The 121,896-nt window shown below is 41.3% G+C and overlaps 8 protein-coding genes and 2 non-coding genes across 20 annotated transcripts; 7 read left to right on the top strand and 3 right to left on the bottom strand.

Moving 5' to 3' along the window:
• Positions 1 to 6,133: 6,133 nt before the first annotated feature.
• wnt9b (wingless-type MMTV integration site family, member 9B) lies at positions 6,134 to 12,544 on the top strand. Its single transcript, XM_086175892.1, has 4 exons — positions 6,134 to 6,253; positions 6,668 to 6,921; positions 8,880 to 9,145; positions 10,540 to 12,544. The coding sequence occupies exons 1-4, from the start codon at positions 6,168 to 6,170 to the stop codon at positions 10,999 to 11,001; spliced, it is 1,068 nt and encodes a 355-aa protein (XP_086032018.1). The 5' UTR covers positions 6,134 to 6,167; the 3' UTR covers positions 11,002 to 12,544.
• Positions 12,545 to 19,802: 7,258 nt separating this feature from the next.
• Positions 19,803 to 24,952, top strand: gosr2 (golgi SNAP receptor complex member 2). The gene is made up of 6 exons (XM_086176483.1): positions 19,803 to 19,966; positions 20,221 to 20,285; positions 21,722 to 21,830; positions 22,316 to 22,448; positions 23,395 to 23,535; positions 24,066 to 24,952. Exons 1-6 carry the CDS (start codon positions 19,938 to 19,940, stop codon positions 24,225 to 24,227), a joined length of 639 nt encoding a protein of 212 aa, XP_086032609.1. The 5' UTR covers positions 19,803 to 19,937; the 3' UTR covers positions 24,228 to 24,952.
• Positions 24,953 to 25,191: 239 nt separating this feature from the next.
• Positions 25,192 to 57,428, bottom strand: gpatch8 (G patch domain containing 8). 7 transcript variants are annotated; one of them, XM_086176478.1, is made up of 11 exons: positions 57,289 to 57,343; positions 50,476 to 50,553; positions 49,534 to 49,569; positions 44,902 to 44,920; positions 41,946 to 42,018; positions 35,320 to 35,361; positions 33,014 to 33,081; positions 32,327 to 32,413; positions 32,089 to 32,232; positions 31,846 to 31,976; positions 25,192 to 30,259 (listed from the first exon to the last, which is right to left on the bottom strand). In XM_086176478.1, exons 7-11 carry the CDS (start codon positions 33,038 to 33,040, stop codon positions 26,422 to 26,424), a joined length of 4,227 nt encoding a protein of 1,408 aa, XP_086032604.1. In that variant the 5' UTR covers positions 33,041 to 33,081; positions 35,320 to 35,361; positions 41,946 to 42,018; positions 44,902 to 44,920; positions 49,534 to 49,569; positions 50,476 to 50,553; positions 57,289 to 57,343; the 3' UTR covers positions 25,192 to 26,421. The 7 variants fall into 7 exon arrangements, with proteins under 7 accessions (XP_086032604.1, XP_086032602.1, XP_086032603.1 ...); XM_086176476.1 differs by lacking the exons at positions 35,320 to 35,361; positions 44,902 to 44,920; positions 49,534 to 49,569 and having other exon boundaries at positions 57,289 to 57,428; XM_086176477.1 differs by lacking the exons at positions 44,902 to 44,920; positions 49,534 to 49,569; positions 57,289 to 57,343 and having other exon boundaries at positions 50,476 to 50,507.
• A 5,120-nt stretch (positions 57,429 to 62,548) lies between these two features.
• Positions 62,549 to 75,501, top strand: map3k14a (mitogen-activated protein kinase kinase kinase 14a). 4 transcript variants are annotated; one of them, XM_086175757.1, is made up of 16 exons: positions 62,549 to 62,785; positions 68,088 to 68,357; positions 68,456 to 68,531; positions 68,629 to 68,848; positions 68,963 to 69,343; positions 69,449 to 69,583; positions 69,669 to 69,798; positions 70,116 to 70,244; positions 71,778 to 71,882; positions 71,975 to 72,132; positions 72,219 to 72,369; positions 72,658 to 72,969; positions 73,053 to 73,162; positions 73,449 to 73,587; positions 73,686 to 73,786; positions 73,923 to 75,501. In XM_086175757.1, the coding sequence occupies exons 2-16, from the start codon at positions 68,102 to 68,104 to the stop codon at positions 74,082 to 74,084; spliced, it is 2,565 nt and encodes an 854-aa protein (XP_086031883.1). In that variant the 5' UTR covers positions 62,549 to 62,785; positions 68,088 to 68,101; the 3' UTR covers positions 74,085 to 75,501. The 4 variants fall into 4 exon arrangements, with proteins under 4 accessions (XP_086031883.1, XP_086031885.1, XP_086031884.1 ...); XM_086175759.1 differs by lacking the exon at positions 62,549 to 62,785 and adding an exon at positions 65,665 to 65,760; XM_086175758.1 differs by lacking the exon at positions 62,549 to 62,785 and adding an exon at positions 65,834 to 65,963.
• Positions 75,502 to 76,202: 701 nt separating this feature from the next.
• On the bottom strand, positions 76,203 to 79,065 carry LOC147217363 (apoptosis regulator BAX-like). 2 transcript variants are annotated; one of them, XM_086175595.1, is made up of 6 exons: positions 79,015 to 79,065; positions 78,335 to 78,383; positions 78,085 to 78,243; positions 77,859 to 77,994; positions 77,651 to 77,755; positions 76,203 to 77,554 (listed from the first exon to the last, which is right to left on the bottom strand). In XM_086175595.1, exons 1-6 carry the CDS (start codon positions 79,043 to 79,045, stop codon positions 77,456 to 77,458), a joined length of 579 nt encoding a protein of 192 aa, XP_086031721.1. In that variant the 5' UTR covers positions 79,046 to 79,065; the 3' UTR covers positions 76,203 to 77,455. The 2 variants fall into 2 exon arrangements, with proteins under 2 accessions (XP_086031721.1, XP_086031722.1); XM_086175596.1 differs by lacking the exon at positions 79,015 to 79,065 and adding an exon at positions 78,780 to 78,800.
• A 2,937-nt stretch (positions 79,066 to 82,002) lies between these two features.
• On the top strand, positions 82,003 to 84,539 carry rps11 (ribosomal protein S11). Its single transcript, XM_086176510.1, has 5 exons — positions 82,003 to 82,077; positions 82,829 to 82,969; positions 83,184 to 83,259; positions 83,515 to 83,644; positions 84,361 to 84,539. Exons 1-5 carry the CDS (start codon positions 82,063 to 82,065, stop codon positions 84,482 to 84,484), a joined length of 486 nt encoding a protein of 161 aa, XP_086032636.1. The 5' UTR covers positions 82,003 to 82,062; the 3' UTR covers positions 84,485 to 84,539.
• On the top strand, positions 83,031 to 83,116 carry LOC147217362 (small nucleolar RNA SNORD35). The gene has a single exon (XR_015109015.1). It is a non-coding gene; the product is annotated as a small nucleolar RNA SNORD35 (small nucleolar RNA).
• LOC147217361 (small nucleolar RNA SNORD35) lies at positions 83,848 to 83,929 on the top strand. Its single transcript, XR_015109005.1, has one exon. It is a non-coding gene; the product is annotated as a small nucleolar RNA SNORD35 (small nucleolar RNA).
• Positions 84,540 to 87,697: 3,158 nt separating the features above from the next.
• On the bottom strand, positions 87,698 to 110,118 carry LOC147217359 (uncharacterized). Its single transcript, XM_086176509.1, has 4 exons — positions 107,965 to 110,118; positions 107,090 to 107,226; positions 88,903 to 88,990; positions 87,698 to 88,278 (listed from the first exon to the last, which is right to left on the bottom strand). The coding sequence occupies exons 1-4, from the start codon at positions 108,020 to 108,022 to the stop codon at positions 88,118 to 88,120; spliced, it is 444 nt and encodes a 147-aa protein (XP_086032635.1). The 5' UTR covers positions 108,023 to 110,118; the 3' UTR covers positions 87,698 to 88,117.
• lfng (LFNG O-fucosylpeptide 3-beta-N-acetylglucosaminyltransferase) lies at positions 109,616 to 116,146 on the top strand. Its single transcript, XM_086176508.1, has 8 exons — positions 109,616 to 110,143; positions 113,719 to 113,767; positions 113,966 to 114,068; positions 114,145 to 114,298; positions 114,390 to 114,475; positions 114,986 to 115,151; positions 115,248 to 115,333; positions 115,594 to 116,146. The coding sequence occupies exons 1-8, from the start codon at positions 109,736 to 109,738 to the stop codon at positions 115,658 to 115,660; spliced, it is 1,119 nt and encodes a 372-aa protein (XP_086032634.1). The 5' UTR covers positions 109,616 to 109,735; the 3' UTR covers positions 115,661 to 116,146.
• Positions 116,147 to 121,896: the final 5,750 nt, after the last annotated feature.

Below are 121,896 nucleotides of genomic sequence, written 5' to 3'. Positions count from 1 at the left end.
ATCATAATACTATATGTATGTCTACATGGTTGTTTTCAGGGATGATAGATCATGAACCCCCTGAGTACTGTTGTATGCATTGCCCGCCAAACCCATGTAAGCTTACTCTAGTACGCTTCCAATCAAATGAACAAATCTTGTTTCCATGGCGATATGAAGGCCCGTAGATGAATTGTATTTCGAAAAAACAAAAAGGTATGGTTACTGATGAACTCTGTTTACCCCCGGTGCGAGTGGGCGTACAGTATGGACAGCGTTGAAAAAATTAGCACAGCCACAGGCACACTGCTGAGCACCTTCTGTGACGCCTGCCTGCCAAGAAATGCAAGTGACCATAAATGTCATACACAATGCAAGCAAGAGATGTTATAATACTGTCTGATGGGAACATTTCCCTGGATTACACCTCGCGATTGCTTCAACGTCTCACCAAGTAAAGGCGACGCCAACACGGATGCCGCGTTTGTCCTTTACTCCCAGCATACTTAACAATTCTCTTTCAATGGTCTTTGACTGGGCTTCAAAGGTTGTTATTACAGCTGGTTGATGGCAAACAATGGTGCAGTCCCTCCAATCCCCTGGGTTGTGGGCCAATGAGGAGTGGTGATGGAGTTGTGAGGGAAAAAAAACGTGTGCAGGACCGTTATGGTGGATTTAAGAAAGGGATAACGTGCTATGAAATTGCGTTTTTTTGTCGAAGCCACACATTAAGATGAGATTATGCGAAACTGGAGAAATCACCCGCCAAAGGTCAAGTGCGCACAGAGTGTGACTCCTCGTATCGCTGCCTAATTATTTCAGGTCATTTCTGCTTGATTTAACGCTTGTTGAGCCCGTGAGTGCCTGTCGGCAGAAAAGATGGGGTGTACCGAAGGGCAGATGGCAAATGTGCTGAAACAGAGTTGTCAAAGTTGTGCGAGACAGCAAACACCTCAGATCAAAGCAGGAGCTCGGAAAATAAACTCAACAGATTCTATCATCAAAAAGTAATTCAAAGATGATGAGAAACTAGCTGCTGCTGTTGCTGCTGCAGAGGACGTGATGTGTCAGACTTTTCCTTTCTCCATTTGTGTAAAAAAACATTTCTGAAGCCCACCAAGTTTCTAGCCTTTTTCCTTCCGTCACATTGTTACTGTCTGCAGCCCCCCCATCACCACGGCGATATTAATCCCTGCATCTCTATGGAAACGGCACGATCCGGGTTTGAAAATAAATAGGGAGATCTCAAACTTGTCCTCTGTGTAGCAAAACACAGCTAATTGGGGAAAATGATTGCTGACATATACATAAAAAGCAGCTAAATGAATCCAAAAGTTTCTAGTGTTCAAACATCTTTAAAACGTCTAAAGTTACGTGTTAAAATTCATTTTGTTCTTAATTTCCGATCGTGAATGTACTATTCAGTTTATCCACTTATACAAAACTTGCCCGTTGAATACCTGACCAACATTTTTCCAAGTGGTACCAGAAAATAGAGAGATGAATATCCATCAACTATGTATTCACACTATATACACATTTTCAATCTCGTAAACAAGCCGCGTTCACCCGCCACAGACTTTTCCCACATTTCGCATCTGTTCAACTCAGCTCATTCAGTCAAGGATTCCCATTTGTTTTGGTCAGAGGAAAATTTTGTGTTTCCAGGATCTTATTAGCGCAAATGTTTTGAAATAGAAAAAAAATAAAAAGGAAGAATTAAAAATGTAACACGTTGAACAAGGAGCTTTCCAAGAGAAATGTGCAAACAATACATTGCACTCAATACCGACAGTGGGTTAAGGGGTACCGATGATATAGAGCAAACTAAAAGTAGAAGATTTTCATCCATATAAGCTCGCCTGAATCAGAGCCTGCATACCCTGCTCTCCTCATGCCTCCTCAGTCACTCTCTATAAATACATAAGGTGCTGTTTCCAAGGTAACAACTCTTTGGAGAATTGGCCACCTGAAATCCAGATGGAGTGAGAAAGGGGGGATGAGTGGTCTTCAGGCTCTCTGATTGTCAGGATAACGCTGTCTTCTTCTCTGTCTACATCTGTTTGGCTGTGGTGAAACTCTCAGGAACATCAGTCTTTGTTAACCCAATATGCCATCCTATAATTTATACCTACTGTCTGATGGAGGAGCATCTTTAAACGTGACTCAAAACATGACATGATATCGGAGCTGCCGCTGTGTGAATCATCTGCCTATATATTTGGGGATCCATAAAGTACACTTTGAATAACAGGAAATTAAAGAGTTGCTCTGCTGTTGAAGTTTGATTAAAAAAATCAATTAAGATCAAACTTTTGAGACAAACCATCTTAATTTAGGAAGGAAATTCGATTAAAAACAGCATCAGGGAAGAGGCAGGAAAAACACTTAAGACATGAAGTCAAAAGAAATGAGAGATGCCAAGCAACAGTTAAAACAGACAACCAACAGTGGAAAAACACGCTGAAGAAAAACTACACACACACACACACACACACACACACACACACACACACACACACACACACACACACACACACACACACACACACACACACACACACACACACACACACACACACACACACACACGCTTCTCAACTCATCTAAAATGCATGACTTTAAAACTGAGGCTATACGTGAGTGTAGATTCACGGCTGTTGGCTGCCCTCTAGCGGTCATGCTGTGAACTGCAAGTGCGGAAGCGCGATTAACTGATATGATGTCAGAAAGTCATAGCAAAACTGAAAGGAACTAAACAAATTTGGCATTAGTTTTTCTGTACTGCTGAGCTGCCATCACCAAAACAACCTATAAATTATTTAAAGAGTAGATCATAGGAAGTAAAATTGTTTTCATTTATAGCCATTCATTAACTTGGTGGAAATGTTTGGAGGATGTAGAGACACGTATGAAAAACTGAAACTAAACGGGTGCAGAAATGACACAGCATAATTTTCCCACCCGGTCAAAACACTGAAAAGTATACGAGATAAAATATCACGATGCAGCATATTGCAATAAATGTGTATTTAGCTTTTCACATCAGCATCTCATAACTGCAGTCTGTACAATATGATTATTCATGTATTCATTGTCTATACTATTCATCCTGTACATGGGATCAAGGGGAGGTGACAGTGGGTCAGAGACATGGTTTAACCTGACAGTGACAACAGGGCCACATATATACATAACCATTCACAGCTACGGACAATTCAGAGCCTCCAGTTTACCTTCTGCATGTTTTGGTACTGTAGGATCAGGCCCGGAGAACCCGGAGAAAACCCATGCATGCACTGGGAGAACATGCAAACCCCACAGACGGAATCAAACCAGGAACCCCGTTGCTGTGACGCGGGAGCGCTGACCACTGCGCCATCCAAACCACCCCTGGCGCTCCATTACTGGAAAGAAAATGATTGGAAACATACCATTAGCCTGCTTCTTTTCCAAGCCACGCACTTTGTATATTTACCAAAAAGGTGACGTGTCATCTTGTGGCAACATCAAAGAAAGTAAATAACAGATTTAGCTTATTAAAGCAGATCACATCCGCTCATGATGAAGCGCTGGGGACAAACGACAGTTAAGGAAGGAGGAAATTTGAACATCCCAGTATGTCATTGGATGGTCTTTACAGTATTTCTACAGACCAGCTGCGGATGAGATTCTTGCTGGATATTTCAGACGCACGCACCTCGTCTGTCATGGAATCTAAATAAGGTCGAAGCTTCTCAAACATCTTCGTTGAACCGACATCAAGCGACGCCTGAAAAATAAAATCCCAGAGGCCAGACCTGGGATGATTGGCAGGTTACACATTTAGGATGATGTGACAGACGGGACTGCGAATTTTACCAAGCAAGAAAACCAGATCCAAAGGGCAGCTATGCTTCTTGACAGCTGCCAGGCCTTCAGCTGAATCAAAACTCTGAAGTGAAGCATGATTTTTCTTGACAGAAAATGCCTGATCCACACGTAGACAGTAAATAATCATTGCAGATGCGATAGAAAAACAACATGCACAATGAGCACGGCGGTATGAATGAATTATTTACAGTCTAAAATAATATCCTACTCGATGCTCAATATACTCATTTGTAACAAATTACTTTTCTCTGCTCTAAGAAATAATCATTTCTATTGCATTTGTATTTGCATTTCTATTGCATTTCTATTGGGATCTATTGCATTTCATTATCTATTGCCTTAGTATTCATGGTGATTTTTTTTAAATCTTTATTCTTTTGATTTTAGTGCAGTTCTGTTGTTGATTTGATCGAGACCTCTTGTTTCCAGGTATTATTCAAAAAAGCAAAAAATATATTTTAAAGGAAGTACATAAGAAGTATATTCTGTTCATTTTCAAGACAGCACCAGGATAAATACACCAGGGGAAAAATAAACTCCACGTAAAAACTAAGAAGATAATGTGAAATAACTTATAAAACCTTTCCCTACTAAAATATTTACAGGGAGTGATCTTGAAGACGTCACTGATTCTTCAAGCCACAGATTATGGGGCAGGAAACTCCAGAGCTAGCGAGCCCCGACTGGAAAAGCCTGGTCACCCTTGGTCTCGGACTTTGGAACAGCGAGCAGCGTTCTGGCTGAGGCTCTGAGGCCGCAGCTTGGGCTCTGAGAGGAGACGCAGTTTGATCACAGCTGCCGTCGAGTTACGCCTCGCAGGGTTTAAACGGTGATCAGTAAAACCCCCGGGAGCCAGAGTGGAGACACACAAACAAGGTGGACATGATCCCAAAAGCCTGGGCTGTGCAAACTGATGGGGTACTTGATTTGTTTTCCACTGGCGGATTTCCATTGGATTGCAAAGATGAAAAAAATATAGGACGGCCCTTTCAAAGTCAGAGAAAAATGATTTTATCTGCGAGATGGTAAACGATGACGTGCATGTCATGTTATTGTATTTGGAGAGGAAGTCGGTGTCAAATATTAAACCGAGACTTCTTCCTGCAGGTCTGACAGTTAAAGATGACTCAGTAAAACGCTGCTGGGCTCAGGTTGTGGAAAGCAATGCCTCCCTACTTGCTTCCCACTGTCAAACAGATGCTGTAGTAACTACATGGTTTGGCCAATAAAACCAATAAAACATTAAAAGCAATCATTATCGCTGAAAGAAAACCAAACTTGGAAATCATTTAAATGTGTGTATTATTTTAGGTCATTTTTATCTTGACACAGGCATGGTGGTTTTAGTCTTTAGTTTTTGAACCTGCAGGTCAACATGATAGGGCCATTGATGTTCTCGAGTGAATTTCCAAATCGACTCCACTAGATGGGGCTACCTTCATGCACGCCTTTTTTTTCCAAACAGATAAATAGATTTTTGTATGAAGAGTGTGGAATGATTTCAGAGCCCCTCTAATAACACACTGCACAGGCTGCTTCCTTTAATTTAAGACATCGTGGATCATTTATCCATCGGGCTCTCTCAAATCCCAACTGCCATGCTTTTATTTTAGTTTGTAGTTGTGGGTTTATGCCGAGCCAAAGGCGGTGATTATAATGTAATAACTTATACAACTAAAAAGGGAAATCTAATTTATTTCTCCCTTCCGCAGGCAGGTGTGCGGCCTGTTACCCTGGGATACAACTTAGAATATGACAACAAGGTTTAACCCTGGGGGGGTGTTCTCGAAAGCATTAAACGTGCTGAATAATATTTTTAAGTCAATGGAGCACAATTTATCAAGTGCTCAGTTCCACAATTTCCAAGGGTGTTCAACCCGAGCTGTTTATGCCGGTGCACAAGGTTTCTAGAACAGGGCGCATTTGAGATTTATATATAACAGCACTTAAACCCAAAACATTTTTTGCAGCTGTGTCCACCTGTTTGGCGTTGCAGTGGAGGACACACACACACACGCCGTTACAATATCGAGATCATCCAGTGTGGGTGATGCATCACCCGTTTTATACCCCCCCTACACACACACACACATCCACACACCCACCCACTGGAGGGCCCTGCCTCCCGGCGGACCGCTGAGCCTGGCGCACCGGATAGAGCGTGCATGCGTGTGTGTTTGTGTGTGTGTGTGCGTATATGTGCGTGTGTGTGTGTGTATGTGTGCGGGGCCCCTTAAAGAGGTGCGCCGACCAGCCGGTACTGACTTTCTCCGTTGAGGAATCAGCGAGATGAAGAGCAGCGCCAACCCGGCACCATGCGCTCCAGGCTCCCACGGACCGCCTGCCTGCTGCGACTGGCCGCGCTCTGCATCATTCTCTCGCACACCGCGGCGTATTTTGGGTCAGATGATATATATACATATATATATTTTTTTTTTTAATTTCACTATGCATGTTGTTATTTTAACCCCCGCGAACGACTGCGCCTCCGACGTGCGCCTCTGTAACTTTTTACGCGCGTGTAATCATGCGCGTATTACTGCGGGGGAAGCTCCCAATATTTGTCACTTTTAAGAATGTAAACTCCCCCCCAAAAATGGGGCACAAATAAATATCAACTTTCAATTTCGTGGGTATTGAGTTTATCATTTCCTTCACAATAATGCATGTAAACACTGGAGTGTTTTCTCTTTTACTGTTATATATGATTTCAGTGTGATTTTTTAAAAAAAATCCCGTTTTAGAATTAACTTAACAACTGGCTCAGGTTTTCTAATATTTTGTTGTTGTCGTTTTGCCTGCTTTTTTTTTAAAGTCTGACAGGCCGGGAGCCACTGGTGTTTTTGCCCGGTCCCTTCTCCAACGAACCCCCTACTGGCAAAGCCCACCTGAAGCAGTGCGAGCAGATGAGCCTGACCCGGCGGCAGAAGAGGCTCTGCCGCCGGGAACCAGGTTTGGCCGAGACGCTGCGGGAGTCGGTGCGCCTGAGCCTGCTGGAGTGTCGCTATCAGTTCAGGAATGAGCGCTGGAACTGCAGCCTGGACGGCCGGGGGAGCCTCCTGAAGAGAGGTGAGGGCTTCACACGTGGTTGAAGAGTATAGAAGATAAAAAGGCATTCGAGTTCAGAGCTGGCTGAAGCGCGCGCGCACACACACACACACACACACACACACACACACACACACACACACACACACACACACACACACACAAACTTACACACACGCCTACGAGTGTAATATATTGCCGCGCAATCTGTTGGAAAACTGTGCGCGTGTAAAATAGCAAATGCAGTTGAGGATAATATATAATATAATATTGTTTCTAAAAGTGCGAGCTTGAAAATTGTGACCCAAGGCCGTAGGTTAGTTCCCAAATTTGATATTTGTCCATATAAACGTTGATTTCTATTGTTTCTGTCTGCTCTCTGAGTCTTTTGAGTCCAACAACAATGTCATTTAATTCAGTGTACATATAGACACAAAAGTGCGAGCTTAAAAATTGTGACCCAAGGCCGTAAGATAGTGACCAAATTTAATATTTGTCCATGTAAACGTTAATTTCTATTGTTACTGTCGGCTCTCTGAGTCTTTTGAGTCCAACAGCAATGTCATTTAATTCAATGTACATATAGACAAAAAAGTGCGAGCTTAAAAATTGTGACCAAAGACTGGAGGTCAGTTATCAAATTTGAGATTTGTCCATATAAAAGTTGATTTCTATTATTACTGTCTGCTCTCTGAGTCTTTTGAGTCCAACAGCAATGTCATTTAATTTAATGTAGATATAGATAATGTACTTTTAAAAACATATTTTAGATCCTTACCTTTTTGCTACCTAGACCGCAAAATAAGACTTTTAGTGTGTGGCGAAGGACATTTCCAGACTCTACATACGACAATAAACACTTTGAGTTGTTTTATCATATCTAATAAGACATTCGGCCTGGACTAGACATTGTTGTGTGTGAATAACTATGAGAGGGAAAATTCCCCCCTCCCCAGTTTCCTTATTGCACTGATTGTCGCTGATGTAAAATGATCTCCGGCTTCGGTGAAAGATGCAAATTAATCAACAATGTCCCTCTTACCTCAGTGGCCAATAATAGGGCTGTAACTATACAGGGCTGCAGCTGTTAAGCCAAGTTCGATTATGGCCTCTTCTTTCTATGTCGCCTGTTTAAATGCTTCTCACGCCAAAGGTTCACTTGCCTAGAGAAACCGCAGAATCGAAAATATTACTTTTTTGGTTATTTCATAAATTCTGCAGAGTTTCGTTCAAGTTTATGACTTTTTTGTTGCTGGTGTGTGTGTGTGAGTGTTTTTTTTAAGCATGCGCTACTACCACTCATTGTCAGCCACTCTGGGAGCAGGAATCGATACCTTTACTAAATCACCATATTGCATAGTCCACAGCTCTAGAGCAGGTCCTCTGTGCACAGCGAATACGTTATGACTTATACATATGGATATCAGCGTGTGGGAGAACATGAACAGGTCAGCATGGAAGTAATGAGGGAGTAGAAAGCCAAGAAATGTGGTGTGGTGGAGAGAGAGCTTCAGCCCTGTGGTTATTTTTATCTTGAGGAAAGCGCCCATTCCCAGAGGAAAAGGGTGGCACGATTACCCACTTTCATCTGGGAAAATCCTTCCTAGTCAAAATAATAATTAATTGGATCAAAATATATACTCGGGTGTCAGCCCGGGGTGAAGCAAATGACAGTGTGTAACCTAAGAGATTAAGAGAGGAACTATGACACAACAGGACTCGCAGGATAATTCTGAGGTCAGAATGATCCACGGCAACGCGGTAAGATCTTTGTAAATATTTTTCACTTGTGGTTTTATTCAGACTCTGCATGAGATTTTGGTCGACACAGATCGTGAATTAATCTCATAAGATATCCGAATGATTCACTTTTAAATCCCACAAGTGGTCTCGTGTCTTAATCCACGTCAGATTAGAGTTTCTTAATTCGATGCACATTGAATTATTCTGCCTCTTTTTTTTATGTTTTTATCCTCTAGCGTTCAAAGAAACCGCCTTCCTCCTGGCGGTGTCCTCCGCGGCACTGACCCATGCACTCGCCAAAGCGTGCAGCTCAGGTCGAATGGAAAGGTGCACGTGCGACGACTCCCCGGGCATCCAGCACCGAGAAGCGTGGCAGTGGGGCGTCTGCGGGGACAATCTGAAATACAGCACCAAGTTCCTCAAAAAGTTCCTCGGACAAAAAAGGGTCAGCAAGGACCTGAGGGCTCAGGTCGACGCCCACAACATCAACGTCGGAATTCGGGTGAGTCGCGCGACCGAGGCACTGGATAAAAAACATGGCCTGCATCTGAGCCGTGCTCGGGTTCAATCCGTTCAACCACCGTACGACATGCCGGTGAAGCGTCTGCCACACTCCAGCACCATCAGCAGCTACAGAATTATAGTGCTCACCTGAGATTTTTTTTTTCCACTGTGCCGGTTAGACAAACACCCCCTTATTTGCTGCACTTGTTGGCCTTGGTGGAGAATACAGAGGCAGTGGGTGAGGCGGCGTAGCGAGGAGACAAGACGGCTGTGGGATGGTTGGAGCCAGGTGTTCCCAGGCATGATAAAGCTTGCTGTGCGGGCCAACAGAAAATTAAAGGCCTCCTATCGGAGAGACCGATTATAATCATGGCCTCTTTTTAATATACGAGCGAGCATTTTTTTCCACTTACTAAATAACTATGCCCTTCATAAATCCCCCTAATGTTCATAACCACCACTGTGTACCTCTCAAAGAGCACACCCGGGGGTCCTCAGCCTGTAGCTCACACCTCAGGAAAGGCCAGAGCCAGAGGAGACAGGAGAAGAAACACAACAGGAAGACCTAGAGGCAGCTATCTTATCTTTGCTGACTTAAATATTTTCCTCATTTTACACCAATGTGGCCTGAGAAGAGACCAGGAGCTGTGTAACAAAAACATTTAGTTCCTGGCACCCCCTACCCCCCTCACCCCCATCTCTAACTAATAGTTCTCTGAAGCCCCTAAGGGTTTCATACCTGCAAAGGGAGGAACCAAGCAGAACTTTTCAACCCAAAAGCGCCATCAGGCCCGCCTCCCTCTCTCAGACAGTGCTATCTGACCTGTCTCCGGCCCCAGCCAAGACAGAAGCTCTTGGCCTGAGTGATCACACACTCATCGCTGACCGACGACCTCTGTGATCTATTAACCTAAATCAGAGGCGCCATCACTGCAACATTGTCGGAACTTATTGCGCTAAAAATTCTTATCAATGTTTTCCATGAGCAGCCATGCACAAAGAACAGGGTGGAGAGATTCCACTATCTGCACTGTTTGTCACCTCAGGCTTTAAGAGCGAGAGACGTGAGAGAGGCAGACAGAGCTAGTTCCAACACATTGAGGGGGGGGGGAAAGGAGCTGCCAGAGCTGTCCTAGTGAGCAATGTAAGGTGAATGAAATACGACATGCTCAACAGCTCCCCTCAATCCATTATGTTAAAGTTTTGACTGAGGTGAGCTATAGGCGTAAAACTGCAGACCACCACTTCTAGCCCCCTACCCACCCTGCAGGAAACTGACTGACTCTGTACAGATAGACCTCCCAGATAAGAGGCCAGGTAATGAATCAAAGTGAGAGGACTGACATCTTCCCCCTTTTTTTTCTCTCCTATGCTCTTTCTCTCCTATCTTAGGCGGTGAAAAGTGGGCTTAAAACCACCTGCAAATGTCACGGTGTCTCGGGTTCTTGCGCCGTACGGACTTGCTGGAAACAGCTGTCTCCGTTCCACGACACCGGCCGCCTGCTGAAGTACCGGTATGACACGGCGGTGCGAGTGCTGAGCGTCACCAACACGGCCACGGGGGAGACCGAGCTGGCGGGGCCCCGTCGCCACAGCCAGAGTCTCCGCACTACTGACCTGGTCTACCTGGAGGACTCGCCCAGTTTCTGTAGACCGTCCCGATACTCTCCGGGAACAGGAGGCCGCTCATGTGCAAAAGACACCAGCTGTCAGAGCCTGTGCTGTGGACGCGGCTACAACACAGCAATGCGTCTCACCAGCCTCTCCTGCCACTGCCAGGTGCGCTGGTGCTGCCATGTGGAGTGTCAGACATGCGTCAGAGAGGAGGAGGTCTACACCTGCAAAAACTCATAAGCTGAGAGGGGAAAAAATAAAAAGAAATTCAAGCGGCGCACAGGAAAAACAATGTTTGTGAAGACTTCTGAAAAAGAATGATCCAAAAAAGTTGGAGAAAAGCGGCATAAGATGGAGGGATAGAAACACTTCATTTTTACTCACATAACAGCACGGCTGAACTTTAATGTCCAACTGACTCTGAGGCGTCACACCTCGGCATGTCTGTACACTTGCATGATGTTTGGGGAGGAATATGGAATTGTAACATTATACTATCCCAGGTTATTCACTAATCACCACAGATTGACTATGCAGCAGCTTAGATGGGATGTTTTCACACTACTCTGCTTTTATTTTATTTTATTTTCTTCCACTGGATGCACTGAAACCCCAGTCTCCTGCAAAGGAGGGACATGAACTCTTGAAACAGAAACTGGACTGGATGTCAGCAGCAGTACGCAGACTCTGCAGGCGACCTCTTACAGTGACGTTGTTGTATAGAAATTGGCTCTTGACTTATTTATTGTCTCATCCATTGTGTCTGTCGCACTGCTGCTTTGTACTTTAACCTGTTAGTAATTAAGTGTTGCCACTAAGGTTGAAAAAGCATTAGAATGAATCTACCTGTCTGTCTTCCCGTCTGCTGTATTGTTATTTGAGTTTAGAAAAAAAAAAAAAAAGCACTTACATTGCTCTCACTATTAAATAATGTTATAAGTAATCATAGAGATTAGAATGAAAAAAAATGTTTATGTTTAAATGTCCTAATCATCACTGGAAGCTTTGAGGGGTGGTTCAATGCCCATTAATATACATTGTAACTATGGGCATTTACGTGATTATTTTGTAAAGAAACAAACTGGATTTCAGTTGCTGTTATGGAAATGTCTATGGAAATCTCTACATGTTGCCTAATGTGTGCTTGAACGAACAAAAGGGAAATACCAGGGGTAACAGCGAGGGAGACACTGAACGTGCCCTTTGAAAAGAGTCATGAAAAAAAATAAAATAAACTTAATTTAACATACTAGTCCCTCATCCTCTTAAGTCCTATTTATAAAAACACACATGATGCAGTACTTTCAAGTTTTTTAATTGTCCAGGCTGAAACATTTGCTCTTCAAAGTGAGTGGGCCACATCTTCTCCCCTTTGAAGCGGCTTAATCGCGGCCCCTATTTACCCAAAATTGCAAATCGCAGAAAATCGCTGTTTACCCCTAATCTTTATTCAAGACAATGCTATTTGTACATGGGAGTAGGTCAAAAGAGCCTGCTGGAACCAAAAATTTTATTTCAAATTTTTGCTCAGAGAGAGTATGAACTGTGTATATGAAATGAACATAACTCATGTCAGGGCTCCAGGCGTATGACAAAATGGAATCATCATTTTCTACCTCACCTCCTCTTTTGGCAAATATCGGTAAGATTTATGACTAGTGCAGAGTTAATCTCTATGTAGACAAATGTCTTTGCCTTTGCTTTTTAAAAAGACGTTATATTCAGATTTGTGTAAAGATCATTCGAATTGGGTAATATATCGCCACATTCCAAAAGTAATTTTGTTTTTATCTTGTCGCATTGCTTTCTTATTTAAAAGCCAAATAAATAGAAATGCATTTGTAAGAAGCCATGTGTCCTGTTCAGTTGCCAACGGCGGTCAATCTCGACCTCGCTTTCACACAGACACGCACATACGCACTCACGCACACTCCACACGCGATGGGAAAGTGTGCCATACACCTGTCTGAAACTCCTCACCCTGCTTCATATCAAACAACCACTTCCTGCTGATTCTGCCCTGCCCTCCTTTTCATCTGAAAGGATTGTGGTCTCGCTGCATCACCCTCAACCGCCCAGTAAAATGCAAGCGGGGTGGGCGGGAGACACGCTTACAGGTGTTGTGCCTCTGGCCAACACACCAAACACGATGACAATCATAATGACGATGATGACAAAGATGATAACTCGGAAGAATACCGTCAACAAATGTAAACACGGCGTTTGACCCTTGTCAAAAAAGTTACGTTCAGCTGCACCAGCGCAATGATGAGAGCAGTTTGCATGCTATTATCCGTGAATCATAACTTTCCACTTATTTGCAAGGCATCAGGGAACCTACAGCGTACAGAGGGCTTTTGTATGAGGTATTTATAGTCTTCGCTCTGTTGCTTTTGATGTTGCTCTCTAATTACTGATGATTATACATTATTATTCCTTATTAAAACATCAACTTGAGACCCAAACTATTGCAGTGAATTATAAGACAATTTCAAAATGATATGTTTTTAATCACCTTAAAATCTCTATTAAGGGTGCACAATATATGCATTGTTCAAGCAAATTATCTCACAGCGTAATTAAATACTGTATGTCTAGAGGGCTAGACATTTTATGTAACTTTTTTGGCGGGGGGGCTGCTGTCACTCACTATTCTCGGCGACTAAGGGTAATGGACAAGTACGGAGAATGGGTTTTCCTCATGTTAAAGAACAAATCGCAGAGAAAAACAGCAACTTGAAATACGTCCTCGCTCTGCAACATCTGGAAACGTAATATCGCAACGCTGATTGTGGATGACTTTGCAATGTGACATAAAAAGTCCTTAAAATGCATCATTTTCTCAAGGACAGACGAGCCAACGTGCAGATTATGCAAATCACATTTTTATCTCTCTAATTACATCAAATTAGTGGTGTGAACCTTTGCAAGTGCTCCGTGCTGCAAAATTAATGCCACCCTCTGTTTAAAAATCCATAAATGCATTAGCGCTGTCTTTCATAACTAAGGTTAAGCAAGTTCATGTGGCGAGACTACTGACTCACCATATTATAATATAGCAGATCAATATTTAACTTTTTTTCAACATGCATCCTGTATGAGAGCCGTGGAATGAGACAGGGAGCGGGGCGGACTACGGTGGGGATATTGTGGGACATAAAGGAAAAAGATGAGGATGGAGGGATGAGAAGGGATAGTTTGTGTCCCCAGGAGGCCTATCCCCTGCTGCTGCTGTTGTTGTTTTATAATGAACTCCTAAAGCCTTCATTTCCCTCACTGCCCTGAGAGGAGGGGGTGCAGAAACGGGGGCTGCTGAGTCCTCAGCCAGATTCGCACGCACAAGCCCCCAGGGTGGCGGCTCCGAGCAGGGTGGGGGGTTGAACCGAGCAGGGGTGCAATATTCGAGATTCTGTGTCCGTGTGTGTTTGAAACAGTTCTGACGGGAGACAGGTGAAGGCACAGAAAGGTTTTTGCATATGTGAGTGTGTGTGTGTGTTTTTTGTGGGTGTGTGGGCATGAGTTCTTGCATGCACGCATAAATGTCTTGTGCGCACCTGTGGTCACTTCAGCAGAAGTGATATGTGAGCGTGTTTGTAGTCAGGTTCCCCTGTGCGGGTGTGGGATACAGTCGGCCAGCTACATGCTGGAGCTCCTGGAGCTTCTGTCTGTCACTCTGAGACACTGAATGACAAAGATAATGTAGGGTGACGCTGGTGGTAACACTATCTCCTGTGTCTGCCCTGGCCTGGTTCAGGTAGAGGTTACTATGCCGGCCAGGATCGCAGTGGCGCTCTGTCGTCTGATAGATGAAGATGAATTAGCATAGAGGGCCGGGGGTGTTTTTTCGAGATATGTATTTCAGTTGTGTCTCTTCTGGAAAAGATATGAACCAAAGCAACATAAATAACTTTCGGGTTTATACATCACCCATTTATGTAAGAACAGTAGATGTTAACTCAAGCATGGAAGATTTGGTTGATACTTTGCTCAAGGACACAAAGCGCAGTCCCGTCCTGTAATCGGAACCTCTCAGCCCCGGGTCAAACATCTAAACCCTACCAGACTTCCGCCTCTAAGGAGAAGATATTTTGATAGCATCAGCGCCGGCCCTAATCCGCACTACCTGACATTTGCACAGTGCAGACATCCCCAAACCATGAAGACGATGAGGACAGAGGAGAATTCCGCGCGTAAAAAAGGAGCAGAGACGAAAGACACGGAGCTGTGAATACAGCATTGGGTAAGAATTTGGAATTTGAAATGAGTAATGCGATTGCTCAACCCACAACAGGAACATGCATCGCCTGGGGCTACGACAAAGCTTAGTGCATACCTCTATGGGGGGGCCTAACTGAGGTAGGGGTGAACTGGGACGGTGGCTGACATAAGTGATGGTCAATTGAGCGGACAGCCATGTTAAAATAATGGCTGTGCACCTGAGAAAGGAGCAGCATGAAATAGACGTTTCGACAATACAATGGTAAATTAATACCTTTAAAGAGTGTAAAAAAAAAATGTACAACATCTGAACTTTTTCCTTATGCCCACTTTTACAAAGTTTTACATCTGGCTAATTAGAATTTGACAATGATACAGCAAAAGAAAATTCACTGAAAACAATTGTTACATAGAGAAATAAATCATATAATTCTAGCAATGTGTCAAAAGTTTTTGCACTGATTTTCTCAAATGTTTTTTTTGTAACGGGGGGGGGGGGGGGGTCACTTGTACTGTTTGAAAGGCATTCTGCAAAGCAAATAGCTCCTCAAAGGCCCCATAATCCTTTAATATAATCAAACCCTAATAAAACTATCACTGCAGGCCATTAGCCCATTTTGAGTCATGGCTAATAATGGATGAATAATTGAAACCATCATATGTGCCCACAAAAATATTTTCAAAAGTATTAGAAATATGCATGATTTTATTTTTGCATAAAAGTAATTTTATTCTAAGTAATTTTTTAGAGAATCAAGGTTATAAGTTACATTCCCGCCATTATGCATGGGTCTGCATCAAAATTAAATTTGTTATTCAATTAGCTAAAAATGTATCTTGTCTGAACTTTACTGAAATCAGCTGATTAAATTCGGTGTATCCCAGAGGATGGAAAAATCTCATAACCTCATTGGAGGCATCGAAAGTTTCTCTGGGAGCCACCAACTGGAAATGACAAGTAATGACCTGCACCAGCTTGCTTTATAGGTTAGAATTAACATACAAATGGAAAAGTGTACAAAAATAAAAACAGCAAGCAAGTTTAGTTTGGCAAAGGCTCTGGGTTGGTTAGAATCTGGCCAACGGTTAACGGTAAGACCAACCATGATATATGGCAGATTGGACGGCGAAGTGGGGTGATTGTGAATTACTTTTGCACAGCAGTAATGGCCTGCAAAGGTTTATCACAGTCCCTTGACCGATCCCGACCACACTAGAACCCTGACAATGCATTCACATACCAGGGAACTGCAGGAAGACAGTGTTCCCATGAGTGCTGCCCCTCGACAGAAACACCTGCAAAGGCAACAACAGAGTTTGGATTGCTGCCGCTATGATAGGACACGATAACACCTCATGCACCTTCATAACTGACTCCCCTGGGTCAATGTATGGTACTCCTCTGCCTTTCTCTCAGCTGCATGTGTATGTGTATGTGCATGCGTGCGCGCACACAAACACACACACACACAGTGACCTCCACTACTTCTTGAACAAAACTTTCCCAGATCAACATTGTCCAACAGGGAAAACATGCAGATAAAAAAGCGGAGCTTAGTGTTCCCTCAGCAAGCAGCAAAATAAGTCTGGAATGTTGTCTGTTATTATTTGCAAATTCACCGCTGTGCAATTATGTTGTCTGTTATTTTTAATGAATCTCAAAGTCATTAAATTAAGCCCTGTACTGTAGAATTAGAATCTATTATCTGCTGAGCTCTGCGAGCCACACACCATGAGAGTGCGGTGGAGACTGTGGGTAGGAAACTGTCAGTCTCTGTGAGAGGCCAGGCGGGGGAAGCCCGGTGCCGCAGCCATCAACCAACCACATAGGTGGACAGCATCTCTCATCCTCAGAGGTCTTGGTGTCACAGGTGGTGTAGCCACAGGGCTGCGTGTCTGTGTGAGTAGCTGACAGCTGCGTAATCGTCTGTGCTCCTTGAGGTCAGAGAGAAATCAAGCGAGAAGGGAGGAGGAAGAATTAGGAAGGGGAAAAATGAAGTCGATCGTCTTCTTTTGTGTCTCAGAGAAATGAAGCTGGGGGGACGCCTTTTCCTGCACAAGCCAAGGGTGATACTGGAGCGTACGACTCCCTAGCGTCATTCCTGACAGGCCCTCATTTGCTTTCATTCAGCGTCTCATCATAGCTTCAAAGTTGAGTGGATCACCTCCCTCGGGGGGAATGAGAAGATCAGCGTACCTCCAAAAAATGACTGGTATCCAAAAATTGTTGACCCAAGGCACTTTCAGCTCCTCATAATTGGTCTCTTCAGTCTGTCTGTCTTGGGCAATAATTGTTGAGTTATGATGTATTATATTGCCAGGAAAACATCATTAACTGCGTTATATAAAAGTGATTCAATAACATATCATTTTCCCCTGATGAACAAAACAGGGCATGGGAAGGTAATCAGTGAGTACACAGAGCACCGTCTACCTCTGACAAACAATAACTCTTCTGCTGTGCAGTCTTGCCTGGACCGGAAGATCGATCCCAGTCCAAGTTGGTCCCAAAGAACCAAAGTTTGACTAGCAAAGGATCATTAAATGATTCAGAGAAAAGCCCCAATATATGCTATATATTTGGATCATTGTATATAAAATGTTTATTTTAAATTTGTCTAAGACAACTTTTTTTGGTCTACCTACAGTTGCATCCATGAATCGACGAAAGTTAAAATGTTCCCTGAAAATATGAGCTTCCTAGAATCCAATGTTGGAACTTTGCGTATGCAAATAATTACATACAATGTTAGGTCTTCTACAAACATCGACGGTGGTTTGTTAATTTGGAGAAAATTTGTGTTCTGCTGTGAAACTTGTGAAATAAATTAATGGTGTGTCTATTTATTCAGGAATTGCGAATGCAAAGGAAATAGAGTGTAGTAGTTGTATTTTATTCTGCTTTACCTGGCAATTTTTGGGATAGATTATAATATTTTTGTATATCCTCAAATCTCTACGAAGATACTCTTAGATTGTATCTGAATTTGAGTGAAACAGAGAACTTGAACATTTCTTGCTGGGTCTGGATACAATCTACATTGAACTTCCAAAGAAATATTTGGGATGTGCATGCCAATAAATGGGAAGGGTAAGTATCTAGTAAAGGAAATTAAAATTGCCTCTTAAAAAGTTTGATTTATAGCTAATAAGAACATACACGGGAACGAAGGGAAATGAAGACGAACGGTGAAATTGATCAAAACTGCCGGCTGGAGCTAAGGAGAAGCATTGTCATACGGCCGTCAAACTAACCGCATGTGATCTCCCAGTCACTCAGAGCGACGTGATGCTCGGCACCTGGAGTCTGGACTTTGGTTTGTGCCCGTGGTGCTCAGGTGTGGAGGGAAACCAGTAAGCTCATCTCATCCTTTCCCTGAGGCTGAAAGATAAAGGGTAGACAGTGAGAACCCCACGACCTTGAGACAGAGCAGTAACTGTGCCTCGTGTTCTGCTCAGAGATGGTTTGACAGGGGCCTTAACTTCTCCCTTTCTCTATTTCTCCTCTATCCCGACCAACACATTAAAGCTGTGCACATCCAACCGCTGCCCTGGGGAGGTGTTATGACAACTGAAAATGGTGAACAGCAAGAGCAAGAAGTGGCATGAACAGTTCTCAATGTTTCTGACATGTGGGGGGGTGGGTGAAAAAGGCCTCTGTTGAGAAGTATCTAGCCTGAAGATACAGCCATCAACTCAAGTGCCGTCACCACACAGCCTTAGAAAACTGTCTGAGCTGACTGTTGATTGTTGAATGAGGAAAACAAATACGTCTATTATTGGAAAACAGGAGCTTTTAACAGCTCATTGCACCAATTCATTGGAGAATGCCTGATTTTTGTTCGCTTGCGCCTGGGACTCATTGATTCTCCACGTCCAAATTAGAGAACAAGAGATGGAGAATTGGGATGGCTTCGTTGAAGTGTGGTTTTGTTAAGGTGCCAGGTAGCGCCTGAGGATGATTTCTTTTTGACTAAATCATCGAGTAACTATTGTGAAATTTTCACAGATTGTTCTGGGAAACCCAATCATGGCACTTTCACACACTGCTCAGTGACAGAGGCGTTCTGAGAGGGGCACCTTTGCACAAAACCTCTCTCCCACACCCTTTCCACAGGTGACCTCACCTCAGTCTGAAAAGTCTGATATTAACCAGGTGATTCTGACTGCAGGCATGGACAGCAGGAATATTCTGACATCAGTCTTTGGGAAAAAGAGAATAGCCAAATAAGTCTGACTTGAGCTGACAAAAGCTTGCCCCAGGACAGGTTTCTCCAAGTCCTTCCTGTCACACGTCTACACATTAACAGATTATACTATTGCCTTTCAAGGTCCATTTCTATAGTCAGAGGAATCTCAGTTATCACGATTGTCAGATATTACGTTTTAAAGGAATATCAGATATATGGAAAATGCAGCCTGAAGCCTGGGAATACATTTGAGAAGTTCACTTTCAAATGGATTGTAATTTAAGAATCAGAGGTCAATTATTGGTGTTTTAGTCCTTGTAAATTAAAACTTATAATGTCTCTGAAAAGGTTGTTTATCCAGTCATAAAAAATAATACACACTTGGGTCAATAGTTTGCTTTTTCAATGTCAAATTATACAATTATATATGAATCAGACCATTTTAATATATTTTTTGAGAAAGTTATCAGATCTGTATGGCTCTGTGAAGCTAAACAAGCCCATTAACAAACCTGTGGAAATGTAGCCCGTATCCCCCATCCACGTGTTGCGGAGTGAGACCTCTTCCTTTTTTTCTCTCTTCGAATTGATGACGTTCCGCAACATCCGCTTTCCCACTTCCGTACACAAATGCTCCGCTGATGACGTGTACTCTCCGCCACAGCCGGTTAGCTTGCCAGCTAGCTTAGCTAAATGTTAGATTGGTTAAACGAGTTAGCAACTGTTATTTCATCAATTAAAGGGACTTTTTGAACCATATCGTGACAAATGGAGACGCTTTACCACCAGACAAACAAGTGAGTGTGTCTGCCGTCTGTGAAGGACTTGTCGAGCGTATCATCGCACCATCACACACTACTTAGCCAACTTACTGTGTGTCCAGCCTGTTAAAGCATAGCTGATGACATTAAACAAATCATTATGTTTTCATTTCGAAGAAAGGTCGTGTTTAGATGCTTTTCAACGATCGCCCAATAACTGACCTCTTGAATTATATTCAAGCATCGTATACATTTCTCCCCTGTTGACTGCTATTTTCTTGCCTGATTAGGCACATTCAGGAGGTTCAGTCTCTGATGGGCAACCTGGAGCGGACTGACCGCCAGTCAGTACACTGTGAGTAGTGAGTTGCTCGTCCTCTTACTTGTCTGTCACATGTGTCACGAATAACTTGTGCAAAGTGCGCAACCAACCTGTCGTCCGTTAATTGTTTCTTAATTTGAGTGCTGACTCTGTGTTGTGGCTTCCTGATCATCTCTAGTGAATGGATGGGAGTGGGTCTTTCGTCTCCCTGCTTGATTGTTTTCACTTGTTGGTGCCAGCCCGGCCGGTTCTGGGCCACGCCGGTGCCAGAACAGGAAGCTGTGGGGTGGGAGCATTGAGGGAAGTTGGAAGGGCTTTTTTAGATAATGCTGGGAGCCAGGCTGCAGACGAACCCCCACCCCCACCCTAAGTAATGACATCAACTTGCTATTTAACTGAATGGAGGATGGAGCATGCTAACACAGTGAGGTGGGGGGGGAGCTTCAAGTTATATTACTCTGTGATCAAGTTACAAAAATAAACAAACATATATAGAGACAATTATGGATAATAAGAGGAAGGGCTGTCACTCTAGTTTCTGTTTTGAATACCGATGTGTGCCTAAAATACTGGGATGACATCAGTTAATGCCTAAGCAAAATGCACCTGTATTATTGTGTGTTTCAATGCATTTTATCACTGCAACATGAGCATGTAAGCAGTATTGATGGACACCGTGTCATAACATAATGCACTACTGCATCTTTGAATGATATATCCTAACTCAGAAATATGAAAATGCAAAAGGGATCACATTTCTTTAATTCTTAGCCTCACAATCCAAGGGGGTGCTGTAAGGGGTGTGAGTTTTGCTTAACTGACCATGATACAGGTTCACTGGTCCTTTACAAAAGATATAGAAAAACTTAAACGCCTCCTCATAAAAATGTGTTGTTTAGATTAGATTAATGCACCGTAAAGGTAGAAAAAAACAGATTTGTTACTAAATGAAAATCGCAATCAAAGAGTTAAAATGGACAGAAACAAGTTTGCCATCACAGTGGAAAAAACATGTGGCCAGGACTGTAGAACATCAAGTGGTCAAAGTAATGAATCATATTTTCAACCAAAATGTCCACAAATTGTATCCATATATTTAATGATGGGATCTCTTTTTGATGGTTTAACTCTGCTACATCAGAGGATCTCTGCCCTCTTGCTTTCTAGCAGTGTATCAGTGCATAAAATAACATTCACTGTTTGCATTTACTGATGCCACACTGACTTTATAGAAAGGGTAGGTCTGACATTTAGTGCAAAATCTTTGCACAAAACTGTTACACAAAATGGCTGAAGAACATTATCTCACTTGCACTTTGTTTAAAAATGAAAAGATTTCTGTGCTTTCCTGCCACATGGAATAAAGGTCACTATAACAGTAAAAGAAGCAAAACGATTTGTCACTTCCAGCAAACCGAATAACCATGTTTTCTTTTTTTGTTTTGTTTTTCTACCTGTCAACCACTAAGTGTTAGAGAACGAACTGCAAGCTAGAATCGACCAGATCTTCAATCATTTAGAACGTCTTGAGATCCTGGCCAGCAAGGAACCACCAAACCGCCGCCAGAACGCCAAATTGTGAGTTTGGAGTGAGTCAATTGATGGTGACCCTAAAGTCCCAGAGCTGGCAGGATGAGCCACATCTCATAAAGGCATGGCGAGGGTGTAGGAGATGAGACAGGCATCCCTGTCCTGCCCTGTGGCGATGTGGCTCTATGAAAACATTTCCTCAGAAGCCTCGTCATCACCAGCATTCCTGCTGCATTGGGCAAAGATTCATTTCTGAGCTGGATAAACAGGCCTTAGGGGACACAATATACCCCATCCCACAGTACTCCTCTGATCTTAGTAGATCTCTAGTGGGGCCTGAACGAAGCAAAAGAGAGGGCGAGACAGCACTCTAAATCATGACTTCTTCATTCGAAATGCATGAGATTTGAGGGAAAAGAAATGTACTCATCAGCTTCAACGAGCATGTAAAGCAAAAATACAAGGTAAGGAGCTGAGTTTTTGTCCACTCTATCACAACACTGAATAAACAGTGATGTTCTCTTCCCCCTCAGGCGAGTGGACCAGCTCAAGTATGATGTTCAACACCTTCGGACAGCCCTACAAAACTTCCAACATCGTCGCTATGCTAGAGAGGCCCAGGAGAGAGAGAGGGAGGAACTCATAAGCCGTACCTTCACAACTAATGTAAGAACCTTTTAAACCTGTTGTTGGTGAGGGGATCCACAAATTGAGGAGCATCTGCAACTAAGAAGTGCGTAACAAACTATGTCACAATTACAAAGGCCATACTTTTAAAAGACTCAATAACAAGCGCACCGAGAGGAGCTTCCGTAAGCCTGGGTGAAAGAAGCAAAGGAAAAGTGGGGATCTTCAAGAGTCTCTGGCGGACTGCCAGCGTGTGGGAGTTTCCCCACTGAATGAGAGAGTCATCTCCTCACCACTATGTGTGGCGTGGAGGAAATCTCTGACAACTGTTAGCATGTAAACAACAAATAGCTCGCCTTCCTGGAGTTGCTGGGTGGGGTCCTGAATAGAGCACCGCAGGTGGTAGTCTCCTGGAACTTTCACGCTCATCACCGACAGCCCACGAGATGAGCTTCAGGCATGTCCGTCTGCCAGGAGACCCCGTGATCAACCCAAAACATGCTAGAGGGATTAAATAAGGGATGTCGTCTGGCCTTGGAATAGCCTAGGGTACTCAAGAAAGTGCAGCGCTTTGATTGGTCTAATACTCAGTCTGCTGCCACAGCAACCAGCTCTGGATAAGATGGATGTATGCAGATAATGCTTGTATAAACTCCTTGAACTGCCAACATTTTTGATCAAGTCAGGGCTCCATTCATAAAAGTTTCAAAATTTCAAATGTTTTTTTAAACTAACTTTTGGCTCTCAATGCACCATCACAGCTAGTAAAATTCAAACATTTACCTGAAATGTCTGAAAGGTCAACCAATCAGCTGTGACCAACATGTCGGTGACCCCTTGATCTAATTAATTGCTTGACCTGCTGGAGTCCAGAGAAATTTTGCCCATATCTGGGTTAATACATAAGGTGATGTCCTCTCCAGTTATAGAATTACAAAATTAAATTGACATAAACTGATTCAACATTTTTTTTCCCTCTCAACAGGATGCAGATACTTCCATCCCAATAGACGAGACCCTGCAGTTAAACTCCAGCCTGCATGATGCTCACAGAGGAATTGATGACCTCCTCGGCAGCGGGAGTAGCATCCTCAATGGTCTGAGAGACCAAAGATCCACATTGAAGGTTTGTCTACGTGTGTCCTTTCAACACAAGCAGACAAGAAAACATGGATAATCTAGAAAGCACTGGCCTTGATACATTTGTCCAGTTCTGAAAGGAAGGAATTAGCGTTGACAGGCATGTTATAGACAAATGTCTAAAAATTCCTTTTTTATTCCCCAACCTGATTCCTGGTGCAGACATTGATCACAATGGGCTTATTGTCAGTGCTCAAAAGCTTGGCTGGATGGTGAGTCCTTGTTTCCAGTGAGGAGATGGTCTTCCTAGTCTCGCTTCAGGCCTCTTATCAGGGTGTGTCTGTTGATCAGCACTCAATAGCCTGGTTGTCTCGCCATGAGAAACTTCTGACGGAAGGGTGCGTCACTTGAGGGTGTTGGCGCTCAATGTCTCCCGAAATCAGATATTAGTGTTGATAATTATTTGATCACGTCTGGGTTTTCAAAACATTTAGTGCATTTGTCACTGTTGTAGTTTCATCCAATACATGCGACTGTGGCAGTTTACGTGAGCTGCTGTGTTTTGTCTCTGCACAGGGAACCCACAAGAAGATGCTGGATGTGGCCAATATGCTCGGCCTTTCTAACACTGTGATGAGACTCATAGAGCGGCGAGCCACACAGGACAAGTTCATCATGATCGGAGGCATGCTGCTGACTTGCGTCTTCATGTTCCTGGTCATCAGATATCTGGGCTGACCATCGTCCATCTGCATCATCCCCCATGATATGAAAAACTGGCAGAACTGAAATTTTAACATCGAAAGTTTTTCCCTCTTTTTTCAAACAGAAATTATGTCATTTTGTTGTCCACAATTTTTTTTCTGAAGCTCCGACTGGCAAAGCTGAAAAAGACAAACAGATTAAAAAAAACAAACAGTATTTTCCACTTGGAAGCTTGTGCAATGAACTTTCCAATATATGCTGCTACTCATAGATTTGCATCTTCAAGTTGTCAATACCAGTGACAACTGTAAATCATTATTGTGACTTCATATTCACCCAGCATGGTTAAGAGAAATACATTTTTATTTGAAATTTTACGTTACTGTTCATATTCCCCAACCGCATATGTTGCCAGTGTCATTCTGCCTTGCCCAACACAGTCCACAAGACAGTGTGGAATGGATTGAACTTCATGATACACGCATCTTGACATTGCAACTTGAAAATATTTCCCTCAGACTGTTGTTTGTGTTATGAGGTAGATGTGTCAAAGGTTATGAACCAGAGGTGAATGATTTCAGAAAAGCTATGTAATTGTTAACTTGTCTTGCTTTATTGTCAAGTCTAGTCTCACTATGTGAGTGTTTTAATTCTTAAATCATGTCCGTCTTCTCGGTATATTTTCATCTAATGACAGGTTCTGATTCCAACTTTTTGTCAGCCAATCCTTTTGGTAAATAAAGCAATTTCCATTGTAATAAGGACAACTTGTAGTTTTTATGCTTTTGTAGGAGTTGTTCATTCCTACTCAGAAGAATTTCCAGGACCTTTTCAAGGCAACTAGGATGCCATCTAGTGGTTTACTTAAATGCAAGAACCGTCGCAGCGGTTACGTACCTGATGTTTTCATTCCTCTTGTTGCTCAGGTTTTGAATCATGTGTTAACCTGTGAATTTTGTTAACGCCCCCCACCCCTGGCAAATGATGGAAACACAAATGAACTTAAGATTTTATTGGCTGAAACAGTATGTTTTTAAAAAATACAGGGTTGCTACTGTTGACAAATTCATATGCTTTGACAAGCCCGGACCATCCCAGCCAGGGTTTGTTGAACAACCTAGATGAAATACGTAATTTTCCTTTTTGTATTCACCATGTCACACTTTTTATTTCCCCAATAGCAATCTCAAACCTCGAGTGTTAATAGGTTAATCTACAGCAGTTTTATTTACAAAATTACACAAAAGCAAAAACTCTTCTTTTGAAGAGCATTTTTGGAAAATAATTTAAAAACAAAAATACAATTATTGCAGTATACTACAATCTTATTGTTACACGATGCAAAAAGCATCATCTTGATGTACAGATTTCAGTGCAATTCATTCAGTTGTACCCTTAAGAAAGGGAACATGAGTTTTGCCTCAGAGCATTAGGGACATGAAAACCCCTAAATCACATTTCCCCCAAATAGAAAAGCGGTTTGTATGTGACAAGGTCATACCTATTTGGACACCATAGTTGTGTTTCATATGGTCATCAATGATGGGATTCTTCACATTACACACTGATATATATGTACAAGTTACTGCATTACAAATTATTTTGAGACTATAGAATCCAATAGAGAGAAAGTAGTCATAAGAATATAAACAGTATCAGGGATTATGAAATAGTCTCTGACTGTTACATTACAGAGATGTAGCTGTATATTTCAACAATTATTCCTCTGTTAACACAATTTCCTTATTACTTCTGCTGTTATCTTTATCTTTGGCTGGCAAAATCAGCAAAGACTATCCAGAGTTTTTTTTCTGTCCAAAAAAAACCCAAAACAAAACAAAAAATCCAGTGGCTTCTCCGAGTTTTCATTCAGAAACACAAATGGATGCAGTTAACATACCGAGTAAGAACAAAACCCAGTGTCTTGATTAAGTTTCTTTCAATCTCGCCTTAAAAATACAGGGCAAAACAAAACACGGAAAAATGCTCACATAAACGGGGAAAACGAAGAAAAAGCGTCACTTTAGGAATCCACCACAGGCAACATCACATTGTGGCTGCAGCTTACTGGATTGTGCAGACAAGTAAAACGCAGGTGGTGGACAGGTTTCCTGTCCTATCGCCTGCATGCTGCTGCAAAGTCTTCATCTAAAAACACTGTAACAAGTTGGTTTAAGTCTCTTCTCTCATGGGTGTCATGAATAAACTCCTTCACTTGAATCAGAACTCAAGAGCCATGGTTAGGGGGATGCTGGAGGTCCTGCCCTGAGAAGATTGGATGTAGGAGTGGATGAAGCTGAAGAGCTGCCGCTGCCGCAGCCTGTGAAGGTCGGGGTGTGAAAAGTGTAGGATAGAGGGCTGTATGTGGGACATGGTGGAGGGCCAGGGGAGTGTGGTGAAGTGCAGAGGCTGGGATAATGTGTATAGGCTGGCCAGAGAGGAACGCAGTGGGGTGGGCAGGGATTAGCCCAGCATGTCCAAGAGAGTGTCCCAGAGAATGTCCAAGTGAGTGGCCTAGAGGGGACAGGGAGATTGGGGTGAGGTGGTGTTGGGGAATGTGGTGTACCTGGGCCAGCTGTGCATGAGCAGGGTGAGGGTGGTGTGGATGTGCTGGGTGAATGCCCATTGCTGCAGCCGTGGCAGCATGGTGCTGAAGGATTGCATGTTGCACTGTGGTGATCGAGGTGCCAGAGGCTACGGACACAGTGGGCTGTTGGATGTGGATCTGCTGCAGAGCAGGTGGAGGGGGGGCCGGGGCTAAGTTGGCAGCTGCTGCCGCGGCAGCGGCAGCGGCAGCAGCTGAGGGAAATGTCTTCACTTGTTTGGCCAAAAGCTGCTGTTGGATGTGTTGCTGTGCAGCCTGTTGCAGCTTGCTGTATTTCTCCATCTCCTCCGGTGTGAACGTAATGGGCTGACTCTCCAGTGGGGCTAATCCATCCTCCTCTGCCTCCATGCCATCCTCCTCTAGGCTAGGTGGTGGGTAACCAGGATAGGCATGCATGGGAGGCTGCTGCTGCTGCTGCATTTCTGGTATCAGCGTCTCCATCATGGGGTTCTGAGTGGGATCCTGTCCTGATTCTCCTTGGTACTGGGGCATAATCATAGAAGCCTCCTGTTCAAATATTGGCAGGGGTTCTGGGTGGACTGGGGTTTCTGTGGTTGGCTGTTGTGTCTCTTCTTGCACTACAGTGCTTGCTGAGGCCTCTTCCACTTTCTGGACCTGTGGAACAGGTGGTGGCGGAGGAGGTGGGAACTCCCTTATGGGCTCCACCAAGATCACCTCCCCATCTGCCTCAGAGCCTTTCCCTGCACCTGATTTCTCACTGTCGTCAGGTCTGGTCAGGGGAATTACCGGTGGTTTCTTCCCCGCCTGGAGCTTACCAAAAAGCGGCAGCATGGTTTTGTTGCCTAATGTGGGGGGTAGCTTGGGACCAAAATATCCCTGAGGTGGGTCCTTAATCTTAATCCCAGATTTTGTTCCAGTGGCGGGATCATCAGAGCTTTTTTTAGACTGAACCTTTTCCAGGAGTTGCCGCGCCGTAAGTGTGTTTTTTTGCTCCCCTGCATCTCGGGACCCCGCTTGCCTCAGAGCTTGAGAGCCCGATGAGTTACGATTAAGGCCTCGTGATGTCGCACGTGGAGACTGGGAGCGATAGATGTGAGAGCGGTTGAAGTCTCTGCGGTGTGAGTCGCTGTCTCCTCGACTCCTGGCACCTCGTCGGTGAGGGGAACCTTTGGTGGAGCTTGAGGAGCGGCTGGCGGAGCTGTGGCTCCGGCTGTAGCTGCGCCTCCAGGACCTCGCACTGGTACTGCGACTCCAACTACTGGAGCTTCTTGAGCTGCTCTTGTGGTGCCGGCGATGCCTCTTTCTGCGGCTGTAGCTGCGTGACCGTGATCTGGAGTCTTCTGAGGAGGACGAGGAGTACTGATGTCTCCTTGAACGTCTACGTCCTCGGCTCCCCCGCCTTTCATACTCCGAGTCTGATGAGTGTTTGGAGTGCCTTCGTCTGCGACCCTCGTTACTGTAGTCACTGTAGCTGTCGGAGTAGCTGCGGCTGCGGTGGCTGTAGGCGCTACTGCCTGCAGACGAGCGCTCAGAGCTGCTAGAATAAGAGTGACTGTGTGAGGTTTTACGATGGTGCCGCCTCCGACTGCTACCCCGTCTTTCCCCCCGCCTCGACGAGCGGCTGCAGGATCGCCCGGATTCCTCACTATGGTGACGACGTTGTTCCCGAGGACTTGACCTGTGGTGACGTGAGCGGTGAGTCGCAGAGCCGCCTTCCTCTTCACTCTCACTGCTGGGAGGTCGGCCGGGGCCGGGACTCTTCTGGGCCGATGTGGAGCACGAGGCACTTTGGGTTGCACTGGAGTCAGTCTTCTGTCGCTTGTTGCCACTGTGCTCCTCGGAGGAGTTGAGCTTGTCCGTGCCTTTTCCTGTGCCTCCTTCCTCCATTCCCGACTTAGAAGAACGATCCCTAATAGCTCGTTTCCTCTTTCCAACTTCTACTCCTGTTGATGACGTAGTTCCACCCACTGCAGTGGAGGACTGACTACAGGAGGCAGCAGCTTCATTTTCTGATTTTAATTTTGCTTTGTCCTTTTCCTCACAGGTTGCTTCTTCTAAATCTGGAGCCTTGTTTTTGCTCTTCTTCCGTTTGTGTTTTTTCTTTTTTTTGGGCTTCTCCTGTGTTTGTTCTGCGTCACCCTCTGCATCTTCAGCAACTTCCTTTTCTTTCCCTTTGCGTTTTGAATGCTTTGCTGACTTCTTATGCTTCTTCTTTTTCTTTTTTTTCTTGGCGCTACTGCTACTTGTGGCAGGTTTTTGATCATCAACCTCTGACTGGCCAGACTCCACCTTCTTCACTGCCTTATCCTTTTCAGTGCTCGGTCCAGGTTTTGTAGTTTGTTCAACTTTAGTTGTGGAGGCATGTAACTCTTTTTCTTTGTCCTCAGACTCTTCACAGGGTTTAGGGGACTTCAGTGCTTTTCCACCTCGCACTTTATTACGAGACAGTTTGAAGTCAAAGTAGAGGGGGTTACAACTGTAAGACAGGGAAGGTTGAGCTTTGGTAAATTCGAGGAGTTCGGACGGCCACTGCAGTGTAGTGCTCTCATCTTTGCTCAGAACGGGGAAAAAGGGTCCCACAGGGATTTTAGGGCCCAAGTTAGCATCTACAGGCTCCTGTGTGTCATCTCCTTTTTGTGTAGGCGAAGGGGGCGCAGATGTAACTGTCACTACTGGACATGATGGGACATCCTCTGTCTTGACTTGAGGTGATGAAGGCGTTTGTCCTTGGTCAGTAGGTGAAGTAACAGTACTATCTTCTTCAGTCTTACACTGTGTAACGTTAGAATCTGTCTGTTCAGGACTATTTTCAATTTTTTTTTCCTCTACCACCTCGTCCTCATCCTCGTCTTCTTTGCTCTGACACTGATCACTTGCCTTCATGAACAGTAAAAACTGGAAGTGAGGTTTTACGCGACAGTGAGCTGGAGGCATGTAGTGATAGTACTGAGGCTCCTGCCCAGCATATCCTTCCTCCTTCTTCATCATCATTTTCAGCTTATTGAGAGTAGAGACAAGGGAGCCTCCATCGTCCGGTTGCTGCACCTCTTCTGGAGCTGCCGTACTCGTACTGCTGCCCTCCCCTCCTTCACTTCCACGTGATCCTCCTTTGGGACTGTCCGTGCTGCAGGCAGAGACATCGTCTTGTCCCTTTTCTCCCTCTTGACTCTCCTCTTCCTCCATAGCCTCCTCTCCGTGATCAGCAAACACTGCGGCAGCTGTCTCCAACTTCACTGGGGCTTTCTTGGCAAAAGAAAAGGACACACTGACTTTGGATGCAGCACTAGGGGTTGGAGAGGAGGAGTTTCTCTTCCCAAAAGAGAAGCTAACAGTGGGAGCAGGCTTTGGGGATGCTTGCCCAGTATTATCTCCTGGAGACCCTTCTTGGGCACTGTCTGTCAATGCTGTGGTTTCAGGTGCCATGATATCGCCATCCTCTCCCTTCTCTTCATCTACAGCCACTGTTGTGGTTTTGAACATGGGCCCGATGCCTGGTTTCCTGAAACAGAAACATAAATAGCTGATAATATCAGACATGACTACAGTAACTACTTAAAAAAATACTGCCCAATCCAATGTTCCTCCGTACATACATTTGTACTGGAATTCTACAAGCATATGAAAAAATGTCAATGCTATTCAAAGTTGAAAAACTGTTTAATAATTGCAAATAACAAAATTTCATCTTTCTAACAATTAATAAGCGAAAAACATGAGGGGTAATTGAAATTGGGTTACATTATATACTTCCCTGTTGTCTTTTGTCTTAACAGAAAATAATGGCTATATCTAAAAACTTAATAATACAGTTTTTAAACAGAATGACATTTTCAAATAAATAATTTGCTATGGGGTGAGAAAGTTATAAAATAATTCCATATATTAACTCATCACTCTATTGATAACATGTCACTGTCCTTTCATCCTGTTGATTTGTTAATTTCACACAGAATCTGAAGTATTTCCGCTACACCAATTAAGCTTATCAGCCCGACTGCAAGATTCTTATCAGCAAAGGCTGTTGAAAAAGCCAACTAGGTCAGTGAATATAAAAAGCGAATTTTGATTCAACAGTGTTTCCTATTTGGGAATTAGGGTCCAAAAGTATATTTCCCAATTTTCTCCCATTTTGACAACTAATTTTGTTGAGCAAATGTGGTTAATGTTTTGTAAAACACTTACAGTCAGTTTAAGATCCGCCTGTTAATTGAATTATAACAGCAGCCAAACCGTAGCTGGAGAAACCTATAACTTCTGAGTATAGTTAAAGATAAACCTTCATAAGACCAATGACAAATTACATTTTCATATTTACTCCGAAGAGGTATTTCAGAAATTTTTTTACCTTAGAGCAAGAGAAGTTCTTGAAAAGTTGTCCATTTGATTTTTAAGTAGGCTACAAATTACAGTTCAAAAGGATGTGCAGAGGCAGAATGAAAAAGGTGTGCATATAAACACTCTGCATTTGGAGGTTGCAATTTGTTTTCATTTCATATTGTTAAGAAATTGCATTCTTCCCTATACAATTTTACATGACACTGTCACAAATTCCAAATGACCACAATTTTTTTTCATGATCTAGACATTTCAACAGTGCTCATAATGCAGTGAAGAAATTCACTTGGATGACTGAGAACCTCCACAGAAATGTGAAATAGCTTTTACTGTCAATCTGATCTTGAAAAAAAACAGACATTTATGCTCACTGGATCCATATATTATCACTTATTTTTCTTCCTTTTCCTTTGTTTTTCAAGTTAGAATTATCATCTGAGTACATTGCCCTGCTTTAAATATCGAAGTAATCGCTTGTGTAACAGCCATAATAAATCACGGGTCTGAATACTGCAGGTTTATAAGGTCCTGTATGTGGTAATGTGTCCTCCAAATATGCATTTTTACCTACTGCTAATGATACTTTACCAATAAAATTGTAAGATTTGTATGTACAGTTTGGTATGTGGTCAATGTTTGGCAAAATACTAGGTTCAGTGTCAAAGCAAATTGAATTTTTTCCTTTTTTTACATCCATGTAATGTTTAAATTCTACCAGCAGGTGGCAATTTAGGGACAGAAAAATTTTACCGGTCCTGCTGTTTCCTCTGCTCAGCCAGCTCGTGCAGTCGGCGCAGCATCTTTTCCTGCTTTTTGCCATCTTTTCGAGAACGTGAGGACACATTCCTTGCAAACTCTCTCTGCTTCAGCTCCTTAAGCCTCTGCAATACATCAAAGTAAGAAAAAGGGGAGACAGAGAACATCAGGATGTATCGAAGAACTGAGAATAACTTTCTTTCTCGTTAAGTTGCAGAAAAGTATTTTAGATCATACCTGCTTGTGAGCGTGGTCATAAGAGTTAATATGGTTGTCAAACTCTTGATGTTTGGTGTACTGTTTGTCACAGAGCTCACAGTAGAAGTTGGCTCTCAAGTCTTCGAGGGCCTTTGCAATGGCCTTCTCCTTTTCCATCTGGTCCTATTTTTCATGGCAAATAAAAAAATAGGGGTTATTAGTGAGTGTATCTTTTTTCCACATGTAAAAAACAAACAAAAACAGTTACATCTATTACCTTGTACTTTTGTCGGAGTTCTTCTGTATCCTCCTTCTCCACTTCAAGCACTCTTCTTTTCTCTGTGGCATCCTCGGCATAGTCCATCTGGACAAATGACAAACACAGCTGTTAAAAACGCTAACAGAGGAGAGAATGAGCAACAATCCAATTTCCTTGCATGTACCAGCACTGAATCCAGTTGCTTTTCTGATGCAGTATAGATGTACTAAATGAGTTAATTTGTGTCATTGGTATTACCCTTTCATGATTGTCATACAAAAGGTATGTTCATGTAAAAAAGTGAAATTGACGTGAAAAGAAGACTAATTCATCCACAACTAGATATGGGATTAAGTTTGAAGGATTATTAGCATCCTTGGGAGTATGTTGCTATATAATAATGTATTCCCTGATTTAATTCTGCCCATCTCTATCCCAATAAGTCTGGTTTCTGAAAGGGTGGCAATACTGCCGGAGGCAATACTGACATCCAGAGGATTGGAAAGGATTCATTGGTTCAATCTCAGTGATTTATTGGGAACATCTGCTGAGTCAAGTGCGACATCTGCTGACAAAAATTGGCATCACACTTCAGTAGCTTTTTTTAATAATTTTTCACTGTCTCGACTTGACTGGACATAATTGGTGTGTTGACAGATGCTTTAGAATAGCATGCTCACATTATATAATACGGAAGCATCTTACCTCCATCTCCATTCGTCCCATTCCCATGACATCATATTTAAGGATGATGGGCACAGGGTCGGTGCGTCCTGAGGGAAAAGAGACAGAGAGACGACAAGGTGAGTTTCTGTAACTGAAATGAGGGGCCAGCTCGGAGACAGCCTGCTTTTAGAGCATAGGGTGCTGGGGTTAGAGAAATTTGCCTTTAAGTGCAAAGAGACCAGAAAGCTACAGTGAACCAAACACCAGCTATTCTCACAGCTTACTGCAGCCATTGACTAATACATTAACCAGTCATGCAAAATTTTGATCTGGCTGCTGATTTTGAAATTTAAATGAATCAAATAAATATACCTATTCTAGTTTTGGTGCACCAGGCGTAGCCAGTGGCATCAGGGTTTATCGCAAAATGCTAGTTCTCCATGTCAGGCATATTTTGTTGTCGACATACAGGCAGTTCAACTGCCCCTCCTCCCCCTGTTCACTGCAGTAGTCCTGTTAAAATAGAATGCCAAGTTTCTCAGGGACTCTGTGTGTGTGTGTGTGTGGGGGGGGGGGGTCGTCAATGTCTTGCTCTCTCTCTCTCTCTCTCTCTGTAAGAGGCTGCAAGAGGCCTGGACAGCTGCTGCCACCGCTCACCAGGCATTACTGCAACGTTAACCATGATACAAAGCCTCACAATGTTGTCTAAGGCCCATTATGTCATCTCTTCCTGACCTGCTTACAGACTGACCCATACAGACTAATTTCACTGTCCTAAGGTCAGATCTGTCCCTTTGTCACAGGCCCTGTTCCTCATCATGACTACTGATGAAAGCTTTTTTTGTTTGTTTTTCATTTTTAGCAATGTTATGTAAGCTGTGAAAAGAGCTAGACCAGAAGGAAATTAACTGTAGAAAAATAAACAAACCAAAGACAACCGAAAACAAAAGAGAATGAAACATTAAAAAAAGATATAAAATATATAAAACTCAAAACTACTTTGAAGATTGACACATAACTGCTTAATCCACTCATAATCAGCCAAACAAAGCAGAGAGAAAGACAAGAGTAAAATTAAAAAAGGACACAAGCACTTAACTACAGCAGAGTGACGTCACAGGCCAGGTACGCCATGGTGACAGTGCAAGGGATGGGGATACTTACCTGGTGTAACATGAGTAAGGGAGGAGTGGAAGGGGAGGACAGAGATAGACAGGGGGAACTTGAAACAAAAGGCATTAAAAGAATTTGGACTAGTCTGCTGCTCCTGTTGCCAGCCAGATACAATAATTGATCTTACTGATAGTGATTATCAATTCAGTTTGGTTTCAGTTTTTTCCTCACACAAAAGTTTCTGTTTTTTCAATGAATCATGTTTACACGTATACCATTGGGCGTATGGTCGTGGAAATCAAATATTTTTCCATTGTGGTGCTGAAATGAGGTAGGATCAATGGTTTTAATTGATCACCAATTTGCCCCATCTTAATGACTGACGATATTCTAATGCTACTGTGGACTGAAAAGAATCCAGCAAGTGCATATGATCCATCTATTATTACCATAGTACAAAAGCATTTTGAGTTTCTAAAAATATGGCTGCATTTATTGAATACTTCAAGGTTTATTCTTACCTTCCACTAGGAAGTTAAGAATTTTGTTTTCTGTACTTCCCTTTAATTTAGTCATCACAGCCCAATGACATCTGATATTAAAATCACAGATGCATGTGCATTATAACATGATCGCCTGCCTGGACTCTCAGTCCCACTGCAGTGTGTCAACTGAATTGGTCTTAAAGTGAATCCCTAAGTCTGACTGTATTATGGAGGAGAGAAGAGAAGTGTGAGAACCCGATCATAAGACTATCTACTGATAAATATGAGTGTTTGTGCCCTCGGCCTAACAGCTGGAGAAAAGTGAAACCAAAAAGGGTTGGTCTGTTAGCCAGCGCACTGCAGTGGTTTGTTTGAGTGGAGTCACAAGCAAGGCCCAGGATTGAAGATTAATGAACAATTACATCCCAACCCTATCACCAATCTTTAAACACAGTGGCAATACTTCCACATTACCCATTCCAGTAGAAAAGAAAGGGACCAGACAAAAACAATGTGCATCTAAATCACACGGTGTGAATCACAAGGTTTAAAAAACTGAAAACAAACAAAATGACAATGTTCTAAGAGTAATACATATGCATGATAATATACAAGCAGCAGAATGAAGACTAATACAGAGAGAATTGAAAGCCTATGTAGCATCGGTGCTGTGATGACAGGAAAACGAAAAATGGGAGAAATTAAAACAAAATAAACAATTCAATTGGGGGATAAAATAACATTTACCACTAAGTTTACCATCAGCACAACATGGGCAGGATCAAATCGCTGTAAAAAAGAAACACCAATTGGTTAAGCAGGAAGATTGAGGCACATAGACAGGGGAGGATGGGGTTGGGAGTGTGGTTGTGGGGTTGAGGGAGGTTCATTACCTGAGGGGCATCAGTGAGTCGACCACCCCACCCCCACCCTCATCCCTTTACTCGGGGCTAGGTGCTTACAGGGACTTGCTCTCACCACCCTCTCCAAACCACCTGTCCCAGTACCCATGCTCTTAGCCTGGTGTCAACTTGTTCGCTCAACCAGAATAAGCCCCAAATGGACTACCACCCCTATAAAAGAATGCCAAAAGTCCTACATCTCTCCATCAGTAATAACCCAGCAATCTGTCACTTTCACTATAACCAAGCAGGAAAAAAATAATTTACATCCCATTGGCTAAGAACTTTCGAAGGAGCTGTACTGGGTGAGGAAATTATTTTAAAAGGTTGACTATAATGGTTTATCGATACTTAACAAGTACAATTTAAAAAGGATAATTGAGAAGAAGATTCTAAGGTAATAAATCCAAAGGGATATCTCCTCTAATATCTGGAGTCAAAGATTTTTTTGTATCTTTTTGGATTTTTTTTTTAAAAACTGTAGTCAAATATCTAATTTGAGATGATAGTTGCCTCAAGGGACGACCACCATTTTCCCCCTTTGAATTTTTTTGCCTCGCTGACACTTGTCAGCCCAATTAGCAAATCTCCCTGAGATTCGTTCATTTCATTACAAGCTTAGTGCCAACGGGCTAGTTTTGGGATGTACTTAACCCCCAGAACGATGAACACATGACACACATAAATATACCTGAGAAAATAGGCAGCAAGACTTTAAGCAGTGCTTACAGTGTGATCTGCATGAATATTTAACAGAGAGTTTACAAAAATACGCATAAAATGCCAACTCTGTGCACCCACCTGCGTACTACATTTCAGTATATTGTGTGAAATCAGTGTCTAGCAGCTACACTGCTTAAAGCCAAGGGTGAGTGTGACAGTTTGAGGCAGGCAACAGTGCACCTCTGGGACAAACATGCTGTGCAGGAGGGGCAAAGAAAGAGGGGGAGGATGGGAGCGTGTAACCATGGGGGTAGAGACATTCAGGGTGTAAAAGGGTGGTGAGGTTTTCCCTGTAAGTTGACTCTATGGCCCGGTCAGTAATAGACGTACACACAGGCACGCGCGCACACACACACACACGCACGCACGCAAACACGCACACACGCACACACACACGCACACACCTCAGTCCCACGTACAGACCACACACAAGTTTCACAGGTTTGGAGGTTGAAACAGGCAAACAAGCAGAGGGGAGGAAACATTTCTACTCTGCAAGCCATTCAAAGTCTGAGCCGTGGTTACAGCCAATCAGATACCCGACAGCAGCCACGGAAACTCAAAGAGAAAAAACAATCTATTGATGATGATTCTAGGGGGTGTGATGGAATCACAGCTTCTTGAATCTACCTTGATTTCAAAAGGATTTTGTTCTTTTTTTTTTTTTACTCAAATCGAAGCACTTAACTCTCGAGCAGATTGAAATAAAGGTTTAGTGATTATGAAGCAAAGAGGAGGAAGCTGACAGAGGCCATTAGCCTACGGTACACTGTAAAAGGGGTGTTACACTGAGGTCAACTGCCGAGTGGGAGAAAGAAAACACACCCACACACACATACTGACATACAGAAGGGATCCAACAAACCTTACCTAAAAAGGGGCAAAAGGGACAAAAGAAGAATAAGAACACAGTCAATACAGTGAAAACTTAAAAGGGGACACAATGCTTTCACTTGAAAATTCAAAAACCTTCTCATCTGGCAAGGAGGACAGGAAAGCAGAATAGATTGATTATCCAGCAGACTTTTATGCTATGCAATGATGCTATTTGTATTGGAAGTCTACTCCTAAGCACATTAATATATCTGGACACGGAATCACTGCGTCATATAGTGACTGGTCCATTAGATTCTACATAACTACTGGATACACTTTACTGCAGTCTCATCTGCCCACAAAGCAAGATACTTACATAACCACATCTCAGTGATGCCAAAGGCAAAACATGAGCAGAGTCAGCCCCAGCAACTTGTTCTCTCCTCCACACAAAGAACACAGCCCTTATCACATTTAATAGATAGCTGTTCAGCTGTTCAAGGCTAGATGGAAAATCACAATGACACACACCAAATGCTCAGCTCAGAAATGACTGCTGTGTTGTTTTCCGTCATCCACTTGCCAGACAGCAAAGAATGAAGCCACTTCCTTATCTTATCTCCTCTGGTCTCTGGCCAAAGTCAGATTGAAAAATTGAATATATCGCACACCAAAACCAACTCAGAATTAAGGCATTGAGGTTATTAAGACACATCTGTCCCTATTTGCATTTTGATAAGGGGTTTCGTGAAGGCTGAGTAAGAAAGTTTCAAATTCAATGAATAAATCAGGTTTCACCAGCAGTATGTGATTACAATAGTTGATAAGGCTTGTATTCAAAAGACAGTCAAATGTAGCTAACAATAAATACATCTATAGTTAAGCAGTGAAGCAGAAATTTATGACTGTAGTATGGAACAGCACTGCTTTACTGTGTCTCTAGCTCATACGGTTCTGTGTCATGGTGCACTGAAAAAGTATATGCACTGCTAAAACTGCACTTGATTTGGGACATATGCTGTTGTACTTGGTTCCTATTTGTACATGCATTCACTGGCTGTGAATTTTTCCCCCCAGTATTAAGCTAAAACATATTGTGCATTTTGAGTTGGTGTCAAAAGCAGCATGCAAAAATGCACACACGCGGCTTGAAAAAATGTCGCCAAGAGAGTCAAGCAGAGCCACATCTTAACTATCTGCAACACGTCAAGAGACTCACTCCAAAGAGCAAAAGGCAATATTTTGAAATGTTAGCATGATACTGCAGACACTCTGGAAAAAATGTGATCAATCAACATATGCAACCTATGAGTTCAACAGCAGAAAAATCCTTTGGCTGCTGTTGTAATGTGTAATAACCAGGAATCAAACTACTAATACTGATAGCCCTCTCTTCAAACAATTTGTTTTCATTTTTAATTGACAGCTCAAAAGCTATACTAAAATTCTTGAAAGTTCTATTCATGCGTAAAAGATACTGGTGCTGACTTCCGTCACCAATTTCCATCCTGCAACTATGAAATGCCAGAAAACATAAGATTCAACAACACAAAATATTTCTTTGATATTTAGAACTTGCAATGACAAACTTTCCGACAGGCATGTGTCTCCTGCCAAAGAAAAAAGGATTGCAACTTCCTCTGTGCTTTTGGGTAAACCACAACTTCCTAAAGGAATTTTCTTTACGAAGAAATTGTACTGTCCGGCATGACCTAATATTCCACAGCTGTTGATTTAATTTGTTTGCAATGCAAATACAGTACTGTCTTGTTTTATCTTTGATGTAACACAAGTCATCTTTTTGAAAATATAAAGTATTAATGATCCAAATTGCATGGTTCTTAAAGTTATTTAACACTACCTTTCTTGCAAAATGATAGTGTTTTTCTTCAAAAAAGGAAATGAAAAAAATCAATTACAAACACACATTCTGGAAAAATAAAATTAAGTTAAAAATATAAGATCTTTTGTTTAAAAACGGTATTAACCAAAGCAACAGCACTGAGCAGCCAATAACCAAGGCTAGCTCAATAAACTGCATACCCACAAGAGCAATCATCGTTATACCTGGGCAGCACATAGTGATACCAAATTCCTGTAAGGTATATCAAACCATCTAATACAATCATAGCCATGTGTGAGTAATGTATTCAATAAAGGTGCTTTTTATGGGTACCCAGCAACTAACTGTGCTCATCGAGGGGCGGGAGTAACATCAACGGCGTTTAAGTATCGACTTTATAAAACTACAATTATAAATAATCATAAAAAACTACTAACTCCAACATTGCAAAACACTGCCGCGCACTAGTTGTGAAGATAAGACAAGGTAATGCTTTATCGATTCTAATAGGGGAAACTCGAGAAAAAAAAAGGTCAACTTTTAGATCCACACGTTACTAACTTGGTCTCTCCACCAAACAAATTGTGATATACCACGAAATCTGAATCTTATAAAATACCCTGACAGGAGTTTTAGGTCACAGTGTTCTGCGCTTCCTTCTACCGATGAAAAGACATGTAAAGAGAGAGGATGATCATGTCTTGTTAGCGCAAGGCAGGGTCAAGCTATGACAAGAAGAAGAGTATATCAATTAGTTAGCAAAGGGTGAAATATAGTGTTGGGCCTAAGTGTGGGGGAAAGTGTCTTGACTGCACCATAGCCTCAGCCTGAGAGCAAAGCGACATCTCTAAAACCAAACCCCCTTCATCCAGCTTTCTACAGCTAATCCCATATGCATATATAGAATTTCTCAGTTGAACCATGTATCAAATGTAAAACAAACCGATCTCAAAAGTAAAACAAAGTGAACCATGGCTTTTAGCAGACTTTTCATTCTACTTCTTGAAAGACTCCCAAATTCAGAGGCAGCAATGCTAAAATTAAGACTGCTCACTATGAGAATGCACCATGGCTGCATTCAAAACTGTCATACAGAATACACTAAAACATTTCAACTGAAAATATATGTTTCGAATTAAATTGAGGCGTTAGAACAAAAGTGGTTACGAAAGGTTGTGTGTGTCTGTGTTTTTCAGGAACTATGAGCAATAATAAAAAAATTGCAGGACATTTAGTTTTCACCATTTCATTTTTAGCCTTTGCAGTTATTTCAAATGGCAAGCTGCAAACCTGAGTGAGTTTGAGTACCATATTTTCCACACTATAAGGCGCAACTATAAGCCTTTAATCTTCTCAAAAACTGACAGTGCGCCTTATAATCCGGTGCGCCTTATATATGGGTCAATATTGAGCCACAAGAGGTCTCGCAACTACAGAAAGCAGCCGCTGACTCCATCTTCTCCCGTAGAAAAAGTAGCGTGCGGTACATGCTGGGACATATGGCTGCGCAACGCGTGCGTTTTCATTTCTGTGTGTGTGTGTGTGTGTGTTTGTGTGAGTGTAAAGACTCCAAAACGGCTCCTTTCAAGAGACACACTTACGTTTAAACTTGAGTTTAAACTCAAGGCTAGAACATGAACATGGGAAGAACATGGGAATAGAGCAGCAGCGAGAGAATTCAACATGAACAAATCATTGGTGCGGAAGTGGAGGAAGCAACAAGATGACCTGCGCCAAGTAAAGAAGACCAAACAGAGTCTCCGAGGAAACAAAGCGAGATGGCTACAGTTAGAGGACAAACACACAGACTTAATATCAATGAATTTAGAGGCAGTCCTTCTTGGTGCTTTCCTTTTATGAAATGTGTTGAACTGTGACAAATTGAGTTGGAAATACATTGTTTTCAACGAAGTCAGCGCAAATACCCGTAAGAGCTACCAGTATGTACGGTACCATAATGTGAATGCACTAACTTGTTTCGGGAGTGAACAGAGTTGTCAGAATGTTGGTTTGTATTCTATTAATAAAGTTTGACTGACTTATCTGACTGTTTTGTTGACATTCCCTTTAGCGCAGCTCCATTTAGTGGATGCATGACACAACCCCAGCCACTACTGTAGCTTCTATTCTATGCGCCTTATAATGCGGTGCGCCTTATATAAGAAAAAAAAAATTCAAATAGGTCATTCATTGAAGGTGCGGCTTATAATCCGGTGCGCCTCATAGTGCGGAAAACACAGTGCTATATTTTGACAACAAATATCTGTTACATACAAAATATCAATCAAAGCAAAAATAGACAATTAAACCATCTCATGGATCCTGTAAACATATGAAAAGAATCAGGCTATTTCAAAAACAAACTATATTGCCTACTTTGAGCCACCCTGAATATAAAGGAGGATTGGATTTTTCCCTCTGGGCCACAATTTTATTGCCAGGGACCTGGGTTGTAACTGCAAATCCAACATTGCCCAGGCAAGATTCATGAATTTTCCTTGTATTTTACAAATTACTCAAGTGTTTGATGTTGTTCTGTTTCCTGGTGTGAGAAGTGAATTACTGACCCAGAAGGGAAACAAATTATCCAGCATTTAAAAACTAAATAATATTACATTCAGCTTTGGGAACCATGAATCGTAAATTTGGATTGTCCGAGCATGCATACTTCTAGCCAGCGAAACTTCATAACTGCCGTCGAAAGTGAAAGACAACTTTGGTCGAAAGGCACATGAGCAATACAAACAATCATAACCATCCTTTTTGGGGGAGAAGAGCATTTTAACTTCCACCTAACAGATAGCTCCCCTGCCGTAAGACTAAATCGACCATTATCCACCATCACTGTCCACTCCCTCCAGCTAACAAAATCAATACAGCAGCGGGAACAACTAAAATGAGGTTTAAATCCATTTTACCAAGAAAGTTATTAAGAGAGAAATCAGAGGAAGAATAAAGAGAAAAATGAGACAATTTCTCAGTGCATGTAAAACAGCCTGGAAATGCCAGTTGAAAGAAAATGATCGGAGGTAGTGGCCAGTGCCACCAAGATACACTGAATGCAGGTGTGTAGAAGTGTGTGTCCTTACCCTGCATGGTTTTGCCAAGGCCTTGTCCCAACTTCCAGCCATGTTTCTGAAGCAGCCGGTGTCCGATGTTATCCTAATGGAGAGAACAGAGGAGAAAAAGACCAGAAATATTCCAATAATAAGAGGAGCTTTTCCCGTGGACACGGGTTACAAAACAAACTAACTAAAACAAAACACTCAGATCACGCTATCATCATCAACACAACCACCACCACCATCACCATCATCATTATCGTCATCCACATCACCTACAGAGTAACATCAGTGTCTTCCAGCACAAGGAGTGGTAAGGGCGGTTTGGGAGGAGGTGGGATACTGAAAGGAGAGGGAGGTTTCTTACTGAAATGAATACATGGGCCTATGTGAGGTCTGCCAAACTGAAGTATAACCCTCCTTAAGTAGGAGAGGAATTCAATATTTTTTTCTCGATAGGGCATGTTTTAGGATGATAAAGAAAAAATATCGTCACTTCTAGTGAGAAGTTAAGATGGGAGGTGGGAAGGAGAGGGTAATATATGTATCACACACATACATATATGAACCACTACAGAGCAAAATCTTAGTACACAAAGAAAAGTGACACAGAACAAGTATGGAAATCTTGCATTAACAAATGAAGACCAGAAACTCCAAGCTTGCTGTGATTCTGTAACCATGACAAGGGGAGCACCATGAAACATAATGTAGCTGTCACAAAAATATAGCAAGAGGAAGAGACAGAAGTGGATCTAGTGGGCCTTGGATTACCATTACAAGGCCCAGGGTGGACAGAGTATGCATGTGTGAGGGAATATGTATGTTTGCAGGTGAAGAGAGGAAGACATTGTGTGTATGTAGCCCCATTTGATTCACTAGAAATAGCTACTGTGCATTTTCATTTACACTAACTGCATCTTCGGTATCAAAAGCCTTATCCAGCCACGTTCAGACTAACTAGAATAATGTCATGCATGTCAGTAGTATTAATACAGAATATGTATTTCAGAGTCAGGAGAGTATTTGCTTAAGTTCAAGGTAATAATCAAATAGCATAAATGTGTATAGTTGATTAATAATGTTCAAATCAAACAAAAGCCACCCAGTTAAAAGTATTATGACCAGCTTTCATCTTAATACTGATGATCGCTGTGACAAGGAAGCAGTCTGCGCTCCAACGTGAACATGATCAGGCAAATGATAACGAGTCAAATTGACATGAGAGCAGTGCATGAACATGCACAACAGGAATTTCTACACACGGTGGGGCAAATGTGTATGTCATCTGAGACTGTCGCATCACTAGTAGGGGCCAGCAAGAAAACAAATACACTAGGTGAAAATGCAAGACTGTCCCACCACTACACACTACAGAACATCTTCAAGCACAAATAAACATGAAACAATGAGAATTCTTAATAAGCAGTGTTGTTCTGTTGTGATTATAACTATTCCAAGCTTGTCTAACATTCATCAGAGTGCTGCATTCTACCAAAATAAAAAAAAACGACAACATACAAACCAAAGGATATTTATAATCACAAAGAGATTGACATCAAATTTCACAAACAGAAGGTGAGGGGTTGAAACAAAACAAAAATAAAAACTGCATGCAGCTTTTTGTTAAGCATTTTAACAAAAAGAATGGTCTGTGTTAGTAGCACATTGCCTATGGTGTACATACAGGTGTTAAACGAGCTGGGAGTGTGTGTAGGTAACATAACTCCAACTGTGTTAGTCTCAGGTGAATCAGGCAGAGAGAAGAGGGTGATGGCTCAACAGGGCTCAATTGGTGCTTTTGTGGAATAAGAGGAGGTCGAGACAGGGGGGCAGAAAAGAGCAGGCGGAGCCATGGTGTAGGTGAGTATCTAGGGGTGTGGAATTGAGCTGGACTTCGATGGGTTAGTGCACGTGAAGGGGAGTGGTATTCACTCACACAGCGCACACACCATCTCCACCGACAAGATGTACCTTGGGATACATTTGGCTTAAAACTTCTTTCTTCCACTGTTGATAATTTGAGTGCAAACTGTTACCTTCTTTTTCCTTACTTTTCCAGGAAGAAAATAAGCCTTCCACTTTTAAGAGAAAGTTAAACCCTTCTTGACCTTTATGATTATAGTTATCTCTCCATAATCTGCACAAGTTCTGTATACCATCATATGGTATTTTTTACTACATTACATGGGTGTGTGAGCTGGGCTTTAGGTTTTCACAGAAAGATTTTCAGCACTGAGACATGAGATAAGAATCTTTTTGTTTACATTTTGGTCCAGGAACAATAGGCCACTTGAATGTATTAACTGGTCTAAGGCAGCATTGACTGTCTATTACATTGAATAACTTAGAGGCTGTATAGGGTATGGTTTCCTCCGGTTTGCTGGACACATGTCCCCTGACTTTGAAGCACTGCAGCATTTGCTGCAGTGAACGCCTCCCCTCTCACAGACAATTGGCCTGCTTCTGTCCTTTACTGCAGTACGATGGTGCGACAGCATTCTGTACACCACCGTTCATGTTGATTTGGCAAATAAATGATACCCCTGGTCTCGATAAAGATCTGAAAAGTAAAGAACAATGGATATTGCTCACCAGTTTCTATTCGCAAAATAAGATAATTTTACATTATCAAAGCCAGAGGGCTTTGAAGGATTCAGGATTGAAATTAAGCCTGCTGCCAGCTAAAAGCACCTAATTCTGCCTACCAGAAAATAAACATTACACCAAATGATTCCTATTTAATTTTTTTTAATTATTAAAAATTAAAATCTGGAGGGCAGATTGGTTAAGGCATCAGTTGCATGTGATACAAATTAAGATTAGCTAATATGGGCTCAGTAAAAATAGGGCGGAGATGAGGTGCAGACTGCATGTTGAACAACATATGAGTGCACCAAAAGAATAGACAGACAGACGGATGAGAGCAAAGACGGCGAGTCCAACAGCAGTGCAAGTGGAGTGAAGGCATTTCCATACGAACCTGGCTTTAAAATACTGGGCTGTCAAAAAAACAGTCACACGTGACACAACGTAAGAAACCGGCCAAACGCTTTCAACTGCAATACTGCTAGCTTCTCTATTTCTTAAAAATGCAAATCTCTCTCTCTGTTTTTAAACAAACAATACTGTATACAAACAGAAAAGGGTAGGCATGTCAATAATCCACCAACGGACTGTTAATACAGTACGAAAAATAGGAAAATGTTATCCAAACAAAAGATCTACAAAGGGGGTGGTTTTAAAAGTTTGCATTGTGCTGTCATCAGCACAGTGCATGGTAAAGGATGGGAAGGGGAAGTGATATGCAGGGGCACCCCCTCCAAGAGACCTCAGAGTTATTTCTATATAATCTTGTAATGGTACTCAAAATAGGTGTCAATTTGACATATGGCTATGGTCCAGTTGCCTCTTAGACAATTAGCTCTAAACAGTAAGCCTGACAAATGTATAAGCCTATGTTTTGAAAGACATTTGTTATCCAGGCAGATGCTGGAATCGATAAACTTCTATGATATATATTGCTTACGTAAAATATATATTATTTATTATCTAGCAATCGTCTTTGAACCAAACATTCCTGGTTCGATTCCCGGCTCCTCCTAGTGTGTTGAAGTGTCAAGTAAGACACAGAACCCCTAACTGCTCCCCTGGCGCCGGTGGACGGCAGGCTTCTGCTCATGGTTCATCCATGTTGGGTTAATTGCAGAGACCGAATTTCCCCATAAGGATTAATAAAGGATTATTTATTTATTTGTTTATTTATTTATGTATTTATACCTTGCCAAGGAAGCGTGAAGCCGATATTCTGAAAAATGGACAAAGTATTTGTTTTTGTACCAGAGAGGAGTAGTAAGACCGGACTATAATATGCTGAATTTGAAAAAAATGCATCTACCTCTAGATTTGTGGAAAGACACTGAATAACACAAAAAAATGAATACAAGTTAACCAAAAGAGGCTGTTTTAAAATTTGTAATCTCTAAGGAAGATACAAAACATGGATTGTTGCCTTAGATTATCTGTCTTTCTGATCCATTGGAATGTCTTTTTGGTAAAAGGGCTGGGCTGTTACATGGGCTGTTAAAGCTATGCTGCTTTTTATCAACTCCTGCTGCTCCCTTCGGTTTTGATCAATTCCTTGGCAGAGGAGATCCACCAGCAGGCGTAACTCATCCTACCAATATGAACCTGATCTGCCCTCTCCTCACAAGACCAGTACAGTCCACCTATGTAATGCCTGAGGCCTTATAAATTATGCAATGCAGGAGAGGTAGAGCTTGGTTATATATATTTAATCAATGACTAAGATGTTACAATTAAGAAAACGAAAACTGATGTTGGATCACATCAACCATAATTCACAGAAAGTGCAACCAATAACAAGGGGTCTCCTTTAATAGATAATGTCATGTTAGCCACAAGCTTATTCCAGCATCTCAAACACAGGATGCAGCCAAATGGTATGGTGCCAGTATGAGAAACCTCTGATTAAAAACAAAATATTATCTTCTGATAAAGTATCAGACTGTCCTTGGCTTTCCCAACTGTGTAAACTGAAGTAGAAAAGGTACTAAGTTTGATAGAAGCCTTAATATTGTCAAGCCCATACAGAACAGTGAAAGGAAGCTATAATGTACACAACAATTCATAATAAAGACAAATACCAAAGAGTGACTTCATTTTTTTTTAAATTCAATGATTGTGTCTAACGATAATAATTTGAAGTTGAGTACTACGAATTTAATTTGAGTAATGTTTCATTTTGAAATTTAAAATAACAGTTAATCATTCGCTGAAAGAAACAGATCTGAGGGAAAAGGTATTTTTTATTTTCAAGAAGTATTGTTCAGCTCTAAGTGCATGTTTTTGAGTGGTTTATTTAGATCACATTTGTTGTATTGATCAAAAACACACCAATTAAAAGATTCTGAATATAATAACTGCTGTAACTGAGTGCTATTTATACAAAATGTGCGAATGCAGTGCCATTTCTTACATTGTAAGGATACAGTATAATTTCCTTTCAATCACCATTGTAATTGAAATTACTGTCTGTTGTTTCTGCCCTTTTGAGATGACTACAACCCATGTATTTAATGAACTACAATCTACCTGCAACCCATCTGCTGTGAATAAAAAAAAAATCATTTATTTTACTCAATTCATTAACTAACTACAGCCCCCAGTATGACTGCAATACTGACAGTCGCAGCCTATGTGGGTGTGACCAAACTTGAAAAAAAGGATCAACAGAAATAAAAGTACAATATCAGCTCCCCTGATCTAATGAACAGAAGGATGTGCTGATGCATGAAATCTAAAAAGAGAGGTTTTCAATATCATCAAATATCTGTTGGAGGTAAAGACAAAATAGAGGCCAATAAATATATAGTGCAGTATTTCACATATATACTCACCTGATAATTAAGATGTCTCTATTCTTGAACTGTGCCATTTAATAAAATGTATTAGCAAATAAGGACTAAGGTTTGTGGGACTTAATAACTCTTTTGAACAATGACCCTTAGCCTCATGCCACTAAGAGTCTGGATTAAGGGAAAGGCAAGCAGTAAACTGTGTTGACCACCTCAAATTCATCTGAAACTGGTTGTACTCCAACTGGAAAGTCATTCAATGGACAGGAGCAAAAAGTTGATGTGTTCAGTATTTAGTATTGCCCTATTCACTAAACTCAATTTTGAGCAAGATTTTGCTGGATCAACTCAAAGTCCTGATGGAAATCAGATGTTAACAGGAAGCTATATTCGGACAGTTTGTCAGGTATTTTGATCAAAGATTTTAAGTGGCCTTTATAACATTTTTCTTATAGGACACATGTATATATGTGTGCACTCTGTAGCTCTGAGGCTGCCCACTGCATATCGCTCTGGGATGATATCAGATAAGGGGAGGTGTGGCAGGGAGGGGCAGGAGACGAGGGAGGAATGAGTCTGGGAGAAAAGTGATAGTAGTGATTAGGACAGTGTAGACAGGAAACTGTACTGAATGCTACCAAGTTAACACATGCAATGCAAAAACAATGTTAAGAGTGTCAGAGCATAGACCAAGAGGGAAGGACAGAGAGAGAAAAAAAAGATCCCGTTAATGTACCACATACCTCTAGCTGCCTATAGATAACATACAACAAGTGGCAGAGGAGAGGCTCTAGGAAGCTAAGCAGAACCATACACCGACCGCTCAAAAAGAAAACACTTGTTTACAATGCCCAAAACAAGGTTATCATCTAAGGCAGGTACAGACATGTTTGTGCAACAATGTGGCAACTGTATGCCAGATTATGGTTAACATTACCACTTTTTTAGAGGGTACAAATTTTAAAGGTAAGCAGGTATAGTTTCTCACTTATTTGAAAATAAATATTCTAGTTGATGTTGCTAGAATATAAACTTTTTTCTCTTTTTCAGTATCTTTGAATGACGAAATTATTCACTAAGAAGTGTCACTGAACCCACTGAGATTATCATTTTACAGAGCTGTATTTGTGTAGAATTGGATCAGTAGTGACTAAGTGACACTTGACGGCTGCTCTGATATGGACCATTTCTCGTGAATGTGTGAAGAATCGTTCGATGGTGCTGCACAGCTCTCAGTGCCCCTCCACAAATAATAGCGCAGGAGCAAAGAACCACTCAAGCCAGGTGAGCAGGCCACCTCTCTCCATTTCTTTTCCTACTCCACCTCCCACACATAACAGACAGTTGTGTCACTGAGAATCAAATCTAAACATTTCAGATTCTTAGTCCATCGAGATGAGGTAGTGTAAACAGAGTTCAGGCTACAGATATTATTAAGCAGTGTGAGACAAACAATAATTTTGTATCCGAAAGAACATCAATACATCACTCTGCTCAAGAATGATTGCATATCCTGCCTCTGCTCTGCTTCAATAACATGATTATATGGTCTTTGTAAATGTAGTGATTATTTTTCAACTATAAGGTGAACTCAACCACAAAGATCAATTTAACTAATGTTCTAAGTTTAAAGTTATATTGTTTCTTTACAGGACTATTAATCCAAATATCTTCAATCATTGCCTCAATACCTTTAATACTATTGTGCGGCAAAGCTTTTGACAAAGGATAAAATCATTACTAAAGCTCAATGACAAAATATCAATGAGATATTTCAGAGGGGTTACATATAATTATTAGATCTGACATGATAAAAATGTCAGCTGAATTTGTGGGCTCATCCAATCCAACTGGCTTCAAGTACATCCACAATATTGAGAAGAGGTGGCCTGATGTTGTGGAGGTCAGAGGAGTTTGGGCCTGCTCACCGTTACGCTTCAGACACAGAGGGATTGGTGAGAGTGGGAAGGACAGAAGAGGGAGCAGCCTGCGCTATTATCTGTGTGCCTCTTCAGCGAAAAATGCAGTCCCAGTTGCACAAGCACCATGCCAGCACAGAATGACAGAGGGTACTGTACACCGAATCACTGTGAAGTAGGGAGGGAGCAAGAAAGAAATAGAGATAGAGAATAGATTAAGAGTTTGATAGAAGTGAAACAGAGAGAGAAAGACAGTCAGAGAAGCGTTACAAGGACCCTAAAAATAGGAGTAAGAAAGCAGAGCGTGCAAATACAAACCGGGTCATTGCTGCTTAGCTAATAGGGGCCAATTCGCTGCAGGAGAGAAATGTCGAACACCCCAAGTTGTGTACAATAAGATAACTGTCCTATAGACACAAACATAATTTCTAAGCTGCATACAGGTGCGTGCGCACACACACCACACACGTGCTCACACTGTCACTCAGTCACACACACACACACGCTCACACATACATACACACACACACACACACACACATAAAAAGCAACCATTCACATCATCTAATGTGTACTCTCTTCTTTGCTAAATGAAGTGGAATAAGCACTGATAGTTTATGAAATTGATCTATTTGAGCCATTGCAAAACAAAAAGTTTGCTTATGTATGTATGCTTATGAACACATCTCACTGGATACAGTTTCATTTAAATAATAACTGGTTCTGCAGGTCAACAGTGGAACAGTAAATAGTTACAGGTCTCATGTAAGACCTCTCTTGGAACATGCTGTATTGAAGGGTCATAATCAAATCAATATTAAGTTTAATGAACTTGGTATTTTGTTATAAAATTGTAGTAATCAATTTGTATCATGAATGGCAGTGCTTGATCCACTTCATACTTTTAATGTCATCTCACAGTGCAACGGTGACTAATAATGACTAATGGGAGACTGATACAGAATCAAATGTTTATCTGTAAGCCTTATGTAACACAGGAATATCTAGCATAAACATTTTAACGGTCACACAGGAAATGGAGTAGGCAAAAGGACACAGGGACTGGGGGAGGGGTTTGAAGGGTATTAATGGACATGAGACAGGTGTTTCTACAGGTTAGGTGGCAAATGTGATCAAGAAAACACTGAATGCATCTATATAGACAGAATGGATATAGTAAAGGTGTTTTTATTCCTCCCTGGACCAATCATACACTCTCACAGCTGGTCCAATGATGTGGGATGATAGATGGAGCCTTACCGATTCGATGGGCTTGTCCAAGGACGCCTGCTCTAGTTCCAGCTGGCCCTCTTCATACTGGTCAAAGTGATTCCCACCCTGAGTGACACACATAGCAAGTTTGTTTAAAAAATACTTGAGGGAAAGTACTTCTTAGGAAGACTGTGAAATCAAACTCAAATACTAGCAGTGTATTACCACATTACCGCATGTTCAAACCACATTATATATCCATTCCTAATGTTTCAAACAAAGTCAGTGCTGTTCCCTGGTCCTGTCATAAATAATAAATGGTAATCATACACACTGCATAAAGAGAACCTCACAAAACGGTTATCAGAGATAGAAGATGCAAAGTTGGAAGTTATGATTTTACCTTTCTCCTGCCACACCAATACTTGGGTTTGAGAATCAAAAATAAATATTCTAAAAAATATTAACTTGTTTTTGAGATCACACAGATATGTGAATATCACTGTGTAAATTGTATTATGCAAAGTTAAGAAAAGAGAAAAAAATACAGCATATTTTACAGACTATGCTCAAGAGCTTTGATTACATTTCAGAAACAACCTGAATTGTATAATAATCTTAGTCTCCATGCACACATCCGATGAGCTCACCAAATATGCAATGTATTGAAAGACAGCTGAGGCATTTGTGCTTGCTGTGTTCATACAACAGCATTTCTGCTGCGTCACCACTGTTGTGCCGTCACTGCTAGCATTCCACTTCCAGTTTGCCTTGGGTTTGTTTTAAATACACTTAGTATTTCCAAAATTGTGATATCTACATGTTCTCAAAATTTATGGCACAATTTAATTTTCCACATGAACCTCCAAACATTTCAAGAAATTATTGAAGGGACAAAGAAATTCTGGAAGGCCTTTTCTTTATAAAAGATACCAGAAGTGTTGTTTAATTCCCCATTGAAATTATTCTGCATTTTGTAAGTATGCAGACAATATTACTATCACCAGATATCTTGTCATTGTCTGGCTGCACTGCAAATCAGACACAACTCACAGGGAAAAAAATAGGTGAGACTCTGACTCCACAGCAGATGCCATTCCATCGAGGCCTGAGACACACGTCTGCTGTGGACTGAGTGGCTGGTCTAACCAGTTAACATGGGCGCCAAAATGAAAACTGAGAGGTGATCCAAGATGTGTGAACAGGGTGTGAGTATTTTTAACCCAAGAATCTGCTGATTGCCAACTTCAGAGTGTGAATTTCAAGCTTTTATAGATTATACAAGAAAATAAATTGAGTATCATGGGGTTGTAGCCAGTTGGTAAGAAATAGAGGGATCTGAACAAATTCATTGTTGAAAAATGTTGCTCAAAATATTAAGCACTCTGAAAGATATCTAGAAATGGGGGGTAAATGTAACAAATACCATGTCTCTACTTCTCACCTGACCCACATGTTTTTTGTGTCCCAACCTGCATGATGTATGGACCGGTTTCAATTATGTAGACTGTTCTTGGATTAAATCTACAAGTCTGTCAATTAATTCCCTTTACACCATTACTCACAAGATTGTCATCTGCTATTGCATTGGAAATCTCCCAAATATACAATTATACTGTTATGGCTTAGGCTTACCTTCAAAGCATGAAAAAAAAAAATACATAGACAGGATGCACCAACAATGGTGGCCTGGTATTTCTTTCTTCAAAGAATTGAAAGTGTTACCCAGTTCATAACTGCCTACTGTTTTAGACAATATGTCAAGCATATTAGCTTAATAATCATTGGGACACACTGTAGAATACAGGGGGCTGGGGGTAATTGTGGTATTCAGTTCTCTTTGTGATTCATGTGTTTGAGTGTGTGTATTTGTGAATGTACTTAAAACAAAAAATTGAAATGCTGTAATTGAAGCAAAATCTCATAGTGATCAGACACATTCTAATATTTGAGTAGCAATAAATGTAAAGAGCACATGGGTCAGACATGGTTAGGCATTTTGGAAAAGCTAAGTCCTGATATGACAAAAAAGCGGACCATATACATTTATTATAATAACGCACTTCTGGGGAGCGCTCATAAATCGGCTGCTCACCTTGTACTGCATTAGTTAGTTTTTATAACATAAGTGTTTCTGTCCTTTTTGTGGATTCCCGCCACAATATGGCTAAATTCAGACTTGCGCTTCATTTCATGGGGTGCTCAAGAGCTTGCAAACTGTCATCCATCTCTCTTGCAATTATATGTGTGTGTGTGTGTGTGTGTATATAAATTGTAATGTATTACACTTCTTTGTTTATTTGCTTTTGTGTTTCCTTCAATTTTGCTTTCAGAGCTGGTTAACATGTTGAGAAGGAGTTATGTAATTTGTTAAAATATAAAATCTTTTCTTTACTAGTAAAGCTTTTAAAGCATCCATAATACTGATGTGGCCCCTGTTAAATGCAGTTTGCTGCCGCTGCTCTAACATAAAGTTAAAAATGGATTTTTGTTTTGATTCATTTAGTATTACCCTTACTGCCCTTATCATGCAGTGAACTTGGTCCATTTGTCAAGTTGGGTAATAAGATAAACACCCATTTAAAGAAAAACAATTAAAACCCTTTGAAAAACTACAATACGCATTGACTTGCTGACTTACGTAATACAATCAACCGTACCTGAATACAGTATATGTTCTGACAGAATGGAGGAGACTATCTTGGGAATCTGGCTTTCCACAAATAAGCAACTACTCAGTATAGTCCACAATAATGCAGTGATTTGTTGTCACATTGGCAGCCATTAATTCAGATTGGATGAGTGTGAGTCAAGCCAGGGGATTATGAGAAAGGTTGATGCTGTGAAAAAGCAACAGATTTATTTATGAACAAATTGATGGCTCCCTGAACTCCACCCAATCTCTTCATACCGACTTTCTGCAAATAACTTAATGTGCCATCGGCACAGCCCACACCCACTACAACTGACTTCTTATTTTCACTGTCACTTGAGTCATGGACCTGAGGAAACACACACACACACACACACACTCTATAGAAATGGTCTTTACTTTTCCACAGCTGAGGTAGATATTATTCCAAACCCCCCGTAATAAAAAAAAAAGGGAACCTACAACCAGCAGGCTTTAAGAGAGCTCATAAATCGCTCGCTCAGTTGCCCAGTGAGGATCTAACTACAAGGTAAATCAAAGAAGCAGACAGGGCTGTTAGACCGGTTATGCTGTAGATATTAGAGAGACCATCTGTGGGTGTTTCCTGCACCATGGTGCTTGGCAGCAGGCTTCAGTCCATGGAGTCTGGGAGAATCTTTTTGAATACTGAGCATATGAATGCCTTCACAGCAGATCTCACAAACAGAGCTCCACTGTGCTGAGCATTAGCTGCTCTCAACAGACTCATTCAGGCCACACAGCAATTCACCTCACACTGACAAAACAGCAGAACACAGAGGTCCCAGTGGATACCAACATGGAACAAAAACAAGCAATTTCACTAAGTGTTGCTATACCCTAACGCTTTAACTGGTCATGGGCTTTAATAAACAATGATATGGCTATGACACCACTAGTGCAACAAATAGTTTACATGTATTCATTATTTAGTACATACCTTGGTGTTGAAGAAACAGTTTGGCGTGTTTTTATTTGCAGTGGGGGTGAGAGAAACAATTGTCTTTCTCACAAAATTAAATAAGGACAGTAATCTAAAAACAAAGAAACAATTATTCATCGTGACCCATCTGAGAAACTGAATTATTTGTACTAATTTATGATCAATCACAGGTGATATAATTTGCTGTTTGAAAAATGGGAATTTCATATTAAGGCATGATTTCTTACTACTTGTGTGTGAAAACATGCATACAATACAGTCATATAGCTCAACTTCAAAAACAACTTGTTTGGTATTGCTTTGGCCCAGTGTGATTTTTTGGAGGATGGGTACTTAGATGCCGAGGTGTGCTGTGTTGCATCCATGATATTTCTCCAGTGATGTTCTCGTCTATGTGATGTATCCTCAAATGAACAAACTAGTTTAATGAAGCCTTAACAGAATTTAAGATTAAAAAACATATATTGCATCCACAATCATTATGCATTATCACAGTCCAAACCAACACATGTCAAGAACCAAACCCAACTATTTTTTTTGGATAGGTAGATTATTGAACTCTGACAAAATTGTCACAAAGGTCTGTGTATTTCAGACAGCAGTGGTAAGAGCATTCTACGAAATGGCAAGGGTCAATGTAGAGCTGCAGGTCCTTACTAAACAGTGTAACATACATTTCGGAGCAGTGATTATGCACTGGGCACGACCATGAATGCACAAACAAAACCATCAAATATGCCCACATTAGCTTCTATAACCATCAGTCTCTTAGTGCTCTCATCAGAAAAGTAAATTTCCTGACACCGCCAGCAGCAGGAATCTTAATACTGTCCAGCCCAGTAAATGAGAGAAAAATATGTTGTTGCATATCACCTCAAAATTGCGCATAATATAGCAAATCCCTGGGGGACAGGATGTCAGAATATTTAATTCAGAGATCCTATAATCATACACATTTAAATGTTATCCTACATTCACAGGTTTTTCGAAGATCATGACCATTTTAACCGATTCACATGTTCCTAAATTATTTTGATTGTATGTGGTTTTCTTACATTTGTGGTGTAAATAGTCTTTATAAACTTTAAGCATTAAATACTGATAATCTTTGTCTTTATAGGGAAAAAAAGACAAAACCTTGGGTTTTAACTAACAGAAATAATCAGTTTTCTCTATTTTCATCATTCTGTGGAACACAGAACTAATCTGTTCTTCAGTAATATACTGAAAGCAACATAAAAAATTTTCTTCAAAAATTGCTTTATATTATTGTAAAATAAAATAAAATTCAGATTGAATATTATCGTGACGATATTATCTGATAATTTCACACAGAAATGTTTGAGACTAAGGGTCTATAATGTAGTTTTGTGCACTGAAGAGTATTTTCTCCGTAATTTCAGTTTAGCTGCAATTGGCAGTTTAGCTAAATCGTTTTTTGGAACTTGTATTTGATGATAAAAGAGGGTCTTCAAACCCCTGGTTTATCTCCATTGCCAGGTGCTATGTGGGCTGAAGGCATAATGAACATTTTTGAGCATGAAAACACAAAAGAGTTAAGATTCTTTGCTCACAATTGCTCAGCACATTGGCAGTGACTTAAACAGTGATTAATTAATGAAATACAAATGCAATAAGCCAAGAGAAGCATACTGAACAAAACAAAATGGGGGGGGGGGGGTTAAAAAAAAAAAATCAATATTAATACATGACGCCCAATGAGCAAATGCACATGCAGAGGCCACAAGGATGGTAATAGTTTGGTTTGCTCTTCATGTAATAGGTGGAAAAAAATACTGCAGAACAAGAAATGTGTGGAAAAAACAGGTCAAATAGGCTTTGACAAATGTTGCTATGATTTCCAAGTCTTGAACTGTTGACATTTGATAATTTTGTTTAATAAACTCAGCTATCCTACATGTGGCTTATAACACCTCTCCTCACTCCTGCGGGTGATAATAATATCCATTCTGTTGCGGCGTGTTTGAGAAAGAAATCCAAATGAAATATATAGATACTTAAAATGTATTTGGGAGGATGCAAATATGGACAACAGCAAAATATCAGTGGATAGGAAGAGAGGAAAACCTGTTCTGTGGCTTTTTAATGAGAATGAAAACAATGACAGGTGTTTTAAAATTGCAAAGACCTTAAAGAAACCAATTACAGAGATGAAAGTCACTATAGATATTGTAAGTGAATAATCCAGCTTTATTCTGTTTGGGTTTGACTGGGTGTGGTCAAAAAGCCCAGATAAACAGGGGAATGATATTCAGATTATGTTTAGATTTCCACAGAAGTCACAGCTCAAGCATTAATACAGGCATTATGACCCAGATACGAGCACATCATATCACATCAACCGAGTAATTCAAATATGAAAATTGAGTTGTATTACTACTATAACTCAGAAAGATGCACACTGGATAAAACCCCATCTCAGGAAAGTCAGCCTACTTTGTTTCCAGTCAGGAATTCATGTCACAATCTAAAAGCAAACATGAAGTAATAACTCCTGAAAATGGACGACGATTGTATGTTTAAAATTCAGATTTTGGGCACACTTTTAACAAGGCGGTCTAACTAAAAAAAAAAAAAAAAAAAGATCAACAAAAAACAGCAGGTATTGTTATCTGATATCTGACTGTTAACTGTTATGATCCAAACCTTTGTGTCATTTTAGCGAGGCAGCTATAAATCTATAAAGGCTCGCAACAAGCTGTTAGCTATAAAAGGGGTAAATAAAAGCTAAAAGGGGATAGTTGGGTTTTTTTTGTGGTTGAGTGAAATGACAGTAATTGCTTGCTAATCCCACAACCCAATGTGCGTGTAAATTAGCCGTCCGCTAGCTAGCCTCTGACGTTAGCATTTGTCGATAAATAACCAGTCTTCCCAAGGTCACTAACCAGCTGGTTGATGCTGGATATCGGGTGTGCAGTTTCTTGATTCAGTAGCTTGATGTATTGGACCCATGCTTACGTTATCGCGGATAAACTATGAAAGATGTCAACAAACGATACAGCACGCCAAGCACAGCTGGGAAGTAAAATTCAAAAGAGCCGCAATGCACTACCCTTGTTCGCTAACGTTAGCCTAGCTAGCTTGCGGTGCTGACAGCTCCACCGAAACGCGCGGTTACGTTTGCACCGTCGACCCGCTCCCCGTTATACGATAAACAGCTTTCGTGTACAAAAAAAATGAACCCCGTCAAATGGGAGCATAGCGTCTGCATCTTAACAAGCGTTACCTGGAAATCACGCTCTTCGTTGAACCGAGAGAATCTGTCGGCCATTTTCTGAATGCAGCAGCTTCTCTCTCCCTGCTCGGCCGTCTGTGCCCGACGGACGGAGGCGCGCCGGACTGACGGCGTGTGCGCTCCGCTTCGATTGGCCGCTCGCTGACACCGAGATGTTGGCAGGTCCTCCGAATCCGTGCCGCTGCGCAACGGAAAACTTAACTTATGTCGCTTATTTCCCTATGATTCCCATCCATCCCACGTTTTAACGCGCACAAAATTAGCCCACACGTTACGTCTTTTCTGTATTTACTTTAGGTTTGTTTATTTAGGTGGGTCCATGTGTTGGAAGCGACATGTTAACAAACAGCTGCTCACTCAGTGTTTTCGTGCGGTTGTTCAAGCAAACGACCATAAAAACAACTTTTATTGGGATTATTAATATCAACATATAAGAAGTGATAAACATGGCACGGACTTTGTTTTGACTCACGCGATAAAATATCTATTAGCTGGTTTTAAACACTTAAAAGCAACGATGAATCATTATTTTGATTATTTTCTCTTGGAAAGTAACAGTTAATGTATTTTTTTTACAAAAGAGATGGATGATCTGTTTTCTTTTTATTTTTTCACGGGGATTACTGTTTTCCGGTCACATGACCATCGCCGTACTCACTAAGTATGTCGACACAGATAAATATACCGAATTTACATTTTGTGTATTGAGCCGACCAAGTGGAAAACGATTATGGACATCACCGTCTGCCACTATTCTGTGGGCCGATATTTTGGAATTGTATTGTTAAAATGTAATTTATTACCCATTTGTGGTAGAAAACAATGACTGACTTCACAAAAATTTGAATGCTATAATTACAAATTAAATAATTAAGAAAAATGTAGATTTATTTGTTGCATGTATTTCTGCCTCCTTTAGACACTGTTATAATCAACAGTATTGAGAGAAACACACGCTTCAGTACAGCAGTAGTCTTTATCTACTGACTTTACATTTTAAAGAATAGACAATGAATGAATGACTGGATATTTCATTATGTCCTACTCTTATTTCCTCTTGTTCGCACAACACTGTGAGGGAGGGTGCATTATAATTGTTAATCATTATTAATTAATTCATTATCTATACTGCATATCCTGCAGTCAGGTCACGAGGGAGCTTGTGCTTATTCCAACTGTCATTTGGCGAGGGACAGGGTTCAACCTGGACCAGTCGGTAGTCGATCACAGGAATGCATATAGAGACGTACAACCATTCACTTCCACATTCATATATTTTGGCAATTTAGGGCCTCCAATGAACCTACTGCATATGTTTGGATTTTTGGAGGAAACCAGAGAACCCAGAGGAAGCCCATAAAGACACAGGAGAACATGGAGACTCCACACAGAAAATTCCCCCTCTCAGAGACAAACCAGGGGCCTTCTTGAGGCAGAAGCGGTAACGTCTGGACCAGGATCCAGGCAGTATGTTCTCAGCGGCTTGTCTTTGAGGAGCGTGGGTTGGACGCTGTTGAAGGCACTGGAGAAGTCGAAAATGACTCTCACAGTGCTTCCTGCACCCTCAAAGTGGGATAGGGCCCTAGAAGTGAAGAAGATGATTGCATCCACCTGCACGCAAACTGCAGAGGCCCCAGGGAAGCAGAGAGCCGGTCTTTCAGGTGCTGGAGTACAAGCCTCTCGAACGACTACATGACATGTAACACTAGTCCCACCGCCCTGTAGTCATTGAGTACTTGGGCGTCCCTTCTTGGGTACTGGGACAATGCGGGGGGTCTTGCAGAGGTCAGGTACCTTTTCAAACAACAGAGGCACCTTTTCAACCTCTCTCTGGTTGAAAATGTGCTGGAAGACCCCAGCAAGCTGCCCAGCACACGCCTTGAGGACCCTGGGGCTGATGTTGTCCGGCCCACTGGCTTGGCTCTGCTTCAACCTGAAGAACTCGCTGTGCACCTGGCTCGAGGTGAGAGTGAGGCCATGGTTGGGGAGAGGGTGGGGGGGGGAGTGTCTGCATCACTGTTCAGGGGGGCGGGGGGGGGGGGGGGTGATGTCGGGGGATACTGACCGAGGGGACTGCTGGTGGGTGTGTGTGGGGGGGGGGGGTAAGTTAATGCTCGCAGGGATAAAGTCGGGGGTGTCTGTGGAAGCTTCCGGTGGGCAGCGGGAGGGGAGGCATGTGGTGACCATGTCTGTGCTTGGGGGGATGGGATGATGTGGTGGAGGGGGGATTGTCCGTGGTTGTGTTTGTGTCCAGGTTTTAGGAGATGGGGAGGCTCCTTTGGAGCTGATGCTGTTTGCCAGGAGGAGGAAGTCTAGAGGTCTAGAGGAAGACCTAAGAGAAGATTTATGGATGTAGTGAGAGAGAATATGAAGGTAGTTGGTGTGAGAGGAGGATACAGAGAATAGGGTTAGATGGAGAAGGTAGATTTGCTGTGGCGACCCCTGAAGGAAAAAGCCGAAAAGAGAAGAAGAAGAAGAATTATTACAAAATTTGACTGTTATAATGGACAAAAACAAAGCAACACCCAGGTTCACATTGAGGAGAAGTCACATTCATGATGTCCATATGTTGGACATTTTGCTCATACTGCTAAAGACAGTATACAAATGCAATTTCCCCTTTCTGGGGAAAAAACGACTTATCTGATTTTAATAAGGTTAGGCATGTAAATACTTGACAGGGAAACTAAAAGAAATGTGGTGCAACAAACTAAAGAGATGTAATAACAGATCATTTTTGTGCAGGTGAGGAGAAGAGGATGGTGCAATGGTGCGCTTGGATGAGTGGAAACACATTGTGTGGGATGGTGTGGGTGGCTCCGTTACATGTGTGCACATGAATACACATCACATGGAATGTGATTTGTAATACAAGAAGAAGAATATGACATCACATAGGGTAAATGGGACTTACTAGTTTCTGGTCAAACATCCAAACATTTCAAGATAAGAAATATTAAAGTCATCCCTGAGAGGGAATTTGTTTTGTAATATTAATTTGCAATCCCAAAGATAGTCCTTTAAACAGCCAATGTGTAAGTGATCTGACTCAATATGTAGTCCAGAGAGCTCAGTGGATTTCAGCTGTTAAATACATTCCCAGAGTTTAAATTAATAAACACCTATGGATTGACCCTTTTTTCTCAGGAGCTACCCTTGCTCACTGGGTTTCCTTATACACCATGCTCTAAAAGGCATCCAGAAACTTGAGTGAGATAGAAAAATAAAGTTATCATGAGTTGTTTCCAGTATCAATTGGTATATCAACTGATGTCTGGATTCGTTGTTTGGTTCAATGGCTCAGAAACCATTACAGCAAAATCACAATTAATCCCTCAGCAACGGGAATGCAAACTTGTTGAGTTTACAGTGACAAAGGATTTGATACTAATATAAAATTAATTTAAAAAAAAAACAAGATAAGAGGAAGAAGATGGGTGGATGAAGGTAAGTCATTGTTTTGGCAGCGCAGTGGTTAGCCGTTCGGCCTCACAGCACAAAGAACCCTGGTTCGATTCCGATCAGGAGTTTGCATGTCGTTGGTTTTCTCTGGTTTCCTTCCACAGTCCAAAAACATGCAGGTTAATTGGAAAAAAATTGGGACAATTGCCCTGAATGATTGAGTGAGTGGATGGTTGTTTGTCTATATATGTGGCTCTGCGATTGACTGGCGACCAGTCCAGGATGTACTCCGCCTCTCGCCCGATGACAGCTGGCATAGGCTCCAGCGACCCTGAGGGCTGGAGAAGATGTAAGATAAGTTTTTTTTTAAGAAATGGGTCAAAATGACTAATCAGGTCATTGGAAAAATGGGAAAATAGACACCGCTTAATTCAGCAGTCGGTCACATCTGAATTTCAAAGAGGACTTGAAGTTAGTTGATGTAAGAGAAGGAGATACAAAGAATAGTTTGATAGAGGAAGATGATATGCTGTGGTGACCCTTGAAGTGAGCAGCCTAAAGGAAAATAAGGACAATGAAATAATTGTTGTAGCCTTGAGAAAACAGCACCTGTTTTCACACAAGGACCAACTGAAAATGAATGTTTTACAGAAATTCCAAGCCAAAGGCTTTTCAATCTGCATTTAAATCCATTTGCCACGATTATATTCATCAACGTGAACCACGACCTGATGGAAGAATCATTCAATCAGTGGTTTATGGCGCCATCGTGTGGTAAATCTGTCACTGCAAATAACGTCATCAAGTTTTCTGTTTTTTTTTTCTCTCACACATCAATACATTTTATTTCCTATATATGAAAAATTGTTAAGAACAGGCGACGGTGAGTCTAAAGTAATAATAAAACTGAGGATTAAAGGCCTCAATGTGCGCTAAAGAGGTGAGAAGAACAAGGATTTGAACATTTAGTACTTAAAGATAACTTGTCTGTTCAAGAAAGGAGAGACTTGGGCGCACACGCGATACAGCTGAATATATTTAACTTCAGATTAAATGTGATTTTCTCATTTACGTTATTTTATTTTTTTAATTCAGAGGGGGACACAAAATAATACCTGAGGGTAAACATAAACACCCAGGATGAGGAAAAAGTTAGTGCCTGAGCCGAACAGATCATTTTGCCAAATCATGACATTAATACTAAATGATGGGACAACGAAAGGCCATTCTGGACATTTCTATTTTGTTTCAATTGAAATGGCTCGGAATATGAAAGGTGACTTGCAGAGGGACAAACGCACGCCCCTCAAACTTCAACAACCCAAATATCTAATAACAATAAGTCGCTCATTAGACAAAAAATAAAAAAAAACTCTGGGGAAAAGGCCATGATGCTTCGATCATTTATCTTCGGTCTATTTTCCTTGGATACTTTGAGGGTCCTCCAATTATTAGGTAACTATTACCTTTATGGGTCGCAGCCAGTGAGCAGAAAAAAAATGATGCCTCTTTCCCCTGAGGAAAAACACATGTTACAAGTCAAGACATCTTTAAAATATAATATCGCTCGAAAACAGCCTCCTCTGTTTGAACAGGTTAATATGTGCTTTAAAACAACTCCCACTTGGGAGGAAGAAGGGGGCGCCATAAAAACAGACGTGTACACATTTTAACTTTATGGATAAAGACGCTTTTAATGCACACTTTGAGATAAGTATGTTGACACCTAAAACAAGTTCGCTCTAAAGCGCCCTGGATCCACTGGATCCCAGCAGGAAGCGAAGCGCAATTCCACGCATCTCCCACGGAGCCTCGTCCCGGCCTGGCTCGGTCTCAAACCCCGCGATCCGCGTTTAAAGAAATCCAAATTCAGAAATGAAGCTTATCGATTATATCGATTGTCGATCAGATCATCGAGAGCCTTCAGATAACCTCACGTTAACTCTCCAGGAACTGGAACTGTCGCGCCGTCTGCTGTCCGCTGTTTCCGCTCCTGTGCGCGTCCCCGCGTCGGGCGTGCGTGTATCGGCAGGCGGGCCGAGCTTGGTATGATTCCCGCCGACGCCTACTGACGCAAGTTAGCCTGGTAAGTGCAGTCTTACTACTAATATTTCCTTTAAAAACATTTCCTTTAAAGAAAAACAGAGGATAGAAACTTTGACGATCCACGCGCGTGTGCTTGCGTGCGTGTATGTGTGTGTTTTGTTCGTGAGACGCCACGCAGCTCCGTGGATCGGCTCACGGGTTCTCGTGAAATGGCGTGGCTGACTGCGCTTGGCTGCGCGGAAGGGAACGCACCCCGATGCGTTCACGCATCTTTCGGTTGTTTCCAAATGGAAAATAAAAACGTCCACATGCCGATTTTACATTGTCTTATGAACGTTTTACACAGCGGGCCGAAGAAAGCGGCCCTAACCCGGGTCAGATCCGGCCCACGGCGTGGAAACTGCCGTTCCTAGACTCGGAACTGGCAAGTCGGGTTTCTTGCGCCTCCAGAATCCTTTATGTGGAGCTGGGCTTCAGATTTGCGTCCTCGATGCCTGACGTGAACACATTTCCAGTTTGTTTTTTTTCCAGCCTTCTGTGGATGTTCTGCGGTTTTCTCTGGATTAAATGTTATTATTCAATAGAAGAACCAGAAATAGACACACCAGACTTTGAGTCATTGGAGTTTGAACACGTTCAGGGCCAATGAATACACGTGATCCATCCATAGTGGCCCCTCGCTACACTAGCCAGTAACCTTGCTGGGAAAAGAAAAACAGCTATGGTCATTTGAAAATCCCCAAATGGTGATTGTATTGTTTCCTATTACGCCATTATTACGTTTTTTTCCATCCTTTGAATGCTTTGCACTGAATATTTTTGAGACGGTGCCACCGCTCTTATTGAAAGCGAGTCACGTAGGTTCCCCGGTTCCACATTCTTGCATCTCCCCTTCGCGACGACTTGGTCGTGCACCAAGGCTGGCGCCGAGTCAAACTCCTGGGCTGCATTTACAGCTAAGTGGTTTCGGCCCCGGTGGGTCTCCTTTCAATAAGAAACCGTCCGCGTCCTATCCTGTCATTCCAAACTGTCTGTGGTCTTCGCCGGGACTTGAGTTCGAACGCGCAGAGAAAGTAGGCACCTTTCTAACAGCCGTTTGACACTCTCCAGGAGTCCCGCTGGCACGCAGCTCGATGAGCCAAACATGTAGGCTTGGACGTTCGCTGTGGCCCAGATGTTTTTGACCTGAATTACTCCCCGCCCTGTTGTGACCACGTAAAAACCCCTTTGGCCACACTTTATGTAAGTTCTCACGCACCTTGGCTCCTTTGCGAGCCGGCAAACAGAACAGTGACCTTCAGGATTCGCCTGACCGCGCTGCAAGAGCGTTGTGAAAATATCTGAACGAGTCCTCTGCGGTGGAAGTGAGTAAAAGCAGGAGCTGAGGTCTTAGAACATGACATATGTCAGGACTTGATGTTCTGTGGTGGTTGCGGGCTGTTTCCTGCATTGACAGAGAAACTAAAGAAACAAACAACTTCAAAATACTGCCTGGAATTTTGGGTCATCCCTTATCTGAGACAAGTGGAGCTTATTGTTTGCCTCTGATAAGGTAAAGATAAGACACCCGAATCGATGAAGCTGAGTGAATGTTATCATAACACAACTGTTGGCGTGAGTGCCGGAGGTTGTCGTGAGAATCGTCTCCTCGTCCTTTCGTCCTTTCACACCATCCCCAAAACCCGAGGTGTCAGAATTTCATTCGTCTGTGTGGCCGAACGGCTTCTTCCAGATCGCGTCTCTTCGGGGAGCTATGCCAGCGAGCTTCCTTCTTTTCAGGTTCACATACTTGAAAGATTTTGTTGTTTTTTTGTTTTATAGCCCTCTGATTCTGGAAAAAAAGATGCGACCTTTGAGAATCTTACGCTGACTTATATTGACACTGTTTGATGGTAAATGATGATGAATGATGGTAAATCACTGCTGTTTTATTTCAGAGAGACCTCAACTGATTAGTCAGTTGACCCACAAATAATCGGAGACTACTTAACTATGATCGGTTACTCTTCCTCTAGTGATGCACGGTAACAACTGGGAAATTATTTTTCTGTTTGCTTCTTTGAGTTTCTTGTTCCTCACTCGGCATTTTCTGTTTACTGTTGGCCACTAAAGGTGATACGCACGCGTCTTGTTGGATCCTTGAATCGCGATGGGATGCGGCCACGCTGCGCTGTCGCGGTCCAAATGTATGAATGGCACATCAACTTTGTGGTAATAAGCGCTGTTGATCGGCCATGTCATCAGCAGTCAAATATCTCAATGATCAATAAATCAGTCTGGCATAAATGGACCTGAAACCCCACCGTTGGACAAAGTGAATTTTCCCAGAATCAGAGAAAAAGTTCTCGGCATCCATGGAAGTCACAGAAATATAACCCGGGAGCTTGTCTTGTTGTTGCTATAACAACAAAGAGTTTGCCGTCAAGGACAACCGGCATGTATTTTTTCACCATATTGTGGGTTTCGGTGCTAGGTTTTATTTGACTAAGTGTCTCATGCTGCTCAATGATGAAACAAATAAGCAAAATAATGAATGACATAGCATGGAGATGCAACTGTTGCTGTCAAGTCGTGTAGGAGCCCGTCTGAGTTCTGTTTTGATCTGACTGGCGAACGTCTGATTCATCATTTGCCTGTTTTTGATTACGGACTTGATATTGCCACTTTTTCTTTCTTTTTTTTTGACAACATCTGACATCAATATTCGCCGTCAAAAGCGTAACGAACATGTTCTCCTCTAATCGAGCCGGAGCGGAGAACGAGCGAGGCCCGGTCCTGTCTGAGGGACGGGAGGGGAGGGCAGGGGAGGGTATGGGGAAGTGGAGATCCATTTCCCATAAGTCAGCCGGCTCCTCCTCCTCCTCCTCCTCCCCTTCCTCCCCCCTCCGTTGCGACTGGCTGGGAGCCAAAATCGAGCTGAGAAGGAGAAGTAGAGCCCGAACACGAACCCCGGGGCCTCCCAGAGCACCTCGCTTTTGGCATTTGAGAGACAGCAGACCAGACGGGCATCCGATGGTACGTCCACATGGCCCTCAGCCTCGGCTCGGGGGCTCATGTTCATGGCCATGTTTTTTTTTTTTTCTCTCCCCCCGCCCCCTTTCTATCTCCTCTCTACGTAAATTCGCCCGGGGTGTGGTGTTGCGGCTTAAGAAGGAAGTGACAGTTGAATTGCTTTGTTCCACGCAAGTGTTGCTGTCAGTGATGTCAGGACACACAAGGTAAAGCCGTTATCACAGCTTGCAACCTTTACCTGGGCTTTTATCGAGACCTTGTTTGCCATGCTGGATTTGATGTCAGCTTCTCAAATACTGCAATTATTAGAACCGCACTGGTAAATAACCCTTTTTCCTTTATGCGAAGTCAGATTTAACCCTGCTTTTCACTCGTGTTAAGGATACTGGTATCTTCTGTGGTAATAGCTAGTGCCAGGGTCATGTGCAAACAGAACTGGCTGCAGCGTTTTTTCTCACAAACCAGTGGGATGAAATGCGGAGCCGTTTTAACAGTTGCAACTGTCAAAACAAGGAGGGGGGAGGGGGTTGGATTTCCTGTATAATCCACTTCAAAACCCACAGAGTTTCAGTGTTGTTTTTTTCTTTCTTTTCCAACACCGTGTTGCTGATCGTCTTTGACACGATCGGATACAGTATATTATCACATGCATTATTATCACGTCCTTATGAGTAGCACCTAAGCGGGTGCACCTCCCTGCCAAGAAGATCCTCCTCAGTCCATCGGAGTTAAAAGAATTATTTGCCTCAGAGAAGTAAACACGAGTGAGGTGTCTTTCCGTGTCAATGAAAGCCGGAGTTTCGATCCAGTTTTTTCATTTTCTGTCTCTGTCAGCACATTGTACTCGCTTTAGACGGCAGCAGAAAGACTTGATATTACTTCTTTAGTAAAACTGTTCAGGAGAGAACTATTAAACTATTAAAACCCGATCTGTTTCAAATATTTAAGTTCAGGGAGTAGAATCAAATTATTTTGGAAGGGATTTACTCCAGGCAACGATGAGAAGCTGTAAGAGGGAATTTATTCAAGTGTCGCATTTCAAGTTTATTTTTTCATTTAATTTTTTTCACAGACGTTCAACTGAGACAATATTTTACTGCAAATTAATGTTTTGAGAAAGTCTTTAAGTTTGTTTTTCTTTTTCCTTAATTTAATAGGAACTTTGGTGCTCCATTGATTTAGTCTTAGCCCCTCACAACTGTGTCCAACTATTTCAAAGTTATACTTCAGCAATGACACCATATTAGCAATAACTTATAAATACATCTTTAAATAAGACATGTCCAGTGCTTGTGATGTACTTAAAATTGCTTCTAGTTGCTGTTTTTGGTATTGGAATTTTCTCTTATTTATCTTTTTGAAGAAAATGGTGGTTTTTCAGTGACAATCTTGGAGCTCCCCGGCTGTAAAACATTTCCAGAAAGGATTCCCAGCCCTGCATTGATTTAGGAACACGGTGACGGGGCAAACAAGCAAAAGAGGAGGTGGGATTGAGTGGTTGTGAGTCATTCCTGACGAGGATGCAATTCGGTTAAAAAGAAAAAAAAAATATATTGGCCGTTTGATTAGATCTTGGTTAAGATGGCCTGAGTATCATTTGCTAAAACATTATCTAATAATTCCTATTAATTTACAAATGAACATCGGTTTGCAAGCCACTCTTGGAGTGATTTAGTGTTGGAGTTATTTTAGAACTTTGATGCGAGCGGTTTCAATGGCACGGCTTCATTTGTTTCCACGGAGCTGGCACTTAAATCTACCATGAGCCGGCAGAGACTGAGTAATGGAATCAGAAAACCTGACTGGACAGAGGAAAATCATGTTGTGATCATTGTATCGGTGCAGATGTTGCATCACGATGTTGGATGGGAGATGTGAGCGCATCCCTCGGGATATCAAACGCAGACCTGATCCGTAATCACCGTCATTTTACCAATTCACAGTAATTCGGCATTTTGAGTACATTTCTACTTCCTCTTCGACTTTCTGCCTTTTTCTCGATCGGCCCCCCTTAATCGTGGTTAAAATCCTTCCTACTTTATGAAATACTTTAACCTCACCCAGTTGAAACTTTAAGAATAAATGCATAGCATCTCTCGATTCTTACGATTTCCACCAAGAGGGTGTTTTTTGACGAGAATGTTCTTTTAGTAGCCTTGCCTTTGACTTCTGGCAAGTGTGTTTTTTAAACTTGGAATACATTAGTTATTTTAATAACAGATTTTATCCAAGCTTATAATGATCGTTGTTCTTGGCCTGTCGGTGTTCTTACCTCAACACTCGTAAACACCCAACTCACCGATGTTTGCTTTTTTTTTTTTCTTCTTGAGATCCAACAGGTGAAATGGCGGTGAGGCAGAGGATTTTCAATTCGACTGCCCCGTTCTCCGGGTCATCCCAAGCTGAGCTGAAGGGGACGTACCCAGAATGCTCGGCCACAGAGCAGGAGACGGAGGAAGAAGAAGAGCAGGGGAAGGACGCAAAACTAGACAACATAGCGTGTTTCAGCCCTCTGATAAATAAGCTCCTGACACATGGGACTGCGGAGCAAGTTGGAGAGTTCCCACTGAAGACCTCAACAGTTGTCGCTCAGGCCGAATGTAATTATCCCCAATCTTTGAAAACAAAAAAACAAAAAAACACTTTGAATCTATTTTTCAAGAGGGCAACATTAATGTTCAAATTGTGCTTTCTTAAGGTGAAACTCAAGATTCCCAACAGTTCAGTCCATCCTGCCTTGAACGCTCCTATGTTTCCAAGTGTTTCACCATCAGGTTTGACAAATCACGCTCCATATTTGTTTACTAAAATTCTACCCTGAAATCCAGAGCCGAATATAGAATTGATATCGAATCTTTGAATTTGTTTCAGCCCGTCTTCGGAGCACAACAATGTGGCGTGTCCGACCATGGCCTCTGTCCAGGAGCCCGGCAATGTTTCCACGCCGCTCGCTCCTCGAAAGAAGGCCCGGAAAAAGCGCAAGGGGAAGAAAAAGCTGGACAGGAAGAAGAAGCAGCAGCAGAAGCCAAGACATAGAGTGCCCTCTGGGGTCCCTGAGCAGGAGAGTGGAAGTTCTTTGGTCCAAATCCAGGTGAGCTCCAGTATTTTCTGCCTGCAGAAAGCAGTCGTTGGTGAGGAAAATCCACCATGAAGAAAATACCTCATCTGAGAATATAAACCGATCCATTCTGTACCTCCTGTGCAGGAAGAGTCTCTCAGAGGGAGAAGCGACCTTAGTTCCTCTTGCTGCAGCAGCCTTGGGAGCTCGGAAGAGCAAGACAGAGTGCCTTTCTTCTACAACCAAAAGATCTACAGTACAGGATCCAGCTGTTCACCCTTGAGCTGGGGGGACCAGGTCCCCTGCACCCTCTCCAGCCTCCACTCCTACGAGCAGGACAGTGACTCCCTCAGCAGCGTGGGAGACTGTTCCCTGGCTCTAGCAGGCCTCAGGGGCAGCGTCAGTCAGGGGGATCCGTGCTATGCTGGGCCCTTTTTCAAAGACGTGGAGCAGGACGAGAGGGAGGAGGAAGATGAGCTTTCATCAAACGGTTCTGACAGCAACGAGGGAATAATCTTTTACAATGAAGTTGGTCCTACTTCTTCCCATCTGTGTCTTAAGTCTGTAACCTCGAGGTTTATTTTAGTCAACTAAGCACGATGCTTTTATATTATTTATTTTTCCCCTCATCAGAAAATCCAGCCAGTGGACTCTGAATATCGGGAGGGGAGGGAGTACGTCCTCTCAGAATTTATCAAAGAAGGCTCCTATGGCGAAGTTCATAGCGCTCAAGATGTCAACACAGGTTTCAGATTTGCTGTAAAAAAGGTAAACAAACACCCATGGTTTCTTTTTTTGGAAAAAAAAACTAAGCCTCAGTGATGGCTCACTTGTTTTCTTTCTATCCTCACAGATTGCCCTGAAGAGGTTCAGTAGTGAGGAGGTGGGTGCGTGGAGTGCCCTCAGATCTCCTCTTGTCTTGGAGCTCTTCGGAGTGGTCAGAGAGGGACCTTATGTTTTCCTTTTAATGGATTACAAATCTGGTAAACGAGCCTTTTGCACGCCACACTCTATCTGTGTTCACTTTTGCAGTGGTTTAAAGTGAATTCTGAAGCATTAGTAGTAGGCTTACTATTAACATAACTAGAGTTTCCATTGGAGGTATTGGTGCTATAAATACATTATAAATGAATTTCCAGAGATTATGGCTGAGACATGCCAACATGCAACCATTTCCCTTCATTTGTAGACAGTTTGTTTTGACAGGCGTTGGCAGGGAGGGAATAGTACACTCAGATGCTCCTGTATATGTGGGACAAATCGGGACGAGGCCTAACGTTGACCCCACCTGTCGCTCCAGGCTCCCTGGGTCAGCTGATCTCGCAGCGTGGCCGAGTCCCAGAGGACTTAAGTCTCCACTACATGTTGCAAGTCGCAACTTCGTTGGAGTACTTGGTGAAAAGAAAAGTAGTACATCTGGATATTAAAGGTAAGTTTAAAAAAAAACGACCTCTAAGGTTGCGCTGTTTTAGGAGTAGGTAATTGTACCTTTTTTAAGTAATGTTGCAGTTGTGACACACATTTTGATCATCACAATGCTAATCTTCTTCGACAAATGTAGTTAGATGATGTCTTCATGAGGGACTAAAATGTCATGTGTATACTGACATCCTCATATCATCAGCAAGAATATGTCAAAGTGTCATTTTAATGCACACTTAAGTTCAGGTCTTACAGAAAAAACATGAAAGATGCGCCCTTGGTGAATTTTCTTTTAATTTTCCCATGACAGTGAATTCTTCAGCCACGCGATTGAAATATATCGAATGAAGTTCAACTGCCATTTGCCCGCAATTCCAGCCTTAGAGCATTTGCGTCCATGACTTTTCATCAATCAAAAGAAACAGCCAATTCAAACGCCATTTCCAAGTCACTCACCGACTCCATCCGCTTGGTCTTTGTTGCCAAGCTATAGGTCTCACACAAATCTTACTGGGTCAAGTTGTTTGATGCTGTGGTTTGTGTCCGTCTGATCCCAGCCTTTGTCAATTCACAGGTCTACCTTATTGACAGTTATCTATGTATGAGAGACAAGAGAACATACATTTCTTTGTTCAATTCAATGAACCAACCTTTTAACATGTTTGCATATGATATGACAAAAAATGAATTATCATAATATGAATAGAAGGCCTCTTAGAATATTAATTTCATAAAACTGATTTGGTCAACTGGACTCTCCTCTGTTGTTGTACCTGGTGGAAAATCAACTGGCCGAGAGAATAAGAAATCTTATTAGTTCTCATAGGAGGTCTTTGACCAGCTGCTGTGGAACACAAATGTCATATTTATGATACAGTCTGATACAGTCTAGATTTGATCTTCAGCACCTGTGTTGTGAAACCAGACTACCACAAAGAAGACAGCAGGCTGGGAATTTCCCACAGTGTGACTCACTGCTGGGCCGCGACAGCGCATGTGCACGGACTCGGGAGAGCAAGACAGAAAAGGAGAAGGAGAATGAAAGAGGGGGTGGGGATGGGACGAGAAGCAGGAAGTCAGCTATTGAAAGACTAGAGGGAGAAAATGTACATGAAGAGATGTGAAAGAAAAGCTAAATAGAATGATGAAAGTGATCAGGAAACTCAAGAATGAGAACCTCTCAGAATGAAGTTGGAGGAAGAGAAAGAAACTTATCAAAACTGGAGGATTCAAAAGTGTGACTGGGTGTCAGGCGCCACCTGGTGTTAGTACAGTCTCATGAAAACCATACGTTGGAGCCCGAGACTGTATCCTCATCTGGTCTCTTCCTACATCCTGTATTCCTTCCGAATGTATGATTTTCAACGGCAGCTGCCTGAGTGGCCTCATTTTGGCCCTGTGTTTTCTGTTTGATGCCTGTGCAGCTGCTCTGTTCCATGATGTCGTCTTATCCTTGTTGCATAAGCCATGGGAACGAGCCAGATTCCATTGAGAACAACTAACGGTGTCAAGATAACTTGACTCGCTTGTGTCCCCTCAGCTGACAACGTGTTGCTGTCGGAGGACGGTAGAGACACCTTTCTGTGTGACTTCGGACATGCAGAGAGACTTGACAACCAGGGCCAGAGCCTCAGTGGGTCCAAAGGTAAAAAATAAAAAAAAAAGAAGCCCAACCTTTCACCTAAGAGGTGGAATGAATCTGCCCCCTAGCTCAACTCCTTGTGTAATTCCATGCAGATCTAAAAGGAACAGAGACACACATGGCCCCCGAAATAGTAAAAGGGGAACCCCGTGGAGCCAAAGCAGATGTGTGGAGCAGCTGCTGTATGTTACTGCACATGCTTAATGGGTGTCAACCGTGGACGCGATACTATACCTGCAGACTTTTCCTTAAGGTATCGTCAGAGACGGCAACAAAACGTTACATACCTTTCATTCGTCCGCTCACGGCTTGACTATATATATGTCACGTCGGTTACAGATTGCTAATGAGCCTCCACCTGTAAGAGAGATCCCACCTGATTGCAGCCCCCAAACGGCAGAAGTGCTTCAGGCGGGGCTCCAAAAGGATCCAATCAAAAGAGCCTCCGCTTCTGACTTGAAAGAAAAAATTTCCAGAGCTCTTAAAGAAGGTAGCGAGTGTTGCACTTCATTTGAAACCGGCCTTGAGCCCCTTTCTCATGTAAAACATACAATTTTCTGTGTCACACATGAGAAACGTTTGAGTTTTTTTTTTTTTTTTTTGCATCCCCTGGTTTAAGTCACCTAAATACCTTAAACACAGACACAAAACCCATCTGTGAAAAGCCTAGATAAATTCATGTTTACTGTGTACGTGTGCAAGGGGCTCAAGTGTTGACATTGGTTTAAAGTCATGTAAGTTGGCGACAGATTTCTAACTATCATATTTGATATTGCAGTGAAAGGGCTGAAGAGCCCAGTGAGGGGATCATACACAAAGCCCCTGCATATTCCCAACAAACCTCCTTACTTCCCGCAATTCGCTAACAGCAGAGCTGGCTGTGAAAAAGAGGAACACGAAGAGCCTGTTGAAAAGGTCATCACAGCAGGGATTGTAAAGGAACTGACTGGTGATGACGATGACCATGAGGAGGAGGAGGATTGTGCCGAGTTAAAGAAAGGGTTGTCTTTCTGTCAACGTACTCTTATCTCGGAGCCAAAACCGAAGATCACCACCGTGCCAGAACTTGAGCTACGTAAACTGGAGAGAGGTGTGATTCCGATCAGCGTTCTTCACGGCCAGGCTTTTTAAATATATGAGGTTTTGACTTCTCAGATTTTTTCTTCTTTTCAGATTTTTACCTGAGCAGCCTATCCCAGCTGCACTCTGCTGAGATGCAGGAGCAACTCTTGTCTTGTCTCAGCAGTGATCCTTATTCAAACCGAGACCCGTGGGACAAAAAGGTACTACCAGTACAATTCATGTTTGATAAGAACAAACTTGCATTTTCAATCTATGTTGTATTCTTGGTCATAATTAAAGGTATTTGAAAAGGCTGGATGCAAAGTAGTTTAGCAAAACTTTAATTATAATAATGATAATTGATTTTATTTAAGGTGCTTTACTCAACACTCAAAGGCACCATACAGACATATTCATATAAACAAAAACAGATTTAAAAGTAACAATAGAAAAAAAACAACAACTTATCATTTACTTATTTACGTACTCATTTACTGTCTCATCCAGGACTCCGGCCGCTGGTCTCTGAGTCCAGGTGATGACTTCAGTTCCGGTGTGTGCTCATGCAACAGTCTGACAGATGGACAGGATATCAATATGGATTTTTGGGGTCACAACCAAACATCACAAACCTGCTGTTTTGAAGGTGAAATAATAAAAGATGGATGTCTCTCCTCAGAATATTTTTCAATGCCATACCTATGTGAATATAGCAAAATCCTTTATTTTTTTCTCTTTGCCCAGGGGTGTATGTCTGCATCAGAGACTTCAACAGGCGAAGTATCCAAATCAGAGAAATGCGCCGAGTTAAAGTGGGGCACATTGCGACTGGAATCAGTGATCAGGTGAGACCAAGCAGCTTCAAGGCAACTTTTCCTTGGGGTCGGACATGGCCTTGCCTTTCTCAAGAGCAAGATAAGGACGTTTTGGGTAACACTTAATAATGCTTATTCAATGCTGACCTATGCCTCTACTTTTTAGATATCTGAGCGGGTTTTCACTTTGGAAACCCAGCAAGGACAGCAAATTGCTCACGATGACGAGGTGCAAGATTCCGGCCTGAAACTGTGCTGCGTACCTGCCCCTGATTTCAGCCCAACCTGGAGGTGGAGGATCAGAGATGGAGTGCTGGAAACAAGATAGACCCAGTAAATTCTTATCACAGATAACAGTGTCCTCTGCTGACATCTTTTATTTGCTTACTTGTTGATGAAGCATGTAAACATTTTCCTGGAACTGTATTGAGTACTTGTTAGCGTAATATGTCATTAAGAGGGATTAGTGTATAGTCTCTTCGCTCCGTCAAAGTCATCACATATTTGACAACAGCAATGTTTTCATCAGGGAAGCTCTGAAAAATGATGAGACTTAGCATTGGTCAGATGTGACCGGACCTAGATGTCTGTCTCAGGCCGACAGATTCTATGCTTGCGTTTACAATAATAGGCACAGTGGTGGAGAAATAGATATCACATCATATGTGCACACAATAATATGACTTTAACATTGAAACATTTTTCCCTGTGAAAGAAGAAAAAGAAATTTGATGTAATAGAGTCAAGTTTATTTTCATTTATAATTTTTTTCTCCTGACCTGAAGTTTTTTTAATACATTTCACCATTCTGGGATGATTAAAGGATTATTCTATTCTATTCAGTCCCTCCAGGAAATGTTAGTTTGTAATGGCCAAACAGACCATTGAATAACACCCATTAAAAATTCAGAATGACAAACTTAAAAAAGGCACTTACAAGCACCTTGCTGAAGAGACACCAAAGCTACTGACCGCGCAGGCAGCCAGCAATATCTGCTGTTACCTTCACAGGCCTCAAGTAAGATGCAAATACTGCTCATAATGATAAACTGCAGTTGATATTTAACTCATCTTAATTTTACACCTTTGAACTTAATCAATTTTGTCTGTTAGGTTTGTAAAGTCACCATTATCCCTGATGCATGAGTTCCAATTCATCCAAATGAGGTTTCTATCAATAAAATGACAAAAATAGCATGCTGCTACCACCCACGTCTACTCAAATCAAGTTTCTTACCATCAATAAATCCCTGTGGCTTATGTTGGCAAACAGTCAATTGTCTGAAGGTTGACAGTTTGTGTTACACCACCAGTTTAGGACTGGAATATTCACCACTTCTTATGCATGGCTGTCTAAACTCAGCACAGCTGCTGGGCTGGAATGACAAACCATTCCACCCCACATTCAGTCCCCTGTCTTTCGTACTATGTGAAGGGGACACACATAGACAGCAGGATCTTGCACTGCATTGGGTAACATACTGTCATACTGCATATACAATTGAAAAAAATTGTCTCATTTTTTCTTGTCATCATGTGTTGTCTGCATTTTATGCCTATTTTTAGAATTAATGCAACCATTTCCGTGTGAGTTTTTAATCACAAGTAAATCAAATTATCTTAAATCCTATGTCCCTGATGAATTTGTTTCATTGTACATCCACTCATTTAGTTTCAATGTACTGGAGAGGGTATTGGCGCATAGTTAACACATTTAAATAAATACATCTTCAACATTTTATGACCACGGGTCTCGGTTGTGTCTGACAGAAAAATACAGGTGCTATGTGTCTGGTGAAGCATGTAGGATTTTCAAGTGTACCAATTTGCCTCATCTCTCCTGCTTGAGCTTTGCATCATCTTCATACACAGAAGTCAAAGCCCAACTATTTAACTTGGATAACTAACCTTTTAAGGTTGTCTCAATTTACAGCTATGCCCCACAGACAGGACAGTATTCTAAAGAGGGTTTTTTAAAATTCCTCCTTAACTTCTACTGAATAAGTAAATGGTTTATGATTTTGAGTCAAGTCACAATTCTTATTAGAAACTAAAGAATGAGGATTACCTCTGAGGATCTCAACTACCATTATAGCCAATTTCACATTTGGGATTAAGAGATTTCATGTTTTTGCATGTCTATTTTCTTAAGCTTGACTTTGCTGGAACAAATTCAAATGAAGTACTTGGTTTCCTTCTCTTCACCAGTTCAAATTTCCATTTTCTGTTTTAACATTGTGACCAGCGAAACATCTTTGGCTCTCAGCCATATACCAGGTTAACAGCTGACCGTCAACTTTCTCAGTACATATTCTCAGTATGAGAAGAGATAATGTAGGAAATAGCACAATCTGACTGATGCGAAAATAAAAATGTGCATATTCTCTTAGGAGGTATTGACAATGTGATGTGGTCGTACTGGTTTAACAAAAACAGCACATACAAATTAAACGTGTACAATTTATTTTTTCAAATTACAACATACAAAGTCACTGCAAAAACATTGTCGGGGAGACTTGAAACAATTTCCGGGTTTACAAACATGATAGAAAAAGTGGAAAATGAGAATACCAGTGACTTCTCCATAGAAAAAAAAGGCACTGACAAAATGAAAACGTATAAAAAGATTTGGATCAATAGAATTGCAGTTTATCTAACGGACATAAATATACAGTACTTTGAATATATGTAAATTGAGGTAAGCATCTGTGAACCATCCAGTGGTTTGCATCTGTAGCACAACTCTTTTCAAAGACCACAGGAAATGTCAGGGCATGACACGTGTCTCTTACCATAACACAAACCACATTATTTGGCAAGGTTTGTCAAAGAGGGAATCACATGAATAATATCACAATGTTTTTTGAGTTTTTGAAAGTTATACAAGAAAGAAATTTAGAAAAGTCATGCCTTTGAAACCATGTGAAGATTTTTCCAAATATTGCTTTGGATACAAAGTTCCTGCAGTGGCACCTCTGATCATTGTCCACTGAAATAAGATTAAACTACATGTTCACAGGGAAAGAGGGACAAAAAGAATGTGGTGGTGTTTGAGCAGAAATTCAATCGAGGTTAAAATAATTTGTGTTGCATGAACATACTGGCTGACCTAATTATTGCTTACACAAATATTTCAATTTGATGTAATGGGATGTACCCCCCCCTTAGTTCATTGCCAGCAGCTAAATACAGATTTTCACCAGTTAACACAAATATGTATGGAAATGCATATAGACACTGATGAAACTGATAACAAGTGGGGGGAGTTCAGTGGACCAAATAAAACTACTCTGAAAATAAAGAAAAGGATCCACCAAGCGTCAGTAAAAAAATTGAGACCGTAATAGAGGGCAGAAAAAAGGTGCAGTGTTTTTTTAATCTGTACCAAGTAAAAAATAAATTACTTAAAACACATTTCCTGTTCAAGCTTCATAACCTTTCCAGATCCCTATATTTTGCATTTAATCATGCGATCTAAAGCACTTTCACTGACATAGGAAACATGGAAAGAGTGCATTCTGTCTGACCCCAGCTCTCAAAAAGTGAATTGGAAGCAGAGGGTAATGGCCACTTAGGTATTCTCTGTTCCAACTCTGGCTGTGCCATAGCTTCTTCCAGATGTTGTTCGTTCTTTCCCCATTTTCTTAATGCAGTTAATTCCATTTTTTAAGTGACTCTCCAAAAGATAGAAGATACCCTTCAGATCTTGCAAACGACCAGAAAAGTGGTGAGAACACCTGCCAAGAAAACGCCCACCATTTGCCATGTTGGAGTTCCAAAGTGGGACCTAATACCCTCCTTAAAGTTGAAAAAGAAACTAAAATGAGAATGTGTTTTACAAAAAACATGTAGATCAATGAATAATAAAGTTTAAACTGCAGTTGAGCATCTTACCCAGCCCCCTTGCTCCCTGATCCAGTTGATCACATTGTCCCTGAGGTAATCCATGGTCCAACTGATGATTGTTCTGATGATGCTGGGAACATGGGTCACAAGAGCCTAATATGGTTACAGAGAGAGAAATGTTAAAACTTAAAATCTTTTTACCTAATACAGACTTTTTCTGTTTTAAAGTATAACACAGACAAGCGAATTTGCTTACTTTGACAACAAGTCGACAGGCAAAGTAGAACAGAGCAACCACCCTGCCCCAGTTGAATATTCCATCTGAAAAGATCTCACGGACCACTTTCATAAACGTTTCTTGCGTAGGACAGAGTAAGGAGTCATCTATCATCCTGAGGAGGGTAACAACATTTATCTGAACCAACTTCATTTGTATTGATAAAAAACACTTTGATGATAATCCATCACTGACAACAATTTACCTTTGGAGCTCGACATTGCTATCCAGCTCATCTCCTATCTGCTGCAGGTAATGGGCAAGCCTTTTAACGTTGGGATCACATATCTCTCTTCCATCCAGCTGCTCCCTAGTCACTACAGTGTTGTTGTTTCCATGCCTACGGACACGCTCGTGGATGAAACTACAAAGTTGACAAATAAAGTTCATAGTCAAAGAGTTCTGGCTCCCGTTAGTTTCGATATTTAAGAGTCATCGGTACAGAGTGTACTTACTCCTTCAACAGGTCACTTCCTACTTCCATTATCTGATCTCTGGAAATACCTGAGAGTCAAAAGTCACAGAAACACTGTATTGTTGATTGATCCCTTTTAAAATGTCACTGAGAAACATAAATAGCTTTGCAGACTCTCCGTGTCGTACCATTGTTATTCTAAAAATCGTTATGACCCACGGAGACATAACCGATGCGATCTAGGTATGGCATCCACTCCACTAGCTATAAAATGCTAGCAAACGCCAAAATTAGTTAGCCAAAGTTGGAACATTTTCTAACTTTTGGTAACTTTTTTGTTCAAGTCACAAAACATGACGTTGACCCTCTGAAGTAAATGGGTGTCTGGGTGAATGCGCGTGTAAGTGTGAATGTATGTACTCTGACTTGTCGGATAACTGTTTTTTTCCCTCGACAATTTTGCTTACTCACAGGTCTCTCGCTACCTTAAAGCGCGGTTTAATCTGAGGCTAACATGTAGCTATCCTTTAGCTACCATGCTAATCCCAGCTAATCCCACACGATGCTGCGGCTGCGAGCGAGCGAGCGAACGAACAAACGAGCTACAACCTCAAAACAAAAATGAAAAGTTACAAAGCCGATTTATCCACTTCAGTCACGCCGTTTGTGACAATGTCACGGCGAATTTAGATTCACAACGCTGTTGTTGTAAGCTAGTACCTCCATCGCCTCCTCCCGGGGCTGTTGCCATCTTGTCTGTCTCCTCTGTTCTTCCGTATAATCAGATGACGCATTTGTTATCTGCCTGTCGCAAGGCCGTGCAACTGAGGTTGCCAGATTGGAAAAAAAAATCCCGCCTCAATTTGGCGTAAAATCATGAACGCCGAGATGACGTCACTACTGTGAACCGTGATTTCATTTTATCAAATAGAGTCGATTTATCAGAAATGACTGTGTCGGGGCATTTTTTTATTGTTATTAAAAAAAATTCAAATTGGCAGCTTAGAAAGCTGGCCTGAAACGATAAAAGTTTGTGGAAACACGTTTATCATGATTGACAAGATATAACGATATATCGTTATAACGATAACGAGGAAAATATACTTTAAAAGTCACTTAGAGATATTGGTATGATGAAAGGCCTAAATAAACAGGAGAAAGGCTTCTAAAAGAATGAGAGAGATACGTTCATATTCAAAGATAAATCAGCTCGCAGTATATGGGAATGCTTAATTGTATGCAGGAGGATTCTCAAGTTCTTATATGGGTTCCCTGAGCAAGTATTATTTGGAGACCCATCATTATATGAATATATAAAATACATAATCAAAGCATGGAAGGAATTCCTTGGAAGGGCCAAACACTGTGAATGTAAGAACTTAGGTTCTTTACAAAAAAATATTTTATACAAGACGTTATCTCAAAAAGAAATGAATTGTCCCAATTTATTGATTTGTTTGTGTTGAACTCTCTAAACTAAATATTTGTCATGTGTTTGATTTCCAATGATAACAAATGTAAAATGTGTATTTTTTAAATCGAAAAACAACATAAAATGATCTGACATTATCGGAAGGGACAGAAAGAATTGAATGATCTTTTGGTACATAAATGAAATGCTATATTACATCCATAGAGTCACATCCATAAAGCAATAAAGGACTTACATTGTGGGTCCCAGGACAGTGATGTCCTGAAGTTAAACTGACTGGGATAGTTGGTTGAGACAGTAATTCTAAAATGTTATAGACCGACTTCATTAACATTGTTCTTTTCTGCTTCTGCAATTTCTTCTTCTTTCCATACCAACTAGGTAACATGATTGCAGGTTACAGATGGCCATGTACATCTGTTGTCCCATTTGCAGGACAAAATGAATCCACAAATTGTCACATTGTGGGGTAACATGCACAGGGCACGCTATATAGTGTGTCCTTATGCTGTGATTCATTCTACTGTGATGGATATAAAAAGGTGACTTTCCTGTGATGTAGAATGTCACAGGGATCCCATTATTATCATGCACCACACTCCATAATCCTATCTTTCTCATAGTAAGTGACATCATTGACTTCATACAAAGTTATGCACACAAGTCTGTTTAAGGAACTTCATACACTTGCATCCCCTCACCTATTATATAGTTAGAATACAGGCATTTAAAAAAGCTTTCCCAAAAAAATGGGCCTTATTACTAAGGTAGAGTCTTACAAATCAAAAAAACTTACAAGTCGTAACCTTATTATTCATTGCACAAAAGAACCTTGGTTCAGCTATACAACACTACTGTTGCCATCAGCTGACAAAGGGTATGCATGTCATGGTGGTTATTACAAACACGTGTTACTTTATCAGGTCACAGGGTGCTGTTCCCCTTTTTCAGCCATGCAGAGATGCCACATGCAGCAAAGGCAAACACTGCATGCTCATCTTTCTTCAACTTCCTCATGTTATCCTCTGACCGAAAAACAAAAGTGCACTGACAGTCCCTCTTCATGCTCAGCAAGTCTTAATCACCAAATTCAGTGCAGGCAACAATGGCACACACTTACCTCTGTATTCAGGGATGTGTTTTACTGGCGGGTTTCAGGCAAGCTGCTTCCTCCACTATTTATTTCTCCTTCTGTTTCTACTCTCTTCCATGGCATCACACTTAGAGCAGCATGTTCTAAAGTTTTTCGTTTGATAGAAGTACTGACTGCTCGTACACTGGCGCCAACTTGGACAATGACATCAGTTTTGAAACTTGTCATACTTTTCATCTTAGCGTGTGATGTTTTCATTGATGTCTTTAACTTACTGCTTGACATTGTGATTTTTTTTCTCAGCAGTAAAACTAATTTCATACAAAGGTATATATATATTAGTGAACCTATCTCAATTGCTAGGCCACTGCTCAGCTGCCACACTGGTTGTTGAAGTAGCTGATATAGATGTGGGCTGCTAAAGTAGATGACCATATCACTCAACCTGTGGATTGCTAAAACAAATACTGGATTGCTTTGAAATAATTAGGTCAAAGTTGAAATAAAAATGATTTCTGATCAGTGCCGTGTGTGCATGTATTTTTTTTTAACAAAAAATGTGAAAAGTTCAGTTTCAGTTTCCTGATATGGGTTATTTTTTAAATCATCCATACCAGGAACATCCACCTCAGTAGCATTTACAGAATCCAATGTCTTTCATAATCATAAAATACAAGTTAGGTAGAAATAATCAAAAAGCTTTGTTATCATGCTTCAATACTTACTGTTCTGCAATGTTTATATATCTAGTTTCATTGTTGATATAATGTTCTTTACAATGCTCAGCATATAAATTACATCAGACTACACATACTGCTAATCAATAGCATCGAGCCCAATAGCTCAACACAGGAATTCAAATATAGCTTGAATCAACACTACATTAACGGATATGCATATAGGAAATTAAGTGTGACTAATTTCGTTTAATTGGCTTTTTAGGGTAGATACTATTTCTCTGGAGGGTCGTTGGCCGACATGTACCCAGAGGTGAATGTAGTTGTAAAACAATGTTGAACATTTGATGTATTTCCGTTGTTATCACTATATAAAATGTAATTTTTTTCCGATGGTGAAGTGTCACAATGACAAAAAGCCCATTTAAGGTCGAATTCTGACTGGTCTTTTTAAATTCCGTGGTCGGGGGAAGACAGGCCCTTCCACTTACGTCATTTCCGGTTGCCCATCTTCTTCCGTCCGTCGCGCTCGTGTTCCGGCCTCTTTTTACACTCGGCTGGCAAAGATGGCGGACGCGCAAGTAAGTAAGACGAAACAGCATTTTAAAGTTTCATCGAAATATTAACCTTACTGAAACATATTATACACAATTTGCTGGATAAACACAGTAACAAGATTGATTGACGCTTCCCGGGGTTATTTTAGACGACGTTCGAATATTTAGAGCGGAAATAAACTCATGTGCCGTGGATCCTCGTGTAGCATTAAAAAAAACCATCAGACTGCTAACTGCTAGCATTTATCGCAACGTGTGAACGTTTTAATTTGATACCGACTTACGCTGCCTTATACAGTATACAGAAACTATGTATCGATTTGGCTTATCGGAAATCATATGATCAGATTTGCAATGGGGTAATCTTACTAATCATAGCGATTTCTGGCGATAGGATCCTACCTATTAGCTTGTAGCAGGGAGCAGTGGGTTGGATGCCCTGATTGGTGCCACTCCCGCGAAGGCCCCACGGGTTTTGTCTAGTTTCAAGCGATCGCGTAAACCTATTAATGATTTGTCATAGTTTGATGAAGCTATCAGTTGAATGTGTTATTGTAGATGACCATATTTCACACAGCTTCGTAAACCGAGACTGAGAATTCGTCTTGATGTCAATGCGGCCTGTGTTTCTGTTATGAGACTTCTGAAGAAAATCCACTTAGAAATAGAATTAAGAGAAACTGCATATTTTGGTGCAGGAGTCTCAATTTCGGGCTTCTAAGTCATTAAGACCTACTTTGCTGCAGAGGTTAAACTTCCCCTTTCTTGATAACAGACCGAGAGGGCTTATCAGAAGCAGCCCACCATCTTCCAGAATAAGAAGCGTGTTCTGGTCGCTGATGGTGGCAAGGAAGCTAAGGAGAAAATCCCGCGTTACCACAAAAGTGTTGGGCTGGGCTTCAAAACCCCAAGAGAGGTAACTTCAGTTTTCTCAAGCAATTGATTCAGCATATGTCTGTGTGGGGGAATACTGCTTCTGCATATGATGTTTATTCTCACGATGGTCTTCCAAACCTGTGTGGTTGTGACGATAATGCCTTCTAGGCTTGACTGATGCAAAAAAATCTAAATTTATTTAAAATGTATTTCTGTCAAGGCTCGATAGTGATTTTTTTTTTTTTTTTCTGTAGGCAATTGATGGCACTTACATTGACAAGAAATGCCCCTTCACTGGAAATGTTTCCATCCGTGGCCGTATCCTCTCTGGTGAGTACCATAAGCTGGCAGTGAATGCTGTACAGGATAAAGAGAAACTCATCATTCCATTCACTAAGGTTAAAGGATATAACCAAAAATAAATTGTCTTTTAGAGATTTGTGGTTTTCTGTCCTTGTCGGCCCAGGGTTGTAATTGTTGCTGTCTTGGTATTCCAAGTCTTAGTGCTTATAAATAAAACAGGAAAAGTTCTTCATTTTATATGTGTGACTTTCTGCGCTGAATGTCTGAATTTGTGTTCTAAAGGTGTGGTGACCAAAATGAAGATGCAGAGGACCATCGTTATCAGACGTGACTACCTGCATTACATTCGCAAGTACAACCGCTTTGAGAAGAGGCACAAGAACCTTTCGGTCCATCTGTCACCCTGCTTCAGGTACGGTACTTCTCACCGTAATTACATTTCCTACAACAGTGATAAATGTCAACATTCCAATAATGGGTTCCAATGTTGAATTTGTGGAGAAAAATTCTTTTTTCTTTGAAAATAATATTAGTATTAACAATTCAATATAGTGTTGAGGTTTAATTGAATTGCGCCTTAAACTGCTTATCTGCTTTACCTCCAAATGCTTTTGCTGCAAATGATGTTTTTCTCACGATGGTCTTCCAAGCTCCGAGCTTTGACGACACCGCCTTATGGCAACACTGATGCAGCTTGATTATACTTGATTATAGTTGTGGTTTATCTCAAGAATCATAAGTGAGCAGTGACATGGAGGATACAAAGAATATACATTTATGTCTGTGTAAAATTTGGATCTTGTGAGGATATTCTGCTCTGTAAGAGTTAAATTTAAGTTAGCATTAAGTTAATGTTTTGGGGGTGATGTGGCTCATTAGGTAGCGCAATCAATACTAATGTTACAACTGTTGTGCTGAATAGTCAATAGTAGAACCAACACCTCCTCATTGGAATCAAGCTGAATATCAATAGTAGTGTGTCAGCTAATGGCTCTCCAACAGTTAGACACATTACAGTATACATGTCAATATTTGTGCTCTCAATTACGTTGTAAACATTAACACCACTTATAACTAAAGCTTGTACTTTGGTTTACCGTGATACTATATGCTCTGGTGTCTTTTCAGGGATGTCACAGTTGGAGACATTGTGACTGTCGGGGAGTGCCGACCGCTCAGCAAGACCGTCAGGTTCAATGTCCTCAAAGTGACAAAGGCTGCTGGAGCCAAGAAACAGTTTCAGAAGTTTTAGGATGTTGATTCTGAACAAGAACGTTGTCCATCAATAAAAGACTCCTTGTTAAGAGGTTTCTGCGTTTGTCATTCGATGAACATTGCATGTGGTTAATGATGGCTCAGCTGTTGATGGAAATTTCAATGAAGTGCCACATAAAAGGAGAAAATTAAGGCTAAAAATATATGGTCAAAAGTCCCAGGTGGGATAAATTGTCAATTTCGGAAAACCTTGAATAACGTGTTCTAGACAGGTATATTTTTTTAGACCAAGAAAACAGTTTTCGTAAAACAGTACCATGAGGTTCGAACTTCAATTGCGATTAACAGCGCTCCCAGTGGTTATTCAATTAGCACGTAACTGATACCACAGTTCCGGGTAGTCTTCCGCTTAAACTGAAATAATTGAGAAAACTTACCTCGAAACGTAACCGGTTAATCTCAATACATAGTTTTTTTTGTAATTTAAAATAGTGTGTTTCAGTGAAACGCCGTTTGATTGTAAAACGTCCACGCTACACGGGCCTGCAATATACTTACCTTCCCGCTCAATTCCATGTAAAAAACAATTGAGTGCACTCCAAACCACACATTATCAGCGACCCTAACATTCGTGACTTGCTGTGTAAGACTTGGGCTTATGTTGATACAGTTCGGTATTTCTTACGCTTCATACGTGGGTTTTTGTGTCTATTTTCGATTAGAAAGTGATGAAAGACATACAGGTCGCTTGAGACACCCGTTCTAACTCGGGCTGACGTCATTGGGTTAATTGCGTCGCAACGTTAACCGGCGCTATTCCGCTGACCTCCAGCAGGGGGCAGCAGATGATCGTAACACGGACGCTTTACCTCCATGACGAAACAGAAAGCTTTATTACTGGTTACTGAGCATGAAAACCTACGACTTTTCTACAAGGAAACTTGCAAAAATGTTACGTCATTTTTAATGACTCTTGAGCATTAATTAAATGTTATATTTGACTTAGTTAAACCAGTTCATCCAATCTTCAGTCAACAGCGTGTACGGCAAACCGTAAATATAAACAGTTGTTACCTGCCATGCTTTTCTTGTACACTTTGAGTAACTTAACCTTAATACATGAACAGAAATACACATTGGCCAGCTCAGTTTATGAGGAAGTGCTCATTGCAGGTATTTAAAGTGTAATTGCAACTTTTTAGGGCATGGAAACTATTACAGGACCTGAAACTGCTTAACAAAATTTTACATTGGAAAACGAAACACTTAGCTTGATTTTAACTTCCCTTCATTCAATAGTTACATTTACGAATTTATGTTTTATTATGAGTCTGTCCTGTGAAGAGATTTCTCATTTACCTTATATTGTGCCAGCACCACGCTGTAGTCATCACATGACCTCCTTTCTTTGTAAGGTTATGGGCGTGATGACGCTCAATGGTGTCTGACATGGGGATAAAGACATGCAAATAAATACACTTGACAGGCTTATATTGCAGTGTATTCACAGCCTGTCTGCATCAGCTGAGTCATTTGCATATGTCCTTATTTCTGCTTGAGGAGATGACAGCCTTTTTTGAATGTGAATGAATGAACCCCCCAAACACACACACACACACACACACACTCACACGCACACACACATACACTCATTCAACCAAGCCTCCAGTCTGCTGAGTGCCATTGCAGAGGCGTCAACATTAACATAATGATGCCGTGGATGTTTTTTTTTGAACGCTCTCTTGAATTCAGACCATATGTTGATGACATGACGAGGAGAAAGTGGTTTATGTGATATCAGCCGTGTGAGTTTTTCCTTCATTTCATGTGACGTAAGCAGCTGTCACCTGAGGGGATCTGTTTGGCAAAAAAAAAAAAACAGTTTTCCATTCAGTAACTGCGATTTATTTGTGTGATTAAAACCAAAATACCCGCTCTGCAATGCTGCAATATTGAAACAAACATCAGAGTCTCAGCTTCAAACCACAAATTGTCCCCTCTTGTGCTGGGGTTTTCCTAGCACTTGCTCTCCATAGACATAGAGTACTGGAGGGTGGGAAGGCATTAGGATGTTCTCTAAATAACAGGGCCTCTCATGAGCAGACACCCCAGGGAGCAAGGCAGCCCAGCAGGCCACCCAGCCCACATGAATACATCCTCCCACAGAGTGTTTGCTCGAGGGCAGAGGTCTGATCCCTAAAACATCCAGCGTCCATAATAAATGCAGGCAGATTGTGTAGAACTCTGACAAATGTGTGTTGTTTGAGAAGTCTGTTAGTTTAGCTTCAATTTATCGAAAAAATACTTTTGTATGAAGATAAAAGCCTTCCGACAATGGAGTGGAAAAAAATGTTTATTGGCCTGATGAAATTGCTAAATATTTTCATGATCTACCCATTTGTTATGTATAATTTGCCAAGACTTGTGTACAAAAGTGAAATAACATGTTGGTTTTCATTGTTTCCAGTAAACATAGAGACTGATGTAGTCAGACAATTAAAAGAAATGTTTGGCATTTGTCAATGTAAACTTTAACCACACAATAAACGATACAGTTGAATTGCAATGCTGTATTTCAACAATGTCATTTTCTCCTAGGTCTCATTTTTTCCTCTAAAAACACTGATCCTTTAACTATATGCTGCCATTTCTGCTATCCAAAAGTAGTCAGTTCATTTTTTTTTCAGATATTGATACTCCAAGATTAATAAGTGAGTCCCTTTCAAAATAAAAATGTGGGATGCAGACACTCAAGTGGTTTGACAAAGAGGCCAGCTTCCCTGTCACACAACTCTGCTGAACATTTGCAGCACCAAAAGGTGAAGGTGAAAGGGGAGATGAAGTGCTCTTTTCAATCCATCACCACATCCAGGCAGGATTGAACACAGACGATGTCAAGCTCTGAGACATCACGTTATCTAAATCAGTCAATGTGTACATTTTAAAAAAGTATTTGCATGTAAGTCTGTGTGAGTGAAAAGAAACCAACGCGCTAACTTGCAAAAACTTGAGAACTAAATATATTTGACTAACCATAACATTTTTTCAATCTGTGGCACAAGCAAGAGCCTAATCTTTTTCCATGACCTATGTTTTCATATTCAATAATAATAATAATTTGTCCTTTATTAATCCCTGTGGGGAAATTTGTTCCCTGCAATTAACCCATCACAGATGAACCATGGACAGTAGGCTGACTTTTACCTCTTGTTTGATACCTGATTAATGAATTCTATATTAATGTGTTGTTTTCAGTTTGTCTTATGTTGATGATAATAGCCTTGCACTATGTGGGATCTATGTCATGCACAATGAGAATAAAGATTGATTTTTTTGGATTTATAATTCTCAAATAATATGTGCATTCATTTCCCTAGAAAAAAATAATTTTATGATCTTGCAGCAGATGAATATACTGTTTGTTTTTTTTACATCTGCTAGTTAGAATTTGTTTCTTGGGTTGTTGATTCTTCAATCAGGTGTACTTACTTCGGCCAGAACTGAGCTAATCTCCAACTCTTGGATTGTGGAAGTATTTCTCCCATGGCACATTTGGGCAGTTTGCCAACATGTTTATCTCGTGTTGTGGAGTGTATGTACTTGCAATTGCACTTATTTGGGCAACTAATGGCAGGGATGCGAGCTCAAAAGGTGGACCAAATGAGGGTATTCACCACTGCCAAAACAGAGGCTGTCTGGTGGCCCAGCAGGGGTCAGGTTCTGGGAGGGGGTTGGGGCTGTCTTGCTGGATTTCACTGGTTTTGGGTTGTTTGGGTCCTCTTAAAAACACCCAAATTGTCCTCCAAATGCACCGTCTGCTATGGACCAGACCTACAGGGATGGGTAGTTGGATTTCTGATTATGTGGAGGAACTGAAGCGTTGAAAACAAGTCTGATCAAAGGATGTATTGCATACTCAAGAAGGCCTAAAACAGTGACAGGGATGAAATAGTTCAGATATATATTCATTTGACTTTTTCTAAATTGCAAACAGTAAAATCAAAACTTAATTCACAATTAAATAATAAATCGATCAATATGATTCAGTTAACAAGCCAAAGTTTTGAAACTTCTTTTCTCAAGATTTGTTTTATATTCATGCAGAGAATTCATGGCACAACCAAAATGAATTGTTTATATGAAAAATTAAATCCATTATTTAAACACTGATGTGGATGATTATCATGGTATCCATTTTATGATAGCTACAGCTAATATTACAATCCCAGTGCTATTTTCAGAGTTTCTGATAATCTGCTATTCATGGCTACACAGAGAAAAAGTAAATTAAATTTATCTCACAGAGATAAATATAAATCTGCATATTTTAATCTTACATAGCTGTTTTGAGAAATGAGTCTTTTTTTTTTTTTCTTAGAGTATTGTCTGTCACTGTTCTACAGTAGTATGATATGAAACAATTAAACCATCGGTGTCCAGGCAGGATCTACGCACCCGGGTGCACAACAGGAACACTGTGGGCTCCATGGTGGGTCATTGCTGGGTCACCCTCCACATCTGGACATGTCATTAGCTTCCAGCTCTGCACAAAGACACAAAGACATTCAATGTTCTAGGTCTAACAAGGCACTGATGTCCGACAATGTCCTCTTGAAAAATTTCAAATGGTCATCTTCAGCCACATTTTAATACATCTTCTACAGCTTGCATCTTGTTTTTGCATTTTTGCAAATATCAAATTTGGAACTGGACCGCCTTGAACTGGTGGTGGTGCCAATGGTGTAAGTGATACATAGGTATGCTATATGAGCGGGTCCAGATCTATTACATGAAGGTTAGAGGTTTTGGTCACAGATAATGGTGTCGAATATTTACAGCATCAGTCTGAGCTTCTTAACTGATTTTAAATTAGTTAACAGATGTTTCTCTTCAGTCACACGCTTACTTTGTCTCATCAAAGGTGAGGAGTTGATCATCATTTATGCTGGTCATTCTTTGTTACTGACGGGGCTTATTGTTTGATATGCAAGACACTTTTTCCTTCCCTTATTTTGAGTAAACAGGATATTTGTTAAAAATGTCTGTGGAGAAATTATTCAAAAAACCTGACCGTGATCTACAGCTGATTTTAGGGTTCAAAGCGTTTATTCACGTGCACAGTATGGAAACATGCTCCCTACAATGAAGTTCTTGCCAGAAAGTATATTGATAATGCTATTGTAAAATTATTAGATTTATACGTTGGAACTTCATATCTCCTATGTTATGGAAAGACAAGGAACAAATATTGAAAGGTGGTAGAAGATAAAACCACAAATTCCACATTCTCTCAAAAGAGAGAACGACACTAGAGAGGTACACTAGTGTGATCACTAAAGTCCTGAAAATAAATGTTTTGAGAACTTCTAGTTGTAAGTTATTTTGCCTTTAAATTTGCCAAATCCACATTTCACCACCATTTAATTTTTTTTTCTTTCTACTATTTATGCATATTATGCATGGATTAGCTCAGGCAGAGGCTGTCTTGTGGGGACCAACATGATTAACCTTTGTAAGTTCTGTTGTGTGGGGAGGTAGAATTTTGATCCTCCTGCTTGGTTCCTGCAGAGCTCAACATTGGTGAGCATCGCTTACACATTGTTGATTGATCACTGCTCACCAGGCCTGTCTGGAGACCCCTGAGCCGCGCACTTGCCGCCTTGATCTGCACAACAGCCCCTAATTCAATATTCTCATGTTCAGCTGCGTTAATGCATGCCTGTCACCAAGACAGCATGTCTGGCGTGCATGATCGTGACGGCCATCTCCAATTTTACAGCACGTTGTCAGATCAAAGTGGAAGTGGTGCTTGCAGGTCACGGATGGGGCGTTGCACACAGCAGCGCTCTGATGCCATGTGTGAAACATCGAGCACGGCTGTCATCCCTGGGGCGAACCCTTGCTGACTGATGACCTCAAACCCCAAATCCTCAGGTCAAGGAAACTGGCAGGATCCTCACAGTATATTTAACAAGACTGCTGTTGTCAGGTCTTCATGGTTGATGACAAGTGACTTGGATCTGTTGCTGAAATATATTTTTATACATCGTTTACACGTTCTAGAATATACTGTAAGTCAGTAACAGGTGCACAGATGCAGAGCAACTTTATTGCCATGGAAATACCACAGCTGGAAAAAATTGTATAAAAAATAATTTCAATAACTTTTTCCAGTTAAATAAATAAACAAAATAAAAATCTGCAGTGTTATAATAGGCCGTTTTATACCTAATCACTTGCTGTCATTTGAGTATGCTCAACTGAATACAAATAGCTATTGCTGAATATAATACCTAGTTTATGAACAACTCGGAAATACAAATTCAAAAAAAATCCGTTACAGTCCTCTTCTAAAATTTCTTGTTGAAAAGCAGCAAAAGAAGGAGTTCAAACACACTGGAAGTTGCGTTCCTTTGTATACAAGCTTTTTCTTCATTCTTTGAACTTGTGTTTGAGACTGTAACAAAAGAACTGTAAAGTGTAACACTTCTGTCGATAAAAGGTAACAGGAGAAACTGGAAGCAACGCCCCACAGCAACAGTTTGTGTTGTTATTGAGCGGTTCCTCTCTAGAAAAAAGGAATTCATCCCGGCAGATGGTGGGGCTGAAGCCCCCGAGGCCCGGGGCAACGCTACACCCTGGGACCCAGATACCTAATCATGCCCGGTTGAGCCTCTCACCTGCTGCTCCGCTGCTGACAATGTTATCTCATCTCCCTGACCCATTGTGGCTCCCATCGGTGATAATGACTATTGAGAGACCCACACAGTGCCGGAGCAGGAGTCAGCTCTCCCTGGAGAGAGACCAAGGATCCTGGGAAACCTTGTAGTAATCGATCTCCCACATCTCGCCTCTGACGGCGGATCTCGTTTCCAATCACAACCTGCAGACAGCTACTGTGCTGGTTGCGGTTACAATCAGCCACAAATGATTTTAAGGTTCTTGGCAGCTAATGAGTTCTCCCCCCCAACCCCCTCTTATGTTTGGTAGCATAGGTGAGAAAATAAATCTGTAAATAATCGATGATCAAAAAAAAATTACATTGTTATCAAATGGGAAATGATTTCCCGACTGTTACACGCTGCACTCTGCAAATGTTGTTACTGTAGCTTATCCACACCCAAAACTCCATTCTTCCTCTGCTTTGACCAACTAGTTCTCAACCTACTATACCACCAGTGGGGAGATTTTTGTTTTTGTTGTTTTCGCTTCTAACTGGCTCTCCATTGTTTTAATTTTCCCTGTTAAACACCATCCAGTTCTGGTTGTGATCTTGGTTGCCAAGTCAGATGAATATTGTCACCATTGTCCGGTTTTCTTTAAAATCTGCTGAATAATGAATTAACTTTCACTGCATCACCAACATTACTTTACTGTTCAGTAGGTGCAGGGAAACTGATCTGATTTGTCAGAAAATAATATTTCTTTTTGAGATAATCGTTGCATGCCACCGTAACAATCTTTCTAGTTCTTAAGCTTTTCGTTTTCCAAACATCAGGAAAACTTCTTCCCTACTTCAAGACTCTGGCTCTGATTCAGGTCAAATAATCCCATTACAATAACTATTGATTTTCTTTTTTAATGTTTCCCTGTTTCAGAGTGCCGATGTGTGCACGTGTCACACCAGTTGCGTCCACTCAAATGTGCCATTCCAAATGAAGCACTTTGGTTTTTATCTGCATGCCATTAGTACTACATTATTACAAGGGCCACGGCTAAAATGAGCCGCTTAAAATAAAATGTTTAATTTCTGGGAATCCTGGTATGACCCACCTGCTTCTCGTGATCCCAGATGGGTCACGGATCCTGATCCAACCATTTTTGAAAGCCTGATATGAATCAACTCACAGCTCTGCTGCCTTGGCCGCAGCACCACAATAAATCGCCATGGCACTGTTATGAATGATGTCAAAGTGATGGCTACTGTTAGCAGTTGTGCTTTTTTCCCCAAGCCATTTCATGTGTTCACCCCAAAAACAGGCTAATATATTTAACAGAAGTTTGTGTCTGTGTAATCTAACTTGCTCAAGCTGCAATGTCCTATTTTTTGCTTCACTCTTGCATTGCTCACACCTCCAAACTTGCAGTTTTTGTGTTCAGCAAATATAAAAAGAGTTTCGCAATGACCCGTTTCATTTCCACATCAGTGCAAAAACAGGAATCGTCTTACTTTGCTAATTGCTGCCCCGAAAGAGGAACAAAAAGAGATTTGGTGTCTGATGGGCTCTAAACTGTGTTCCCTTTGTTTTCTCACAATCAATATGTAACCAAGAGGAAGACAATTGAGTTCTCTGTGTCTCAAACAATACGGGGCCCAACAGTACGCCCTGGTTCTCACCTGAGATCGCTCACAGGTCCCGCCTCTGAAAAAGTGACAGTCAATTTAGTGATCGGGGATATTTCATTTTAACTTAAAATCATGAATCATTTGAAATCTTAAAGATATCACTATCCTCTCAACTAGATTAATGTAACATGCTGCAATTGCATGCTATTGCAAATCTCTAAATGTATTTGTATAATCTTGTATTAAAAACTAAAGGTTCAACAAAACACAGAAAAAGTTCATGTGAATTCTGTTAGTTCCTCACTGAAAATATGAACTGATGTAATGAAAATTCCATACATAGATACTTGAAAAACATGGCATCCAGCCAGTTGTTCAGGATGCACAGAGATTTGAGGTCGAAGCTGTCCCTCGGGATAGTCAAGAGGAAGTTTCCATTTTCCCTTCCCCTCTAGATGGTGTCTTTGTGTCTAAATTTGAAATTTACAACACAACCTCTCATGTCCTTAATGGGTGTTGTCACCGCAGCTGACATGCCTTTACTCCATTCAAAAGGGGCTGGGGTGGGCTGGGGGCACGAAATGCCACAACTGATAACCCTGCACCGTTTTGCGTCTGGTTTCCAGAGCATTTCTGTTTCACTGCAGTGTGTAAAAAATCACCAAGATAGCAGCAAATCACTAACATTCCCTAAAAGAAAAAACAAACACTACAACAAATCTTCCCGTGTCAAGATGGATTACATTTGAAGGACCACCATGATTCAAAGAAAGGGAAATCTGACGGTTTGTGATCTGGAGACAAAAACATACTAAATGAGTTTGAAAATAAATTTGTTTAAACCAAACACTTGTATTAAAATTCAGTACACACTGCCTCATAAATCAGACCGCTTGTTGTAGGATGATTGATTCAAGTCCAATTGTAAAAAGTAGATTATTATGCTTATGTGTGTTGGGATTGATAGTTATTTCCTCAGCACAGACAAATAAAGTCCAAGCGACACAACAGGTCATACAATATAATACAATACTAACATTAACACCGCACATTATTCTGCATCTAACTTCTCCACACTAAAACAGAAATGAAGTTGCTTTAACTTCCGTAAAATGTAAGTTGAACTTCACAGGTCAATATGTCACGTTTAAAGTAGGAACATACGCTGCAGCCCCATACCTGGACCTTTATGCATGTTTAAGTATATTTTACAAGTTGAATTCTTGAGAAACGAGCACATTTCTCCATATGGGAAGTGATTTTGGAAAATAGACTCAATATATATAATTTGATTGAAACAAAGATGTACTACACGATACCACTCTAGGAAGCGGGACAAGATGCAACACTACCGGTTGCTCTGCTGCAGGAAATATAGCAGTCATGATAATCACGCAGAAACAATAAGGAAATGGTTCCTTATTTTAGACAAGTGTTGATGCTGCTCTGAGAATAATTAATATCACCTTCAGCTTTCATGGGTTGGAAAAGATTAGAAATAAGCTATATTGTGGCATTAAATATAATTTTACAAGAAATGCATTTTAGCTTTGGAAGTATGATAAGTAAGGTAGCCCATTGGCTAATTCAGCTAGATATTTTTAGTGCACACTTTAGTGCAAGACTGTGTCACATTATGCAATAGTTTTAGATGTTTTAGACCTGTGAGCTCAGGCTTCACAGTTGTATTCAGTCCGGAAAATACACCAAAACTAGAGGAGATATATGAGAGTGCTGAATCCTATGCATTGATCAATTCAATTTTGTTTGCATTTCACTCATCACATGGAAAAACTGTGTCATTAAATGAGACACACATGGAAAAAAAAAATCAAAGCTGCACAGCATCCTAGCGAGGTGGCCCCAGCATAAACAGAGATCTGTTGAGCGGCAGAGTAAACTTCCTCTGCTTGCACTAGTGCACACACTTCCTGAGGGGATTGAGCAATGCATGAGATGAGATTGCACCCGGCTCTCTATGAAGGCTGGAAGTGTTTCGCTTCACTGTGAGCCACTTTGTCATCATATTTAAAGTTCTATTTTTGTTGCGGAGTCTCAGCCAGATGTCAAGCTTTAAGTAAGTAAGCTATGCTACCTTGGGAAATTTTATGCTCCAAATTCTCAATCTTATCCAAATGACCAAGAATCGAAATGTATATTTTTGTTAAAGAGGAGCATTTTAATCTGCTTGAACTGCTCAAATTACAGCAGCCAATTAAACACGGCTTTATTTCTTCACAAATTTCACAAGAATGTTTTCTCAGAAACCTATTAGTCACCTAGTTTTTAAGGAGAAGCTGGATTAGATAGCTGTGTCCACTAATTTGGTGTGTTCTACAGCTTATTTTTGATTTCCTGCTCCATGACTGTAGATGAATATCTTTGGTGGCAGGAGCCCAACTGCAACAATGCCTGACTGTGAGGGTCCCGTGTCCCAGCACCCTGAGAAACACTGCGGCCAGTGAGAAGGCATAGCTCTTAAGTCTTATCATAATTGAAGACATTATTGGGGAGCATTGGACATGTGAGAGTTTTAACAACAGCTAGTCCCACCCAGGAAGACTGGAGAGGAAGCTGAGCAGCTGAAGGTCAGAGTTGGATGGCTCGCTTTATACTCTGTATTTATCCTATTATTCCAACCTCCGCCAACACAGAGACAAGATCCTCATGTGGGATAATGTCTGGGGAATCACCCCCCCACCCCAAAAAGCCTGTTTTTAGTTCTACAACCCAAAAGATGTGACAACTATAAGAACATTCATACACAAAGAAAAGCCAGTTTAAGCATTCTATTGAGATCAAAATCACCACAAAACACCAGAAATGTAATGTACAGCATATCATGCAGACTTCCCCATGAGTTCATACGCATGTCAGCATGAATTGCCAAATGTAACATGAAGATCATCCAATATGATACCAATGAATTCTCAGGGATTTGAGGCATTTTGAGATCAGGGATTTACTAATGTGGGCCATCTTTGTATATTTCTGAAGTAAGCATATTTGTTTAACAGTACTACATCTGCCGCCCTTAAGAGTGGACACCGCCCAGATACGTTGTTTCCCAAAATTACCGTGATGACATTACAGGAAAAAATACCCAGGGGAGTATTTATACCAGGCAGAGCACGTTCACATTGACTTGAATGAGGTCATGGTTAGACAGGTCAGGCAAGCGCCAGTCAACCAGGCAAGGCAGCAGCAGCAGCGGTGACCTGGGAAATCAGGTTCTTTTCCGTCAATACTGCAGAGACAATGAGATGTCGTGAGGACAGTGACCCCCTTCCTCGCAATCAGGGGGAGATTTGCACAGAGGAAGGGACTCCCCTCCCACCTTTGCACAGGCAGTGATGCTGTTTCCATGTTTGTGTGGGCTCAGAGAGGTATAAAAGTACCTGTGTCCTTTTTGGAAGGTTCCATGTTACTTTTGGCACAGCTTTATGTTGGAAAAGATGAACGTGAAAAACCAAACCAAAACAAAAGATTGATTTTATTCCAGGATTTTCTCATGAGCAGTCTCTGAAATTGAAAGTAATTTGCTCAGAAGTGATTTAGATGTGTTTTAGTGTCATAAATGTATATCTTAGATAGTAAAATACCATAAACTCTCCAAGATCAACAACACTCCAAGGACAAGATCATGAACTATAAGTTGCTTACAGGAGATTTCATTTGAGTTGCTTGATAATGTATGTATTGCTGGTCTTTGGTGTGCTAGTGGTCTCTGGCACGGTCTAATTCCCCCCAAAATTACAAAAGCAAGCAAAAAGCTTATGGCTACATTCTGAAATATTGAAAAATTGTATGTATACCGGCCACCTGATATTAAACTAAAAACAAATGGTGAGGTTTAACCTACTGGACTGAATTATAAAGGATTTCATTTATTTATAATTTCAATAAAGTACCTCCCTATGGCTGTATCCCCTGCTGTATCATCTATATGAATACAGGATCAATTTACCAGAAGACTTTGCCTCACATTGTTGTAATATAGATATGATATGATGGAAGAGAATTAAAATACCATAAAATGATATACACTAATTAAAACAATTTTAGAAAAAAAAAAAAAAAACATCAAAAAATAAGCAAGAAAAATTCCAGATGAAATAAAACATCACAATCATGTAATTTCAAATGTCAGATTTGTTTTATTTCAGTGTGTACTTGAGCAAACGTACATATAATAAGGCTTACTTTATATTTTTCCTCCTTTTTAGTGAACTCAGATCTGGAGTATAACGATATTATTATTTATCAAACTTATTTCTCCGCTAATGGCTGCATCCCTACTCACGGTCAATATATGGCAAGAGAGAAATAGCAGAAGGACGGGCAGGAATGTTGATTAATGCACAAGTTAATTCTTCTCATGATGCACTATGAATCCGGATGCAACGGTCCCTCACTTTTAAGAATTTGAGCTCCAAAGAGCCCGGAGCCCTGCCTTCATCTTTTCAAACATCACGGACGGGCTTAGGTTGATGATGAAAATCTAAACATGGTTTGACCTGCGGCCTTGTTTTCATGGTAGCTGAAATTCTAAACATGTCCAAAGCCATGACCAACTTTCTGTCATTCTGCGCTATCGTCTTGACCGTCAGCTGTGACCCTGGTAATGTTATACAAATGTCATGCATCACAAGAGTGACGGCTTGCCATAAGAAGTAAGCATTTGGCCTTGAAGCGTTATTAAAGGGTTCTTTGTGAATGGTTAAAGACCCCTCAAAAAATGAACAATGGTGTTTTACAGACAAGGTTGCAAAGAAAACCCAGTGAGACAGCAAGGCAGTGTTCCTGCGCACAAATAGTTCCATCCGTTTGGAACACTGCGAAATCTCCGATATTTATTATTGGATCTGGTTTTTCCTTCGAGCAACTCTGAAGAAGAAGGGGCTTCTTTGTGTTGCAATTTAAGATCAGATAAAACATTTCTATCATTATTAACCTCTATAATCCCAAAACATTTACAGAGAGTAATATTAAAATCTGTGCTCAATACATTGTTATTAATTTATTTTGCAGAGCTGATCGTCTTCTCTGTAAGCCATACTTGACAATATATTTAAGGTTTTTGGATAAATTATACTTTGAGCTGCTTCCCGAGCACTTTACCGCATTAAGGATCTTATTATCTCATGCATCAGTCATTCAGTATCAAGGCCTTTCTTTATCATACTGCATATCACACCATATTCATATCACCATTGTTAAGTATTGTATTGCAATACATCATATGGTATCGCATCAGTGTTAAATTTGTGAATGTGAAAAGCTGAACAAAGCACGTTTTCTCATTTAAACCAGAGCATAAAGTCCCATTTTAAGTCCCAAAGAACAGACGGCTTAGTGATGCAGCTCGCTGCCATGGAAACCAGAATTGTCTGTTGTGCTGGCTGTGTCAGAGGTCTGCCCTTTGGCCCTGACTCTTTCCCTCGGCGGTGGCACACTTTTCCCGGGGGGATTTCACATGCATCTGCCCCGTCCCTGTCCAAAAGCCAGATAGACTCTGTGTTGGCTCTTCAAAATAAAGGACGTGCACACACACCTGCTGTGAGGATTTAGCTCACCATCCCAGCACTGAGGTTGTACCATGACATGGCAAACTTCAGAATACAGCCCCCCCCCCCCCCCCCCCCAAAAAAAAAAAGAAATGAAGCAAAGCTGTAAAAATTCACAATCTTTTACTTTTAGATTTATTATGTTGATTTGATAACTTAAATCTTACTTTGCCGGGCGCCATTGATCCAAACAAAGCTTTTTTTGTTTGAACAAATGATTTTCACAGGGAAAATCAAAAGGGATCTTGGTTTAATTCAATCACATCTTCTCCTGCAAAATCAGGTCTCTATTTTTATGGGTTGTAGTGTCTTACCGCCCCGTCACGTGATCGTGGAGTCTAGAGGGAGTCTACAGGAGAGGGAGTTCCCTGTGGTGTCTCTTCTCCTGCTGCCTCACCAGGCCCTAAAGGAATCACCCAGGCTCTCATCAATCTGCCTCCACATTCCACAATAGCTGACAAAGGGATTCCACTCTCTCTGTGGCAGATGGCCTTGCCTCAGGCTGCACAGGCTTCAGGGATGTTTGCTCCGCCCCCCTCAGAGAATACTGGGGTGCAAAAGTTTAATTTCACCACCCCATATGTGGTGAAAGACAGTAAGGGTGGGATAATACAATCCATTTTTTCCGGATAGAGGATACAAGGCTCACTGCTCTACACATGCATTATATGAACATATATAAGAAAATATGAGGAAGGAATGAGAAAAATTAAACTCAAAAATTTCATGTATTCCCCTCATATATATATACATTTACATATATATATATTATATGAGGAAAATGCAACAATGCAGCCCCCTCTCCTTTGATGCAAATCAAAGGGTCAGCAGTAGGTCGGTCAATAAAAACTCAAAAACCCACAGTGACCATTTCTGACCTGTGGAGGTCTGACAATGCAGTGCATTGTTAAACCTGTAAAAGATAGCTTATGCAAGTTGCTCATTGACTAAAACCCATTTGATGCTAAATATAATAAGTAACTAAAATAAGACATTTGCCTTTAGACGGATGTTTTCCCTGTATTTTCCCCTCAGATGTTATGTGGCATCCATCACCTTTGTTACCAGTCACACAAAGCAAACTTTCTTTTTTCTTACATCTGTAAAAAGTCAAACTGATATACATATATGAACAATAGTAACAGGGAAAATAAAATGATATTTGTGTCAGAGTCCTGTATGAATTAATTGTAATGTACCATTAGCGTTTCCAAAAAATAGAGATAACTGATATGGCTGCAACCACACAACATCAAGCTAATATGATAATGTTTAAAGATATGAAAAATAACTGAAAATAAAACCATCAAAGGTCCAGTTTTCTCACGGGTACAGTTACACCATGAATTGCGGCTATATGGTGCACTTAGGTTAAAGGCGTTTTAACAATTACATGACCCCTGTGAAAGCCTTTTCTTTGCAGCTCTATTCCTTTCCGGAAAGTGGAGGGAAGGGCAGGCTTCTTTATGAGTTGGAATTCCTTGAACGCGCTGCCGCTTTGGCGACTGACTCCATTTGGCAATTAACATAAAGCTGCTTCTCCATTAAGACTCATGCATCTACGGCTCTGTGCGCTTTCTTGGAGGGAGCTGGCTCCATTTAACACATCTGTTGTCTCCAGTGTCTGAGCAACCCACAGACAGGTCCGTTCACAGTGATCCTTTTATTCTGCTCTGAAAGGGTCTATAGGGGCCCCTGATAGATGGTCTTCTTTCCAACAAGAAGGGTAAGCTGGATAATGGAAGAATGAGAAGCCACCATCGCGCATAGCCTGGGCTCAAAGCCCCTAAACATCCATTTGAACAGGCTGGTGCTGACCCTAATCAACCTGAACAGACCTTGTCTGACCAAGTTTGATTTCCCGCCTCGGAAGTCGGGGCTTATAATTTAAACATCTCCGAAAACGAAGGAAATGTCTATTTCAATTTACCTTAAATGTTTAATTTTATGTGGGCAATGTCAACAGTCCAGCAAAACACAAGTCAGTTAAGCAACAGAATGTCTGATTCAATCATAACCACGATTGTCTTTTTTTAAAATGTATTTATCTATTCTTTTTAATTGAGACCTTTGTAATGTACCTATTAGGATGAGGAAGATCTGAGTTCTATCTAGAGGAGAGGAAGATAAGGAGGGTCACAGGATGTTTACAACACTTGAGCATCAGTGATCAGGGCTAGACAAAATGGGAAAACAATAGACAAAACAATGTCCTATTTAAAGATGGGTCACTGCTATTTATAAACCAGTCAAGGGGCCACAAATGGGGAGGAAAACTTGAGGGCTTAATTGAAAGCATCTCCTTATAGATACAGTATTCCCAACTGTACAAATCCCTTAAATATATCATGCTTAAATGCCAGATATTAAACTCAAGGATTAATTTTAATGATTGATATTATTACCACATATCAGGTCTGTATTATTTGCCCAGCTGTACCTCACTAATGACTAGTCTAATGCTATTATAAGGGTAAATCCGAGGGATCAAATGGTCTCATCCATTTATCATACTAAGCTCTTACTTTGACATCTGGAAGATACCCATCAAAACCTGTTCCAGGATGTGTATATGTGGTTTTGAATTTGCACCAGTGGGGCCCCGTTCTTTGGAAAATCATGTCCTTTTTTTAAGAGGGGGAGGATGTTGAGATCTCGACCTGGTATGCCTTGTTCTGAATTCATCATGTGTGATATTCTCCCCTTCATTGTCTAATCGGTCTGTGAGATCCCTTTTTTAGAAAAAAAAAAATCCAAACAGACACTTGTGGCCACACACAATGGGCAGCATTGTTTCTCAGTGAAAGGAAAGCATGTGCTTTGCTAATGTCGCACTTGCAGCAGCCAGCCTCCAGGACAACTTCTACATTCAGCTTTTGATTAAGGAGCACAGTTATGCATGGATGACTTCCTCCAAGGTGCCCGGAGGTTGTGGGAAAAGGCCAGTAAGTAAGTGTGGCGTCAGTTGGGGGCCGGTTGAACCCCCCGTGAAAGGCCTTTGCAGACCATAGTGATGCTGAACCCAGCTGAGTTGGGGATTTACTGTAGGTCACATGACCAAGACTGCTTGGACCTGATGGGATGGATGTAACTGTAACAATCTCTTGCTCTCCCTCTCTCTCTCTCACACACACACACACTCACACACACATATGCACTTGCATGTAGGTTCAGTGTGCATGCTCGGCTATTCAATCAGTGACTCAAAACCAAAACATTTTGCGTTTTGGTGCTTGGGGTGCCAAAAAACCTCCTTAGAAAGATAAGGATGAGGAAGACATCAGTGATAACATGTGATGAGTGAGGCACAGAGGCAACACAATATCAGATATTAGATATTATCTTTTCTTAATTCTTTTAAAGACTCTAGATCACCAAAGGTCCCATCAATTTGGACATTAGAACCCCACCAAATGAGAAAGTTAAGTCACATTTAATTTACATCGCGCAAAGTCACAACAGTTGTCTCATGACACTTAAAATTTAGGGCAGTTCTGGACCTCGCTCTTTAAAATGATTTACAGAAACAAAACAATCCACCCTGAGCAAGCACTGCCCTTTACCGGGTAGATCCAAGCTCAATGCAGGCAGCCTTCTGTCTCGACCAGTTGGGTTAGAAATGCAGAAGAGGGCAGAGACAGAGAGCAAGAGCGTGATAGAGACAGCGGTTCTATGGGAAACAGATGTTGTTGTGAACAATTCCATGTCCATAATATCAGTCAAGTAATCAACACCGGCAACCATTCATATACAAACACGACTGTCAAACCACGGATTTATGGGTCACACCAAAGAGACCTGGATGAATACATTAACACTACTGACAAGAGAGAAACATTTTGTCTATGAAAATCATATATTTGAATCTTAAAAAAAGATGAGCTTATATAATGGTGGCAAAAAGTCAAACGATCAAACGGCCCATTGCGACATTTGCAACATCTCACATGAGCGTTGTTGGAGACGATCACACAGTGCAGGACATCTGCAATCATGGAAGTACACAGTCACAGATGTGATTAGTTTGGCGCCGTTGTGGAGGCTGCAGGGGTAAGGACCGCTGCTCATTTTAAGGAGATTAATATTAGAGCTCAGGCAGGGAGGAGCACCTGTCATTTGTCTATTCAGACAACGAGCAGAACATGAGATCTTACACTAACCACATTTGAAACACCCTGCCAGGAGGGTGAATGATGTTAGATCATTTGATTCATTCTGTCAGCTGAGAAGTACAGCAAAACTGAGAGATTAGATTCTAGTTATATATATAGCTGAGATTTGAATCCAGTCCGATAGTTTATATTCGGGTGAAACTTACATGCTCACGATTTTTCCTGATATCTGTAACAGAATCCGCTCTATCCTCATGCTATGCAGCGTTTGGGTCCCAACCAACCCTTCTAAGGTTCCCATGGGAAATCAAACGGCTTATAAGAGTGTTAATGCTACAGTTTCCCACAGATACTACAAGAGCTTAGCATGGCTGATTCTCACAGAGGTAGGCAAAGCCCCATGTTTCTGACCCCAGTCAATGTATTCCCAGTTTTCACAAGTTTGAGGATTTATTTTGAGTGAGTACATGATATATATTTACAATTTTGAAGTTTGTCGGAGAAAAAAAAAAAAAAAATTCGGAGTCCTATTCTTTTAACAAGCACTTGACAGTAGAACGAGGCCTCTGCTAATCCATTTAATATGAGAGGATCAGCCCATTTGGACCTACCACGAGGGATAAAACTGCAGCTCGGTAGGATGGAAGTTGCTGTTGTTCTCCAGATGGAGCCGGGCCAAGGCTGATGCCAAAAATTAATCCTGCTAACAAACAGAAAGAATTCCCTCCGTTGACCGGGCTGGACTGTCTGGGAGGGAAAACTGTCAATGGACTCCATGATGGCAGGTGGTGTGCCGAGTAGCGACCTCCGCGCAGCCTAAAACATAATGCCTGTTCCTGTTGTAATGACACACTGGCTTCTGGGTATTAGAAGCTGTTTATCTTGAATACTTCTTTAGAACATGAAAAAAAGATTGTTTAAGTCCTAATTTGGCGACAGCAAAAAAAGAAAACATTCCAACTTCTATATATATATGCATGTACACTATTATTCTTTGTGCGTTTGACAAATTACCAGTATGTCTTTGACAATTAGCCCTCATTTACTATACTGTCTCTCAGTGTTTTCACAAGGCAGTAAAGTGATTTAACTACACTACGCTCACATCTGCTTTTCATTGTCGTCTCTCCCTAATTTGTCTGGTCTCTCATGTAGCCGTATATCACACTGCTCCCCACCGAGTTCGCTCTTGGTAAACAAAAATCCATGAATGAACTTTACTTCCCTACATTGCAAAAACATGAAAATGGCATGAGTCATAAAAATAACAAGTTGAAAGTTGAAATCTCGTAGACTGTGAAATTGAGGAGGTGTAATTAATCCCTTCTAGCCGCTAATAGAGCGCTAGCTGCGGAGCAAACATGCATTAATATCCTAAACAGCAACAGATGTTGTATGATATACTCAGCTGACCTTGAAATTCTGGCACCATCTGTCATTCTTCACTGAAGGTTACAGAATATCACAGGAGGATATGAGATAAAGCTCATGGGGGCATAAGCATAAGAGAAAACACTCCCCATCAAGCCTGATGGAGAACCTTTGCAGTAGTTTCCTTTTAACCCACTGGGAAAAACCATAAAACCCAGAGGCTGGGAAGTGAGAGGTCACTGACGTTTGGATGTGTTTAAATGGATCAAGTAACAGAACTTTGGGGCCGAAGGGAATTCCTGTGTCTTTTCTACCTGGGGTCACATGACCAGCTGTGGAAAACCGTGTGGAAAAACCCCTAAAGCAGGGGCCCGATTGTTTTTAGCTAAGAATAATACAGAGATAATCCACATTTGAGAAAATATTTGTTCGTATAATCGCCTGAACCCCATAATGGCTTCGGCCATTTTGGTGCCCACGGTGGCCTCATTATTGCTACAATATAAAGTTCCACGAGTGTTTGGAGAGGGCTCAGTCAACGGCAGGAACACTGGGATGTCTGTTTTACAGCAAAACACAAGAATGATGCTGTAAATGAAAAAAATAAAAAAAATTGATGGTACATATTATAATTTGCATGTATTCAATCGTCGGGAATCAGGACTTTGCTACGGTTTTTCAACTGTTGCAGGAAAAAACAAAACAAGCAGCTAAAACAATATACACATCTTTGTCATGTTGCGCTCAACCAAGTAAATAATAGCATTACACGTACTAGAAGTTGCACTTAAAAAAAAAAAAAAAAAAAAATTATACAAGTTTTCTTTGATCAGAATGACAACAGTGCGAAGTGGTTTCTTCTCTGCAAAACTTGAAAGACACCCTGATGAAATGCAAACCCACGGTCAAAAACACTGCAAATTAAAGAAATCAAAATAAAAATTTCCATCAGAACACAATATTCATAAAAAAATAAAACAATCACTTGAAAAATAAAGAAGATACTGATCAAACAGTTTTTGGATTAAACTTACGTAAAGTTGAATATAACAGTAACTCCAGCAACTGGAGATAACTCCGACTACTTTATTTTCTCGCGGGTGGTCAAATTGAAAAAAGCCGGTTCCTGGCATGACTGTGCTTCTGTGCTTAGAATCGATCAAAAGTTTACTTTTCAGGAGCTCAGAAAAGTGGTCCTTTCTTCACCTCCAGAATTCTCCAGTTGATCCAAGGGGCTGTTAAATAGTTTAGTTCAGATAACAAGTGGAAAACTTTCCACATCCAATAACCACTTAATTTTTTGACAGTTTATCACAAAAATTCAAAATCAACTGCTTTTTTTGGAAAATACACGGCTCCCAGTGGATGGGGAATGGAGGAAAATTCATAATCTGAAAAGTATCTAATTGCTACAGCTTTCGCACAAATGATGTGAGGAAGCAGAATAAACTACCATAAAGTCGAAATAATCACATCAATCAAAAACTCAAATTCGTAACCAAGTACAGTCCTTTGTGCTTAGTTACTGTACGTAACTTCAGATAATATTGTGCCTTGGTTTGTGATCATTCTACTAACCTTAAACCCCATTAGGTGGGTTTGGGGTTCTGGTGATTGTGTTTGTTGAGGAGATAAGATAACATTTTATCAGTGAGTGAGTCTATCTAACATTTTCATTGAGGTTTCTACCAGTAACTTCCCCTCTGCCTCCCAAATCTCCCTGCGGAAAAAGGGGGACTCGTAACAATGTGTGAAACACTCCCATCGCCCTCTCTGAGAGAAACCACGGCAGTTTCCCACCGGGGCCTCCTGATGCATCTCTACTCGGCCAGTTCGTCCCGTGAGAGCCTGATACATCAGACTGTTCTGTCATTTTCTCAGTATCAGATCCCACAGCCCCATTCTTCCACCATAATAAATGCTCAGATCATATCGCTGCATCTCTTCATGTTCTGCTTCATAAAGCCCTCCCTGTAACACTGGTGAGAAAAAAGAGACAACAAATGCCATTCACCCCCATCCTTTCATAATTTGGGCCACCCCTGTAAATGCATATCTGTTTGGTGCCACAGTAGCGAGGCTGCAAAGACTAGACCAGACCAAAGTCCTCCCAAATGAACGTGTCGATCATTTGATGTTCCCAGAACAACACAGTCGGGCACAAAGAGAGAGTGTTGGGAGGCATTAGGCTGACAGAGTGGAAGTAGGGCAGGGGCAGGGGGTGACGAGCAGGTCTAAACTGTTATGCAAATAGCCTGTGTTTTTCATTGGTTTTCCACAGTAACACTGATGACTGGGGTGCAACTCTTCAAAATAAAGACATTAGCTACAACCACAGGGTTTCCTGATTTCTTTAGAAAATCTGCCGCTAATACGAAAATTAAATAAAAAAAAGAAAACAAAAAAACAGCAAGATGGGAGGAAAAGAGCCCAGGTTGAAAAAAATCTAAAGAGTACTGTGCCAGATACGCAAACTCATATTTGGGTTTGAAGTTCTTAACAACCTATTTCATATTATGTAACTTAAGCATTTGCAGAAGGACTCTGCCATATCTATCTACTGAAGATTTTCCCCAATGTTAAAAAAAGAAAAGATTCATGTTTGTTGCAGCTTGTCAAGTTCATAGATTTCCTAAGTTAAAGAGACCACATATTAAAAAGTTTCATATAACATTTGGATTTAAGCCTTTTAAAAGATAGCTACTGAAACTGTGTTTTTCCTTGTGACAATTTGTGTTTGCTAATTCATCAATTGAAATGTAACAAACTGATTTTACTTTCATGGTATGGCTTTGAGTAGACCTTTTAAACATGTTGGAACAAGAAAAGAAGAACAAATGTGGCCAATGACAGATGTTTTACAAATGTATAAAATTATGACATTATATGGAGTGATGTTATATGACACAGAGGGGATTGAGATTCAGATCTGGGAATTGACGTAATTCAAAGTGTTGAAAAAACTAGCTCATAGTTGTGCTATGAAAATCATGCCCATGAAGGAACTCGCATAATTTCCCCCACCTGTCATCTTTAAAATTTTTAACATCTGGCACTGATTGTAGGTTTTACATACAGTAAATCGCTTCATTTCACAGAACTATTATTACTCAAAGAACAAAACAAAAGATAAACTTTACTTTAAGAGGTATCGCTTATCATTTGGCAATGAATCACAGTTTAAATGATTGATTTCGTGACGGTTTACTGTTTTCTTGTCAAATTTTTAAGAGTAATGAATCAGGAATAAAAATAACACCAATGATAGTCATGATAATCACAGCGAAAAGGTTCGGGGTTCAAACCTCTCCTTGTGGACTGTTCAGGTGCAGCGCAGGTTCTCTCCGGTTGCTCTGGAGTCCTCCTGAAGGCCAAAAAGGTGATTTGGAGTCTTTCAATTGGCCACGGGTGCAAACATGAGCGTGTGGGTGTCTCTGTGAGCCTGTGAACACAAAAAGCAGTAAATAATGCTGATTAACTAACAGGCAATAAATACAACGATAAGCTCCAAGACAATGTAAACAAAAAATGGCTTAAATGTTTATTAATGGCGCAAAGCAGTTACTGATGTTTCAATAATGCTTATTCACGACTTTCATTTTAGCATTTTGGGCTCTCAACTCCACAATAATGGACATAAACTATATTTACAAGTGATCGTTAATGTTTTATTAACAATATCATTGGCTGGACCAGGGAGTATTTAACTCCCTAGATAATTCAATTTATCTAGTGACTTTATTTACCACTTAACTGATAACGGAGCATATTTATGATGGCTTGATTTACATAGAAGCTGCATACCTTAAATGACATGAATTCCAAGAGTATTTCACCTTGGGCTAAACAGTAATTCCATCGGGTTTGGTTTATCAGTGCTCGGAAAGTAAACACAGAAGACTGATTGTGTTGACTGATCTAGAGCTTAGGCTTTGGATTTTTCCCCACATTTATAACTATTGTTTACATCCAAGTGAATGCACCTAATTACTCAGTCTGCATATCATCCAGGATTCTAACGCGGTGACTTGGGTTTGTGGGTATTTCAATCAGTAAACAAAAGCTTTACAAAAGCATAACTCTGTGTATGAAATGCAAGCTCGTGTCTTACAAAATGGTACATTTTACAAACTTTGTTGACTTGTTGGATGATTGCTGAAAGTTTACAGGAATTCCTTACCTGCCGAACATCTTTCATGGTCTTTGTAGATGCCGAAAAACAGCTTGAATTTCTCCATCCAGCCACCGCGGAGATCCTGAACATGCTGGTATGATCAGGGGAAAATCAAGCGGTGTTCATTTGTGGCTTTGCGAGCACTCGGATGAGGAAGCGGTTTTGGCTGAGGAGAGGAGATAGAATTAGGGTAAGGGTACGGGGAAGAAGATGTGGTTATGAGGTTGATTTCTCTGCTGTTTATTGTGAACGAAGGAAGATAGCTAAAGTGATAAAGCAGGGGAGGATGAAACAACTGTTGCCGTTTTAATGAATTACATTTCATGAGAAGCATCTGATGTGAGAAAAAATAGTCTGGAAGCCTCGAAAAGAGAGGTGGTTGACAGAAGGACCACAAAGCCCTTTCCAGCATTTCCTGTGCCTGCACTGAACTGGTTTTCTATGCTGACAATCAAAAACTGAACAAAAGAACTTGTCGGGGGGAAGAAAACTGAGACGTAACTTATGTCCCACATGCCCCATGGATACAAAGAGTAAACACCTGCAGTAAAGAAAGATGTTTTTGCTGAAAGCTTTTCATATCCCAATCACCTGTGGGTAATAGTTGCACATTGACATGAAATATTGAGCTATTATCGAATTCAATTTACGTAAACGTTAAAGGGCGACACTGAGATTCACTTGCAATATTCGACAAATGTTGCTCATTCATTTGAAATTTAAAATTGGTCTCAATCTGTTGCTGCGAGCCACCGAGGCGCCGCCAGCTGCACATCGGCCTAAATGGGACTCGTGTCTTTGGGCCGTCGCAACAGCAGAAGCGGCAGCAGCCGGCACTTGGTTGTAAGGGCCCGAATTTGAATAACAAGTGTTCAGGAATGGCCAACTGCTTCGAGTCTTGCCAAGGTCGGCAGGGAACAATAGGACCTACTTCTGTGGTGAACACCCAGCTCACACCCGTCTGAATTCAAGTGACTTCCGCTTGAAAGAAAACAAGATGAAAAAGAGAGTGCATGTGATTTTTATAACTGAAGCAGAGACATTCTTTTTTTTTTTTTTTTTCCTCGTACTGAGTGTTTTTGCATAGTAAAATTCTTTTGCGGATTAAAAAGCACATTTGCTTCTTGATTTAACAAGTTACTCTTGTTCTTTCCAACACACACAGACAAACACATGTATGATCATGTGAGAGCAGCAGCTTTGCATCACTTCCCCTGCAATGAAAAACTAGAATATTTCTGTATTGTGAAAAAAATTTCTATATCCTTTTCTAAAAATGTATTATTCAATTTTTTCAGGTTAAAACTTCATGTTGTGTCCATTGTATACCGATGGGTGCAAGATGCATTCGCCTTTAAAAACTTGCATGCCTGGTGGAAAAAAAAAATCATATATTAATTTAAATTTTACATTTCTCTCTTTTTCTCTGACCCTATACTTGCACACTTTTGTGCCCCTCCTCTTATTTTTTCTCACTCTTCATTTTTAAAGGGCTGGTGGTTCCAAACTCCTGACCTCCAGCAGCCACAGAGAGCAGACGTACACGCAGCGCCACTGATTGCCATGCTGCGTTCAAGGACCTCCCACGGGGCGTGGTCCACGCAGAAGCTTATATATCTCCCCTCATGACGCCTCCCTCAATTGCTACCGAGCAATGGAGCAAATCTAACCGTGCATCCGCGCTGTTTTGTTCATTGAAACAAAATACCTTATGGACATTGCGTTGGGAATTCACTGCACCTCTTTGTAGTTTTTTTTTTTGTTTGTATATAAAATCATGTTGAAAAATAATGGAAAGAAGACTGCGATCACGGTGTCTGGCGCAGCGTGCGTGTGTCTGCTGATGCTGCTGGTTGCCGTGCAGCATCACCGCTCTCACACGGATGAGGCGGCGAGCGGAGAGCGCACCGCTCTCAGAGATGTTGCACAAGGTGATGCGGATGGAGATGCGCCGCCCGGCGACGGTCAGACAAAAAAGGTGTTCTCGGCGTATTTCACCAGACTGGCCCGCGACAGGAGGGAGCTGGACAGACCGGAGCACGCCTCCGATCCTGCAGCCGACCCCCCTCCGGTTGAGGACATCGGCGCCGATGACATCTTCATCGCAGTGAAGACCACCAAAAAGTTCCACCAGTCCAGGTTGAGTCTACTCTTGGACACCTGGATCTCAAGAAACATGCAACAGGTAAAAAACAAACAAAAAAAAAATTGCAAAATAATTTCTTGGCTCCAATTATGTTTATGTTGAGTTTGCATGCAAACTTTGGTGTAGAAGCACAAGCAGATGATTGAATCGACCTGCAGGGGTTTTGTAAATGCTCAGCCAGACGCTTCCCCCGCTGCTGCATCTTGGTTCTGCATTGTTCTCCTTGTCGCCAGATGACACACTCAAAACGGCCTGTTGAATTTCCTGGGCACTGTCAGTTTTTTTTCTCCACTGAGTGATGTCCCTGAGAACGAAGGGTGCGGGTTCAAGACTCCCTCTCGTAGCCCCCTCGCTCTCCCTATTTTCTATTATCCCCCCTCTCCTGGGCGTCCCTGTGAATGCCCGGTTGTAATGGATGCTTCACAGTGCCGACTCCAACGCTGTCCCCCTTCCAGGATGAACAAAGCGTCTTTCTGAAGGGGGAAAGAAAAGCTTTCCCAGCCCCTTGTGTCCCCTCTCTCCATGGGAACGTGAGAGCTGAGTCTGGGTCAGGCTGCAGAGGGATGGGAAAATGGGGGCATCATTGGAGGGGAAGCTTTTGGACAAAAGGGTCCAATCTAGGCAAGTTTGTGTGTTGGGACGCATCAAGCTGTGTGTGAAAATGTGGCAGAGCTCTTTTTAGAGGATGCACAAAGACACTGGCTACTATCATTTGGCCGGTCAAAGGGATTTCATCCTGTTGCCAGAGGTGTCACGGATGCTTTTCCAAAAAAAAAAAAATGGATGGATCTCAGGTTTTGTGGTACAGGCTTTACAAGGAGTTTTACCTCAACAATCATGAAGCACGGGAAGATGATGCTTTAAGTGCAAAAAAGAAAAAGAAAATCGCAATAATAGTCCTCATAATTCCGAGTTCCGCCATTGCGTCCGAACATGTGCTTCTTTTTGTTGGTGCTAATTGTAATTACTGCTTTCGATGATGTTAGTTAACGCTGACAGAGTTTAAAGCTGGAGGAAAAGCAGCTGGTGGGAGGCTATGTGGACAAAAAGGACAGACTGAGATCACAATGCAAGAGGGAGTTCCTAGAGGAAGGGTGCCAGGTGGTTGAGGGAGGCTGAACAAAGGATAGCTTTAATGCCAGCCATATGATGCTCCGAGTTCCCACACTGCATATGGCCATCCTCAGCGTTCAGGTTTGATTCTCACGCTCGGTTAATGAACATCTGCGTCGTTCAGATCAGTTTTATAGCTGAGAGTGATATTGTTGCAAAAGCCAGTTTAGAGAAATTCATGAGATCAAGGAGGGAAAATAACTAACCGGGATTGGTCAGTTGAAAAATTAGCGCCAGTGGCTTTCTAAATCTTTGGGCCCATTCAAAACATTTATCACAAGAGGCAAATAACCCAGAAACTTAGTTCGACACACGGTTGCAGTGCACCTCCTGCAGTTTCCTTCATATCCTTATTAATCATCGCACTGTAACGGTTTTCAACAGTTTTGAAAGCCAACAATGAAATGATTCACACTTTCTGATGAGCAGCCAATAACAAACAGCCCCATCAAAGCAGCCAGATTTAAGTACACTAAGTGAAGTCATCTCGCCAGAACATGAACAACTGGGACGGACATCTTCATGGTTATGGGCCATGCATTCCTCTCTTAAGAGTAATGAGCCAAGCCTCTAACAATGAGTGCTTTTAGGATACAGGAAAAACACTTGGCGCTCGAGCTGAGTCAATCAAGTGGCCTTTCTGTCAAGTAGTAAAAGCACAAGTGGCCAGAAAGTGAGAGGAAGAGGACGGTCTGTATTGCTTGTTTTAAAAATGACTCTCAATAGACTTTAATGGGACTTTGTCTACAGTTATTTTAGCCCCCCAAGAGAGCTGCTTTACAAATGTGTGGTGGAAAAGGTGGCGTAATACTATACATTTCTGTGACAGTGAGGAGAAGGAATCAGGATGGGGGGGGGTCTGATAGAAGGAGGGGTGCGTGATGCCCTTCCTTCCCGTCGAGTGGAGACAGCCAGCCAGGCACCACGCTCCGCTCAGACGGGGCCGTGCCAGGCCTTCCTGTGGACTAGAGTGCAGCCTCCCCTTCCCCTTCGGCCCCGCGCCTCTTATCTCTCCCTCACAGACAACCATCTGTTTTTGGCACAAATTAGTATTCAGTGAAAGTAACAGTGCTTTTAAGTTTCAGTTGAGACACAGAAAAAAAAAGGAAAAAGAAAAAAAAAAAAAAACCCCAGCGAGGGTTCTCTCAAGTTAACTCCTGCAGCTGTATGCAAATGCTGGCAAATATATTTAGAATTTACCCAGTAGAGACTTTACCCAGCATGCAAACCCAAAGCATTGTTCTATTCAAGGGGCCCTGGCTGTGTGGCCGGAGAAGGAAGGGAGCGAGGGAGGGGAGAGGGGAGGTCGGACGGGGAGGATGTGGGGTGAATGGACACACGGTTTGTGATTTACTAATCAGCAGTGAGATTCTAGCCCTCTCCTCCTCCATCCTCCCTCTCTTTCTGCCGGTGCCCCGGCAGCTCTGTCAGCTGCCTCGGTGATTAGGCCGTCTATTCATCAGGCTTTAAAGCAAACAGCGTCAGCCTATGATCCCTTCACCAGTGAAACCACCACCCTTTCTTAAACAAATACAGGCTCACGGCTTCGGCCTCGGACGGCAATCCGCTCAAAGTTTGCTCCCCAAACAATTTGAGTGGCCACCCCTTGTCCGGAGAAACAAAAGCGCAGTAGACGGATGTGTCTTTTAATTCGTCAAGTCGGCAGACGGCTCAGATGCGGCGAGAGGGCCGGTTATAAGTAATGAGGGTTGTAACCGACAAACGGGCGGCGCAGTGAGAGTGACGCCACAGCGACCCGGCATGTACAGACATGCGGCGTAGACCAGGTAGCGTGCTGCTCGGCAGGTGCTGCCTCACCTGAGGTGAAGCGTAAACAGACCGCCGGCTGTTAAACTGCCCCGGGCGCTGGAGGCCTTTTCATCCGCATGACTCAACACCTTGCACCTGCTGAGCGCGAGCTTTCATAAATAGGAGTCTTATCTCTCCCTTTTGCTCAAAGGTGTCTTTTATTGTTCACTCCTTTTATGAGTAATTGCTACATTCAGCAAAGAGCCCGCAGACTCATGTTTTGGTTTTTTTCAACCTCTCGAGTCTGGTGGGCTTTTTTTTTTTTTTTTTTTTTTGTCGGATATGCACCGACTGCAACATTTATTGTTTCCCTCGACACGCTGAAGCTCGGCAGCAGGTCTGGCGGAGTGGAGGAGCTCAGCCGGGGGTGGAGGGAGTGAATGAATGGGGTTTGTGGGGGGCGGACAGTCTGCCTCCTCCTTTGTTCTGTGTCTGGGATGCTTCAGGCGGCTGCATAGTTGCCATGGAGAGAGTGCAATGCAGGACAAAAGGCCTTTATTAGAGCAAGGGGTTGTTTAACTCAATGTGTTTTGCACCGCATAAAAGAAATGTTGATTGATGCTAATCACACCGTGCTGCATTTGAGGAACGAAGACTTTGGACACTGCTGCATCAGGCCTAATCGGCCAAGGTAGTTTTGTTAGTTAGGTTCAAAGGCACTTACCTGTAATTTCTCTTTTGCGTATCTATAGACATACATTTTCACGGATGGAGAGGATGAGGAGCTGAAAAAGAAAATTGGTGAGTTTTACAACGGGGATTTTACTATGTGACACACAGATGCCCTTTGTTTTCTTGCAAGACGTATACGACACACCATCTCAAAAGGTCACAAAGCGCTCTGAGCATTTTTGCCACTAATAAAGCCCATACTAAAATTTATAAAGCCTCCATTGAGACATGTTTTCTTATATCATGTCTTTTTTTCCGACATTACAGGGAGTCATGCCATCAACACCAACTGCTCTGCAGCCCACAGCCGGCAAGCCCTGTCTTGTAAGATGGCGGTGGAATATGACAAGTTCATAGAGTCTGGGAAGAAGTAAGCAGTTGATATGTGTTTCAATGACGATTCTTGCATTAGTGTCTCCGGTTCTAATGATGTGTCTGTTTGTCAGGTGGTTCTGTCACGTTGATGATGACAACTACGTGAATGTTCGGTCTCTGGTGAAGTACCTTTCCCAGTACCCTCACACCCAGGACATGTACATCGGTAAACCCAGCCTGGATCGACCGATTGAGGCCACCGAGAGGCTGGGGGACAACAAGATGGTTTGTCGATTACTATATATATTTTTTTGCCATTCTATTTTTTTGTCTTATATCATAATGCATGAACAAAACTTTTGGTCCCTTTTTGTAGAAACCAGTCAACTTCTGGTTTGCCACTGGAGGTGCAGGCTTCTGTGTGAGTCGGGGTTTGGCCCTGAAGATGAGCCCTTGGGCCAGGTAAGACACAAATTCACTTAAAGTTATCCCATATCTTAGAGATTAAGGATTAACCCTGAAAACAGCATGAAGGTTATCTAATCATATCAAGCAACTATAAACGACATTTGTATCAGTAAACTTTTTGACAGTTTAAACAGATCACATCATCTTTGCTTCCATTTAGAAAAAACTATGACAAAATCTCAAACTTAAACTCCGAGACCAATTTTCTCACTAAAAAAGACATACAAAAAGTAATCTTTAGAATAATAAGCCCTGTTAATGGAGAAAAATGTAGGATCAAAACTGTTTTTTTTTTTTTTTTATAAATCTTCTAGACACAGGACTTTATTATAGCGTTGTGATAAATGAGTCCACGCTCAAATCGTTGGTTGCACAACATGAAACCATGTCACTTTATCTCCTGCAAGTCCTTTCAAAGAGCATTGTTCCAGTCTGTCCAGTACATTTGCTTGCAGTGGAGTATAGTATAATGCTAAATAACCTACCATTTCTCTGTCTATCCAGTGGCGGCCACTTCATGGACACAGCTGAGAAGATCCGCCTGCCCGATGACTGCACCATCGGCTACATCATCGAGTCGGTCCTTGGGGTCCCTCTGACCCGCAGTAACCTGTTTCACTCTCACCTGGAGAACCTGCAACAAGTGTCCAGATCTGAGATACACAAACAGGTGAAAAGCTCATTTTATTCTACAGAACACTTCAGATAAAATGTCTTTTTGTTTATGTATTGGTTGTTAATGTGTTTGCTGTCATTTTCTCCTCAGATAACCCTCAGTTACGGGATGTTTGAGAACAAAAGCAATATCATCAATCTGAAAGGGGCTTTTCCTGTAGAGGAGGATCCATCAAGGTGAGAAACGACTCTGTATTTGATGAAATGCTGACATGTCACAATGACTCATCTTCCCATCATATCGCCACCCTTGAACATCACACTCTCATAACATGCACTGTGAAGATAAGAACCGGATCACAAAGTCAATGATTCATTTGCATTAGAATAAGTTTACTGTTAAAGAAAACATGCCTTGTGTGGACTGCATTGTTACAACCATATGAAGATGTCTTTTCAATTTGAATTAAATTTCCATTCCTTTTTTCTTTTCACAGGTTCAAGTCTGTGCATTGTCTCCTGTACCCAGACACCCCGTGGTGCCCCCCCCAGGTTGCCTTTTAGGGCAACCGCTCCTTTCTCATCCTCGTCCCCGTCTTGCCTCGGTATCTGAAAGGCATGCGGGGACCAGTGTTTAGTATTAGACCGTGCGGCTGCTGTTTTCTTGCTGCAGCGGTGCAGGGTCTTTTAATAGTTTAACTGGGCTGCTGTGCGGTCCGCCACAGGACTTTCCTTCCTTGTCCGGAGCCAGGACCTTACCCTGTACTTCTGGGATAGAGGCATCTAGACAGGAAGCATGAAGCTTTGCTGGCAATCAGTTGACCTTTTTGATGTGTGCGTTGCTTGTAAATGTATCTGCAATTCTCATAGAATGTATTGTCATATATTCAAGCCCTTTGCCAGCTTTACATTAACAATGATTTTACCTTTAAGCTTTGATTTAAAATGGGAAAGCCATACAAGTCTACATTTACAGACTATTTTGGCTATCAATGCATTTACAATTGGAATTTCCAGGGATTTTTTTTTTTTTGTCTGTGCTCTTGGAACTCTCATGACTCCGGACAAATGCTCTAATATGAAGATTTTATTTTGCTTTTAATTTAACAGTGTTATTTCACACACACCCAGAGCTGGCAGTAGGCCGATTTCCAAATGCATCCTTGGTTGACCTTATCTGAGGCATAGGACAAAGCACTTTCTTCCCTTTTGATATTTTAGGTGGCTCCACCTAATAATATACGTCCTATAATGGTATGCTTCAGACATGTGTCAAAATTAACAAGATATAACCCCAGAATCTCTTATCTAGTCATTCATTTATATTTAAAAACGCTCCTTGCATTTGCTACTATCAGGGAAACGTAATGGAGGTGAGAGGTTTTCATTTTTGGGGTTACAATCAGCTTTTTAATTATTTTGAAAATTGCACAGCTGAGTTTCAAATGAGCTGATGTTGACTCTGAGATGAGCGCTTACCTCTTTAGGCCCAGCAGTAGGTTACCACTTGACATAGCAGAAAAAAAAAAATGAATCCATATCCCCTTACAAAAAAGAAAATAAATAACCAACCATTAATGTGCACCTCACTTCAATATTTTACACAAAAAGAAATGTGTTCATTTACACATTATATCAACTTGTGACTGCTGAGGCCTGTGAGGTGAGAATCAACTAGAGTAACATCAGTCTCCGCATGGAGGTGTTGCGGCTGACCCATATTGGGTTACACTGTACATCTTGATTACAGTATTGTGTACTGGGCCTTTGTTGAAATAGTAGCGATTGTGTACAGTGTATGTAGAATGTCATTTCCCCTTTGTGGTTTACATATGCTTTTAATGACCTGGACATGAGTTTGTACTGCTTTGAACTGTGCTCAACAACTGTGGTGTTTATTCTCCAGTATCTGGAGGGTTCGAACAGTTCATTCCTATTACTGGCTTCTCAGGGATTATGAGCTGATCCTGGTATTATCTACCATGGGACCCATGGTGGGACCTGAAACTTTGAATAAAAGTGCATAACCACTGAGAAACATACATATTTGGTCATGTTTTTATTTGAACTCGTCATCTGATTTCCTCGGGTTTATGTTACTAATGACAACTGAGTTTCAGTCATGCACATACTTGTAATCTTTTTACAAAACAGACATCTGACAGGGTTTGTTTGCTGCAATGGATAGTAGTTAATCTCATACGGTTTTAACTACTTTTCTTTTTATTACCATTTTACAGTGTATTATATAGCTCATTATATTCATTTCATAGCAATTATTACCAGTTAGCTCTATGAGTTTTACATTAAGATATGACAAAGAGGTATTTTTCGTAGTCAACTCACGTCTTTGGTAAGTCATCTGATTTTTTTTTTACAAAAGGCTTTCACAGAAGTGTACAATGAATGATCTGGATTAGCGCTTTCAAGCCACATATCACCGCAAAATACTGGGATGACGCAGGGAACCATTTTACAAGGACTAGAACCTGCTAGAAAACAGCCCAAATTGTACTTTATTGAAATGACAGATAAGGTATGTGTAAAGTAAGTTGCATTTTCAAGTCACTTTTTATGTAAACATGTTATGTAAATTCAGCTTTTTCCAGAGATTGTCCTTTTTCAAGGCCACCTTAAGCGTATAAGCTTTTCCCATTCTGTCATCTTCTGAGGGGGAAACTTGGCCACCAGTCTCTTTTAAATTTAAATGAAAGTATGCAATGACAATATTTATTATTCTCCAGTTGCTGGCATGGGAACAGACATAATTGCAACAGCATACTTCAAACAAAGATAAACAGTGTTGCACCACCAGAGGACAAATAATAATGCAATGACTGCCATCCACTGGAAGTTACTCCCAGATGTGACAGAATGGTGTGTCTTAAATATTACTGATGTGGAAATGAACTGGAGGAAGCTGAGAAAATCTATCACCAAACAAAGAACAAAAATGTGGCCTTTTAAAGAATCCAGTCATCACAAGCACAGGGTGAGACGGGGATACCGGAAGTGACTGGGACTATAAAATGTTACGGATCAAAACTCTAAAGATTGGTTATCCGTGTAAAATGTTCATTTGTTTTTATTTTTTGGGTTGGAAACGATTCAGCCGTTGCTGATCCAATTACTGTTTGCACATTTTGAGCTTGCCAATTTAATAATAAAGGAGTTTTATACTTAAGTCACATGCCCTCTTTTCCCATGGGTGCTACGCCAGAGAAGGGATCTCTTGCATCCCCCTGTTCGCGAGCTGAAGGAAGGAGTAAAGCTTTGCCACTAAATTCATACACTGAGTGATCTGGAGGCTCTTAACAGATGCATTAGAAACAATTTAACATTAAGAGGGAGGAAGTGATCACAGATGACTGATGTCTGCTTGAACCTGAGATTTAGGCACATGAAAGACTCCAGATTTTTCCCACTCTGTGTCTCTGGAAGGCAAAGCTGTGATTATGATTTGTGGTGGGAATGTTTGCTCCCAGTAATGTGTCTCCCATGGAAGGTTTTTGGTGATGGATATTTGGCCACATGCCTATATGGATTCAGTCAGCATGTGCTAGAGGCACAGTTTATTTTTACTGATATTTAGATAAAGCGGAAGAATTCTGTCTTTTTCACAGAATCATATCCGTGCACATTTTTTTTTTTTATCTTGAAGGTTAGTTTCAATAGATATAAATATATATCACACCCCGCTGTTCATTCTTGTACTTGTGATTATTAGATGTAGAAGAAAATATATTGACTTAATATTTCAAAACCCCAGTGTTCAAAGCGGCAAGTGTCCATGTACCCAAGATTTTATTAATCTATTTATTTTAGAGATCGTGAGTTAATTATCTCATTATCTCAGAATAACAGAGCATGTTTCCTTGGGTTAATGACAAACTTATCACATTTTTTCAGCTTGTTTTCTTGAGATAACAAGATAATTTATCAAATTCCAAACGGCATTATCACATTCCTAACGGCATTTTGCCAAGTCCTTAAGCACAGTTTAGGGCTGCATTATCAAGAGGAAGAGGAGAATATTGATTGCTGTGTCTCATGCCTTGCCAGTTTGAATTTTTGGCAGCGTGACCTTGAATGTTGCCATTGGAATGATAGAGGAATTCCTGAATAATAATGATAGGAATTCTATGTTATGCTAAACAATGTTATGTTAGATTTATTAATGAATCAAGGCAAGTGCCAGTATTTGAATCTCTCTGGTAAAAATGGCATGTTGCACGGTCAGCATTGCTGACTTGATTTGGCATTGTTTAAAAAAAAAAAAGAAAAAATATGTAATAACACAGCGGATAAAAATCCTGTTGTCATTACAAATGAGCTTAGTCTTTTTGAGATAGCTATAGAAAATATCTCTTGATATTGATATTGAAAAAAATTGGGGCAATAAAATAAACAAATCCATATCGTTGTTGAGAGACAAACCAAAAACAAAATACATACCAACGTCTTCTTAAAATACCTGATTTGACAGATTGCCAAATGATTTTAAAACAGCTTTATGCATGCTCGAAGATAAATGCTTGACACGGCAGACACAACTGTGCAGTTTAGACAAATTAAGTTGTCTACCTTGTGCCTGCAACGTCTGCTTAAATTGGCATACTCACCAGCTGTCCTCGCTTGTGATACCATCTGGTACCTGAAGAGGCAACAGGTAGTTGAGAGTGGGATGAGTTGGACATAAGCAGAGACGGCTGGGTGACTAGAGGGGTCCCCGGCTGCGGTCGAAACCTCCATGCACCTACATCTGTCATTTTCGGTCCGTTCCTTTCTCTAATCTGGCTGTCTTCTCGTCGAGGATAATGCAAAGATATGACAATGAAACAAAGTCTAGTCAGGCATGCGGAGGAAGGATTACTAATTGTTATCATCAGCTTATCACAACTACCTGTTTTGAAGATATTACTTTAGTATTTCAAAACACTTTTTAAATTTTTTTAAATAAAACAGAGTCTTTCATTCGGCATCACATATCTTTCAAAGGGAGCAGCCAGCTTGAATGTGTATCTAAGGCATAGTGACTGTGGCTGTCTGTCATTCAACTTTTGGCTGCAAAATATTTTGAATAATGCTGTTTTGAATATACATGGTTCGCTGACAGGTGAGACACTGAAAGAACACAAATACCCAACCGCACGCACCCGACCTGGTCCACCACCTGCCTCTCAGCCGATGATGGGGAAACATGCCCGGAGGCTGTTGCTTATCGGAACTGGCAGTGATAAAGATCCCCAAATCTATCAACTATTGTTGACAAAACAGCGCCGTCCTGCATGACTTGTGCCTGTCTAAGTCTGAGGGCAGACAAGCAGCTTCTCTTTTCCGCCTTTTTCAGGACACAGAGAGAGCAAATACAAAAGGGCGCTGTGTCTGTTGTTGTCTGATGCCACATCTCGAGCCTGGAGGCTGATGTTGAGAGGTTTTGAGTTTAGGGACTTTTTAACGACTGTTTAGTTTTAAATCTGTAGTTGTAATGGCATACCATTAGAACATTTATATTTGCTTGAGGAAATACTGCAAAATAGTAGCTCAGTCTCTTGAGTCTCATGTGACAATAAGGATCAGCTGGCTATCCTTATAAATATGCCAAATAGTGATAATGTCTTCCCTGCAGTAACATACAGACTTAATAAACCATCTTTATGACACTGGCTATTGGGCCACTTAGAATGACATTACTACTTGTCTGTCTCTTTGTGAGAATGACAGACGACATGCTTGTAAGCCTGTTAACAGTTTGTACCCTGCTGATTGAAACACAAACACCTTGGTGTGTTTTCTTGCACCTCCCCGGGGCAGCGGAGAGAGGAATTTAACAATTGCGTCCTTTTATCGAGCTTTTATTTGTGTGACTGAAAAACAAATCTGCTGTCTGTAACACAAGCAAAATAACAAGTACTGTGGCGGAAGATGGTAGAAGTGGAAATGGACCCTGACTGTCTGGGCTTTCTCCGAGGGACATTCCACAGTTTGCACGGGATTATGTCGACATCGGCCGCTTGCACATTGTCTACATGACTTTGCTTTGCTATATCAGTCGGTCTCCAATTAACAGCTTGCATTGTCTGCAGGATTAGAAGTGGCGGGACAATCCCCGTCAGCCCAGCGAAAGACCGCGTAACAACTGGCAAAGGCCTTGATCCTGCCTGACATGTGCTGCAAGGGCTGAAGAAGTGGGGGTTTACATATATAATCCAGGTATTATGTATCGTTACCAAAGGAGGACTTGAACTTTGTTGTAAGCGGCACTTGAGTTGAGGACTTGCTCTAAGTGTGACTCCACCTGCCTCGAGATCGTGGCCATAAAATAGAAGGACAAAAAATCAAACCATAAAAATGTACACGCTTTAGCTTAGGGACTCAAGGACATGGTAAATAACATGAAATAGGAAGTGAATGCCACAAAACAAATGCAGTGGTACACAAAGTGCAGATGTTAGCTACAGTTACACACAAGGTGGGTTAAGATAAGTTGAAACCTTATGACTTGACCTTGTAAGAAAAGAGATAAATGTTGCCATTCAAAAGCATATGATTGTGGTCAAAGAGAGTTTCCTTTCCATTTAAAAGCTCCTACATTTCATCTATTTCTCTCATCATCAAGGTATCAAATTTAACTCATCTGAAATTTACTGGAAATATCACATATATATTTATACTAATATTTATATAACATTTTGCCAGTCAATACTCATTTTAGTCTTTGTAATTTAATGATGATTAATATGGTTTAGTTCGTGGAGTGATTTATGGAAATGCTTTCATTAATGTTTGGCATCTGCAAT

The sequence above is a fragment of the Fistularia commersonii genome, chromosome 28 (assembly GCF_037954325.1).
Source record: "Fistularia commersonii isolate RoL2024-O1a breed Wild chromosome 28, RoL_Fcom_v1.0, whole genome shotgun sequence".
Classification (NCBI taxonomy): Eukaryota; Metazoa; Chordata; class Actinopteri; order Syngnathiformes; family Fistulariidae; genus Fistularia; species Fistularia commersonii.
The sequence above is the reverse complement of the archived record's forward strand: the minus strand, read 5'-3'. Positions and strand labels throughout refer to the sequence as shown.

Excerpts from the sequence above, each read along its gene's own strand:
- wnt9b (XM_086175892.1), top strand. The coding sequence starts at position 6,168 with ATGCGCTCCAGGCTCCCACGGACCGCCTGCCTGCTGCGACTGGCCGCG. Across the intron at positions 6,254-6,667 it reads CACACCGCGGCGTATTTTGG|TCTGACAGGCCGGGAGCCAC; the intron begins GTCAGATGATAT and ends TTTTTTTTAAAG. Across the intron at positions 6,922-8,879 it reads GGGGAGCCTCCTGAAGAGAG|CGTTCAAAGAAACCGCCTTC; the intron begins GTGAGGGCTTCA and ends TTTATCCTCTAG.
- gosr2 (XM_086176483.1), top strand. The coding sequence starts at position 19,938 with ATGGAGACGCTTTACCACCAGACAAACAA. Across the intron at positions 22,449-23,394 it reads GCCGTACCTTCACAACTAAT|GATGCAGATACTTCCATCCC; the intron begins GTAAGAACCTTT and ends CCCTCTCAACAG. Across the intron at positions 23,536-24,065 it reads ACCAAAGATCCACATTGAAG|GGAACCCACAAGAAGATGCT; the intron begins GTTTGTCTACGT and ends GTCTCTGCACAG.
- gpatch8 (XM_086176476.1), bottom strand. The coding sequence starts at position 57,333 with ATGGCCGACAGATTCTCTCGGTTCAACGAAGAGCGTGATTTCCAG. Across the intron at positions 50,554-57,288 it reads ACGAAGAGCGTGATTTCCAG|GGTGGGAATCACTTTGACCA; the intron begins GTAACGCTTGTT and ends TGTGTCACTCAG. Across the intron at positions 33,082-41,945 it reads CCTTGGCAAAACCATGCAGG|GACGCACCGACCCTGTGCCC; the intron begins GTAAGGACACAC and ends CTTTTCCCTCAG.
- map3k14a (XM_086175757.1), top strand. The coding sequence starts at position 68,102 with ATGGCGGTGAGGCAGAGGATTTTCAATTCGACTGCCCCGTTCTCCGGG. Across the intron at positions 69,584-69,668 it reads TCAGATTTGCTGTAAAAAAG|ATTGCCCTGAAGAGGTTCAG; the intron begins GTAAACAAACAC and ends CTATCCTCACAG. Across the intron at positions 72,370-72,657 it reads TTCCAGAGCTCTTAAAGAAG|TGAAAGGGCTGAAGAGCCCA; the intron begins GTAGCGAGTGTT and ends TTGATATTGCAG.
- LOC147217363 (XM_086175595.1), bottom strand. The coding sequence starts at position 79,045 with ATGGCAACAGCCCCGGGAGGAGGCGATGGAG. Across the intron at positions 78,244-78,334 it reads GGAAGTGACCTGTTGAAGGA|TTTCATCCACGAGCGTGTCC; the intron begins GTAAGTACACTC and ends TCAACTTTGTAG. Across the intron at positions 77,756-77,858 it reads CCTGTCGACTTGTTGTCAAA|GCTCTTGTGACCCATGTTCC; the intron begins GTAAGCAAATTC and ends TAACCATATTAG.
- rps11 (XM_086176510.1), top strand. Across the intron at positions 82,970-83,183 it reads GCTTCAAAACCCCAAGAGAG|GCAATTGATGGCACTTACAT; the intron begins GTAACTTCAGTT and ends TTTTTTCTGTAG. Across the intron at positions 83,260-83,514 it reads CCGTGGCCGTATCCTCTCTG|GTGTGGTGACCAAAATGAAG; the intron begins GTGAGTACCATA and ends TGTGTTCTAAAG.
- LOC147217359 (XM_086176509.1), bottom strand. The coding sequence starts at position 108,022 with ATGGAGAAATTCAAGCTGTTTTTCGGCATCTACAAAGACCATGAAAGA. Across the intron at positions 107,227-107,964 it reads CCATGAAAGATGTTCGGCAG|GCTCACAGAGACACCCACAC; the intron begins GTAAGGAATTCC and ends TTGTGTTCACAG. Across the intron at positions 88,991-107,089 it reads TGAACAGTCCACAAGGAGAG|AGCTGGAAGCTAATGACATG; the intron begins GTTTGAACCCCG and ends GTCTTTGTGCAG.
- lfng (XM_086176508.1), top strand. The coding sequence starts at position 109,736 with ATGTTGAAAAATAATGGAAAGAAGACTGCGATCACGGTGTCTGGCGCA. Across the intron at positions 110,144-113,718 it reads TCTCAAGAAACATGCAACAG|ACATACATTTTCACGGATGG; the intron begins GTAAAAAACAAA and ends GCGTATCTATAG. Across the intron at positions 113,768-113,965 it reads GGAGCTGAAAAAGAAAATTG|GGAGTCATGCCATCAACACC; the intron begins GTGAGTTTTACA and ends CCGACATTACAG.